General features: G+C 36.7%; 3 protein-coding genes across 7 annotated transcripts; 1 reads left to right on the forward strand and 2 right to left on the reverse strand.

Moving 5' to 3' along the window:
- The first annotated feature begins 38589 nt into the window (after nt 1-38589).
- On the forward strand, nt 38590-52007 carry LOC131153430 (O-fucosyltransferase 31). Its single transcript, XM_058105724.1, has 10 exons — nt 38590-39138; nt 40346-40408; nt 40508-40589; nt 40747-40817; nt 40980-41068; nt 41196-41399; nt 47417-47687; nt 50320-50547; nt 50656-50853; nt 51502-52007. The coding sequence occupies exons 1-10, from the start codon at nt 39004-39006 to the stop codon at nt 51709-51711; spliced, it is 1551 nt and encodes a 516-aa protein (XP_057961707.1). The 5' UTR covers nt 38590-39003; the 3' UTR covers nt 51712-52007.
- Nucleotides 52008-53069: 1062 nt separating this feature from the next.
- On the reverse strand, nt 53070-65404 carry LOC131153437 (mechanosensitive ion channel protein 2, chloroplastic). 4 transcript variants are annotated; one of them, XM_058105750.1, is made up of 14 exons: nt 65185-65404; nt 61728-61839; nt 61453-61509; nt 60445-60602; nt 59183-59282; nt 58982-59079; nt 58751-58864; nt 57742-57802; nt 57078-57227; nt 56778-56888; nt 56258-56425; nt 56024-56137; nt 55431-55487; nt 53070-54261 (listed from the first exon to the last, which is right to left on the reverse strand). In XM_058105750.1, the coding sequence occupies exons 2-14, from the start codon at nt 61803-61805 to the stop codon at nt 53320-53322; spliced, it is 2208 nt and encodes a 735-aa protein (XP_057961733.1). In that variant the 5' UTR covers nt 61806-61839; nt 65185-65404; the 3' UTR covers nt 53070-53319. The 4 variants fall into 4 exon arrangements, with proteins under 4 accessions (XP_057961733.1, XP_057961715.1, XP_057961744.1 ...); XM_058105732.1 differs by having other exon boundaries at nt 59183-59306; XM_058105761.1 differs by having other exon boundaries at nt 61728-61933.
- A 14047-nt stretch (nt 65405-79451) lies between these two features.
- LOC131153451 (uncharacterized protein At4g38062) lies at nt 79452-84506 on the reverse strand. 2 transcript variants are annotated; one of them, XM_058105773.1, is made up of 2 exons: nt 84252-84506; nt 79452-82456 (listed from the first exon to the last, which is right to left on the reverse strand). In XM_058105773.1, the coding sequence occupies exon 2, from the start codon at nt 82437-82439 to the stop codon at nt 79620-79622; it is 2820 nt and encodes a 939-aa protein (XP_057961756.1). In that variant the 5' UTR covers nt 82440-82456; nt 84252-84506; the 3' UTR covers nt 79452-79619. The 2 variants fall into 2 exon arrangements, with proteins under 2 accessions (XP_057961756.1, XP_057961760.1); XM_058105777.1 differs by having other exon boundaries at nt 79452-82481.
- Nucleotides 84507-104891: the final 20385 nt, after the last annotated feature.

The raw sequence follows: 104891 nt of genomic DNA on the forward strand, positions 1-104891 counted from the left end.
TGATGTATGTTATTGCGCGCATTTGGGTACATATCTGCTTTACACGAAAGCACAATCACTGTACCATTTGATTATATACACATTTGTTGTATATCCAGGCACGGGCTTGAAGAGGGAGACTAGACTTGGAATAGTCCCAGATTGGTTTAGACCTGGTTAGGAAAGTTAGGTGCGTCGTCCTGTTAAGGCGTGTAGGTTGAGGTCAGCCTCGCTAATTGGCCTGGTTAAGGTTGAGGTCAGTCCTATGTTAATTTGAGTTGTAATCGGTGTCGCTCCACCCTTAAGTGAGCTATTAGTGGAATCCTTTGGCTTGCAAGCTAGAGGCGGGGACGTAGGCATAGTTGGCCGAACCCCGATAACATATCATGTGCCTTGTTTATATTTCTGCATTTTACATTTACCGCACATGTATGTTATTGTGTGAATGATGTGCCTGATTTAAATTTCCTTATACTCTATTTATCAGTGCATTTGGAATTGCATAAAAAGACCCTAGGTTTGTGTAATACTGATTGTAGGGTTAGTTGAACCTAGGAAGAAAGTTTTAAAATTCCAATTCACCCCCCTCTTGGGAATACACCTTTTTCTAACACATACCTCTGATGCTCCTATTTTCTCTTCGCCTGCTTTTCACTACGCCATGCTCAGAGGGGCAGTTTTTATTGATTTTGATATGACATAAAAATAAAATTGGAGAAGCAGACTAATGAAAGGCGAAAATCAACGTTTTCTCTATTAAACCAAGACGAAACTCCCAAGAAATTAACATCCAATTATCACTAATTAAACTAAGGTGAAACCTCTGCCATCAAAATAAATAGTGAATAAATGTCAAATTAATAAGGACATGTCATCCCCAACTATAAAAGGGACATTCAGAGAGAAGGTAAGCATCTCATCTTCATCATTTTTTTTTTTACTATTGCTATCTAAACCTCCCTCAATCCCTGACTTAAACATTGGAGTGATCCTTGGAGCACACCTGGATTCTCTAAGCTATTCTTGTTTGGATTCTTATAGGTAGTCATGGTCGAAGATTAGTCCACATGAGCCATTCAATTTCAGGTAGCAATAGATTTGAAAGAAATTCAATGCATAAACCACACAAATCAAAAGTTTGATATCCAAATTTCATGTTCCCTTACTCAAAGTAAGAGTTATAAATCAAGAAAAAAATGAAAAGATATTTTCCAACTTTTCTATATAAATTTAGAAAATTGAAAACGAAGGTGACATTTTCGTAATTATATGAAAAATTTAAAATATAAGATAAAAGTATTTCCAATTTTCCTCATGTAAATAATGTCAAAATCATTTATTATTGCTCATTTATTTCATACAAATTAATGTTATAAAATTAGAAAAAAAGCATTATTTTTTTGTAATTTTTTGGAAAAAATAAAATAGAAAATGAAAATTGTATTAACCCGACCCAAAAAAAAAAAAATAAAAAAAAAATAAAAATAAATAAAGAGATATTTTGGAGAAGATATTTTGAAATGAGATATTTTGAGATATTTATATATAAATATCTTGGAGGAGATATTTATTTTGATTACTTAAAGGCTAAGTTAGGTTTTACTTTATAAACTCTCATTCTCTCTCTCTCTCTCTCTCTAGAACTTGAACCAACCCTCTCTCTCTCTCTAAGATTTCGCCCCGTCCGTTGCCGGAATCCACAATCCGTCATTACCACGTGGATCAGGAGGAGAATCTCTACGTTTATTATGGAACAGATCTTTGTTTGTGGAATTTCAGAATTTTTCCTAAAATCGAGGTAAGGGTCTGAATTCAGTTTCGGTTCGATAGATTGGTAGTATAGGAAATTATATTGAAGTATTGTTCTTCGGTTTTTAGGTTTTGGGGACCCCGAGTCGTTGTTTTGGATCAATTTGTTTGTGTTTCGGTTTCAGGTTTAAGGTAAGGGGATTTTTTACATAAGTTTATTTTAAAAAGTAAACCAGCAAAACTGTAGTCTATACTATTATGTATGTTATGACTATTCGTTTGCAAAATTCTATTGGGTAAAAGTGTTCGTTTAATTATTTTTACGGTTCTGGTAAATTTAGGGATTTTTGCATATGATCTCCAAATGTTTTAAAAACTTACCTAGTTGTTTTAAACTACTAGTAGGAGATGCTTGAACCCTCACTTATCATTTAAATGACTTTTTGAACTGATTACTCCTTAAAGCGATTTTTGACGAAACGAACGTGATATATGCTGTTAAATGGACTTATAATGCATTGGTATATACAGTTATGAACTATAGGAACTAAGGTTACATTATATTATTTGTGTATAGACCTAAACCCGTAAATAAGGAAAATAAATAAGAAAAAGGGAATCAGGGGTATTTCAGCAGGGTTTGTCGACGAAGGTAGTGTGTTCGTTGATGAGGTCCCTTCAGTGCTTCATCGGCGAAATTCAGAGCGTCGTCGACGAGGGAATATCGAGCGAGCCAAAGAAAATATCTAGGCAGGCTCGTCGACAAACTGCGTGGCTAGCTCGTTAATGAAGGCGCCACCTCGTTGACGAGTTTGACTCGGTCAAGGGCCCTATAAATATCCTATTTGGTTGCTTAAGGGCTAAGATACTCCCAAAAGCTCTCTCTCTCTCTCTCTCTCTCTCTCTAGAACCAGTGAGTTCTCTCTCTCTCTCTCTCTCTCTCTCTCTCTCTCTCTCTCTATCTCAACAATCCTTCGCCGTTTGTCTTCTCTTTCGACAATTGAAGGTTCCTACGTAGATCAGAGGAGGAAACTCTACAAATATAGCGGATCAGATCATCATTTTGAAGATTTTTGGGTTTTCCCAAAAATCAAGGTAAGAATCTGATTTCGATTTCGATTAGGTAGTTGTATAGTAGTCGAGATTATAGAGAAGTAATGTTCTGTAGTTTTTAGGTTTCGGGGATCCAAGGTCGTTGATTTGGACCGTTTCGTTCGTGTTTCTAGTTTCGGGTTTAAGGTAAGGGGAATTTGTTTACAACAGTCTTTTTGTAAAAACTAAACCGCTAAAAAAATAGTTTATGCTTATATGTATGATTTGACTGCTTATTTGCTAAATTTCACTGGGTAAAAATGTCGATTTTGCGATTTTACGATTTTTGGTAAAAATGAGGATTTTGGCGTATGATCTCCAAACTTTACAAAATTCCTTTATTTGCATTAATATTCTTATAAGAGATGCTTAAATCCTTTATTTCTCATTTAAATGATGTTTATTGAATTATACCCTTTATAGCGGACTTTTGATCAAACGAGTGTGACATATGTATTGAAATGGAACGTGAGAATCTTTTATAGTACTTGTATGAATTATGGGAATTGGAGTTCTATTTTTCTATACAAAAAATGTGGAAAATAGGTGTCGGTTATATACTGAGCTATATACGTAAAAAGGGTAAACCGAGAGTATGTGTACTGGTTTATACCCGATGTGATTGTATGAGTTTGTAAAAATACTGGAATTGAACATGTTATTATGATTATTGTAAATTGTATATATGATAAATGGAACCACAGTTTGCTACCAATGGAGTTGAAAGATACTTCAGTTTAAAGGAGTTGAAACATACTTCAGTATAAAGGGGTTGAAAGATGCTCCTAAGGGCTCGGTTTCGTAGCTAGTAAAGTACAGTGCAACCACACATGTGAATCAGTGTGGGTAAAGAGATAGTTGGCTTGCAGGAGTAATGAAACCATTGGTGAAATAATGGACCAGGTGGGGGCAGTCGGACTGTATAATAGATACTTGGTAGTGCATGCACGAAAGGGCATTGTTAGAGTTATCGGTGCACAACCTGTGCCACGGGGTAAATAGGCATAATATGTCATACCAAGCTGGTCGGTGTTCGATATACCTGTTGCATTATAGTATTGAAAATGTTAGTTGTACGTATCAGTTTTAAATTGAAATAAGCATATGTGGTCACACACTAATTGTAATATTTTCCACCTTACTGAGAAGTGTCTCACCCCATTATCCAACCTTTGTTTTTAGGTCCATCAGGACGTTGGTCCTAGTTGCTAGAGGGACTTGGGAGGTTGTTTTTGGGTTAAGCTTACATAAGTGTTCTTTTTGTGTATTAAAATTAGTTGAAATACCTTTGTGGAGGTTGTAGTAATAGGTTATGTTCTAAGTCTGGATAAATGTACTTGAGGATACAATAGTAAGCTCTGGTATATGTCTAATAGAATCCTTATGGATGTTTATGTTTTTCCGCAACATTTACATTACAGTCATGTGTATAATACACTCGTATGTCCCTATGTAGGGCGGGTGGTGGTACAAGTTTTTCAGTAGGCATGGTAGCAATTGCGGTCTATTTAAAGGACTGGGTCGTTACAGTTGGTATCAGAGCCTTAACCAGTCGAAAGTATGATTTGATTCGTGCTGCTTGGTTAGGGAGGTATGTAGAACTTAGGATTTGCTAGTTTTTGTAGTCTAGAATATACCAAAGCATAGGACATGGATAAGACCTTGGGTTTTTCTTTGTATACCTAGAGACATAAATCCATCGACAGACTTCTCTATTTTTCTGGATCAATCGAAAGGCTTAGAAAATCACAGCAATCCATTGACGGTTTTGTTTCCAAGTGGAAGGGCGAAATTTGAGTTAGAATGATGATGTCAAATTAATGGAATACGTCAATATTGAGGTTATGAAAGTAGGGGATGGATTCTACAGTATGATAGTATTAGCCGGTTCTTAGGTTAATACCCTTCTAATGGACTTCTCAATTGCTTTTCAGGATGGAATCCAGGGACATTACTGCTAACGTGGGAGACAGTAGTAGTGAGGGTGCTGGCCATGAGGCTGGTAGTGACTCTACTAGTGTATTGTGGGATTTTGCACAACAGCTTATGGCTGAGGTAGTGCAAACGAATAGGGGTCAGGACCGTCCTACGACTGAGATGTGTTGCTCCATTGATTAGTTCACTAGGTTGAAGCCTTCGGTTTTCATAGGAAGTGCATATCCAGTTCGTGCTGAGAATTGGATCCAGGAGATTGAGAAGATCTTGGATGTTTTGAACTGCATGGAGAAGCAGAAGGTAACCTTTGCAACGTTCAAGTTGTTAGGGGAGGCATAGAGATGGTGGATGTCGGTTAAGAAGATGGAGGAGCACCGACCGATACTAGTAGCGATGAAGTGGGCTCGTTTCAAAGAGTTATTCTTTGAACGGTATTTTTCAGCCACAGTCAGAAATGTGAAGATGGAGGAATTTATGAATTTGACGCAGGAGTCGCTGACGATGCAGCAATATGCTGCCAAATTCCAAGAGCTGTCCCGATTCGCTCCATTCGTGATATCGGATGAAGCGAAGAAGGTCTGGAAGTTTCAGAGGGGTTTTAGGAAGTACGGAGATAGTTAGTGATCTTACAGTTGCAAGACTTTGCTACACTGGTTGACAAAGCCATTGTGGCAGAGGAGAGTTTGCTTGAGGACGCAGAGGTTCAGGTCTTGAAGAAGAGGCCAATGCCTCCTAGTTCTTCGTCCGGGGCAAAGTAGGGTAATTGGAAGAAGAACAGTGGTGGTATGTCTCGAGGTACCGCATCTTATTATGGTTGCCCTTTGGATATAGGTAGAGTTGGTTGTGGGTTGTTCGATTGCTAGACCGGGAATTGTCGACGATATTTCGTGTTTTTCCTAAGATGACGATTCTGGTAAAAGTAGGGTAGATCATTGATGACTTTCGTGTCGGTGTGATAGGACAGACCTGGACCTAGTAGGAAGTAGTTAACATAATTAGTATAGATCATTGTGTTAACTGTATGTGTTGTAGGGATTCTAACCGAATCCTATTTTGTTTTCAGCAAGGAGCCCAAGGATAATAACTTGGAAAGTGGCTCCGAGGAGACGGCAAGTGATGAGTCTCCTTTTGTGTCTCGTAGTATGGCGAGACAGGTGATTTGAGAAATTGGACGGAGTGTCAGGAGATGCGAGAGCTCTCCTACTGATGCGGGGTGTACCATCGAGAGGTTTACACGCATGCACCCTCCGACATTTACGGGAGGACCGGATTCGATTGTGGCGGAAGATTGGATTGAGAAGACCAAGGGGATTTTGGGAGTTCTCCACTGCACTAAGAAGCAGAATGTCTTGTACGCTACCTTCCAGTTGGCTGGGGAGGCAGGGCGATGGTGGACAACAGTGAGTCTGCTTGAGAGGCAGAGAGCTGGTTCATCTGATATGATGTGGGGCCACTTCAAGGAGGTATTCTTCGAGAGATACTTTTCGGTCTCCACTTGGGATGCGAAGGCTGATGAGTTTTCAGGCCTGACGCAGGGGACTTTGTCGGTGCAGAGATATGCTTCCAGATACATCGAGTTATCTTAATTTGCACCATACTTAGTTCCGAATGAGCAAGAGAAGGCTCGGAGGTTCGAGAAGGGTCTAAGGAAAGACATCCGCTGTCTTGTGGGGATGTTGCAGATTTGTGAGTTTTTTGTTATGGTGGATAAAGCCACCATAGTTGAGACCGACCTTCGAGGAAATGAGGTAGTACAGGTACAGGGGAAGAGGCCAGTATCTTCTGGTCCTCAGAGTGGTTCTCGGCAGGGATCATGGAAGAAGAAGAAGAGCTATGGTTCCAGGTATCGGCAGAACACTGAGTGGTTGAGTTCTCAGGGGCATCCATCCTCCGCACCGTGTGCGAAGTGCCGTAAATGGCACGAAGGCGAGTGTCAGCCATTCAGGGGTGTTTGCTTCAACTATGGCCAGTCGGTCCACATGGCGAAGTATTGTCCGAAATAGAGAAGGATTATGCCTGCACAGAGCTAGAACCGTGGGAGTAATTAGGTGCCTCGGGGAAATTATCAGGCAACCACGGCTCCGGTAACAGGTCCGGTGAGAGTATATTCGCTTACTCCAGCAGATGCGGAACACACTGGGAACGTGGTGACAGGTACCATGTTATTGCTTTCGAATAAAGCTGTTGTTTTATTTGATTTGGGGGCAACCCATTCGTTCATATCTGCTAGTTTTGTGAAATTGTGCGAGGCAGAAACTTGTGTGATGAATGAGTTATTGTCTGTGATTACGCCAACTGGGAGTGTATCGGTTTGTAGTAAGATGTTAGAAAACTACCCAGTTGTGATTTAGGAGAGACTGTTACCAGCAAACCTTGTGGTATACGACATGTCAGGTTTCGACGTCATACTGGGAATGGATTGGTTGTTCTCCAGTTATGCAGTAATTGACTATCGGAAGAGGGTAGTAGTGTTTAGACCTCCTGGGAAACAGGGGTATGAGTTTGTGGGATTGTGTGTGCGTCCGCTTATTGGCATTACAGGCGAGGAGGTTGCTCTTGGACGGATGTCAGGGGTACTTAGCTCGTGTGCAGGAACCACTGCGGAATGAGTTGAGACTCGAGGACATTTGGGTAGTCAACGAGTTCTCAAATGTGTTTCCAGATGATTTACCCGGTTTACCTCCGAATTGTGAGGTGGAGTTTGCGATTGAGTTGCTACCTGGCAAGGCACCAATCTCTAAAACTCCGTACCGGATGACTCTAGCAGAACTTCGGGAGTTAAAGGAGCAGTTGCAGGAATTGCTGAACAGGGGATTCATTCGACCTAGTGTTTCGCCTTGGGGAGCTCCAGTACTATTTTTGAAGAAGAAGGACGGGTCGATGCGGATGTGCATTGATTACCGTGAGATTAACAAAGTGACGGTGAAGAACCGTTACCCTTTACCTCGTATAGATGATCTATTTGACCAGCTACAGGGAACACAGGTCTTTTCAAAAATCAACCTACGGTCAGGGTATCATCAGGTGAAGGTTAGATATGGGGATGTAGCAAAGACTGCTTTTCGAACCAGATACGGCCACTATGAATTCTTGGTTATGCCATTCGGGTTGACCAATGCGCCGGCAGTGTTCATGGATCTAATGAACAGGGTTTTTCATGTGTGCTTAGATCGATTCGTTGTGGTATTCATTGATGACATTCTGGTATATTTGAAGAGTTCGGAAGAGCATGAGTACCATTTGAGGTTAGTGCTACAGAGGTTGCGAGAGAGAAGCTATACGCTAAGTTGAAGAAGTGTGAGTTTTGGCTAAATCAGGTCGCGTTTTTAGGCCATGTGGTGTCTGAGGGCGGTATCTCTATTGATCCTAGCAAGATCGAAGCTGTGGTCGACTGGGCTAGACCGAAGAGTGTGCAGGAGGTTCGGAGTTTTCTCGGATTGGCAGGTTATTATCGTCGGTTTGTGGAGGGACTTTCTAAATTGTCTAGACCTCTGACACGGTTAACTAAGAAGGGGGTGAGGTATGACTGGACTAGTGATTGCGAGCAGTGTTTTCTCAAGTTGAAGCAACGGCTGGTTACTGCTCCGGTATTGACCATTCCTTCGGGGGATGGGGACTTTGTGATTTATAGGGACGCATCTCTAAAAGATTTGGGATGTGTGCTTATGCAACAGGGTAAGGTGGTAGCTTATGCTTCTCGGCAACTTAAGGAGTATGAGAAGAATTACCCTACGCATGACTTACAGTTAGCTGCTGTTGTTTATGCCTTAAAGATCTAGTGACACTACCTGTATGGTGTACAGTGTGAGATCTTCACTAATCATAAAAGCCTCAGGTATTTCTTCACGTAGAAAGAGTTGAATATGAGACAGAGGCGGTGGCTAGAATTGATTAAGGACTACGATTGTACGATCAGCTATCACCCAGGAAAGGCTAATGTGGTAGCAGATGCATTGAGTCAGAAGTCAGAACATGCAGCAGTATCTATAGTTGTAGCTCAGCATCATATCAGACGAGATTTGGAAAGCCTTAGCGTAGAGTTGATGTCTGGTGATCATTAGGCTTTCATTGCCAGCTTGGTAATCCAACCGACTTTGTTTGAGCGTATTAAAGCTGTGCAGGCTAGTGATGTAGAGTTAGCAGAGATTGAGGGGAAAGTACGGTAGGGTTTGGCTACGGATTTTAACATCTCTGACAGAGGTGTGTTGAAGTTTGGGACCACGTTGTGTGTTCCAAGTGACGATGAGATTAGAAGGATGATTCTGGAGGAAGCGCATCGTTCTTTGTATACTATACATTCGGGTAGTACAAAGATGTATCGGGATTTGGGCGAGTCCTTCTGGTGGAGTGGTATGAAGAAGGATATTGCTCAATTTGTGGAGTAGTGTCTAACGTGTCAGCAGGTGAAAGCTGAACATCAGAGGCCGGCAAGGCCGTTGCAGCCTTTACCTATTCCGGTATGGAAATGGGAACATATTTCCATGGACTTTGTTACCGGATTACCGACAGCGCTTCACGGGCAGAATGCTGTTTGGATAATTGTGGACAGGTTGACAAAATCTGCTCACTTCATACTGATGAAGGTTAACTACTCGTTGAGTAGGCTAGCAGAGTTGTATGTGCATAAGATTGTGAGAATGCACAGAGTTCCGGTGTCCATTGTTTCAGATCGGGATGCAAGGTTTACTTCTCGATTTTGGAAGAGCTTGTAGGAGGCATTGGGCACGAAGCTTACTTTCAGTACATCATTCCACCCCTAGACTAATGGACAGTCGGAGAGGACGATACAGATCTTGGAGGATATGTTAAGGGCTTGTGTATTAGACTTCGGTGGTAGTTGGATTCAGTTTCTGCCACTAGTGGAGTTTACCTATAACAATAGCTTCTAGGCTAGTATAGGGATGACACCGTTCGAGGCTTTGTTTGGTCGAAGGTGTCGGTCTCCTTTGTATTGGGATGAGATGGGTGAACATCAGGTTTTAGGACCTGAACTTGTGCAGCAGGCGTCTGAGAAGGTGGGTTTGATCCGGGAGAGGATTAGATCAGCTCAGAGTCGGCAGAAGAGTTACGCGGATGTTCACCGCCAGGAGTTAGAGTTCGAAGTGGGAGGTAAGGTATTTCTGCGAATCGCTCCGATGAAGGGAGTGATGAGATTCGGCAGGAAGGGCAAGTTGAGCTAGAGGTATATTGGACCATTCGAGGTACTTGAACGAGTGAGTCCGGTAGCCTACAGAGTAGCATTACCTCCAGCACTTTCGAGGGTCTACGATGTGTTTCACGTATCTATGCTGAGAAGGTAGGTGTGGGATCCGTCTCATGCTATCAGTTACGATGAGTTGGAAATTGGGGATACTTTAGCGTATGAGGAGATACCTATTCAGGTTCTGGACCGTAAAATTCAGAAGCTCCGTACCAAAGAGATACCATTAGTGAAGGTATTGTGGTGAAACCACGAGGTAGAGGAGGCTTCTTGGTAACTAGAAACTGAGATACGCCGGAAGTATCCACAACTGTTTGAGTAGTATTTTGATAGCAGGGTAGTATGAGTATGTATGTATGTAATCCTCTGTTATCGTATTGTATTCAGTGGTTAATCTCAGGGAGACTCCTGTAGTATTATGAGCTCCTGAGACCATGTATGTATGTTACCACGGTATTTTCCTCCGCCATAAGTGAGGGAATGTATGTATGTATTGTAACGGGGCTGCGTATAAATGGCCGCCGTATTCGTAGAGTATGTATGTATCATAATAGCTGGGTATCATGGCCACCGTATTTTGTAGAGTGTGTATGTACGTATTGTAATAGGGCTGCGTATAAATGGTCGCCGTGTCCTCTAGAGAATGTATGTATGGATGGTGACCACTTGGTATCAGTATGTATGTATTGTGACAGCTTGGTACGTATGTGTCTGTCATGACAGTTTGGTTTCGCTTTAGAGTGAGTATGTATGTAGTAGTATGAATGTGTTGTAATGAGAGATTTCAAATTTCGAGGATGAAATTTTTGTAAGGAGGGGAGATTGTAAGAACCCGAAAAATATAAAGGGATTTCTACAGATTTCATCGACGAAGCCAGATTTCGTCGACGAAGGCAGTAGACTTTTCGTCAACGAAATTCAGAGGTTCGTCAACGAAGAGAGGCCGAGAGGTCTTGAAAATTCTAAATATCAAACTTCGTCGACGAGGCTGCCGACATTCGCGATGAAATTTTTGATTTTTCGTCGATGAAGGTACTTTTTGTCGACGAAAATCGGGCAGGTCAAAGGCTTAAAAAAGGGATATTTGGATTTCTTCTTCACTAAGCTTCTCTCTCTCTCTAAACTCTCTCTACTCTCTACTCTCTCTCTCTCTAGATTTACTCGCCGGTCATTGATAGAATCGAAAATCTGAGGGTACCACGAGGATCGTGGAGGGATTCTCTACAACTTCTATGGATTGGAATCTCGGTTCAAGCAATTTTGGGTTTCGGGCCAAAATCGAGGTAAGGCTCGATTTTCATTTCTGATTCGGTATATGTGTAGTAGTATGGATCGTAAGCATGTTTAGTATTGTGGTTTGTAGATTTTGGAGTCTCGGTTCGTAATTTTGAGGGCCGTAGAGTTCATGGTTTGGTTTCGGGTTGAGGTAAGGGGATTTTGTTTATATCAGTTCATTTTCGAAATCAGGATCGGTAGGCCTGTAGGCTACGATCGTATGTATGTTTTGACTACTTATTTGGGGAAATCTATCGGGTGAAAACACGGGATTTTCGAGTTATAGTTTTCGAGAAAATTGGGGAATTCGGGTATCATCTCTTATTTGATTGGAAAACTGTTTATGTTATTTAAACTGTATTATTGAGGTGACCGTAATCCATATTTGCAAAAACTGTATACTTGAAATTGTAAACGATATGATTTTCCATAAACTAAATAAGTGTGGTATGTGTGTATGTTTGTATGTTGTTCTAGATATTTGTGAAAAATAGCTATGTGGCGGCTTATTACCGTACGCTGAAATGTATAGGGACGTGAGTTCCAAAGTGATTCCAGGTTTTGTGAAACGGCTAGGGGCAGCTAACTACCGTACGCCGAAACGGCTAGGGGCAGCTAACTACCGTACGCCGTAACAGTTAGGGGCGGCTAACTACCATACGTTGTGCCCTGTAACGGTTAACTACCGTGGGCAAGAGTGGTCAGCTCTATATCCGGGGTGTGAAATATCACCAGTATGATTCGGTTGGTCACCGAATGTAGCAACAGACCATAGTGGGCCTAGGTTGACGCAGCGTAGTTTGCACATGGTAACGTAATCGGGGTTAGACCAGGTGACCTTGTGTAGTAGCATGTGTAGCAATGGATTCACTATTGGGCCTGAGTCGGAAAACTTTGTAGTTTAATGTGTTGGAATGTAACCGTTGTGAGACTAGGTGACTTGTGCAGTTGTGAGTAGTGTGACGACACTGACCATATGTATGTATGTATGTATTTGAGTATCGTACGAACTGGAATGGTTTTGTGAAAATACTGAAATTGTATGGAATTGTATGGGAATGTATGGAACTTGTTTTGAAACTGTACGTATGTGTTTCAAACTGTATCGTATGTATGTGTTATGAAGTATAAAAATGACACTGGTATGCCACACACTGATATAACCTGTTTTCTCCTTTACTGAGAGGTGTCTCACCCCGAATATATACAAATATTTTTCAGGTCCTTCGGGTAGCCGAAACTAGCATCCTAGCATCCGGAAGTGGGGGGTGTGTTTAGCTACTGTTAGTAACTGATAGGTACGAATTTTGTAACCGGGTTGTCCTGATGGATTTTGTAGACACCCGTGGTATGTATAGCATTTGTAGGTATATTTAACCCTGTATGGTATAGATTCTGGTATGGTACAGTTTGATGTAAAGAAAGACCGTATTCCGTTACGTATATTGATGAGTATGGACACGTATTGTATGTATGTATATAGGGCATCCGTTACCCCATGGGTTTGGACCCTCTTGTATATGGTATAATGTATGTTTATATTGATACAGAGACAGGTTAGGTTACTTAATTCGCCCTTGGGTCCCATTTCAGGGTTCAGGGCGTGACAATATCCATAGCTCGGCTCGTACGCTGGCAAAACATATCCATAATATTATCATGTTCCCAAAAAACAGTAATTCATCATAATTTCTACTCATGCCACACAAAATGTGTATTATATATGTCCAGAACATATCGTCATTTTTAACAGTATTTTTCAACATAATGCATAATCATATATATATATATATATATATAAACATATATTTCCCTGAAATCAAATATTATAAAATTATACTTATTTTTCATAAAAAATCTAACTTAATTTATCCCCTTACCTGATTCCTAAAGAGCCCCTAAGAAAATAGTCATGCACCCACAGGGTTCCTCACTCAACACCCTAAAAAATGATATTTCTCAAAACTAAACTTTAGTATTTCTACGCATACTACACTTTCTACAACTATCGGAAAGTCAAATACTTAGTAAAAAGCCTTATCCTGAATTTGGGATGAATTCCAACTTAGCCCCACCAACGATCCACTCCAGCAGAGTTGAAGAAAACTTCCCCAAGAGTGTTGTTGTGGCCTCGGATTGTCGAACCGGCAGAAGATCAACCTGAAATCTTAGAGAGAAGTAAGGGAAAATGAAATAAGGAGAGAGAGAGAAAGACATTCCCACAGGTTTTTCGGCTATAAAATGAAGGTTAAACCTATTTATACACTGGCCTTCGTCGACGATCCACATCACCTTGTTGACGAGGTTATGAAGACAACTCATCGACGAACTCTTGCCTCGTCGACGATCCTCCCTCTTTATTATTTAAATATTATAATTTCTCCGAGTCACTACATATCTGGCGTTTGTGAAAGACACACCAGTTGAAGAATGTAAACTGGAGATGATTGTTGTAGTGCGTGATTTCACTGACGTGTTTCCAGAGGACTTGCCAGGATTACCTCCGGACCGTGAATTGGAATTTGCTATAGAGTTAGCTCCAGTTACGGCACCAATATCGAAAGCTCCATATCGTATGGCTCCAGCTGAACTAAAAGAGTTGAAAGAACAACTTTAGGAGTTGTTAGACAAGGGGTACATTTAACTAAGTGTTTCTCCTTGGGGAGCACCGGTATTATTTGTGAAGAAGAAGGATGGGTTGATGAGGATGTGCATCGACTATAAAGAGGTTAACAAGGTGAAGGTAAAGAACAAATATTCGCTACCTAGGATTGATGATTTATTTTATTAGCTTCAGGGCACGCACGTCTTCTCGAAGATTGACCTACGATCTGGGTACCACCAACTGAAGGTGAAAGCGGGGGATGTTCCGAAAACAGCATTTCGAACCCGGTATGGCCATTACAAATTTATGGTTATGCCTTTTGGTTTGACTAATGCACCTGTAGCATTTATGGATCTGATGAATAGGGTATTTCATGAATATTTAGATCAGTTCGTCATGGTATTTATCAATGACATCCTAGTGTACTCTAGGAGTGCTGCAGAGCATGAAATTCATTTGAGGTTGGTATTGCAAATGCTTAGGGATAAGAGGTTATATGCTAAACTAAAGAAGTGTGAGTTTTAGCTGGAACATATAGCATTTCTAAGGCACGTGGTGTCCAAAGAAGGTGTATCGGTGGACCCGAGTAAGATAGAAGTAGTAGTGGACTAGGCGAGATCGAAGAATGTTCAGGAGGTTAGAAGTTTTCTGGGTCTTGCAGGTTACTATCGTCGGTTCGTAGAAGGGTTCTCTAGTTAGAAGGTCCTTTGACGTGATTTACAAGGAAGAATGTGAGGTATGATTGGACTAATGAGTGTGAGCTGAGTTTTCAGGAGCTGAAACGGCGACTTGTTACTGCTCTAGTTCTAACTATTCCATCCGGGGATGGCTGCTTTGTTATCTATAGTGACGCCTCTAAAAAGGTTCTTGACTGTGTTCTAATGCAGTAGGGCAAAGTGCTTACGCTTCGCGTCAACTCAAAGAGTATGAGAAGAATTACCCGACCTATGATATGGAATTAGTAGCGGTAGTGTTTGCACTGAAAATTTGGAGGCACTACCTATATGGTGAAAGGTGTGAGATTTTTACTGTTCATAAAAGTCTTAAATACTTTTTCACCCAGAAAGAGCTGAACATGAGATAGTGCAGGTAGCTTGAGTTGATAAAAGACTATGACTGTACTATTAGCTATTACCTAGGAAAAGTTAATGTGGTAGCTGATGCTTTGAGTTAGAAGTCTGTTGATGCGTCAGTCTCAGCAATGAGAGTTCAGCTTTAGATCTGTATGGACTTGAAAAGGTTGGGCTTGGAAATAGTGGAAGGAAATTATCAGGCTGTTCTTGCCAGCTTGATGGTACAACCGACCTTACAGGAGAGGATCTGTGTAGCGCAGGAGAAGGATCCAGAGTTGGTTAAGGTGAGGGAAGGAGTTCAGAATGGGTTGAAACCGGATTTCAATATCTCTGGCGATGGGATATTAAGATTTCACATCAACATTTGTGTACCGAATGATGTCGTGATTAAACGGGTCATTCTGGAAGAGGCACATCGTTCACTCTATACCGTACATCCTGGTAGTACTAAGATGTACCGATATTTGAGGGAATCTTTTTGGTGTTCTAACATGAAAAGAGAGATCACCCGTTTTGTAGAGCAGTGCTTGACATGTCAGCGGGTCAAAGTAGAACACCAGAGGCCAGCAAGACCACTTCATCCACTTGGTATCCTTAAGTGGAAGTGGGAGCACATCTCTACGGATTTTGTGACGGGATTACCTGCGGTGGTGCATGGGCAGAATTCCATATGGGTTATAGTGGATCGACTGATGAAGACTGCACATTTCATTCCAATCAGAGTCGGCTACTCTCTGAATAGGCTGGCTGAGCTTTATGTGCAGGAAGTGGTATGACTTCATGGTATCCCTATTTCTATTATTTCAGATCGAGATTTGTGTTTTACATCTCGTTTCTATAAAAGTTTACAGGATGCCTTGGGATCACAACTGATGTTCAATATGTCTTTCACCCGCAGACGGATGGACAGTCGGAGAGGACTATTCAGACTTTAGAGGATATGTTATGGGCTTGTGTACTGGACTTTGGTGATAGTTGGATACGATGTCTACTGCTTGTTGAATTTGCATATAATAACAGTTACTAAGCTAGCATTGAGATGGCACCTTACGAGGCACTGTATGGTCGTCGGTGTCGATCTCCGTTGAACTGAGATCAGGTAGGTGAGCGGCAAATATTGGGTCTGAAACTGGTTCAACAGGCCTCTGCAAAGGTCAAGTTGATCAGGAAGAGAATCAAGGCAGCTCAGAGTCGACAGAAGAGTTATGTTGATACTCATCGACGAGAGTTGGAATTTGAGGTAGGAGATAGGATATTTCTGAGGATCGCTCCGATGAAAAGAGTGATGAGGTTCAGAAAGAAGGGGAAGCTAAGTCCTTGGTATATCGAGCCTTTCGAGATCTTGGAAAGGATAGGTTCAGTTGCTTATCGAGTGGCTTTACCTCCAGCATTATCTAGAGTCTATGATGTGTTTCACGTCTCGGTGCTGAGGAAGTACATACCCGATCCATCATATGTACTATGTTACAAACCTCTGGAGATCAGTGATGTTTTATTATATGAGGAGGTACTAGTACAGGTATTAGATCAGAAAGCTTAGCAGTTACGGACTAAGGAGATACTACTAGTATAGGTATTATGGCGTAACCATCTAGGGGAAGAAGCTTCATGAGAGCTAGAGTTAGAAATACACTAGAAGTACCCGCAGTTATTTTATAGTACATAAGTATGTATAGTAGTATAGGTGGTTCAGATTTTGGGAGAGTTTTGTATGTGTATGTAATCTTCTGAAACATTATATTGTAACCACGGTATTCCTCCACCATATGTGAGGGTATGTAATAAATTTGGGCTGAAGCTGCTTTATAGGTGGCTGTTGACTCTTCAGTAGAATGGAGTGATAAGATTATGCGTAGTAATGGTTAATGAATTTCGAGGATGAAATTCTTCTAAGGAGGGGAGATTGTAGAGACCCGAACCCGTAAAGAATTAAAATAAATAAGAAAAGGGGAATAAGGGGTATTTCAGTAGGGTTCGTCGATGAAGGTAGTGTATTTGTCGAGGTCCTTCCAGTGCTTCGTTGACAAAATTCAGAGCGTCGTCGACGAGAGAATACTGAGCGAGCCAAAGAAAATATCCAGGTGGGCTCATTGACGAAGGTGCCACCTCCTCGACGAGTTTGACTTGGTTAAGGGCCTTATAAATATCCTATTTGGTTGCTTAAGGGTTAAGATACTCCCAAAGGATCTCTCTCTCTCTGTCTCTCTAGAGCCAGCGAGTTCTCTCTCTCTCTTTACGATCCATCGGCGTTTGTCATCTGTTTTAACAATTGAAGGTTCCTACGTAGATCAAAGGAGGAAACTCTACAAATATAGCGAATCAGATCATCATTTTGAAGATTTTCGGGTTTTCCCAAAAATCGAGGTAAGAATCTGATTTCGATTTCGATTAGGTAGTTGTATAGTAGTCGAGATTATAGAGAAGTAATGTTCTGTGGTTTTTAGGTTTCGGGGATCCAAGGTCGTTGATTTGGAAACAGTCTTTTTGTAAAAACTAAACCGCTAAAAAAATAGTTTATGCTTATATGTATGGTTTGACTACTTATTTGCTAAATTTCACTGGGTAAAAATGTCGATTTTGCGATTTTACAATTTTTGGTAAAAATGAGGATTTTGGCGTATGATCTCCAAACTTTAAAAAATTCCTTTATTTGCATTAATATTCTTATAAGAGATGCTTAAATCCTTTATTTCTCATTTAAATGATGTTTATTGAATTATACCCTTTATAGCGGACTTTTGATCAAACGAGTGTGACATATGTATTGAAATGGAACGTGAGAATCTTTTATAGTACTTGTATGAATTATGGGAATTAGAGTTCTATTTTTCTATACAGAAAATGTGGAAAATAGGTGTCGGTTATATACTGAGCTATATACGTAAAAAGGGTAAACCGAGAGTATGTGTACTGGTTTATACCCGAGGTGATTGTATGAGTTTGTGAAAATACTGGAATTGAACAAGTTATTATGATTATTGTAAATTGTATATATGATAAATGGAACCACAGTTTGCTACCAATGGAGTTGAAAGATACTTCAGTTTAAAGGAGTTGAAACATACTTCAGTATAAAGGGGTTGAAAGATACCTCTAAGGGCTCGGTTCCGTAGCTAGTAAAGTACAGTACAACCACACATGTGAATCAATGTGGGTACAAAGATAGTCGGCTTGCAGGAGTAATGAAACCACTGGTGAAATAATGGACCAGGTGGGGGCAATCGGACTGTATAATAGATACTTGGCAGTGCCTGCACGAACAAGGCATTGTTAGAGTTATTGGTGTACAAATCGTGCCACGGGGTAAATAGGCATAATATGTCATACCAAACTGGTCAGTGTTCTAATATTCATATACATGATTTAAAAGCTTATATGGAGTAAATTTATAGTATTTGTGTCGATATACTTGTTGCATTACAATATTGAAAATGTTAGTTGTACGTATCAGTTTTAAATTGAAATAAGCATATGTGGTCACACATTGATTGTAATATTTTCCACCTTACTAAGAAGTGTCTCACCCCATTATCCAACCTTTGTTTTTAGGTCCATCAGGACATCGGTACTAGTTGCTAGAGGGACTTAGGAGGTTGTTTTTGGGTTAAGTTTATGTAAGTGTTCTTTTTGTGTATTAAAATTAGCTGAAGTACCTTCTTGGAGGTTGTAATAATAAGTTATGTTCTAAGTCTGGATAAATGTACTTGAGGATACAATAGTAAGCTCTGGTATATGTCTAATAGAATCCCTATGGATGTTTATGTTTTTCTGCAACATTTACATTACAGTCATGTGTATTATACACTCGTATGTCCCTGTGTAGGGCGAGTGGTTGTTGTATGTTATCAGGTACAGGTTTTTCAGTAGGCATGGGAGAAATTGGGGTCTATTTAAAGGACCGGGTCGTTACAATCTGAAACTATGGAAATTAGGTGCTGGTTAAATACTGAGTTTTATATGTGAAAAGGGGTAAACTGAGAGTAGGTGTGCCGGTTGATACCTAAGTTTGAAAGAAAGAAAGAATTTTTGTTTAGTTCATTAATGAGATTGTGAAAATACTGGAAATGCACAAATTATTATGTTTTCATTGTAAATTGTATATATGATAAATGAGACCACAACTTGTTACTAAAGGAGTTGAAAGATACTTCAGACTAAAGGAGTTGAAAGATACTCCAGTTTCTAAAGGCGGGGTTCTGTTGCTAGTAAAGTACAGTGCAACCACACATGTGAATCAGTGTGGGTATAGAGATAGTCGGCTTGCTGTAGTATTGAGACCACTGGTGAAATAATGGATCAGGTGGAGTAGTTGGACTATATAATAAATGCTTGACAGTGCCTGCATGAACAGGGCATGTTAGAGTTATCAATGTACAACTCGTGCCACAGGGTAAATAGGCATATTATGACATTTCAAAGCTGGTCGTTGTTCTAAATATTCATATACATGATTTAAAAACTAAAATGGGCAAAGTCACAGGGTTTAGTGCCGTGTGGAGGGATCATACAGTGTATGGGCCTGTACCCTACCCTAACCTCGGGAACTCTCGCTTGTAACGATGTTGAATTATAGTTGTATATCTCCTATGGTGCAGTAATATGAATGCAGAATCGTGCAACTTTTTTAACTGGAATAAACTCATGTAATCATGTGCTGTTGTAATATCTTCCACATTGTAGAGAATTGTCTCACCTCATTCTTACAACCTTTGTTTTAGGTCCTTCAAAGCATCGATCCTAGTCTTCTAGAGAGACTTTGTAGCTTAGAATCTGATTGATAGGAGTAAGTTTCTATACTAGTACTGGGTTGTTAGCCTGGTTAGTTTCTTTTGGGGATGTAATACAATTTATGTTTTAAGTATGGATAGTATGTATTAAAGATATAGTTAGAACTCTGGTATATGTCTAATAGAATCCCTATGAATGTTTATGTTTTTCCGCAACATTTAAATTACAGTTATGTATGAGATACACCCGTATGTCCCTATTTAGGGCGGGTTATTTATGTATGTTTATCAGGTACATATATTTTGTATGTGTGGTAGCAATTTGGGTCCGTATAAAGGGCCAGGTCGTTACAGTTGGTATTAGAGCCTTAATCAGTCGGAAGTGTGATTTGATTCATACTGTCTTGTTAGAGATATGTGCAGAACTTAGGATTTGCTAGTTTCTATAGTCTAGAATGTACCAAAGTATAGGACATGGATAAGACCTTGAGTTTTGCTTATTATACTTGGAGACATGAATACATTGACAAAATTTTGTGATTTTTTGGATCTTTCGAAGGGTTTAGAAAACCACGAAAATCTATTGACGGTTTTGTTTCCAAGAAGAAGGTGGAATTTGAGTTAAAGTAGGAAGGTAGAATTGGAAACACGAGTCTATTAGTATTGTGATAGTAACTGATAAGTAGAATATTAATGTACTAATATGAGTTTCTCAATTTATTTCCAGGATGGAATGTAGGGAAAATATTGCCAATATTGGAGGCACTAGCAGTGAGGGAGCTGGCTCTGAGGCTGGCAGTGACTCCACAAATATTCCTGCGGGACTTCACTCAGCAGCTGATGGCTAAGGTGGTTCAGACGAATAGGATGCACGATCGTCCTGCGGTTGAGCTGGGTTGTTCTATTGATCAGTTCACCCAGCTGAAGCCTCCTGTTTTTTTGGGAAGTGCAGACCCGGTTCAAATTGAAAATTGGATCAGGAAGATTGAGAAGATACTGGACGTCCTGAACTGCACTAAAAAGCAGAATGTGTCCTTTGCAACTTTTAAGTTGTTAGGTGAAGCCGAAAGATGATGGAAGTCTGTGAGAATGCTTGAGGAGCATCGACCCATTCCAGTGGCAATATCATGGGCCCATTTCAGAGAGTTGTTCTTTGGACAGTACTTCCCAGCCATTGTTAGGAATGCAAAGATGGAGGAGTTCATGAGTTTGGAATAGGGGCAGCTGACAGTTCAACAGTACCCTACCAAATTTCAGGAGCTCTTCTGATTCACTCCATTCATGATCCCTGATGAGGTGATGAAGGCATGGAAATTTTAGAGGGGTCTGAGGAAGGAGATACAGAAGCAGACAATCATCTGGTAGATGCAAGACTTTGCCGCTTTGGTGGACAAAGCCACCATTGTAGAGGAGAGTCTGCAAGAGGACCTTGTGGTTCAGGCTTCGAATAAGAGGCTAGCGCCTCCCAGTTCTTCCTATGGTCCGAGGCAGGGAAATTGGAAGAAGAAGAACTGTAGTGGTGCTTCTTAGAATGCCACGTTCATGATTACATGTCAAAACTGCGTAATTGGGCATCTTAACCCGGGCTTTACGGTTTATATTTTTAATTAAATGTCTAAAATTGTCCAATATTTTAATAAAGTTCCAAAATCATCATTCTTGAACTTTATTGCACTATCTATAAAGTTTTGGTAATTTTTTGTTGCAGGAAAATTCTCGGGAACCAAAATCGACACCTGTTCGTATTTCATACATAACTTTTCCATCCAAACTCTGATCGAGACGATTTAAATTTTTGGAGAAAGCGAAAAGGATTATCTACAACTTTTGTGTTTTGAGTTTTATGAGATACGGGCTCCAGAAGAGTCAGATTTGCGATGAACAGAGAATGAAAAAAAATGAAAAAATATAACAATCCGTGTCGGGTCTCCTATCCGGATCCGAGTCTAGGGCTTTCCCCCCTATCCTTAAATTCCCTTCTCTTCCTCCCCCTGCAGAGGCAGCCCCTGGGGCTCCCCATTCTCCTCTTCTCCTTCTTCCTCTTCTTCTTCTTCTTCTTCTTCTTCTTCTTCTTCTTCTTTAGTTTGTTTCTTTGCTCTTTTCAATTCTGCCTTGCTCCTTCTCTGATCTCTCATCCTTCTTCCCTCTCCATATCCATCCCTCCTCTGTTTTTTTACCCCCTTGCAGCTTCTCTTTCCTTCTTCAACCTCTACTCCACCCTCTGCAACCTCCCCAAGCCACAGCAGTCCTGAAGCCACAGCAGCTGCAGCAGAGCTCCCCACAGCAACACCCAAGAGTTCTCCTCGACCACTCCAGCATCACAGCGAGCCTTTTAGCCTCTGCACAACCAGCCTTCTTAGGTTCTTCCAAACCATTGAGAACCTCCAACATCATTCCGAGAACTCCACTGCAGCAGAGTTCCATCTGCCATGCCTGAGCACCAGCAGACTAGCGGCTTCCTCCTCCAACCGCTATTTCATCCACCCGAGGCTCCCTCCAACATTCTTTCTCTTTCTCTTTCTCTTTCTCTTTCTTTTAATTTCTCTGCTTTATTACAGCTGGTTAATGTTTTTTTTGTTTTAGATTATTTCTTCATTAAAGTTGTTAAAACGCTTTAGTATTGGATCCTTGTTTAAGTAATTTTATTGAGGGTTAATTTTGTTTTTTTTATTTATCTTGCTCTGAAGCAAAGGATTTAAATTGTTTGTCTTTTAATTTAAATTCTGTTTTAAATTCGATATCATTCTGGGTATAGACTGCTTGTTTGCTAGTTATGCCAGTATCAATTGTCACAGGAGAGAAGTGGTGTTTAGACCTCTGTGGAAGTAGGAATTCAGATTCTTAGGGTCGTGTGTGCGCTCTGCACCACGGATCCTTTTAGCTTTGCAGGTTAGTAGATTACTTTTGAAGGGATGCCAAGGGTATCTGGCATTTGTGAAAGACACGCTGGTAGGGAAATGTGAACTGGAAGAGATTCCTGTTGTGTATGAGTTCCTAGATGTGTTCTCATAAGACTTGCGATTACCTTTAAATCATGAGGTGGATCTTGGGAGAGAGTTAGTTCCAAGTACGATGTCGATTTCGAAAGCTCTGTATCATATGGCTCCAGCTAAATTGAGAGAGTTGAAAGAACAACTTTAGGAGCTACTAGACAAAGGGTACATTTGACCAAGTGTTTCTCCTTAGGGAGCATCTGTGCTATTTGTGAAGAAGAAGGGCGGGTCGATGAGGATATGCACCAACTACAGGGAACTGAACAAGGTAACGATAAAGAACAAATACCCATTACCCAGGATCGATGATCTGTTTGACTAGTTACAGGGCACGCAGATCTTCTCCAAAATTGATCTATGATCTGGGTATCACCAGCTGAAGGTGAAGGCGAAGGATGTTCCAAAGACATCTTTCCAAACTCGGTACGGCCATTACGAATTTATGGTTATGCCTTTCAGTTTGACTAATGCAGCTATAACATTTATGGATCTGATGAATAGGGTCTTTCATGAATACTTAGACTAGTTTGTCGTGGTATTTATTGATGACATTCTAGTATATTCTAGGAGCGCTGCAGAGCATAAAGTTCATTTGAGGCTAGAACTGCAAATGCTTAGAGAGAAGAAGTTATTTGCTAAACTGAAGAAATGAGAGTTATGGTTGGAACAGATTGCATTTCTGGGGCATGTAGTGTCCAAAGAAGGATTCTCAGTTGATTCAAGTAAGATAGAGGCAGTAGTGAACTAGGTGAGACAGAGAAATGTTCAGGAGGTCAAAAGCTTTCTGGGTCTTGCAAGTTACTATTGTCAGTTCGTAAAGGGGTTCTCCAGTTTATCAGGTCCTTTGATGCGACTCATGAGGAAGAACGTGAGGTATGATTGGACTGACGAGTGCGAGCTTAGTTTCTAGGAGCTGAAACGGCGACTGGTTACTGCTCTAGTTCTTACCATTCCGTCTGGGAATGGTGGATTTGTTATCTATAGTGACGCCTCTAAGAAAGGTCTCGGCTGTGTTCTAATGCAATAGGGAAGAGTGGTTGCTTATGCTTCTCGCCAACTTTAAGAGTACGAGAAGAACTACCTAACACATGATATGGAACTAGTTGTAGTAGTGTTTGCATTGAAAATCAGGAGGCATTACTTGTATAGTGAAAGGTGTGAGATTTTTACCGATCATAAAAGTCTGAAGTACATTTTCACCCAAAAGGAGCTGAACATGAGGCAACGTAGATGGTTAAAATTGATAAAGGACTATAATTGTATCATTAGTTATCTCCCGGCTAAAGCAAATATGGTAGCTGATGCTCAGAGTCGAAAGTCCGTGGATGCATCGGTCTTTACAGTGGAAGTTCAGCACTATATTTTTATGGACCTAGAAAGGTTGGGCTTGGAAGTAGTGGAAGGAAATCATTAGGCTGTTCTTACTAGCTTGGTTGTACAACTGACCTAACAGGAGAGGATCTGTGCAACGTAGAAGCAAGATCCTGAGCTTGTTGAGGTTATGGAAGCGGTCCAGAATGGTTTAAAGCCGAATTTCAGTATCTCAGGTGATGGGATGTTGAGATTCCATAACAGGGTATGCGTACTAGATGACGTTGAGTTCTGGGAAGTACGAAGATGTACCGAAACCTGAGGGAATCTTTTTGGTGGACATGAAAAGAGAGATCGCTTGTTTTGTAAAGTAATGCTTGACATGTCAGCAGGTCAAAGTAGAGCACCAAAGACCTACAGGACCACTTTAGCCACTTGACATCCCCAAGTGGAAATGGGAACACCTTTCGATGGATTTCGTAATGGGGTTACCTGCGGCGGTGCATGGTCAGAATGCTATATAGGTTGTAGTGGACCGGCTGACGAAGACTGCACACTTCATTCTAATCAGAATCAGCTATTCTCTAAATAAGTTGGCTAAGCTTTATGTGTAGGAGGTAGTACGAATCCATTGTGCCCCTATTTCTATTGTTTTAGACCGAGATCCGCGTTTTACGTCTCGTTTCTAGAAAATTCTACAAGATGCCTTGGGATCACAACTGACGTTTAGTACATCTTTTCACCCGTAGGTGGATGGACAGTCGGAAAGGACTATTCAGACGCTAGAGGACATGTTGCGAGCTTGTTTATTGGATTTCGGTGATATTATCTATCGCTTGTTGAGTTCGCATGTAACAAAAGTTACCAGGCCAACATAGAGATGGCACTTTACGAGGCATTGTATGGTTATCGGTGTCGATCTCCGTTGAAATAGGATTAGGTAGGCGAGTGACAGATATTGGGTTCGGATTTGATTCAGTAGGCCTCTGCAAAGGTCGAATTGATCAAGGAAAGAATTAGGACAACTTAGAGTTGGCAAAAGAGTTATGCTGATATTCATCGACGAGAGCTAGAGTTCGAGGTAGGTGATATGGTATTTCTAAAGATCGCTCTGATGAAAGGGGTGATGAGGTTTGGGAAGAAGGGGAAGTTAAGTCCTTGGTATATTGGGCCTTTTGAAATCCTGAAAAGGATAGGTTCGGTTGCTTGTCTAGTGACTTTACCTCCAGCACTATCTAGAGGCCATGACGCGTTTCACGTCTCGGTGCCAAGGAAGTACGTGTTGGATCCTTCCCACGTGCTAAGTTACGAACCTCTAGAGATCAATGATGCTTTATTATATGAGGAGGTACTAGTATAGGTATTAGATCAGAAATTTCAGCAGTTACGGACTAAGGAAATACTGATAGTGAAGGTATTGTGGCGGAACCATGCAATGGAAGAAACTTCATGGGAGTTAGAAACTGAGATATGTCAAAAATATCCTCAGTTGTTCAGAGACGGATAAGTTAGTTAGGTAAGAGAATGTATGTATGTTAGTGTGTTTGGTAAGTAGATATGACCTTCAGGAGAGTTTTGTATGTATATTGTAAGCTCCCGAAGCTTTACTTTGTAACCACAGTATTCCTCTGCCATAAGTGAGGGTAAGTAATAAATTCGAGCCGGAGCTGCTTTGTAGGCAGTTGTTGACTTTTCTGTAGGTCTCTAACGTAAGGTAGAGTGAGTTTGGTATCGGTTGGTGAATTTCGAGGGCGAAATTATTATAAGGAGGGGAGATTGTAGGGACCTGAATTCGGAAAATAAATAAAGGAAAAGAGAAGGGAAAGTAAAAAAGGATATAACAATAGAGCTCGTTGACGAGGCTCCATTTCTCATCGACGAAGTCTCTCCTATGGCTCGGCGACGAGACATCGAGGCTCGTCGATGAGGTGATACCGAGGGATTTTTAGAGATTCTAAAATCTCAAGCTCGTCGACGAGGTCACCCTTTCAGCCACGAAGCGACCTTCTTTGGCTTGTCGACGAAGAACTCCAACTCGTCGACGAGGCTTGCCGGGTCAACCTTGTTTATAAATATCATTTAGTTGCTTAATGAAGAAGAAACTCAATTCTCTCTTTTTCTAGGACACGAACCTACCCTCTCTCTCTCTAGGATTCCGTGCCGTCAGTTGCCGAAATCAACAATCCGACTTCACTACGTGGGTTACGAGGAGAATCTCTACAGTTATAGTGGATCAGATTTTCGATTTGAGGATTTTCAAGTTTTTCTTTAAAATAGAGGTAGGGATCCGATTTCATTTTTGATTCGCTAGTTATGTAGTAGTTGATATTATAGTGAAGTAATGATCTTCGATTTTTAGGTTTCAAGGATCTCGGGTCGTTGTTTTGGATCGATCCGTTCGTGTTTCGGTTTTCGAGATTAAGGTAAGGAGTTTTGTTTACATCAGTATTTTTAGAAAAAGAAACCACAGGATATATAGCTTATATACTTATTGACTGCTTATATACAAAGTTTTACTGGATATAAATGCTGATTCTCACGGTTTTCACGATTTTATGGTTTTGGCAAAAATGAGATTTTTTGTAATGCCCCGACCCTCTCCGTGGGTCCAAAGTGCTACTAATTCATTCATTTACCTGAAAATCTATATTCTAATAGCATGTATGCAGCGGAAAACATAATTATAATCTTCCTACAAATATAATACCAGAGTTTTCTAAATCTATCTACATACCATAATAAACCATGCATCCACCTGTATTCCCATATATACACATATCTCCCAAAAATATTCAGTATTCACAATACCAGTATGTTTCACAACCATTCATAATATCTTTCTGAAGATTTCAATACATAAAACATAAAATATACATATCAAAATTAACATAAAAATATACCCTTTTCTTTTTCTATTTCCTAAAAATGTTATAAAACCTCGAGCTCTCTAAGCTCGATCTTGAGGAAGTCATGAAAAAGATATGTTTATATTCGGGTGAGACACATCTTAGTAAGGGAAGAAACAATATATTAAAACAGTGTGTGACTAACATGAGTTTATATAACAACATATTAATAACATTTGCAAAACACTTCCATAAATACTGAAATCATTCTCTGAACCTAATCAAACACATGCAAATGTTTAACCTACGAGATTACCTAAGGATAAGGGTAATTACCCGCCCATACAAGTAGCACCCCTCTGCTCTGATACTTAGGCAACCCGAAGGTCACTACTGAACCATACCAGAGCACTCACCTTACTCAGTAAGTCCTTAAGTATTAGATTAACCTCGTACTCACATAGTTCAAACAAAAGTTTACCAGAGAAGGCCCTAAGGATAGGGAAATTTACCTGCCCATACTAGTAGGTTCCCTCTGCCCTAGTACATTATACAGTTACTGCCACATCTGAAGTTATTAGTGCACTCACCTTACTCAGCAAGCCCTCAAGCGAAGAGTATGCCTCGCCCAATCGTAACATGTTTTAATAGCATAAATACTTCTAATAACATATTACATTATTCTTTCTGCCATTATTCAATCATTCACATCCATTCTTGTTCATAACTTTAACATTTCATTTCATTTCACTTTAAGTGACTCTTTCCATTCATATCGTTTACGTTTCAAATTTCATTCCTTTATATTTCATTGTCATTACATTGCATTTTCCTTTCTTTCCTTCATACTACAGTTGGTCTTTAACCATCATCGGTTAGTCTACATAGAAGTGTGCTAGAATCTGCTAACATGACTATCTTTCAACTGTCTTACATTTACATGGTTGCATTTAATATACACAAACAACATAGTTCATATCATATTTTATTTTTAATGCTTTACTTATTTAGCCTGCATCTCATATATTTAACATATATTTGCATAAAATTTACATATACTCATTTTACATAATTTAGCAGTAAAATTCATACATATTCTTGTAAAATAGGCCAACTCACACTTAACATTTATATGTTGAAAATACATTTCATTTCTTACATAATTCCTTAGAAATTACTTTTTACTTTCATTCATTTACTTTCACATATACATAGCTATATAAGCAATCCTAGGCTCAGAAAACATAATTTTACATGGTTGGCATTTTATAATTCACACCAAAACATACATATAATGTAACGTAATTTGTTACCTTTAATTTCATAAATTTTGATTTAATATATAATTTCCCCTTATTTGATTTCTTAAACTACGCCAATAGGGACCCTGAAAAATACCTGCGGCGCTCACCCCGACCCTAAATCAAAAATCCTAATTCCATTAAATTAATCCTAAATAAAATACTATTTTAATATTTCTTAAGCCCTTAAATACCAAATAAATAATTATACCTTCAAATATAATCAATTTGCCAAAATTTCCAAATCTCACTCTCGCTTTGGAGTGGGGTTTACAAAACCCCAATTGAAAATTTACTCATGTCAAAATGACGACGATCACGACTAGGATCTCATGGTAGTGCCTGATCGTTGATTTAACAGCAAATTTAACGAGAAATTGAGAAATTAGGGAAAAATTGCCTTATCCCAAGATGGTGCCTATGCTGCTCCCACGAGTTAGGAAACCAACGGTACCTTCTGTTTTTTGATCGGCCAAATATCTGCCAAAAAATTGAGAAAAGAGAGAGACGGAGACAGAGGAGTGGACGGACGAGAAATTGAGAGAGAGATGTGGAGAGGCCGCTGCTTCCTAAAGAAGATTTCTTCCTCAGGAAGTTTTTACTTCCTATAAATAATAATATATACTTTAACTTATATAAACAGATTATAATAAACTTATATATATATATATATATATTTATTCCAATTTTTTTACTATTTTTATTTATTTATTTAAAGAATAATTAATTAATTAATTAATAATTACTCTTAACTCTTTTTTTATACTATTTCTTTTTACTTGTGTATTTAATACAATAATTTAATAATGTTTAACTAATTAATTGATTAATAATTTTAATTTATTAACCTTTTTTTAAAAAAAATTTTCGGGGTATTACATTTTTGGCATACGATTTCCAAATTTCTTAAACTACTTTATGTGCACTAAAACTAAAGTAGGAGATGCTTGAAACTCTTAATAGAAGTAGAAATGATATTTTTCGAACCAGTTTATATGAAATGTAAATATATGATCAAATAAGTGTGACGTATGATATGAATTGATCTTATACTGATTTGAGGTGCATGTATATGAACTATGGGGACTAAGGTTCCCAGTGGTTATTAGAAATTGCAGAAAACAGGTGCCGGTTAGATACCGTGCCAAGTATGAGAAAAGGGTAAAATCGAGAGGTTACGAGCCGGTTTTTACTACAATATGAATGAAAGTATGCATGAATGAGATTGTGAAAATACTGGAATTGCACAGGTTATTATATTTTAATGTAAATTGTATATATGATATTGGGACTGTAACACCCCAACCCCTTAAACCCAGGTCCGGCACGTTATACCTGATAAAATCCCTGATGATTCATTAATCCATAATATACGTAACGGAAATATAACCATAATCTCCATATAACATAATATCAGAGTTTACTAATTCTAACAACCAACCATAATAAATTAATCATCCACCATTATTCAAATATATGCATGTCTCCAAACCATTATTCACTAATACCAGCATGTTTCACAACTATCCTTTCATAACTGACTTAAAACATAAATTATGAAACATAAAATATACATATCAAAATTAACATAAAGATATACCATTTTTCTTATATCCTCCAAAAATGTTATAAAATCTCGAGCTCTCAAGCTCGATCCTGAGAAATCCTGAAAAAAAAAATGAATTCGTATTCGGGTGAGACACATCTCAATAAGGGAAGAAACAATATATTAAAACAGTGTGTGGCCAACATGAGTTAAATAGATATCATTTTATTTCATTTGCAAATCATCATATAACATTGAAATCGTTTTCTGAACCTAAACAATCATATGCAAATATTTAACCCACGAGATTACCTGAGGATAGGGGTGATTACCCGCCCATACAAGTAGCACTCCTTCTGCTCTGATACATTTAGCAACCCGAAGGTCACGATTTAAGCATACCAGAGCACTCACCTTACTCAGTAAGCCCTCAAGTGTTAAACTGATCTCGTACTCACGCGTTCAACAATAGTTTACCGGCAAATGCCCTAAGGATTGGGAATTCTACCCGTCCATACAAGTAGGTTCCCTCTGCCCTAGTGCGTTATGTAGCTACTGCCACATCTGAAGCTACTAGTGCACTCACCTTACTCAGCAAGCCCTCAGGCGAAAGGTACGCCTCGCCCAATCGTAACATGTTCTACGTACATACATACTTCTATTATCATAATACATCATTCTTTTCTGTCATTATACATTCATGCACATTCATTCCTGTTCATAACTTAACTTTGCATTTCGTTTCACTTTAAGTGACTCTTTCCCATTTACACCATTTACCTTTGTCATTTCATTTCATCGTCATTTCATTGCATAACATTTCATTTCATTACTTCGCATTATAGCTGGTCTTTAGCCATCATCAGTTAGTCTATGTAGAAACGTGCTAGATCTGCTAACATAGCTCCTTTTAGCTGTCATCAATTAGTCTACACAGAAGTGTGCTAGATCTGCTAACATGGCTATCTTTCAGCTGTCTTACATTTACATGGTTGCATTTAACATACACATGCAACATTATCCATATCATATTTTATTTTCATTACTTTACTTACTTAGCCTGCATCTCATACATTTAACATATATTTGCATATAATCTCATGCCACACAATTTAGTAATAAAATTCATACACTGCCTGTAAAATAAGCCAACCAACATTTAATGTTTATATACTGAAAATACCTTTCATTTCTTACTTAATTATCCTGAAAATATTTCTCACTTTCATCAGTTCATTTTTGCATATACATATCTAATAAACAGTCCTAAACTCGAAAAAAATATAATTTAAACAGTTGACATTTTACCCATACTGAAACATATACACGTACATATAACACAATTTATTTTTTCATTAAATTTATAAAAATTCTGATTTAATATATATTTTTCCCCTTACCTGATTTCTTGAACTACGCCAACAGGGACTTCGACTAATACTTGCGGCGCTCACCCGGATCCTGAAATTAAATTCCTAATTCCAATAAATTATTCATGAATAAAATATTAATTTAATACTTCCTAGGGCCATAATTCCTAAATAAATAAATATTCCCTTAAATTTAGCCAAATTGCCAAATTTCTCAAATCGCACTCTCGCTTTGGAGTAGGGCTTAGAAAACCCCAATTGAAAAATTACCTACGTCAAAATGACGACAACGACGATTAGGACCCTGTGGTGGTGCTTGATCGTCAATTCAACAGCAGATTTTACCAGAAATTGAGAAATTGGGAAAAAAATTACCTTTCCCCAGGAACAGTACCTAAGTCGTTCCTATGAAAAATCTGCTCCAGTAAAAATATCGGTGGCAGAGTTAGGAACCCAACGGCACCTTCCGTTTCCCGATCGGCGCTTGTTAAGCTGATGAAATTGAGGAGTAAAAGAGAAGTGGAAATGGAGATGGCGGCTCGCAGAGAAAAGTTGGAGAAATGCAGAGAGAGATTGAGAGAGAGAGACGACTGCTTTCATCTTCTTCTTTTTTTTCTTTTTTTTTTAAACCTTACTTAACTTAACTTATATATATTACTTTTACTTTTACTTTGTATATATATAACTTATACTTTAACTTATATATATATATATATTAAGCTTACATATATATCTTTATTCTTTTTTTTTTACTATTTATTTATTTATTTAATAAAATTTAATTAATTCATTAATTAATTAATAATTATTTTTTTCATACTATTTATTTTTATTTGTTTATTTAATACATTAATTTAATAGTGTTTAACCAATTAATTAATTACTTTTATTTTTATTTTATTTTTTAATTCAATTTTTTTTCTCAGGTTATACTATTTGTTTATTTAATGTAATAAATAACATATATATATATATATATATATATATATATATAAGTTAAAGTATAAGTTATATATATACAAAGTAAGCTTACATATATGTTAAGCTTACATATATGGCGCGAGGCCGTAATTATGAAATTATGAAAAATGCTATATTATCATGAATTATATGTTATCAGAACCCGAATGTTAGTTTAGTTAAGTTTCAGGAGTTCGGTACTGTAGCTATATATAGATCAGATATCTATGTTCAAACTTGTGCTAACCACCCCACGAGGGGGTGGGAGATGGATAGTCGATGTGGCTTTCAGTGTAGAGTTGTAGACGTCCACCTGGTAGTCCGGACCAGGGTGCGGCGGGCCCATCGTACTTACAGACATTTTTGACTCGGTAGTGGTCGGTCAGCCATTGTCGGGTCCCGCCTTCGGGCTGCACAACCCGTCATAGGGGGTAATACATGACATCAGCTAGCTTTTCATCCTGTGTATGTTTTCAGTATTATCAAATATAACAGACGATTTATGAATGGTATGGATTACTAGAAAATATGAAAGTATTTGATGATTTAGTATGTTATGACGAATGTTTACAGAAATATGAAATGTATTGTATATGTATAACTGCATTATATATTCATGTTGCCACATAACTGTATTTAGTTTATTTTCCCTTATTGAGATGTGTCTCATCCCCGAACTTAATAAATTTTTCAGGAGACCCTGAGAGACCGGCGAGACGTGGCTGCTGTTGAGCTTATTAAGTTACCCCACTAGGAGGGTAAGATTTTGTACTAGGATCAGGATTATTTTGTTGTACGATCCTAGGGTTATTCTGAAGTTTTGGAGGTTATATATAAATACAGTATTTTGATGATGTAGTAAACTTTGGTATTATGTTTTATGGTTGGATGTTTGAGATTTTATACTTACTGTTGCTTAGGTTTCCACTGTGATTGACAGGTGTCCCCGTTACCCACGGGTTCGGGTTAACCTTTCTATTTATGATGTTACATTTTACATTAAGAAATTTGAGGTTGTTACATGTTAAGCGACATGGGAAAGGTGGTGGTTATATTATTTGTACTATATTTACAAATTCAGTTATACATGATTATATAGAAACAAATCTTCTTAGTATTGTAACTCATTTGCCACACACTAGCAATAGCATATTTTGTTTTACTGAGTGTCATCTCATCCCATTACTTTAACATTTTTTAGGTGATCCAGGTAGGCGAGCATATCAGGCTCGCAAATAGAGGGGCTTCAGTACTGCCCTGTCATTAGAGTGAGTATTTTTGGGAGTATTTATGTATAGCCCTAGCCTAATTGAGGGTATTTTGGGAAACAGTCATATATGTATATTTTAGAGAACATTTTAGCACTCTGGTATAGTATATTTTCTTGATTGTGTTTATATGAATTCCTGTTCTCGCTGTTTAGGTTGATGGTTTGGTTTAATCTAATAGGTGTTAGAGCATTATAAATTTTACAGTATAAAAAAAAAAGAAAAAAAATAATTGGAAAATAAATAGCAGGTCGTTATAGTTATTGTTCAGTGTGGGTACCTAATAGTAAGCTTGGTAAGAAGGGCCACTGGTCAAAAGGGATCAGGGCCATGTAGTTATGATAGGATGCCTAACGATGCATGTACGTACAAGGCTCGATCAGTGTTTTCTTAGCGTACAACCCCTTGACATGGTGAATTGTTGACATAGTTATGATAGTTTCGAGTGGTCGGTGTTCTAAATATGGATATACATGATTTAAAGGCTTTACTGAGCAGAGTTATAGGTCTGAGTACCGGGCAGAGGGATCGTATAGTGTATGGGCCTGTACCCTACCCTAACCCCGGGAACTCTCACTTGTAATGATGTTGGGTTTTATATTATGAGGGGTTTATATATGTACTATATATATACATACATATTGCATAGTATTGAGAATGTGCAATCTATATAACTGTTTTCAAATGAGAAATGTTGACCTCATTGGTCACACCCAGTTTTGATTATGACAAATACTCTTGATACTGATGGTTGTACTGAGAATTGCATGCAGGTTCACCTTGTGCGCACTTAGGACTGAAAGTCATATCATGATGGCATGAGGTGTTCGTGCTGAAGAATGAAGATATATGTGTTGTATTTTTTATTCATTTAATTATTTCTTCATTCTGGGATGTAATTTATTATGGATTGTGCGTGTGTATGGCTTGTAATAATTTGCATCATGCATGGTAGGTAGGTATGCTCAAAACGACTATAGTTGGACTTTAGGTGCCTACGCAGACCCTAGGTCACTAAACAAATGCACAAAGGTCCCCATTATCATCTTCATATTAAGGGAATTACAACTAACTAAAACATGGACTTAAATTGAAAAGGTTAAGAGGGTTTGGGTGACCGAACCTATGCCGTGTAAAACGACTCGGGCGACCGAACCTTTTTTGAACGTATCTTCCTCGGGCACTTGAATGCTTTTTAGAGCACTTTCCAACTACTCAGGCGACCGTCTGTTTACGTTCAAATAGAGGCTCAGGTGATCGACCTACTTGGTTCGGTTAACCAAACTTTGCTTCGGGCACCCGAATCTCGGACATTTGGCTACTGACTTTGTTTCAGCCAACCGAACCTCAACTTGGGCACCCAAACCTCTTAAAATTGATTTCCTGACTGTGTCTGTTCGGGCACCCAAACCTTAGGCTGGGCACCCAAACCTTGCTGGTTAAAATAATTTTTACTGATTTTTTAAATGGGGTAAACTGGGTTACTTTTCTTAATGGTCTTTTAGACAATACTAATAATACCCATTGTGTCCCCAATAGTCAAAAAATCCTCCTTGCCTATATATACCAGTTCATTTGTCTTAATTAGTAAGGGATTAGCAAATTTAATTAGGGCAAAAATTCTCTCAACTCTCAAAACCCTAAAAACCCAATATTAGCCAAATATTCTTTCAAGCACTCATATATTTCTCATTCGTGATTTCTCTAAGCATTGTGAGTATTTCAAGGCTATTGTGCTTAACCTACTTTGCTAGAACTCTCACTTGGATTATTTGCTTGATTGATTTTCTTTGAGAGTTTAGCATTAAAGTTCTTCCACGGATTTCATTTGATAAATCTAGTGTGGAAAAACTTTAAGGGTTTTGGTTCTTGCATCATTGTTGCAAGTTACGTAAACCTAGATTTTGTGTACAAAAATTCTTTACAAAAGCTAGTATTTCAAACAACTCCATTGTGCTTTATACATTGAAATATCCTATTGAGTTTGTTTGATTTATCTTGCTTAACATATTTGAAACCCTGATATGATTTTGTGATATTCAAATAGTGTATTTCAAATCCTACTTAGATATACACTCTAGAACTGGACTGAAAATATACATACGTGATTGAGTGTTTAGCACACATTAGAGCACTGAGCATATTTACATATCATTTGTGCTTGCATTATTGACTAAGTTATATTGGTGCACACATTTGTTTGTGTTGAAGCGCATTTACGTGTACAAAGAATTTATACACATTGGTTGTATTCTAGGCACGGGCCTGAATAGGGAGACTAGCCCTATGGAATAGTTCCGGATTGGCTTAGACCCGGTTAGGAAAGCTAGGTGCGCTATCCTGTTAAGGCGTGTCAGTTGAGGTCAGCCCCTTGAATTGACCAGGTTTGTATAGGTGCCGCTCCACCCGTTTAAGTGAGCACTATTGTGGTAATCCTTGTGCTGGTGTGGCCAAGGCGGGGACATAGGCACTGTTGGCTGAACCTCGATAACATATTGTGCGTATTCTTTACATTTCCGCAATTTACATTTACTGCACGTGTATGTTTGTTTAATGATTGCATAGACTGACCCTAGGCTAAATTACATTGTTGTCAAAATTTGTAGACTTAGGTAACAGAATTTTTAAATACCAAATTCACCCCCCCCTCTTGGGGTTGCACCATAACTATCAAGAATATAACTGTACAGTCACACACTGATATAATATCTTCCTCCTTACTAAGAAGTGTCTCACCCCAATCTTACAACCTTGTTTTCAAGAGTTACAGGAAATCGGTCCTAGTTGTCTAAAGAGGCTGTGGAGCGTAGGGCCCTGTTAGTTAGCGTAAGTTTCTGTATGAATACTAGGTTGTTAGTTTGGTTGGTTTTTGGGAATGTAATATAGTTTATGTTTTACGTACAGTTGAATATATGTAAGGAACATTTAGATACTCTAGTATGTCTATTAGAATCCATATGAATGATTTTTCTTTTTCGCAAAATATGTGAGTATAAATCATTATTAAATACCCGTATGTCCCTATTTAGGGTGGGTGGTTATGTATGTTATCAGAATTTGTAGAGGATATGCATGTATAGTAGCACTCTAGGGCCGTATTAAGGGCTGGGGCATTACAGTTGGGCTCAAGGCCCAATAAGTTTAAATATTTTTGGATCAACTTAGTACTCATTCATATATTCAAGCCCACCCATAAACTCCTTAATTTCTAATAAGTTGTGTTAGAGTCAATGATTCAAATTGGGATTGAGTGTCGATGGATGTGTTCTTGCGAACGTTGTTCCTATAGAGGAGGAACAATGGAGCCTACAGATGCTAATCTCGTAAATGAGTGGGCTCTCATAGTTTTATGCTCTTTCCCATGATTGAGCAGTGACTCTTAGTTGGTTGCATGACATAAATGTGATTAAGTACTGACTTTCCATTCAACTTGAGTATTTGAAATTCACAAGGGAGGGAGAGATTATTGAAAATTCTATTTATGAATTTGTCTCATATAAAAAAAATAGAATGAAAATGAGTGTTTAGTTGACAGTTCGAATTGGGCACGAATGTTGATGCATGTGTTCTTACAAATGCTGATCCTATAGAGGAGGAGTGGCGGATCATACGAATACTAATCTTATAGATAAGCGAACTCTCATAGTTTCATGCTATTTCCTATGGTTTGAGTAAATATAAAAAAAAAAAACAAATACTTTTAAAGATAAAATGATTATATATCAAATAATTGCAATTAAAAGTCAATTAAAAATTTGAAGGGTCCCCTATTCTACGAATTTATTAATAATAATTAAACAAATATTTTAAAATAATTTACTCAACGACTCAAAAGTAATCGTAAGTACGTATGATTTTTTGTAATGTTTTTCCTATCGTATCCTTTTTACAAGTCCAATAAAGAAGATTTTGCTAAAGAAAGCCAACACGTGTCAACAAAGTGCCCTAAAACCGTCAGTGTAGGGACAGCTGGAGGGGTGGTGTGTCCTTAAATGCTTTGAGATGACATCACCCACTCTCAATTATTGCTCCACAGACAACCACACTATTCCCTCTCTCCCTTTAGGGCATTTTTGTACTTTCATCTTTCCTTTTAATGCCCTCACGCGGATTCCCTGTTCTTTCACGTTCATAAACTTGCCCCCCACGTTTGGGCATTCATCCATGTTTGTAAACATATTATTAGCTCTAAATAAATAAATAAATAAATTCATTTATTTATAACTCGAAATTTCAATCACCATTAGACACTATGATGCGACACTAAACTCGGGAAGGTGAAAGTCGTCCGTCCATTGACACATCCCTAATAATTCATCGAGATAAATTCTCAAGGGGAAATCGAACCCATAATCTTGTTATAATGTTATTTATCGTACAATAATTTTTTAATGCCATCTCGAGTAATTCGTATGACACTGAAAGTGAAAAATAAAAATCATAAAACAAATTACAAGTCTTAATTTTACTTAACCTTAATTTTTAATAATCATACCATTAGCAAAAAAAGTAATAAATTGATAAATAAGTGTTAGGGGGACATTGACAATTTTGTGCATAGCACGTCACCGATAAAGTTAGGTGAACAATTTGATTACTGCTAAATTTTAGTGTCTTGATCTCCATAGTAAATTGCACTAGTATCTAATTTGGTTCTATTATTTTAACCAATTTAACTCTTAAGGTAAACACTAAATTTGAGATAAATTGAAAATTAACTTGTTTAACTCAATGCTACTCGATAATCTACTTCACCAATAGTTAAGCCACAAAATTATTTCATATGCACAGTTAGTAAGATGAAAGTTTTATACTAAATACTTTTGTTTTGATGATTAAACTTGACGAAGTTTAGGTCCTTCACACTTTTACCTTTTTATTAAGCTTAGGGTGAACTGCTAACGCCTATCACAACTAATGTTAGGTAATTTAAAGATAATCCAATAGAAAATCAAATTCAGGATTTCTTTTAGTCTTTCATTGCACTTGCCGCGAACCACATCCTAACACAATTATTATTATTATTGGTGGTTGCTATTGTTATCGTTTCCATTATAAAAAAAATTAATAATCAAATTATTACATAATCATTCAAATTAGACCTGTTAATATATTTTTAAATATATGTTTTTTATTTTTCACAAAAAAACCATAAATTAGTGTGCATTTCATATAAACTTTCAAGTCATTGGTCCAATTTTGAAAACCATAAACATGGAAATGGAATGTATAGAAGTAATAAGCATGATTAGGGGTAGGGGGATTAAGCCGGTTAACCGTTAAGCCGGCCAATAAACCGGAGCTTAAACCGTTACGGTGACTGAGATGATATACCGGTGGAAGACGGAGTAATCGAATCTACGATGGCAGTCGGAGCGTCGGTGCTGCGACAGAAAACAGTAAAAAAAAGGGAAAAACGACAGAGCGTCCTCTGCTCACCATTACCAACAAAGCCTTCGCTTTCGCTTTCGCTTCACAAAGTTATTTTATGCCCGTTGGCCCTTCGAAAAGGACGTCTCTCTCTCTCTCTCTCTCTCTCTCTCTCTCTCTCGTCTTCGCATTATTGCACACAGGAAAGGTGGCCATGTGAGATGCTCCAGCAGTCGCACTTAAGTCTCAAGCTGTAATGTTAATGGCTGCTTTATCTTCTCGATCTCATCTCGGCCATTAATGAAGGTTTCGGTTAGGGTTTTCTTTGGCAGCGCCCGCTGCTTTTCGGATCCGAGGCTGAGCTGAGTTTGGGTTTCTTCGTTTCTCGCCCACTGCCGCCGCTATGAAGCTTCATTATCAGAATCATCTCCAGCCTCACAGAGGAGGGGCTATTGTTGCTCTCTTGGTGCTGCTTCTTCCCATTCTCGCGCCCAGTCTGTTCAGTCCCTTGGGCCACGCCTCGCCTTCTATGTTCTCGGTATTGTTCACTCCGATCACTTCTACTTCCGTTTCTTTTTCCGGGAATTTTAAGTCGGCAGAAATATTTCCGGACTTTTCCCACTCTTTTGAATTTTTTTTTTTTAATTATTGATGTTTTAAACTTCCAGTAAGCTGAAACCGGTCTCCAATTTTATTTGGATAATGTCGGATTATAGCTATTTTTTCTCGGGGAAAAAAAAATTTTAAGTTGAAACTAGCATAATCTTGTGGGATGAGTTTTCTGGTGGTCGTTCTGTTTCTGTTCGATGGATTGTTTGTGGTGGAAATTAATCTCAAGATAACAGTGAACACACGGCCTGGTATTTTTTTTCATGTATTTATTAATTATTCATCTGACATTTTCTAAAAAAATGTTGCAGCATTTGGGGGTAAAATAAAAAAAAAAACTTGCAGAAAAGAGCCAAGCAGGGATTAGATTGCGTTCATTTGGTGTCAATTGTCAAGCAGCCATGATTGGTTGAGTGTTGTGAAGTCATTTACTTCCCTGAGGACCTAGCGTAAATTCTGGAAGCTTTACTAATAAATCAATGGCTCTCATAAGTTGAATCAATCCGAATTTGGATATATGGAGTTCTGCCAGGGCTTGATCAATGGCCATACACACAGATGTAGCATAGGATGAGAAGGCTGCTTTAATTGCAATTATGTAGACTGCTTCTTAGTGACATGAGTCACTTGGTATTGGACTACTGTTGCTTGACATCATTTTTTTTTCCAGAAGAAAACCCAGAATTTTAATTGGCAGGGAGCTTTTTTCCCACCTAAAGAACACTTATTGTTGTGAGTTTTGCGCATAGATCTGAGCTATGTTAGAGCTTGTACAATTAGTTGCTGTAGAAAATAAATCTATTCCTGAATTTCCTGGTGATATTTAAACTTAAGAGAGTGCCTCTATCTTATAACCCTTCAAGTCATTACCAGATTACCTTGAATATTGTAGCAAATATATTTGAGTTTTCTTCTCCCAAGTAAAAAAAAATTGCATGTAGATGCATATCATGCTAATGGCATCTGGTGCCATCAATTGGTGTGCCACATTGGAAAATTCTGTGGATGATGTTACTTTATGTGGATTAGTATAAAGGTGCAATTATGGTACTTTAGCTCTTGCACCATAAATCTGAAGATGAAAATTTTTTTATGGGCTGATTTTTTACCATTTACTAATGAATTGCTTCATGCAGGAATGGAATGCTCCAAAACCTAAGCACCTTCGTTTACTCAAGAGTGCTTTGCAGCGTCAAACTGTGAGTTGGAGTTCATGGAGCAGCTCATATGGTTTTCTGATGCATTTTATTTCACTGATAAAAACCTGTGTTTGATATGCTATTATCTTTTTTCTTTAGTCAAATGGAAAGCAGTCTGATCTTTGGGTTCCTTTGGCCAATCAAGGGTGGAGACCTTGTGATAAATATACAGATTCCCACAGTGAGTGATTAGAAATTGAATAACTGTAATTTTTTTTCTAATATAAAATTTCTATAAGTTGCCTTAAGTAACATGATGTAAACTTTTGGAACTAATGTAATGTATATTTTTGTCTGTTGTTCTTTTTTGTCTGATGTTCATTTTTTATATCGAACAGCATTGCCAGAAAAATCTCAGGGATATGTTCAGGTATTTCTTGATGGAGGTTTGAACCAGCAGAGAATGGGGGTAAGTAATCGAAGATTCTTGATGTCATTTAACCTAGAAGGTTCTACTAAGATGTCACCAGATATGTCCAAACATTGAATATGTACAGTTCTTGTTTATTGGAGTTTGATGTTTTTCTAAAAAACACTTAATAAAGCTACTTATACATTATCTTCTATGCAGATATGTGATGCGGTTGCTGTTGCCAAAATTCTGAATGCAACCCTTGTGATCCCACATCTTGAAGTTAATCCTGTTTGGCAAGATTCAAGGTACTCTCTACTCACTTTGTACCACATCTCTGTTTGCTTCTTTTTTTACTGCTTTCTGAATCTCATAACTCATAATCATTGGAGGAGGCCTCATTCTGAAGGGATTATATGTTTCTTTTTCTTGCAGTTCATTCATGGATATATTTGATGTTGATCACTTTATTAATGTGCTGGAGGATGATATAACTATAGCTAGAGAGTTGCCTCCAGAATTCTCCTGGAGCACACGAGAGTATTATGCCACAGCAATTCGAGCTACTAGAATTAAAACTTCACCCGTTCATGCTTCAGCTAACTGGTATCTGGAGAATGTCTTGCCTGTTCTGCAGAGGTTGGTGGACGCCTAAATCTTTTGTATCAGATCTTAATTGCTTTGGCTGCATAATTTAGTCCAAATATGATATGTTGAAGTTTTTATATAAAAACAAAAGAATATGATATGTTGAAGCAGTATATAGGAGGGCTAATGAAAGAAGTGTTTGATATTTTTTTTTTTTGTTGAACGACACTTGTTTGGAAATTTCTTTTAATTCTTTTTGTTGACGGACTTAGGGCTTTATAAGAGTGGTGTAGGGGAAGGTTGAAGGGAACACAAGGCCTAAACTTGTGGTAATGGGCCCCAAACCTCAATAAAAAAGGCTGAAATTTCTAATTGTAATGGTTATGGATACTTGAAGAAGTCCAGACAGATGAAGAATGAGAGGAAGAAAATGAAATTAGGAGGATACTTGAAGAAGTGTATACAGATGAAGAATGAGAGCAAGAAAACGAAATTAGGAGGAAAATGGAGACTGTCCTATCTCAAATATTTTCCCTTTGTTTCGTAATTGAATAAAAAGTTCTAATCCTAGACATTTCATAACCTCCTTAACCTACTGTTAGAGGATTGTGAGTCAAACCTCTGGCATAAACATTGTGATTCAAGAAAAAAGAAGTCGGCTTGAGACTTGAGTACTACTTTTCTTAATTATCATTTTTATTTATTTTGGAATTTAGAGTTTATTTTGAAATTTATTTCTTTAAGGATTTATTCTTATTTCTCTTTATTTATTTCCAAGTTTAGATTTAGCATTTTGGCCTATAGAATGGATTTAGTATGCATGTTTTTGGGGAGCTTGCATTATTGATATTGAATACCTTAACTGCATTTTGCCTTTTCCCTTAATTTTCCCTTTGTTCCTGTTCAATTTTCTGTATTTTCTCTTTATTTATTCTTGTTTTCTGCTATTTTCTCATTTGACCATTGATCATGCATCATATGAACCCTTTAACCATTTTGGTTTTAAGAAAATGATAAGTTTCCTCTTCCCAAAAGAGAAATTTTGTTTTGGAAACTGCCTCAAGCTCAATTTTCTCAAACATTGATCTTAAGGAAGATATAATATATGAAGTAGGGGACATGAAGTTAGGGATCCTGAAGTTGGCTTGCTAGGAGAACTGTTTGGAAATTTGATTATTATGTTGTATACTGTAAAAGATTATCCTTATAAGCCAAGCTACAAATATCATCTCAAGTCATTCCCTCCTCTTGGGAAGATCCACATGTCTTGGAATGCAACTTGCTTAAAATTCATCTTTTTTTTTTCCGCAGAATAAATGTGGAGAAAGACTGCAGCCAGAAAATCTTCCAAAAGCTGGATGAGTAGTCTCAATACTAGAAATGATAATAATAGAGCTTCACAAGAGACTGGCAACCATAGAGCATACTCTGTTTTGTTGTGGTCAAATAAAGAAGATAGTGAGGCATTAAGATGAGATGGGGAAACAAAGGGAAAATGATCCAGCTTTTGTGAGATTTTCTCTTGTGAAGCTGAAGCTTCAATCGTTCTCAATATCTTATTGTGGGGAAGAGTTTCTAGTTGAAGGTGACTTTTGATGGGACTGGCGCTGACGTTCCATCCTTCTAGTATTGCTTTGTGTGCTCTTTGGGGTTTTCATATTCTAGTGGAGGAAAGTCGTCATCATTCTAGAGGGAGCATGAAGAGTGTTGTTTTATGTTGCAGTTTAAGATGGCTGGATCTTCCCAAGAAGGTGAAATGCTTGGAGAATAAGCTACAATAGTAAGGATTTCCTTTTAGGATAAATGACAAAATAGTCAAATTTATTTAGGGTTTCCCAACTTCATATCTTTCTTTGAGAATCTGTTGAGTGTAATTTTTTCTTTTTTGAAGCTTATGCTTTCCTTTTTCTTGGATGCTCCATTGTTCTTCCATCCAAGCCTCACAATCTTAAATGCCAAATAACCATTGGCCATTCATGCTTTTTTCTGTAGATTGGAGTCATTGGACACCATTGCGAGTCAAACGAATGAATAAGTTACTATCTGTGACTGTGGAGAATATTGCGAGACTAGGCTTCTTTCTTTTTTGAAAATTTTTTCAACTGAACTATCAGTTGTTCTAATGAAATTGAATTCTACTTAATGGATGGGCCAATTATTCATATGGATCTTGTTTACTCTAGCGACCTTGAAAAGTAGCTTGGCAAGAACTCCCTTGATCTCTGGAGATATGGATGCACGGGTGACTTTGTTGGGTATGTATCTGCAAAACCAATGCTGCTTCTATATTTTTGGAAGAGCAAGGTCCTAGTCATGCTTTTATACCCTATGGCCATTTGATAGTGTTAGAGGTGTTGCATGAGTGTAGTTACTTGATGAGCACCTATTATTTACTGCTGAACTTTCACGGTGAATAAGTGTCGCAGTCTCACGTTGGATGTATACTAGGAAAATTTTGGGCTTATAAGGATGGTTTGGGTTCCAATTATATGAAGCGCCTTTTATAGGACAAACCTTTAAAGCCAATGGGCCAAAGTAGAAAATATCTCATTGAAGTTGTGCTTGAGACCCTTATACTTGGCATTACTGCCACCTTAGGGGTGCTATCGTGTGGGACCCTACACAGAGGTACCTTGATGAGGGTGTCAGAAATCAGAACAGAGAGAATGTTATAGACTCATAGTCCCGCATTGGATGCATACTAGGAAAATCTTGGGCTTATAAGGATGGTTTGGACTCCAACTAGGCGAGACACCTTTTATAGGACAAAAACTGATGAGGCCAATGGGCCAAAAGCGGACAATACTTTACTCGAGTTGAGCCAAGACTGTTACAATAAGAGTATAGAGAATGAGTATCCATCAAATGCAGATTAGTGTTTGAAAAAAGTGTGATAAAAAGGTTTCCAACGTGTAATGCGGTTTGGACTGTGGTGATGCTAGTATGCTGGTATTCAATTAGGTATAATGAGGTTATTCTCTAGACAGTTGGCAAGCCTGAGTGTAGCTGCATATTCTCCAATAATATGAAAGCTTTTCATGTAAATTGAGTGGATAATCGACTCAGCTTCTGTGATAGGACTGAATAATGGCCCACTGAGGAGGAATGTGGTGGGGATAGAGATAGTACATGTATAAGGACTTTGGAGAATGGATAGATGATCTGGTAAAAACACTGTAATGATACAAAAGAGCAGATCAGTTACAAGGACTTCATTATCACCATTCATATACTTCACCTTATAGAGGCAACCAGCCTGGATATTAGCCTTTTTGGAAAAGGTAAAAGAGATGATGGAATCATGGAAGATGTAAAAGAATTAAATAAAGCTTAGAGGTAAGTTCAAAAAATTCATGGTTATGATTCCTCCTATTTCTCCATATTTATAATATTGACAAGACTGTATTCATGGAATGATATATTAGATTATACCAAATATCTATTAATTTGAGCACTAAACTGAGATGCAACACTTAATCTCAAAAGTTTCAAGGTGCCGGATTAGAGTTTAGCTAATTAGTTAGAAGATACCTCCTTCCATTCTAACCTAAGTTTTTTGTTGTGGAGGATTGTTGTAGGGGCAACCACATAGCGTATTTTCTCTTCATGAGGTCAAGTGAAGAAGATAATAACACATTAAAATGAGATGGAGAAATAAGGGTAAAATGATTTAAGCTTCCCTGACTCTGATGCCAAGCTTGCGACCGCTGAGGACAAAACATATCAAAGCGCATTTCTCCTGTAGGGTTTATAATTTCAAAGTTCAAACCACATTACATTGTGGTTAAGTCGAAACATGTGTCATGTGCACTTTACAACCTCACTCGCGACTTTTGCTACAAGCTACAGATTTTCCTTGACACTCCTTGCATAAAGTTTACACTCCACCACATCACATCACACATGAGGTTTACTGCTTAGACTAAACCTAACACATTCTTATGGATGCTTTCTGAGCTAAGGGGATGCATAAAAAATAATTGTAATGGTATAATGAGTTTTGCTTTACGTCTAGAATTGGGAAGAGTATTTGTTTTTTCAAATTTACAAACAGTATGGTCCATAATCAGTTGCTCATATGTTTAAATTTGGGCTACAGGGGAAGGCCTTAGGCATGCATATGTGTGTGTGTGTGGGTGTGTCTGAATGTGAAAAACCAAATATTGATGCAAGAAAAACCAAAGTATAATGCAAGGCGAAGAAACAAGCTGCTTCTTCGGTTCATGTTGAAGGTCTCAGGTTCGACGCTTGGGAGGGATGGGACATGGACTACCTGCCATTGTGTAGCCCAGGCCTAGAGTGTGCCTGCAATAGACTGAAATAAAAAGCTGCTTCTCTTTTATGCTTCCAAGCTAATAAAATCAGTGGATAGATAATCTAGAATCTGGATCCTTTGGAATATTTGAAAAAGTGCTTCTTGTCTGTCAACACATGATGTTACTATTAAATCTTATATCCAGCATGAATTACCTTTAGAACTGGGCTAAATGTCTTGTTAATTCATTGCTTTAGAGCTGTTGCTTTGATGGATATTTAGAAAATGGTTAGGGCCTCTTCATTAAGGTTATATTCAAATTCTATGTATTTGTCAATTGAAAGATAGGGGAAACAAAATTATCTAAATGATAAAAAAGAAAGTGGATAATCGTAATTGCAATGCAAGGAAAATGACAATTACATCTTTATCCCCAATTATTTGTTGCCCACTAGATTAGGGATGTTACTGTTAAATTAAAATTTATGAAATCTTTTTATAACCTCAATCTACCGCATCTTCTTGTCCTGTTCTCACCCAAATCCATTTTTTAAAGGATATGTTTGCCTCATTTATGTAAAGTTTTTCCTCCTTAATGTCATTATTGTTAAAGTAGTTGCAATTTTTTGTGAATTAAATTCCCTAGGAACTAAAGGAATTCTAGTGATCCGACATGTAGAAATTGGGAGGGATTATTTATGTTCTTCTATGGTTATGCTCTCTGTCTTACATTTAGAGGGTACCCAAGCACGGTGTTACGGTTATCCTTTTTATCTTACAGTTCTCCACCTTGACAAGATATCTTACATGTGCAAGTGTAGATTTGAGCTCCAAAATTTTCTGGATGAGTTTGTTAGTTGGCTCATAGAAATTCTTCTTTATTTATTTATTTTACATGTTGCAAAAGTGGCTTTCATGTTGAAACTAAAAAACTAAAGGATAGTTTGTTATCACCGTCAAAAATATGAAAGTGAAAACTAGAAAAGAAAACTTAAACTAAAAGCAGAAACTGAAAATTGGCTACTTTTCTGGTTAATAAACTTAATATGCCCAAAAAAACAACAAATTAAAAACCTCTTTGTATGCATACTCGTTGCTGTCTTTGTATCAAATAACAATTAAAAAAATATGATTGGAATAATGAAAACACAAAAGAATACGAATTGGAAAATGTTATAATAAAATAATAAATATAATTTTAATCACTTTACTTAATTATTACATTTTAAAATTCTCTTTTATGCTCTTCAAGAATAGTCCTATTGTATATGAAGGGTGACTAATGATGAAAATATTTTTTTTCAGTGACTTTCATTTTTTTTAATTCAAATTTATGAATATTTTTATTATTATTTCATTTTTTATTTTTAGATAATTTTATTTAAATTTTTGCATTAAAAATTCTGTATAGAATGATTTTGTCCACAAAATTAATTATGGTAGGGTGGCAATAATTGAAAACCATAGACTCTGATTTTTGGTTTTTGTGAACAATAGCTGAAAAAGGATATTGGGAACTGAAAGTTAGCATCACAGATGCAGACAAATGCATTGTTGCCACCTGTCTTGTCATTGAACTGTCAACGAAAACAGTTCTCATAAAACAAAATTGATAACCAACTACCCTAAGGTAAAATGGGAATGCCATAAATTAATTTTTAAGCATGATGACATTGTGGTAGTTTTTGTCTTCTTAGATATGTGGGCAAAGAGTAATTAATGTCTTTACACCTTCAATGCTTAATATCTGGCACACAGTGCACACAGGCACAAAAATAATAATAATAATTCTAATATGCTGTAAATGATCCAGCTATGGGATTGCTGCAATTGCCCCATTCTCCCATCGTTTGGCTTTTGAGAACCTGCCTATGGATATCCAACACCTACGTTGTAAAGTAAACTTTGAAGCATTAGTTTTCGTTCCTCACATCAGGGCACTTGGAGATGATCTTGTTAGTCGCCTACGGGATCCTCTGGGTAAAAGTATGGAACTTGGTACTAAATACTTACAAGGGGTCACTGATGTGAAGGACAAGCAAGTAGCAGGAAATTTTGTTGTACTTCACCTTCGGTTTGACAAGGTAGATCCACCCCACTCTATTTTAATGATGTTCTGAAATTATTTGGAGTTCTGCTTTTCTATTCTTCTGCGAGTTCCTGAAACGAAAATTTAAGGATGAAAATTGATGTTAAAATAGTCTGCTCTATGCACCTCAGTAATTGCACTTAATTAGAAGATAGATTAGCCTTTTCATTGTTCAATGTTTTGCATGCACATTCTGCATCCTGCATCATGCACATGGAGGGCTGCTTGGTTGCACATCTAAGTGGCCGTTTAGTTGTGTAGAACAGTTTACAACAGTCGTATGAATAAAGGAACAACAATAAACAGTTTTGGCATTGTTTTCTTGTGGAAATAGTTTTATTTTCATTTCTATTTTTCAAGTAATTACAAAAAATACCACCTTGTTTTCCCATTTCCAAATTTATATAGAAAAGTTGGAAAACCTTTTTTAATTATTTTTCTAGATTTCTAACTCTTGCTTTACTTATGGGGGTATGAAATTTGGATCTTAGACTTAAATTTGTGTTGATTATGTATAGAATTTCTTCTAAATCCACACAAATCAAAATTCAAGTCCCAAAATCCTTGATATTACCTTATTTTTAAAAAATTGAAAAATAAGTTGTATTTTGAAATCTAGAAATAAAAAATGAAAAATTGTTTTCCGCATTTAAACAAACTCTTTATTTTCTATCTTTTTAACATGAACCTTGAATAACTAAAGAATAAGCTAAAACTTTATAATTTTTTGGAAAACTAAATGAAAAACGGAAAATGTTTTCCACAACTAAACAAGCCCTGAATTACTGAGAAAAGATTTTTTTTTTGGGCACGCTTTTTGTAAATTTGGAATGTGGTTTCTTCTACTCAATTTTTATTTACTTATTTATTTTTATGGGTGAAGAACACTAGCCTCCATTGGAAACAACACTTTCGCTGTTCCTCCATAAAAGGGGGAAAAAGAAAAACTGTTCATGCAAGAGAAATCTCCCAAGATACTAAGAGGAGATATTGAATGCTGACTTATGGTACCTTGTACTTTTTTATTTCCCCATCCTTGCTGAGTCAACATTATGTTTCATTTTTTTTAATCTTTTGCTAATTTGAGCATTATTTAAATATGTAATTACCTTTTTAGCCTTCTAAGATGACTTCTGAGCAAAACATGGTAGAGATGGAGATTGTGCGCAGGCAGGGAGAAGCAAATTTGTGTTGATTTGATTAGTTGTAATGCAACCTTCATGTTGAAAAAATATGTGTGCCATGCATTTCTATTTGTAGGAAATAGAAATGATTATGAAATGGCAAAACATACAGTGTATGTAAATATTAGAGGGGTTTCCTTCAGGGGGCTTAGGGGGCATTTTTTTGATCCTATATCAACCTTTGAATGGAGGCTATATGTCAGAATCGATTCATTGAGTGAAATAGAGTTTGTGGTGGCGAGTCTAAATTTTCTTAAAATTGGGATGCCATATTCCAATGTTTGATTCAGAAAATTCAGAGTTCACTTTTTCATCTCATGAAAAATAAAAATGACTAAAATTCCAACACCAAATTGAAGCCCTTTCTCCCTCGCACAATCCACACTACACATGAGAGGCTACAGCCACTGCCCATCTAGCACCTCTGATGAAGAAGCTCCTCTGGCTCAAGCAGGTTACCCTCTTCAGCCATCACCTCCGGGGATAATGCGCATGCACTTCAACAATTCCTCCGCTATGCATTGCTTCTTCTTAACTGTTTGTGGCTTATTGAAGTCTTAATTAGTTCTCTTATCACTTTTCTCCATAAAAAATATTGCACCAGCAATTCTCACTTATATGAATGCCCCAAACACCTCAGATCCTCACCCCAAATGAATTTGAGATATGACCTCCTTGCTTCTTAACTGTGGAAAAAGGAATAAAAAAATTAATAAGCATCTTTCAATTTCAAAATCCATAAAAACTAATTTTTATATATATATATATATATATATATATATATATATATATATATATATAGGCAGAAGTAATGGCTCTGTAGTGATGATCCATGGCTTGAAATATTGTTAAAATTAAAATTATTGGTTTATTTTTGTCTGATAATAAATTATAATATTTTTTTATTTATGAGTATTAAATAAATTTATGACAATAAAAATATTATTTATATTCAACTAAAGACTTGATTTATGCATTTATCTCTTAATTGTACTTTAACAACTCTGCTCTAGAAAGTTCAAAGGTTTTAGATTAGAAAATAACACATTCAGATATTGGATACCTAACACTTAATGTAGTTTAGTATTTAGAGTTAGTGACCGGTTCAAATTAAATTTCTAAACTGGTTCGTAGAATCAGATTTGAATTAATGTTCATCACTTAGAACTTAATTTTACCAAATGCTCCCTTAATGTTGTATCTCCAACCTCGAGGGAGGTTAATGTTTCTTTATCCTTTTCTTTAATTGTTTTTTGTTCTCATTTGTTTTCCCTTTCATTAGTGTTTTCATGAGTCAAGTTATTGCAATATCCTGCAGTAGTCTTCGTGCTTTCTTGTATGACGTTGCCATTCAATTAGTCAATTCCACTGGTTTTTCTCTCTATGTGCTTCTTATCTCACAGGTTTTTGATCTATGTACCCATCATCCCGGGCATTGTGCAGGATATGGCTGCCCATTCTGCCTGTGATTTTGGTGGGGGGAAAGCTGAGAAATTGGCTCTAGCTAAGTATCGGCAAGTGATTTGGCAGGGACGAGTTTTGAATTCTCAGTTCACTGATGAGGAATTGAGGAATCAGGGACGTTGCCCATTGACTCCTGAAGAGATTGGATTGCTGCTAGCAGCTTTGGGTTTTGACAACAGTACTCGTCTTTACCTTGCCTCACACAAGGTCTATTGTAACATATCTATTTGTCTGGACAAAGTCTGAATTTGCTATATTATCTGTTTTTGAAGATTAAATATTTATGTCTCCTAAAGAGTGAAATCGTTCTCTCAGGTATATGGCGGGGAAGCTAGGATTTCGACTCTACGCAAACTGTTCCCACTGATGGAAGATAAAAAGAGCCTCTCTTCTGCATATGAACGAGCTCAGATTAAAGGAAAGGCTTCCTTATTAGCTGCCGTTGACTACTATGTGAGCATGCACAGTGACATCTTCATCTCTGCTTCTCCGGGAAATATGCACAATGCGTTGGTAAGTATTTATGGCTGGTAGACATCCAAAAATATTAATGGATCCTTTAGGTAGAGCCATGAGGCGACTGAGTATAAATTGGGAGTTGCTCTGCTTTGTACTGTCTTGAAAATGATCTCATAAGAGTGAAAGTAACATTTTACCAGCTGATTCAACTGAACTTTAGTATTGTGGTGAGAGTGGGACATATATTCTTGATGCGCAACAAAGAATTCACAGTTTTTTGGGACTGGGAGCAGTAGGAACATGAGAAATAACTCTAATTGTTTGGGTTGGGGTAGTTGTTAAAAAAATTTTAAAAAGAAAGAAAAATAGAAAACTAGAAAGGAAGGAAAATAGTTTATGCTACAAATCCAGAAATAATCAGAAATTTGACAATGTTGTTAGTCTAGAATTAGTTGGAAATTGCCTATGTTGTTACTCTAGAAAACTGCCTTATTGTTGCTTTTTCTAAGCAATGCTTTTAATGCTGGCAATAATTTTCTGGTTTAAGTTTCTAGAGTTCGTTGTCAAATGTCCATTTATATACAGATTTGAAGGGTAATGCAGCAAAAAAATGAAAAAGGTCTCTTTCTTAAAATTTTCTGCATCTGAAAATTTAATTCCATTATTTGCAGTAGAAATGACTGGAAAATTTTCATGTCACAGGTGGGTCATCGGACTTACCTGAATATGAAGACAATCAGGCCAAACATGGCATTGTTGGGTCAGCTTTTCCTGAATAAGAGCATGGGTTGGCCGGAATTTCAACAGGCAGTGGTTGGAGGGCACAAAAACAGACAAGGGCAGATCAGGATAAGGAAACCCAAACAGTCTATATATACATATCCTGCCCCAGATTGCATGTGCCATGCTTAAAGTCATATATGTCTGGTCCTGGAGGAGAAGGAGCCTGCCTCATGTATCCTATGATTTGGGCTTTCCACTCTTGTTTGTGGTTTGTTATTTTGGGAATAAGCAAATATAGCATTTCTCCAATTTGTAGAATAATTGACATGATGTTCTTTTAGCCAAGAGGGTGTGTATTATGGTTGGGATAAAAGCCATAGCAATACATAGGTTGTACCTGTGGATGTGTTGTGCATCCAATGAGGCCTTTGAATTCTTCATAGGCACAAAAGCAATATAATATTCCACAGTTCATGATTGCTAAATCTGTCTTTGTTTCTCTCTCTCTCTCTCTCTCTCTCTATATATATATATATATATATATACATACATATATATTATATTAATTAATTAATTTTGGCTTGCATATTATATTATCATTGTGTTTGCCTCTTAACTGAGTTGATCAGTTCAAGATTATGCCGCAAAATGCATTTTGCCTTCTCTTGCATTTTTAATTGTTCTAATGGTATTTTAATTTACTCTGGCTTTAATTTTTGTTTCAAGTGTTTGATTTATCAAAGTTTGATGGTGGTACATTAAATTGTTTAATACTTGATGATGAATGTGTCTCAAATTTATTTCAGTCAAAAATATTTTCAAACAAAATTTTGAGTACTACATTTTTAGGTCTTGTTTGTCTTTTAGTTTTTATTTTGATAATTGTCAAACTACCTCTTAGATGTGATGAGAACACCTTCTCAATCTGCTTTCTCCCTTCTCTTTTGCCTGTCCTATCTCCTGTTGATGGCAACGCTAGTAGATTGAAGGGGAAAAGCCAGCAGATTGAATTGTATAGTCACCACATCGAATTCATTCTTTGGCTAGCTTAGGGGGTAGTTGTTAACCCAAGATATATGATATTGGCAAGACGGAGTGTCAACAGTCTATATGCCCTCCGTGTCCTGCTGATGATGGGTTTCAGTTTTCTTTCCTTGTGAACTTTGTGCTAACTGCCAAGTCTGGAAACAAAAATCCTGTGATTTATAACAAAAAGGGAGATCTTGGAGGAGATTGGGATTTGGAGAAGTGGTGTCACAACAAATTTAAAGGTGAGTTTTGTCGAATGGGAAGAATTTCTTCGGTGATTAATCGTACTGCTCAGAAGGTGGTGTAATTTTGGAAGTTATAAACATGTTCTTCAATGTCAAAGCAAAGCAGGAATGAGTTTAGACGGGTATCAGTGATTTGCATTGGAGTCTTGTTTTTGCTGTGTTGTTCTGTCTCTGCGATGGTGCTCGAGTCTTCCTGTGAGTTTTCCTGTGCATTTTATCATGAATATTTAAGGACCATGATTACTAAAACAAAAAAAAAACAAAACAAAGAAATCCCAACAGAAAAATGCCAAATTTGGTTAGCTCTCCAATAAATCAATTTGACAACAGTTTAATCCAATATGACAAATCTTACACTTGTATCCAATCCGCTGCCAATTGGAGGAAACTAATAAACCCTACAATTGACAACGACAACAATTACAAGGACTTCTTATATTATATACACCCATTATGCAACTTAATAAAAACAGATCTCCAAGGGGAATGTTGAAGACTGCGCAGGAGTTAAAAAGAACTAAAATTAATCAGTCTTGTTATAATCACTTGATGTCCGACCATCTTTTTTATCATTATCAGCAGCTGAAGATCCATTTCCATTCCTGGATGCAGCTAGTTCCTTCGCCTCCACAAGGCTTGCTGGGGGAGTCATTGCTTCCTCTATTGGAAGAGTCCTTTTTGAACCCTCCAAAGCAACGCCGAGAACTATGTTCTCTTCCAATGCAGGCCTTGATGTTGATGGCTGTACGACTGGCAACCTCTCAGCTTCTTTTTTGGCTTGAGCAGGGTGTGGGGAACAGCCTGGTTTTTCTGCACCAGTTTCCGATGTGGAAACTGGAGCACTGTCAATTTTGACATTCTGCCGAGCATTTTCCAAGCTTGTTTTCTTAGGTTGCTTCTTGGACATATTGTCGGAGATGTTCTGGGACATATTATCAGAAACTGATGTTCGCACTTTGGTGTCAGAATTTGGTGTTTTGCTAACCTTTGAATCTTTGGAGATTGACTTCGACGTCATTTTACCCCTCTCTGCTTCCTTGAGATCAGATACAGAAGTTGTTGCCTTACGATCCTCCTCAGAATTTGGCATTTCACCAATTTTGGTGTCTCCCTTGGTGTTGGCTGTTGGCAATTCTCTAGTCTTTGAGTCAGGCATCAGTGTCGCTCCAGCCTTTGCATCTCCCTTGGTTTCAGGTGTTGGCCATGATGTGACCCTGCTATCTTGCTCACCATTTGTGCGTGTTGGACGAGATTTTGGTTTATCTTCTCCATTAATTTTGTAAGAAGGCTCAATAAGCAGCAATGGTCGGTTAGATGCTGCTTTGCCATGAGTAAAGATTGTTTCAGCAAATGGCACATTTTCCAACTCAGTGTCACTATATATTTTCTGAACTGTACGAATTGGAGTGGCAAGTCGAGCTCGGTGATGGCTGATGACTCGAAGAAGATCCAGCAGTATAGCTTCCTACTTCCCAATAAACACACAAAACTTAAAGAGTTAATTGATTAACATTATTTAACCTAATTGGGGTACCCTTCTGTTGACTGCAAGCACAGTTGATTGAAATAACCATCGGCACAGTAATCAGCAAAGAAGATGGTTTTTATTTATTTATTTATTTATTTATTCGTTTTTTATGAGTAAAGTAGCATAAAAGAAAATTAAGAACGTGGAATGCTAACATTCCAATAAAATTAACACCAGCAAAACAGAATGAGGTCACAAAGAACAGAAATTTAACAAACGGCAAGGATTAGTCCTCCAAGCCAGTGTACTTGGGAAAATTTATGCTAAAAGAGTTTCATTAAAGAGATTTCTTGACATTATCAAATTAAGAACGTGAAATGGAATTAATACAGCAAGTCCAGGATACAAGGGAGAAGATTCGGATAACAAGAAGAATGTTGACTGGTTGAGGCTGATGGAAGGCAGAGGGGGATGGGAAACCAATGACTCATCCCCCCTTGCATTTTTATTCTTATGCAGAATCACTGATATGCTGCTATAGACCAAATCCATAGCATACACAATGAGACAAACACCTCTCAGGTTCACCAAATAATAAATTTCATTCTACCTTAATTACATAAACTAGAAAGGATTCATTATGAGTCCGTCATCCAGGTGAACCTTGAGCATATATTAATTGTTGGAACTTTAAGGTACTGCATTGACTTCTTATTATGTATGAATACACTACCATGCTTTCACACAATTCTGATATTTAAATCAGGAATCCTTATTTTCATTATTGCAAGGTCTTTGAAGTTGCCTTCAAAGCGAGAATCCCTATTTAATATTTCAAACGCAAAGGATGACTCCCTAATTGAAACACATTTAGCAAAAGGTTTTAGCCCCTTATTGTGAGATCTTTCAAGCTGCCTTCATGACAGAGACAGGAGAGATACATTCTAGGTACAAATGCTTGTGTCCAAATGCCTACCAGAGTTCACACAGAATTTTAATGATCTGCCTAGCAATGCTCCCTAGCTTGACTCAATTTCTCATCTTGGAATTGTCTGGTGGTGCATTGCTAACTGTATTGTATAGCATGCATACAAAAGAGAATCCTACTCGGTAAACCTTTTCAATTTCAAAAAAATGAAGGGCAAATACTGGAGGAAAATCCGTACCTTGACACACAGGTATTCTTCAAAATGTGAGGTCTTCACGAAGCAGGATACCAAAATCTGCAAAATAAACAAGGCAAAGATTAAATTATAAACATGGATAAAAAGCCATGATTGGTGCTGTCAAATGAACCCATTGAATGCTCAGCCTTGCTCCAGTACTGGAACTAGCCTATGAAGTCAAACAGAAGAGATCGCCTTCCAAATTAAGAACTGGAATATTGGATTCTGGTTTTAATTATTTTTAATGTCCTTGATTCCCATCACAATAACTTGGAATGAGATAGTGAGTGAAGATTTAATAGCCCTAAATTTTTCAAAAGAAATGGTCCATGATCACATAAATTGGCGGAAAAGGATTCATATAGCCGAACCCACCTAGTGGGACTTAAGGCTTGGTTTTTTTGTTGTTGATTCCCATCACAATGCAAAAGATGTGAGGTATGTCCCTAGCTAATGGAGGAGACTTCAGGTACAAATAAAATACTGCTATCATGATTAAGCAAACAATCTAGTTGAAGTTACTAAAAGAATCTGTTTGTCCTATTTTTTTGTTTGAAACAAAAAGGAAATCATATATGGCAGCAGTAACTAACCAAAAGGGCCTGATTTTCGGGACTAATATTGTCCAGAAATACTCTTCTATGCAACCTCTGCTGTTCTACTTGAGGATTCTTGGCCAAGACTTTTCGCATATCAGCAACAATGCTCTGCACAAAAAAGAAAAGTAGCGCAACCATTCATCGCTGGGAAAGATCATATAGCAATTTTCTGACAACAAAATACCACTATTATTTAAAGTTAAGTGGATGATCCAGATCATTCCTCACATTAATCTTATTGACATCCAAGTGACTAATGGCTAGGTGGGTTTTAATGCGCCAATGAGTTTTTTGACTGAGATTTCTCACAACATTCATAGTAAACTTGTGGTTTGGAATGTGAACCGCTTCACGATCTTCACCTCTTACAATTGTTGGTGACCACCACCCCACATGCTGTAGACAGCAAAATTTATCAAAATTAGCATTAGCGAAGTCTCTGAATGACTTCAAACATCAATCTCCTTTCCTTGAACATCCGTCCTCCTATCAACAAATAAAAAAGGTGACAAAAAAAGCCTATAACAAATAAATCTGGAGTTTGTATCAATGCTGATGAGGAAAATAACAACAATTTGAAGTTGGGAAAATATGGGAAAAAAGCTTCATGACAAATTGGGAACAAGTGAAAATATCAATAAAAAATACATCACAAAGGCATCCATTCATTTTTAGGGAAAATATCCCTCTTGTTTATTCTCATCCAGCCTTTCATTTTTAGGGATATGTTGTATGCTCAAGTACAAACCTCAACAGTCCCAGAAACTTCATAACCTTCAATCTTTGTTTGTATCCATTCATTCACAATAAAAGGCCGGGTTGCATGAATCATCGCGCTTGATAGGAAATTTGTGAATATCTGGATATGATGAACAATTAACGTAAAAATTTGCAATAACATGAACCCATACAATTCAAAATATAAAAATAAAATAAAAACAGATTGTCATCGGTGAACCTTAAATGAAATGCAGAAATGTCAAGGATAATGTGCTATTCAAAAAAACCAAGCATGTACAAGTAACCAATAGAACAAACTAAATTGCACCTCACGACCAGCAAGTGTCAATAATACAGTCCCAAGACCTCCAGCAGTTAGCCATTTCTGGGTAGAGAAACCTAGCAACTCCATGAACAATGCTACAGCAGCAACCCATACGGCAGAGTATATAGCTTTTCCAGCAAATTGGAAACCCATCTGCCACAAAAGCAATAAATCTTTAATTTAGGATAAACAAAGTAGCCAGGCATGTTACTAGCAAAAATAAATAACATAAAGAAATTTTGAAGGCAGCATGCTTTTTGTTTATGTTCCTCCATTAAATTCCAATAACCAGCCATAGAAGTATTAAGAGTATAGGTATCATCAAATTCCCTGTCAGGCTAAGCGCAAAACTCAAGTATTTGAAATATACAGCTAACTGCGTTTGGTCTTCAAGAGACAGATAACTTATTTGAACATGCAGGCATGCTGCATGGTATCCCCACATGGTTGTACTTAATATCTCATCACAAATTATCAAGCTAGATAGCCAATTTCTTTTAGTGCTATATATAAGAAAATGTACCAGTAGCCTATCATTTAGGATGACTGTCATCTCATATATTAATGAGTCTACTTTTATAATTAAAAAGTAATGCAGCAGTCAAAATACAATACATATAAAAGAGGGAACCCAGGAATTTCAAAATTTTACATCATCAATACATACATTTCTTGCATCACCAGTGTCATTTGCCTCCATGACTAATTTCTGGGTTTGTTGAATCACACTGCATAAAAGAATTAAGCCATGTTTAGTGATCATGACACAACAATCAATGAAATTATAAAATACTGAAGCCAGATATTGAACAGCCAAAACATATAATAACACATGGCATAACAAGTACGAAACAAGTGAAACAAAATAAGGTACAACCAGATTACATAAAAAAACACTAACAAAAGAAAGCAGAAAGATAGCCTATACCAAAAGAAAGTGCAGGAAATTAATCCATATAATGCAAAAATAACTAAGCACAATAATATTGCCAACAGTGGCGGTTTGTGGTACTGCTGTAATCATGATCACCCTAAAGACAGCACTGGTGTCCTGATAATTTTGGTGATATTGATTGGGGCGGGTGTTTACTGCTGGATGAAATTAGGGAAGGATATGGATATGTTTCTGATTCCATGGATGTTCTAGGGTTTATCATATGTACCTCCATCCCAGTTGGAAGGATAGGAGGGGGTTTCTATCTTTGAAAATGACAGCTTGTTTAATGATTTGCAGTGCAAGGACGGAATTTTACCAACACCATTGGAAGAGATTTCAAGGAAGGATTTATAAGTTCAAGATCTTATGGATAAGAAGGATTTTAAAGTTTTGTGATCCTGGAGGAAATGAAGTACATTTTGATGGGTGCAAAAACAGAGCTAAAAAGGGTCAGAGGGAGTTAGCTAATTTGAAAAGTGAGGTGAATAATGACGGAAAAGGATTGAAGAGGGGCTTCCTTAGTTAATTGTTTATTTTTATCCCTTTTTTTCATTTTTATTTTTAATTTTATTTTCTGTTTTTTTTAGTGGACCTTTTGCCTCAATTCATTGCATCTTCTCTTTATCTATCTAATATACCTCCTTTTATTATTAAAAAAAAATAAAACAAATACGTCCCTTAAACCATATCGAAGCATCTGCTGAAGTAGGTAGAAGATGGTGCCAGGTATCACTCATACCTTGACAAACAATAGGCAAACGCAAGCACAGTTGACAGTGATCTAACAAAATTCAATAGCCGTTGCTTAACAACCTCGCTAGCTTCTGAAGGAAGAACAACTGGATCCAATGCTCTGCAAGAAACACACCAGTGATCAGTACGTGGTAGTGATGGGCAAACAAGTGTTGCATTTTAAAATGAAATTAACTGCACTTCTTCTTGGCGTTAAATAATGACATGCTGCTAACACCTGCAGATAAGTATGGCTCCAGTCCATAGCAGCATAGGTTGAAGATATGAGGTCATAACATAGTATGTACCACTTTTTTTCCAACTACCATCACTCTTCTGCAAGACATTGGAAATATTAGGTAATAAAAGAAAATTCATAAACTTGGTAGCCACAAAAGGGGGGCAAAATAGAGAAAATAAATCATATGAGAGCACATACATGGAAAAACAAGTTTCTGCCCTGACGCAAGAGTGGCCCAAGACCCCACACAGCAAAAATAATTACACCAACTGCAGGGACTAACTTGAGCACGAGAGGACTACCTTGCAAAGCATTATATGACCTGAATTAAATGATTAAAAAATGGTTTAAATTTTATAAATAATGCAAGGAATACTTGACAGATGGATAGCCATTGACAGTGACACCATCTAATTCAATGTTTCTAATATAAGAACATCAAAACCATGTCTAAGATATAAAGATTAACTTAAAACAACTAATCTTAGTAGAAACAATGATTTGACAACGATTACAAATGCAGGTATAAGAACATAACCCAATTTCCACCTAACTTTTAATACACTTAAATATAATGCTTGAAAGTTTATACCTAAATGAGAGGAGTGCTTAACATATGGATACATTGCACTCAAAGTGACACTGTTAATTCACGCTTTCTGTTATAGGAACATTGAAACCATGTCTAAAGGGCTATCTGGTATTATTTTTGTTTCTTGCATTCTATCTTTGTTGTTGTTTTGTGAAGAAACGGGTGGCAGCAATGCATGTCTATGTTGCTAATTTTCAAATTTTTTTGTCAGTTTTTAGTCTTTGCAGCGGCATAAACCAGATTTTTTGGTCTTCACTGGTTCACTTGTGGTAGCAACCTACTGTCAGAGTGTTTTTTTTTTTTTTTTAATAAGAAAAAAATATATTAACAAAAGAACAGAATGAGTTACAAAGATAGGAGGATGAGATGAATCTCAAAAAGCAATGCAGAAATATATCCCTAGTCAACTTCCTCCCACGTTTATCCTAGATCAGTGTTTCATCAGATTGCTATGAATGCTTCTTACATGTGGAAGAATGAGATCATCCCCAGTCCCCATCTAAATGTGTGCCCACCTCTTCCCACAAGTTCTAGAATTTTAAGCAATATCAACCTCACTACTTAAGATTTTTACATCTTGTTATGAGCATCAAATTTACATATATATAAAAAAGTCAATAATGAAGTAATGCATAAATGTTTAATGGCAGTGCACAAAAATAGTATAAAATAACAAATGTTATCTTCAAAACAAGGAGTGGGGGGAGAATGGGGAGAAGAAAATGAAAGAAAATGGGATTGAAATAGATGATGCGATATTGGTCAATAAAAAAGGAAAATTTGGAACTGAGACAGAAGGTGGGATATTCATGAAACACAGATGTGCACGTGCATGTGCCATGTGCATAAACCCAGTTACAATAGTTACCTTGTCAATGCCATTGCAGTAGCCTTCATACTATAAATTTTAAATGCTCTTCCAGGTAAAAGAGAAGAATGGCACTTGAAAATATTGCGTCTATAAGTTGCAGAGTACATTGGCCTGTACACAGAGTCTGAAAGGCGGATACACCAACAGTCCCGTCTCTGAATATGGAAAAAATAAAAAACATACATATTCAAAGATTCTGTTCTATATAAGTTGATACCAATGATTTTCAAAGGAGTTTTCCCCCTTTCAGTGCATTTGTGTGACTGTTGGCTGGAAGGGAGGAATTCTAATCACAACATAAAAAATTATTATGTCATAAGTACTGCACTCACAACATGGTAGGAAGCAATATCTCGGAAAAATGTATATTTAAATTGACAAGGGGAATGAGAAAATAACTCAAATAACTGATATTACTGGCAACCAGTAAGAACAGAACCATAAAAACCATGCTAGATGTCCCCTAAATATATTGCGACGGATTGACCATGGGACATTTCCATGCTGCAGGTCTCAAATTCAAACCATGGGATGGGGTGAGGGTTTTGGGATGGGGAAAGCACTAATCCCGATTGTGTAGCCAAGGCAGAGTGTTCCAATGAATCCAAAAGAAATGAAAAGAAAAGAACAAAGAGAAGTTAGACATTCAGACTCCAAGAACTTGTACACCACGGTCACCACCATCCAGTTATCAACTAAAATGCATTGCAACATTAACATGATGGTTCTGTGGCTGAATAGAATCAACAGATTCCTAATAAATACAAAACAGAAATGAGAATAAGGCAAAAATTTACACAGAGATATATGTCATGCCAAATCAAAACATGAATTTTTCTTTATGTTTTTTCATCCCACCCACCACCTACCCCCAAAATACACACAGACACATGAGCAAGAAGGGGGCAAGGAAAGGATTTAGGTTACAGACACCCAACATGCTTATGTTGCGCTGCGAAGTGCAATACCACAGATCAAAGAGATAGAGGTGAGAGAAAACCATACCGAAGCATGTGACGAAAGGCTGGCACCCAGTAAACGTAACTTGTCTCTTCCTTCATTCTGAATCCAAAAGTGAAACAGATTTGAAATTAAGATGAAAGCAATGAAGCTAAACAATGCCCCTCTCCAACGGAAAAAGAAAAAATCTTGCCACAGGAGACTACTGAAGCCTTTTTTGATTTTTAGCAAGAGAGAGATAGAGAAAGAAGAGTGTGGTGGTTGGGGGGGGGGGGGGAGGAGAGGAGGAGGGAATGTTTCAAATGAAACATTATTTGTACCTTAAACTGTATACAATGTCCGTGGTTCTTGTGAATTCCCAAGTCATGAGGAAATTGCAAAGAACCAGCAATAGCCATAACAGCGTTAAAATAAGCTGATTCGGAGATGCCGCTAGCAGTACAATATCATAATGTTATTCAATGCCAGTAAAACAAATATCAATGGAGACAGCAGGAAAAATCTGAAAACTTGAGAAGTCCACAATCTGTTAACGGAATTGGTAAAGAGAATTAGATGGCTTCAAAACATAATACAAATCATCCTATGTATTTTTTTTATAGCAATAATGTAAATCATCCTATGTATGTTGCACGTGCTAAATCATGATGATGCAAATAACTCACCAAAAAAGAAAAGAAAAGAAGAAGAAAAAGTAGGTGTTGAAAAAACAAATGAAAGTTACGATAAAGTCATCTGAGGAGGAAAGAAACAGCCCATTTGTGACCAATAGATTGAAGGCATGCAGCACAAAATAAGTGCACAAAGAATGAAGATTGGTTAATTTTATTTTATTTATTAATAATAGAAAATATTTCTTCAAATCATTTGAAAAATGGAATGTTTATTTGAAATCTCTTTATAAATGACACCATTCTTCTCTAATCTTATTTCATTTTTCTTCATTTTTTTTTTCCCGAAAGAAAATCATTTCTTTTTTATATATATTTTTCTTGCATAAATCCTCTCCTTAATATTCGTTATCTATTTGGAATTCTTTTGTTATGGTAAATAATTGTTTTGGAACTAGTTATTCTTCATCTAATACTTGAGATTGGGTAGGGGCCATTGAAGGAAAGTTTGTATTTGATTATTTTTTTATTTAAGCTCTAGGAATGGTGGGTTCAAATCCGATTCCTCATAGTTCTATGTTGATTTTCTTTCAGCTGTACAATTAAATTCAATCAAATTTCTTGAGGCACAAATAAAGGTTTACTTTTGTCTAGATTTCGTTTGTCCATTATCATTCATCCTTGGGTTCTTTAAAATGCTGGTTGACTTTGAACGTCATCTACTTTGGTCCCTAATTGTGACAACTGATTTCCTAGTAGAAAGATTTATTAGGATAATTATTTTGTTCTTGAACTCATCCATAAAAAATCCTTTCCACTAATTAAGATGCCATTTGGTAATACTTTCAAAAATTATGAAAATGAAAACTAAAAACTAGAAATAGAAATTAAAAAAACTAAAAACCAACAACCTACTTGGTTGATATTTTTAGAATTAAAACAAATTTAAAGCTTGATTAAAAAATGTTCATTTTAGTCCTTGAATCAAATAATAATTACAAAATATGATTAAAATAGTAAAACTACAAAGTAATATAAATTAAAAACACTATAATAAAAATAAAAACTATTATTATTATTTACTTAATTATTATATTTCAAAATTTACTTTACAAGAACAATCTTATTGTAAATGACAACTGAAATATAGTAAAAGTATTTTGTAAATGGCTTTTACTATTTTTTCAAGTTTTATGAGCATTTTTGTTTTAATTATATTTTAAACTCATATGATCTTTTAATTTTAATTTTAATCAAAAAGTATGGATAAAATGAATGCTTTAATCCAAAAATTTAATTTTGGATACTAAAATATTCTGACAATAGGTTGCTAAGACAACTGAAAACCATAAAATTTGGCCATTAGTTTTTTCCCAAACAAATGAAAACCGTCAACATAAGCAAACATGTTCCCATAATTTGTTTCTTAACTATAAAAAAATGAAAAAAAAAAACTGAAAATAGAAAAACTACCAAACAGGCCCTAAATGAATCCATTTTCTTAGCTGAGACAAAAATTTCTAATGTTAGACTCATACTGTAGGCATGACTTGACTACCAAACATACCATACAACGATTTGAGTTTGGAGTCATAGATGTCTAATATAAAATTTTCCACATTTAAATAGATATGCATATACACCTCCCCAAATGCACTTCCCTGCATCATCCTTGATTCCATGCTACACTGCTTTAACATTGCTCATAAGATGTCCTCTTCAAACTCCATCACTTACCCAAGTTCTGAATTATTTTTAGATATGCACCATAATATCTGAGTCTAATCAAATCAGTTATAATACACATCAAAGTATTAAACATAATAAACACTGTGAATGTATCAATAGGTGCTAATTTATAATTTGTAAATTCTTCCTTACACAAACGTTATCTTTACATATAAAGTGATATTGTTAAGGAATTTTTACCCGTCATATGAGCAACATTTATGAACACAAGAAATTGAAACCACATTTTACCCCATTTCTCAACTCTTTAAATTTAGGTATGAAAAGGTTTTATATGTAGCTGCAAACCTATAAAATTTACTCAGATGAAAAAGCAGGTGGGTACCAATATCCACACATACATGCACATATTCTATTTTGGGTTGTGTTTCGGCTTTTCTTTTTTGTTGGGTTCACATGCCTTTTTAAGCTTCCATCCAAAAGAGACATTTGATAAACCTTCATTACAATATAAAGAAAAGGAGGATTTTGGGAATAATGAAGTAAGAATGTCTGTAATCTGAATAGTCTAGAGCCTCAACTAGAAAGACCTCCATCATTGTCATTCCCCCTCATTCAAATTGGATCGTTGGCAGGGAATTCTCTGTAGCTGACAAGGTCCGAAGCTACTAAGACTCTCCCTGAAAATTAGTGCCTCGTAAGCTTTGGCATTTCCCAAATCATAAGGACCAGTTGGGATCAGATGCTTCTTTTTCTTCCTAATTTTCAATTTCAGGTCCCACATTTCAACCGCAATGTTTGAAATTTTGTTGAATTGCATTGTAAACCTTTTCTCTTATTCCTACTTCTCCTAAAACCTATTTAATTCTAATTTCTAACCAATCTGATCCTGGTCCCAAATCAGCATTAACTACTACTTTAGTCTCATCACCTAAAACTGTATCATGAAAAAAACAATAACATCAAAATTCAGAAAAAAATGATAACACATATACACATTAAATCCAAAATTAAATAACTCTCCTAAAATTCTACAGCATGAAACCCAGGTATAATCCAGACAGTGAACAGTAATCACCAATCAACCCAGCCACAAATCAACAAATAGTGTATCGTAAATCCTACTGTTCATTAACTTCTACACCCCCCCCCCCCCCCACCCCCACCCCCCACAGGACCACATGACAAAATCTGTGCAAATAACAATACCAACACCAACTTCATCCCAATCCCTAAAACCACTAATGAAACCCTAGAGTTGTAATTTCAACGCCTACAGTCTCCGCTATTAAAACCTATAGACCCAAACTCAAAATTAGACGCCACAATCATTTCCCATAAAATTTCTTCTAATAAATAAATAAATAAATAAACCAAAGAAAGACGAATAATCCCTCATACATCTCTGCCTGCATACAGAGAGAGAGAGAGAGAGAGAGAGAGAGAGAGAGAGAGAGAGAGAGAGAGAGAGAGTTACCTTGTGAACAAGCAAAGACGATGAAGCTCGGGAGATTACGGCGGTCGAGAGCTTAGTGGCGATTGAGAATCCAAGGTGATTCTAAAGAGAAAGAGACATTGGGGTTTGGGGAGCCGGGGCGGGAGGTGTATGATTTTCTTGGGTGGGCGGTACGCGAGGACGTGGTCCACAGGGTTTTCCTGTGTACCAAACACACATGCAAGTCTGCAATAACGTCTATAATTTGGACAGGTGGACTGTTCCTTCTTCCTTTCGGCCATCACATTTAAATTGTGTCAAAATTTCCTTTTCTTTTTCTAATTTATGATTGGGCGAAAGTATGATTTCCCTCATCCAAATTAGTCAAACCGTATTTAAAGTTTAAATAATTAATTAATTAATTAATTGCAATAAATAAAAGCCTAAAAGTGGTTCAAAAGTGGCTAATCAAAAATTTAATGAAATAAATAAAAATATGTCGCTATATTTATTAATTATTAATATTATAATGTATTAGTTTCTTTATCCATCTCTCAAAATATTTAAACTCTAACTAAATAATATATTCATTCACATCTTCACTTGACCCAATACTTCATCTTACGTCATAACTTCCAATCAATCAGATGACTATCACATCATCTTTTACAGCGAATTGCATTGTACTTCTGTGCAAAAAACTAACAATCACTTACTCTGGATGCTTTTACATTCTTAACTTGGTCTTTCCACTGAACCAAATAAGTCTCGATTCAATTGAGCCAAGTAGACTCGGTAGAGTTGAGCAAACCTTAGTTTCAAATTAAGCCAAACAAACCTTGATTTCAAATAAAACCAAGCCAACTTTAGTTATCTTTCTTAGCAAAGCCCAAATATCATTCTTAAATAGAGCTTGGCTAACAAATATACACAATATATGCATACTTTTGGTTTGAAAGTATTCTTGTGAACTTAAAACTCTTTTTTTTTTAATACGCCGGGTTTCTTGGGCTTACGCGCCAGACTAATCTCACACTTACGCCAGTCGTGCCTACAGCCAACACGTAGAAGGTAAATCCGGATGTGCGCTGCAAGCGGCAGGGTTTGAACCCTAGATCCATCGTCATAAGCGGCCTTCTGGGGAACCTCCTTACCACCTGAGCTTATGTCTAGGGGCATGTTGTGAACTTAAACTTGATATCATGTTTATGTGGTTGTTATTAGTTATACACAATATACAAGCAAAAAAAAATTTTACTCTCCTTAAAGAACTTTTCATTAGACACCTAACAAATACATACATATTCTCACAGGTCATAATGATGCTTTTATCTCCGCATATGTGCATACTTTTTGTAACGACCCGAATTTAGAATAGTATTTAACTAATAAAAAGAGGGAAATGGAGACCGAAAACAGAAGGAGGCCGTCGACGAAGCGTTCGTCGACGACATTGAACTTTGGGAGGAAAAACGGAAAAAAGGGGTCAACAGGACTTCGTCGACGAATATAGGGGATTCATCGACGAAGGCTTAAGAGAATTCGTCGACGAACACAGGGGCTCGTCGACGAGAAAATAACAAGAGGGGTTTTTGGAGCTGACTGAATTTCGTCGACGAGGAGTGGATTTCGTTGACGAAATTTGTGAAGGACTCGTCGACGAACACAGGAGCTCGTCAACGAGAAAATACCGAGAGGGGTTTTTGGAGCCGACTGAATTTCGTCAATGAGGAGTGGATTTCGTCAACGAAATTTGTGAAGGACTCGTCGATGAATTTCACTGTTATATAAATATGGGAAAATCCAGATTTTTAAAGCTTCATTAAGAAGCTAACTCACACTCTCTCTCTCCTCTTCAGTTTTCTCCCTCTCTCTCTTCAATTTTGGGCTCGTTTCTCGCCGAATCGAAGATTTGAAGCTACCACGACGCTCCTGGCGAAGTTCTCTCCAAATCTGCCGGAGCGGATCGTTGGTGGAGTCAAGTTGGAAATCATCCCAAATCCAGGGTAAAGCCTTCTACTCGATATTTGGAGTTGTGACAGTTGAGAAAAGTGTTATACGCGTAGAAATATCGAAGTTTAATATTAGGAGTTTCCATTTTCAGGGGTGTTAATTGAGGAAGTTGGGAATCACCCCTAAGTAAAGGTAAGACATTTTAAGCCGAATTTGACTTAATGGTAGTTATAAGAAATGTTATACACGTAGAAATACTAGAGTTTATTACTAGGGGTTTTCATTTTCAGGGTGTTGAGTTAGGAACCCTGCGGGTGCGGGGAAGATTTTCTTAGGGGTTTTTCAGGAATCAGGTAATGGGATAAACTAAGCTAATTTTTTTTTGAAAAAATACTTGTATATATATATATATGTAACATCTTATTTATGTTTGGAAAATACTGTTTAAATGTTGATATGTTGAATACGTGAAAAATATGTTCAGTGTGGCATGAGTATTAAATGTAATGAAATATTGTTTTCCGAGAATGTGAATGATATGGATTTTTATGACGCGAAAAATCGGCGTACGGGCCGAGTGCTATATATATATATATATGATTTTCCAGCGTACGGGCCGTGCTATGTGGATATATTTGCCAGCGTACGGGTCGTGCTATGTGGACGAGATTTGCCGGCGTACAAGCCGAGCTATGTGATTTGCCAGCGTACGGGCGGTGCTACGTGATTTGCCGACGTACGGGCCGAGCTATGTGATTTGCCAGCGTACAAGCCGAGCTATGTGTTGTCGGCGTACGGGCCGAACTTTGATAAAATGTGTAATACCGGCGTACGGGCCGATGATTTTTATGATATACGTATGTATGAAAAATGATATGATTGATATGAAAGTAAATGATATGAGATATCTATGTATCACGATTTTAGTATATGTTATACGATATCAGAACCTGGTTGGCTTGGTTTAGACTAGCACTTGCACGGTATCGTTGCTATGTGTTCATGGTCTTCATGATCATGATATTTGTGTTAACGCCGTTATACGGAGTGGTGTGAGATTGGATGGTCGATGTAGTTATTTTCAAGAAGTGTGCTGTTATCGTCCCTGGTGTACGGACCAGTCTGGGTAGACCTATCGGACCTATAGACTAGACTATTGACTTGGCAGTGGTTGGCCAACCATTGTTAGGTCCCGCCTTTGAGCCACGCAACCCAGTCATGTGGGGGTAATATATGACAACAGCTAGCTAACCTACCAAGATTGTTTTATAATATTATTATTATGATATGAGATGAGATATCTTTACGAAATGCAATATGTTCTGCCATGTTTTGATGTACTTATGTTTTCCCAGATTTGATAAACAATATTGAATATGTTATGTATGGTATATGTAGAACACAGAATACTCATGTTGCCACACACTAGTATTAGTTTATTTTCCTTACTGAGAGATGTCTCACCCCTAAATTTTATTAACTTTTCAAGAGTCCCAGATAGGAGATCGGGAAAAGCCCCGCTGACATAGTGTGGTTTATCTGCCCTTTTTGAAGGGTAAGTTTTTGGTAGGGATAGTATGGTTTTGTGGAAATTGTCCTTAGATTTTATTTTTGGGATGTATATATGGAAGTACAGTGATTGTAGTAACTCTGGTACATTGTGATGTATGATATGATGGTATGAATATGATTGTACATTTTCTACTGCGTAGGCTTTTGCTATATGTTCTGATATATCCCTGGTACCCATGGGTCTAGGTGGATTGTGACCTACTGAACTGAAATGTGAGATATGTGGTATTGATTTTATGATGATATTATTATATAAAAAAAAATGTGTGGAAAATGAGCAGGTCGTGACACTTTTGGTCTCAAAGATGAGTTGATTAAGTTTAAATCAAATAATATCACACCTCCCATCGATGGTTGAAATCTGAAGAGGAGAAAACCTAAAGATTACCAAATTGTAGCTGAATTAGCATGAACATATGATTCGGGTACTTCGCCAAGCATCTGGTGTGCTTATTTTCCTATCTTTCTTCAAAGATTACTGTTGAACAATAACATGCATGGTTGTAATTCCCTAGGAATATCACATAATGAGTTAATGTAGTCTTCCGTTGTTCTATAGTTCTCCAATATTTTTCCTACACTAATTAACTTGACATCTTTAACAATCCTTGGTTCATTCTCTTTAAGTGTGAGTATCGACTTTTTGAGTCCGATCCCTGTTTTGATACTGACAAAGTACAAGTATCTCATGTGTGCATTTACTGTTTTTGAACAGGTTCATGATTTAGTACACATGTGAGGTAAAGGATATGAAAGTCCGGAGGAACATAAAGATTATATTATCCGGTGCGTATTCCATGGAAAGATCAAAGAGTAAAAGAAAAAGACACTTATTATTTCAAGGTGTAATTGCATTTTAGTTTTCATATATGGTTTGTAATAATGCATACATCTTGCATGATATGATTTGAATGCTCAAATAGGTCATAGACAAACCTTACGGCAACGTTGGATTTTTTGGAATATTTAAATAGCCCCGGTCGATCGACCCAATAACATTTAAATCACCACAGTTGACCGAACACACTGTAGGCCAACAGTCAACTAATTTTTTCATGTTGTCAAAGAGTTGAACAATAAAAATAGATGGTGAGTGCCTAATTGAATTGATCGGGTCATGTAGGAACAAGGTTCAAGTCTACTGATATGTTAGGATGCCTCAGTTGCATACATCACTACACTTCCACTTGACACCTATCGTAATGATAAACAGCTCATCTCATTGTGACCTTCTCTTGAATTCTCAAAACATCTGTCACTCCATCCCCATTGGGGCAGAGAACCCATCGCTATCTCGGTTGCGCTACCGGAGGCTCTGGGGAAGTCAGAATAGAAGAGCACTCATCTTGGGGTGGGCTTACTACTTAGATGCTTTCAGCAATTATCCGCTTCGCACTTGGCTACCATGCGTTTACCGTGGGCATGATAGCTAGTGCACTAGAGGTGCATCCTTCCCGGTCCTTTTGTATTAGGGAAAGGTCCTCCCAATGCTCTAACGCCCACACCGGATATGGATCAAACTGTCTCACGACGTTCTGAACCCAGCTCACATACTACTTTAATGGGCAAACAACCTAACCCTTGGAACATACTATGGCCCCAGGTGGCGAAGAGCCGACATCGACCATGCCTCGGGCAACCGACCCCATCCACAGTCGACCAAACCATGGAATTTGATTTTTCTACTGTCCCCGGGTGACTGAACTTGTAGTTCAAAAATGCCTCGATCGACTAAACCTGAAGAACCGACAGACCGGCCCTAAGCTCGATTGACCGAACCTACAAAGGTTTGGTTTTTTGCCTTAACTCAGCCGACCGATGTTTCCCATAGACGACCGAACCCCTTTGAAATTCAAAATACGCTATGAGTGTTTAGCCAACCGACCCTTTAAGATGGTCGACTGAACCTCTCGGGTTGGAATTTTTTAAGCCCTAAAATGTAATTAATTTCGTAATTAAATATTTCCAAAATACCAAGCATGTCCCTAACGGTCATAATTTATTGAAAAACTATAAATACCCCTTCATTCTCTCAAATCCTTTGGTTAATCAAAGTTCTCTAAAACCATTTTTTTTAATTACAAAAATCATTTCTTTGGGGCATATGTTTTAAAATCTCTCTCAAACTCTCTTTTATTTATTCATTTCAAAAATCATTTTAGAAGAGAGTATTTTTACTTTGGGCATTTATTTGTAGAGCACTTACTCTCACATATACTTTGAATGTGATGACCAAAAAAAAAATATATATATATATATACTATTAAAGCATAATAATAATAAAATAATAAAAATGGTCATTTAATTAATATCAATACAGAAGTATTTTCTATAGAATCCTTGATTCTATGTTTGATGCCTAAGAAAGACCTTGTCTTTTCGAGTGCCGAGAGACCATTGCGGCTCAATAGCTCCCTAGAGGTTGGCCTGATCAAAATGAAATTTTATAAAATAAACAGAATAAACACTGTTTGTACACGTAAATAAGTATATATACATAAAATAGTGTTTTGACAAACATAATTTGTAGAAATACATGATATAATAATAATAATAATAATATAAGTATCCTATGTGGGGGCCCACAAGACTATGTGGGGCCCACATGAGTCCCAAAGTCGTGTGGGATTCACATGAGTCCCAAAGCTGTGTAGGACTCATAAAACCATATGAGGGTTATTGGAATTACGTAAGACCCACTTGGGTCTCGAAGTTGTGTGGGGCCCCACATGAGTTCTGAAGTCGTGTGGGATAGACATGAGTCCTGAAACTATGTAGGGCTCATAAAATAATGTGAGAACTATTGGAGTTACGTAGGACTCACTTGGGTCTCGAAGTTGTGTGGGGCCCACAAGACCATGTGGGGGGCCCACATGAGTTTTTGAACTTTGAATTTAATTCTTTAAAAAATATAATACAAAAACATGACTTAAAAATAATAATAATAATAATAATAATAATAATAATGATTTTTTAAAAAAATTATTAAAATAAGTAAATAAATAAATAAATAATTAATTAAGTAAGTAATTAATTAAAAATTTATTAAATGGGAGTGGTGACAAACACTCCCACATGACCTCCATCCCTCTCCCAGACTCAACCCTTATCTAGTTTATCCCTTACCCATTCTTTAATAAAAAATAAAAAATAAAAAATAAAAAATAATTTATAATTTCACCCATCTTTTTACACTTTTACAAATTCAATTTTCCTCTCCAAAATTTTCCTATAAATAGGAAGTTTACAACCTTCATTTTTCACAAAAAATTTCCAAAGGAAGAGAAATATTAGTAAATGAAAGAATTAGTGGTGAAAGGAGAATTTTTGCTATAATTAAAATTCTTACTCACCCACTCTTTCCGATCTCATTTTTCTGAGATATTCGTTGTGTTCATAGCACAAAGTAAATGAAAAGGTAAGTAAATTTGATTATATTAGTTTTTTTTTTATTTAAAATACATACCCGAGTTTATTTGTAAGTAAATTTGATTATGCTAGTTTTTTTTATTAAAAATTCATATCCAAGTTTATTTTTAAGTAAATTTGATTATGTTAGATTTTTATTTAAAATTCATACCCGAATTTATTTGTAAGTAAATTTCAATTATATTAGTTAGTTTCATAAAATTCTCTTGAGTTTATTTTTACGCATGTTTAATTATAATAGTTTTATCTTTAATATACTTGCATTTATTTTTGAGTTAAGAAATGTTCTAAACCCCTCGAGTATTTTACATCAAAAATTTTATTCAAAAAATATTTTTAACACGAAAATTGTGTGGCATGAGTTTATTTTTACATTGCATATTTCATGAAAATATAAGTAAAAATGATATGAGTTGATTTTTACGTTGCGTATTTCACGGAAATATGAGTAAAAATGATATTTCAGTGATATTATTGTAATTTTGTAATTTTTATAATAAGATGTTTTCAAAACCCCTTATGACACAGACGATACAGAAAATTATGAATTCTTGGTACCGCAGTTTAAAGTTTAAACGGATCAAAGTACACCCACATTGTTTACAGAATGATTTTATATAGTAGTGAATTTTTCCTGAGTGTACACCTTGGTCGGACCAGAGTTTAATAAGAAAAATCTTACTTAATGATGATGTACGTTGATTTAATTTGACCGGCCAGCCAGATATGTTCAGTCTTCGGATTGCACAATCGAGTCATGAGGGTAAACCTGACTTACGATTAACAGGCCTAAGGGTGATTTTTGCAGTATATGTATATACATATTTAATTACGAGTACAAAGTTATTGATGATTTGAAGGTAAAGTATAAGTTTATATGAACATGACCATTATTATGCTTAAATGATGATTTAAAGGAAACGTATAAGGAAAAGTATATATATGTATATAATTAAAAATTATAATTACAGTTTTTAAATTTAAAAGTTTAATTTAACAGTTATAATATATGATTATAAAATTTTACTGTTGTAGTTGATGGCAAAAGTTTTTATGCGAAAATTTTTAAATTTATATTTATTTTAAAAGCATTTTTAAAGCTATAGTATTAAATATTATTTTACGAAATTAAAATATTTTGAAAGCTCATTTTTGCCATACATGTAACGACCTCAAATTCTTAATATAAAATGTAACATAATGAACGGAAAAGTCAATTCGAACTCGTGGGTAACGGGGACACTTGTCAATCACAGTAGAAACCTAAGCAGCAGTAGGTATAAAATCTTAATCATCCAACCATAGAACATAATACCAGAGTTTACTATACCATCAAAATACTGTTCCTATATACAATCTCCAAAAATTCAAAATAACACTAGGATCATACAACAAAAATCTCTTGATCCTAGTTCAACGTTTACCCTTCTAGTAGGAAGCTCCAATCACTTAATGGCGGCCCTGACCCGCCGGTCTCTCTGGATTTCCTGAAAATCATTTAATGTTCGTGGGTGAGACACTTCTCAGTAAAGGAAAATAAACTAAATACAACTGTGTGATAACATGAATATTTAATGTAATTATACATATACAATACATTTCATATATCTATAAATATTTATCATAACATATTGAATAATCATATACTTTCGTAATTGCTGATAAATCATATCGCACGTAAACATCTGTTATACTGATAATATTGAAAATATACCTAAAATGAATAGTTAGCTAACGTCATGTATTATCCCCCATGATGGGTTGTGCAGCCCGAAGGCGGGACCCGACAATGGCTGACCGACCATTGCCGAGTCAAAAATGTCTGTAAATACGATGAGCCCGCCACACCCTAGTTCGGACTGCTAGGTGGACGTCCACACTCTATTGAAAGCTGCATCAACTATCCATCTCCCACCCCCTCGTGGGGTGGTTAGCACTAATCTGAACATAGATATCTGATCTATATAGCAACGGTACCGAGCTCCTGAACTGAACTAAACTAACATTCGGGTTTTGATAACATATAGTACATGATAATATAACATCTTTCATAATTTTCATAAAAATGGCATCGCGCCAAACATTTCATAAATACGGCCTCGTGCCGATCATCTCGTAAATACAGTCTCGCGCTGAAATCATACATAAATATGGCCTCAGGCCGAAATCATACATAAGTACGGCCTCGCATCGAAATCATACATAAACACGACATCGCGCCGAAATCATATATAACTGTATATCAATATGAAAATAATCAATCTATCATGTATTTTCAACATCATAATGTACTGTATTCTTTCATAATTTCTCAAAACATATTTCATTCGTATCATTGTCATAACATAATATTCTTTCATGTAAAATAATATTCATACCACACATTTGTTGTATAAAACCATACATTGTATTCTGAAATCATAGTTTCTGACATCTCATACATATACATACATTTCAACATAATAAAAGTATTTTTCCCAAATGTGCATTTCCTTCGTAATATAAAGATATTATACATGCTTTCTTGAAAATAACTTTTCTCATAAATAATAATAATTGGCATGAAAATAACTGCTTTAGTTTATTCCCTTACTTGACTACTGAGAAAGTCCCTAAAATATCCTGGTCTACCCCTCGTAGGATTTCCTGATTAATACCCTGAAATTGAAAACTCTCAGTATTAAATTTCAGTATTTTCACATGTATATCATTTCCTATAACTACCGTAAGACTAAATTTGGCTTAAAAAGCCTTATCTCAATTCAGGGATGATTTCCAACTTGCTTTTACCAACGATCGGTTCCGGCAGATTTGGAGAGAACTTCCCCAGGAGCGTCGAGGTGGCTTCGGATTGTCGAACCAGTGTAAATCCAGCCCAAAATTGAAGAGAGAGAGAGAGAGAGAGAGAGAGAGAGAGAGAGAGAGAGAGGATGATATTTTCCAAATTTTTGACGTTTAAATCGGGTTTTTGATATTTATAGGACTGGATTCGTCGATGAGTCCTTCAATAATTTCGTCGACGAAAGCCATTCCTCGTCGACGAATCCTATCTTCGTTGATGAATTTTCTAATACCTTCGTCGACGAATCCCCTGCATTCGTCGACGAAGCCCTGATGATTTTCCTCGGTTATTCCTTCCCAAAGTGTAATGTCGTCGACGAAGTCGACTTCCTCCTTCTGTTACTGTTTCCATTTCCCTTCCTCTTTATTATTTAAATTCTGTTATTATTCGAGTTGTCACAATACACTAATAATAATTTTATTTACCTACTGATCGTCGTCTCACCCCAATCATTATTTTACATTTCAGATCATTTTGAAGAGTGTACCAGAAATCTGGCGTAATAAGTGCATGGACGGGAATAGAAAGAGCAGAGTAGAATAAAAAAATTAGCAAAATACAATTTAGAATATGTTTATGTATTTTAGAATTTTAGAAATTTTCTTTTAATAATTGAGACATATACTTGTAACAAAGTTAATTAGTGCTCTGATAATAAAAATAATTTAGATTTATTTGCATCCGCTGAAAAATTTATATACAGAAACCCACTCGAGTTCGGGTCCTTACATTGAATTCTTAAAATCATTTTTGAGACTAGCTTTAGTTTCACCCGATTATTTTTCTTAATAAATATTCTTGGGAGAAATTATTTATTGCAAAACTATTTTTAAGCTTAAATCCCAAATTCTCCAAATATTTTTATTTGCAAAAATCTGTATTGGAGAACATATTAATCTTTGTGTTAATATGTAATGACCCGGCCCTTTACACGGACTCAGGTGTCACTCACATACATCAAATACCTATACCTGTTCAAGATATGGAAACAACCCGTCCTAAACAGGGACATACGGGTGTAAATCATACATAATCATGATGTAAATGTTGCGGAAAAACATAAACATCTATTGGGATTACTACTAGCCTTATACCAGAGTTCACTAATACATCCATAATTTACATACATTCAGACTTAGAGTAATCGTCATATTACAACCCTCCAAAAAGGACTTTCATCAAGTTTAGTACAAAATTTAGATGCTTACGTAAGCTAACCAAAATAACCACCCTAGTCCCTTTATCTACTAGGACCGACGCACGGATGGACCTGAAAACAAAGGTTGTAAGATAGGGTGAGACACCTCTCAGTAAGGAAGAAGAAGTTACAACAGTGTGTGACTGCATACATGTATATTTTCATTCAACATCTGGAATATAAATCAAATATTTTCAATACAGTAATGCATCAGGTATATCATCATTCATATTACAAAATTCCCACATCTGTCTTTCGACTATTTAATGATTTATCAGATGACCAACAACAAAATATCCCTATAACCAGTTTTACCCCATGGCTCGGGTTGTGCACTAGTACTCGTCCAATGTCTTGTTCGTGCAGACACTTCCGAGTACCTACATACGATCCGACTGCCTCCATTGGCCCAATATCAGCCAATGGTTTCACCCTACTAGCCGACCATCTTGGTACCCACATCGTTTAGTACGTGTGATTGCACGTGTACATCTAGTTACAATATCGTGCCGTATCATATAACAGTGGTTTCATTTCACCTTGCAAAGAAAGTATTTTTCAACCCTCGTGGGACTCTCAAGCTGTGGTTCTGTGTATCATAAATTCAATTTATACAAATATGATTTTATCTCCCATAATCTATATCAATAGTATAGAAATAATTCCAGCAGTTTCAAACCGGCGTCTTTCCACCTGGTTTACCCCTCTTTGTTTACTGATGCAGTTCGGTGTATCACCAGCCTCTGTTTATCACATTGTCAATATAACAAATTAGAATTTCATTCCCATATTCTATATCAGTAGTATAGAAAATACATTCATTTCCATTTCAACATATATAACACAAGTTTAATACAAAAACTCGCTAAATGATAGAAATTCAATATACATAGTTTAACTCAATAAATAAAGGAATCGAGTCTCTCCTACTATAGTATAAACACAAATAAAGATGTTTGTAAAATTTGGAGATCATACGTCGAAATCCTCGTTTTTACCACAAATCGTAAAATCGTCAAACCGACATTTCTACTCGGTAGAATTTCACAAATAAGTAGTTAAATCATAGATAATAACATAAACTAACTTTTTAGCGGTTTAGTTTTCCAAAAATGCCTTTGTAATCAAATTCCCCTTACCTTATATTCGAAATGAAACTTCGTACGAAAAGGGTCCAAAACGACAACCCAAGATCCCAAAAACCTAAAACCACAGAACATAACCTTACTATATTTTCTACTGCTATCCAAATATCCAATCAAAATTATGATCAGATTCCTACCTCGATTCTTGGGAAAACCCGAAACTCTCCGAAACGACGATCCGATCCACTAAAAGTGTAGAGTTTCCTCTTCTGATCCACGCAGGACCCTCCGTTTTTGGAAACGGATGACGAACGGCGAAGGATTTTAGAGAGAGAGAGAGAGAGAGAGAGAGAGAGAGAGAGAGAGAGAGAGAATGAGAGAATGAGAGAGGATAAGAATCCTTACTTATCCCTTAAGTAATCTAAATAAATATCTCCTCCAACATATTTATATATAAATATCTCAAAATATCTTCTCCAAAATTTCTTTTTTTTTTTCTTTTTCGGGGTCGGGTTACTACATAATACCCCTTCATTCTCTCAAATCCTTTGTGTTAATCAAAGTTCTCCAAAACCATTTTTTTTATTACAAAAATAATTTCTTTGGGGCATATGTTTTAAAATCTCTCTCGAACTCTCTTTTATTTATTCATTTTTTGTAGAGCACTTACTCTCACATATACTTTGAATTCTTAAAATCATTTTTGAGACTAGCTTTTAGTTTCACCCGATTATTTTTCCTGATAAATATTCTTAAGAGAAATTATTTATTGCACAACTATTTTTGAGCTTAAATCCCAAATTCTCCAAATATTTTTATTTGCAAAAATCTGTATTGGAGAACATATTAATCTTATATATGTATTCATATATATATATATATATATATAAATACATATATATTATTTGTGCAAAAACTGTTTGAAGAGCAAACCCTAGGTTCTCCTACATTTTTATTGAAATAAAATTTTGGAGATATTTTAATTAGGGTTCAAATCTTTGAAACTTTTTATCATATAAATCAATTCCAAAGATTGTGAAAATATCATGAGAAAAGCACCCTTACTCTACTGAACTGATTTCATATCATATTAGAGTGCATGTTTTTTAACTTGAATGTGAACATCTCTGCTTGTATTTCAGAAGCATGTTTTATGTACCAAAGTGTTTTAATGTACCAGTTGGGTTCAACCCATTAATTGAATTGGGGAGTTTTCGTCCCGTAAGGGAGACCAGTTAGGTTTAGCCCGTTAATTGAACTGGGATGTCTTCGCCCCGTAAGAGAGATCAGTTGGGATCAGCTTGGTAATTGAGCTGGGATTTACCTTGCCCCGTAAAGAAAGGTTGTAAACAGTTTCTGCTCCACCCGTAGGTGAGCAGGTATAGTGGAATCCTTGGGGAGGTATGCCCAAGGCGGGGACGTAGGTTGGTTTGGCCGAACCTCGATAACAAATCTGTGTGTCTCTCTCTATCTTATTTAAATTCCTATACTTTAATTTCTGCACGTGTATGTTAGTTTATATTCATTGTCATAATCATCTGCATATACACATTTAATTTAAATAAGATTTACTACATACATGTATGTTTGTGTTCACTGTTAAAGTTATTCTACATACACACATGTACTTTGAATGGGATATGATCTATGGTGAATCAGCGAAATGTTTAAATTAGCCAAAAAGCTTTTAAAACCCAATTCACCCCCCCCCCACCCCACTTGGGAATACACCAATTCTAACAGTGAGTAAACTGGATTTGAACTTAGACTAGATGTAAAATTGGTTGGCCACAAAAGCTTCCCACCATGTCGGCCGCTAGTGGTTATCAAGCATTTTTTTTTTCCCAAGGTGTGCATTGCTCCGGGGTGGATCAAGGTGTCCCTTACTAGAAAAAGAAAAAAAAAATCTACTCCAAGTACAAGGATCATCATGTGGGAATCAAACTTCCCTTATCTAGCGATCAACCAATTGCAACCAAGAGAAAAAGAAAGAATTTGGGAAAGCCCCTAGATAAGGGTATGATTTTTGGTGTCAACAGTGATAGTATTCAATTTTGAACTTGAATGTTCATATTTGAGAAATTCAAGTCCAAAATTTAATGTCCACGTCTGATAATATAAATTTTTCATGCATTCTTGAGATGATGTATTTGGATAGTTTCAAATAAATATAGAAGTTACTCAAAACAGAATGACAGAACATATCATGCATGCTTTGGAGACTTGGATATCGGTCACAAGAACACATTAATTAGCTTCAAGAGGGGTAGAACATCCACTATAGCAAGAGGAGACCTTGTACATCCATGGATTAGTATACAAGCATGCTTTTTGTTGAAATCTGAACCAGAAAAAGAAATACAAGCAGTGCAAGAAGAGGCTATACTTCCTTTTACAGCTAGTCATTGAGCTCTCTAAATGGTGATCTTTCATTGGGAATGACTTCAAATTTCTTCACTGCTGGAGAAAAGTCAGCACTAACATTCTCTTTAATGGAGTTGAAGAAGAGTTCATCCCCCCCATTCAAGTCCACATCCATCTCATTACCACTCAAAGTCTGCACTATGCTTTCCAACATCCTCATCAGTTGCATATCTTCACTAGAATACCTGCCAATCTTGCCCCACAGGTCTCCAACAAAACTCAACAAGCTCTCCCTTTCAGATGATAGCTTTGTGATGTTGTCTAGTAACTTTACTTTTTCATCCCCAAGTTTGTTCAGGGAGGCATCTGTAGCTCTCAGCTTGTTCTCGAGCTGATCTGTGAATATCTTTACTTCCAACTGTTTTGCTTCCAAATCAGCTTTCATCTCCTGTGCTTCCCGTTTCGAACAAGATAAGGATTTCTCCTGCAATTCAAGTTTCTGACATAAATCGCTGATATTGTTCTCAAGTTCTACAATCATCAGTTTTGTCTCTTGAAGTTCCTGAGCCTTCAGAACCTCATCAGTTGCAATCTTTTGCCAAGCTTTGTGAATCAAATCAATCTCTGCCTGCTTCTGTGCAAGTTGTGAAGAAAAAGAGAGATTCAAACTGTCGGAATTTCGTTCAAATGACTGCACTAGCTGCTGAAGATTATCTATTTTCTGATCTTTCTCTTCTACAAGTTGGAGAAGATGTCCTTTCTCGTACTGAAAGGTCTTCTCCACATCTTCAAGTTTTATCCTGACCAACTCTTCCAGCCTCTCAAATTCTTCCTGGTGTTTCTCCAAGGTCTTGTCCTTTGCTTCTGCGTTCACTTGCTTGGACTTAACAGCCTCAGTTTCTGCCCTCATTTTTTCTAGTTCTTGATCTAATGATCCAATCTGTTGCTGAAGACTATCTATTCTTCTTCCCCTTTCTTCTAACTCACAGATAAGACTATCTTTCTCTTGCTTGAGAGTTTCCTCAACCTCAACTTGTGCAAGAAGAGAAAGTTCAATTTCTCTACGCTTTTCATGGTTTCCTTCAAGGTCAACTTTTAAACGTTCTGCAATAGATTTCCATACCTGCAACTCAAATTCAGCTTCACTTCCATCACAGATCTTTTCAGCTAATTCAGAATTTGCTGCATCTAAGGCATCACAAACTTCTCTTAGCTTCTCTCTAAAATCACTCTCCATCTGCAAGGCTTGATCTTTTAAGCGAAGTTGGTACATGGATGATTCCTCAAGCATTTCCTTATGCCTCTCAAGCTCTTTCTGCATGACAAACTGTTGCTGCTCAATAAGATCCAACGAATCAGCCCTCCTCAATAATGATGCTGCTTTCTCATGTTCTTCTTCAATAGCCAACTGGGCTCTCAGAAGGGCAGCGTTCTTCATCTCCAACTCCTTCATTAGATGAGAAATATTTTCTTGCTTCTCTTTGTTGTGCAAATCCATTTCAGCCTTTTCATTATCAAGCATTGACTTGGCCTCAGCAAATGCAGATTTCAACACCAATAACATTACAGAGTTCTCCTCATTCAGCAACTTCAACTGCATAATTGAAGAATGGCAACCTTCCAACTCCAACTTGAGCTCCTTGATGGCCATATCTTTGCCCTCTAGCTCAGACCTACAGTCATTCAGGTCCATTATCAACCTTTCCATTTGAGATCTCCATTCTTCTTCTTTTGCTCTGAGATTTGCCGAACAGCTTCTGTGCATCTGCTCCAAATTTTTGAGCTTGCCTCTCAACTTTCCCAGAGAAGACGAAGTTCCTGCTTCGTGAATCTTAGCTTCCTGAAATTCTTTAAGAGAAACACGCAACTCCTGATTTTCTTGCTCTAGCTTCCCTGCTTTGTAATCCATCTCTTTGTAAAGAGTCCTTTTTGTGTCCAGTGAAGTTCTCAAGGCTGCAATTTCTCTGTCTCTCTGAATAGTCAGGTCTTCCATCTTCAACTTTGCCTCTTGACACTCAGAAAAAACATTCTCAAAGCGCATTTTGTATTCTGAAAGTTGAAATTCCAAATGCTTTCTTCGACTTTCTTCATGAGCTAGAGCTTGGTTACACATCTTTAGGCGGTTCTGGAGATCTTCTGAAATTCTGGTTTGAGAATCTAAGCTTGTTTGGAGAGAACATAAATCATCAAGCAATGAGGATTTCTCAAGATCCCACTCTTTCTTACTTGTGCAGAACTGCCCTCGAAGCTTTTCATGAGCATCTTCTAAGTGCTTGAACTGCTCTTTTTTCCATTTGAGCTGATCTTCAACTTTCCTGCTTTCCCGCTCTAATTTCAGTAACATATCATCCCTCTGTCTTAGTTCTTTTGGAACCCTGGCTTTTTCCTCTGCTTCTGAACGCTTCCTCTGCGAAACTGACAAAATCTCTTTAAGGCTTTCTATCTCATCCTTAAATGCACGAATCTTTTGTTCTTGATCTATGTTTTTGCCATTTGCCTCATCTAAAGCCATTGCCATCTCTTTGTTTTCCTGTTCTGATTTTTTTAATTTCTGAGTACAGTCAACTCGAAGCTTTTCATTTGCAGAACTCAGAGATCTGATAATACCATCTTTTTCATTCAAATTGCATTTAAGTTCTTCACACATTTGCCTGAACGAAGAAATCTCCTCTGCCTTCTCATTTAGCTCTTCAGCCTGCTTATCAATTTTCAAACTCAATCTTTGAATTTTAGCTAGTTCCTCATTGTGGGCCTTCTTCAAGCTCTCAGATAATTCTGCTTTTATACGATATTCTGCCTTGAGCTTCTCATTCTCAACTTTAGCTTCATCTAACTCTCTATAAACTCTGTCCATTTTCTTTGCACAAGCACCTGTATGTAAATACAGCATACACAGCTGTATCAAGTTGAAATGCAGAATTGTTTTAAATGCTACTAGGAAATAAATAAATAAAATGTCTTGGCATTCAAGAGCAACCCACACATAATATCATTAATGAAAAATTAAATGTCTATCAATGTCAAGAACTTTCAGGTCATAATAAATATTCAAAATATGGTTCTCAATCTTCTATAATAGGTGGTCCTATGATGGACATGCACACTGCTATCTCCATTGCTTCCTCATAAAATGTTTCCTTTGCAGTCCAAGACAAGATTTCTATCCCAAGGACAAACAATGCAAAAGGATAAGATCCTAAACAACACCATATAAATAACAGAACTATTAAACTTTTTTATCCATTTCAGGAAAAGCACGGTTTTGAATTTTTGTCCACTATTCGCAAAATGCATACCGCAAAAAATTGATTGACGGTGCAGAAATTCAGTAGTTTTCCAGAAATTTTGTGGGAAAGGTCCAAAAATTCAGCCATGTTAATATTCAATTTTTGTCCACTATTTGCAAAATCCAACATCTTGTTAAGTTCAAAACAGAGATCAAATCCTATAAATTAAAAATTCATGAACAGTCAACATTTCAGTGGTTAGGAGCAAGGTCATAGTTTGCTCGATCCAACGTTAGGATTTCAGAAACCATATAAGATAACAGTTTTAAAAATTATTTCAAACATGGAACAATAGCACAAAGTTTCCTTTTATAATTATCCACATTCAATGTGGGTAAAACATAAAGTGAAAGATGGATTGGCCAAGTAATTTGGGAGAGAGTGAATTGCAGAAGCTTTAGGTTAATTAATATCACTACATTAAAGAACAGAAAAGCGAAACACTAAAAGATAACCCAACACAATCCTAAATTCAAAAATATGGGTGGACATAATAATGGATTAATAGAAGCATAGTTCAGCTGTATCATCATGTTGATTGAGCGTTAAATTATCAGGAAAAATACTTAAGAGTCAGATTTTTTTGGAATCGGATGTATCAGGGGATATAAGCGTCACATTTAACAGAAATCCTATCGCGACTAATTTTGCTTGTAAAACTAGAAGTTCAAAATACTATTTTCTTTCATATCCTCAGTTTTCTCAGCAACCAAACAAGGGGTGACAAAACCCTAATTTCAAAAAAGAGAAATCCTAAAAGCTAGTTAAAGAGAAGAACGGTTCGTCAATTCAATGACCAAGGAATCACAAAATCAAAACTAATCGTAACGCAATAAAATAATATTCCGATTGGCTGAATACGAAAGGAAAACTCGAATCTTGTAACACCCACTTCAAACCCCAACCTGCCAAAAGATTCCCAGTTTTCGTTTCTGCTCTTTTCTTTCCCCCATTGTTTCTCGATATAAGCGTCACATTTAACAGAAATCCTATCGCGACTAATTTTGCTTGTAAAACTAGAAGTTCAAAATACTATTTTCTTTCATATCCTCAGTTTTCTCAGCAACCAAACAAGGGGTGACAAAACCCTAATTTCAAAAAAGAGAAATCCTAAAAGCTAGTTAAAGAGAAGAACGGTTCGTCAATTCAATGACCAAGAAATCACAAAATCAAAACTAATCGTAACGCAATAAAATAATATTCCGATTGGCTGAATACGAAAGGAAAACTCGAATTTGTAACACCCACTTCAAACCCCAACCTGCCAAAAGATTCCCAGTTTTCGTTTCTGCTCTTTTCTTTCCCCCATTGTTTCTCGGCAACCAACAGAGTTTAAAAGAAGGGGGAGAGGGGAAGAAGAGAGGGAACAGTAAAAATACCTGGCTAAGTGGGGAGATTAGTCATTCACCGCCAACGAGGGTTGCACAGATCTGTGTGATTTGTGGTTATTCTTCTTCAAGAATACGAAAGTAAAGATGCTAAGAGAGTGGGAAATTGGAGGAACTGAGAAAGTGAGAGAAAGTAGATGCAAAGAGCCGTTGGTGGTGGTGGGTGGGAGGTTGAGGGTGAAGCTTTTTAGATTTGAAATCTTATAACGGAGATTGAAGTTGAACGGCGCCGGTGTTGGATCCACTGTTTTTGGATATAAGTATTCGGATTCTTATGAAGGGGATATAGCCGTTAGGATTAGGGGTTCGAGATTGAATCCGGTGGGCTGGGCCAATTTTGGTAAGAATGGGTTGGGCCAAGCATTTTTGAGTTGTGACTTGTGACATTTCCTTTTTTTTTTTTTAACTATAATCTCTCAAAAACACAATATGAGAGACACTAAATCATCGAAGATGCATTTTGATTTGCTTTTAGTTCGGTTAAGTAAATAGCAGAACATTATTTTTCCGAAAAGTACGACATATATCAATTCCATTTCCCCAAGTAGGAGAATATTATTAATATCAGTAGCATTAGGATGATGTATAATATCTAGATTCATAATTTGATCGATCACTTCTGGAGGATTTGATTTTAAAATTATATTTTGAGAACTCATATCCATACTATTCCTAACTATTGTGAATACTCTAAAGTTTAACATACAGATTTATGACACGATTGATGTAGATAAAAAAAATTAGACAATCAATTGTGTATCACTATGGTCTCTTAGAAATTAGACAATCAATTGTGTATCACTATGGTCTCTTAGTCGTTCCTAGTTTTGACTAGCTTAAGATTGTTTTGAATAAATCTTAGTAATTAATTGAGACTCTATCATCTTATTGTTATGATGTTCAAAGTTCAAACGACTAGAGAATTCTCCTGAAACTGAAAGAGGTTACATATTGGATAGGACAAAGGGATGTCATTTTTCTTCCAAATATTTTTGATTTAAAAAAAATCCAAATAGATGGTTTGACAAATAAGCACAAATTTCTTTTTCATGCCACATTTCATAGTTTTTTTCACATCAGAATAGTTCCTATTAACACCGAGACGAGCCTTCAAAGGTAAACTTGATATATATGAGTGAACACTGACATAACTTAAAAGATTAAATCATTAGTTTTTAAGTTCAATCATGTATATAAGTACCCATCATTCACTTAACTTTTTCAATGTGAAACAAACTCACAACTGAAATTTTCAGCAATCTTTTCATTACTTGTCAGTTCCAATCACTCCTCTTCGAGCATAAGTCGTTCCATGTAACCAATGATGAGTCATTACTCAATTATGGAAAAGACACGAAAATCATGGGAATTCACTCATCTACGAGATTAGCATTTGTAAGATCAATTGCGCTTCTTCTACCGGAAACAAATACATGAACACTCATACTCTAAGTCCAAAATTTACTTATTTTTTCATTCAAATCAAAAACAAAAATCTTTCAAATTTTTTTTTTTAAAAAATTACATAACATTTGGGAAGTGTTTGAGAGTATAAATTTCATGAGTTCGATATGAATTTTATTAAAAAAATAATTAAAATAATTTTATATAATGTATAAGCATCATTAATCTATATCTGATTTGGGTCGTTACCCAATGTTGCAGTAGCAATCTCTTCTAATAAATTAGGTCAACCCAAACCACTTTGTTTTGCTTTCTTTTTAGATTCTGTTTTTGTTTTTAGTTTTTTCCTAGGTGAACAAATAACAAAATGTTTTGGCAATTCTTAAAAGCTCCATAGTACAAGTACCTGAGCATGAGCAGCCTTGCCCCCCACTGCCTCCTCACTTGTCACATCCCAACCAAAAACAACTTGATCATGGGTGATCATGATTCAATAGTAATTCAGAGTGCTCATTCTCAGAGTTTTTTTTTTTCAAAATTAATATTATTCTATTAAATAATATTAGAATTTTATTTTAAAACTTGATTTGTTTTGAATTCTCGTTGTACAAATTAACGATTTTCAATCAAATCTCGATGAATAGTCGAGCAGGATTCACATGGGTGAATTTTAGCCAGACAGTCAAATCTCCAATGATTTTCAAATATTGGGATCATTTACTCCCTTCTTCCTACACATGTCTCGTCCATTTTCGAAAGAGGCAATCTTAGCAACAATTTTGATGGGTTTCCAATGAGAGTTGGAGTTGAAGCAACAAGCGCAAGCCACAAGGGATGTAGATGCCAAGTCACTGCAAAGCAATTTCCAGTGGCTGCAAATGCTCAGTGAGGGTTGGACCTTGGCCTAGCCAGCGTCGCTTTTGTATATAGCCTTAGCCAAGGCTTCGTAACATCTTTCTTCTGTGTCATCTTAAACTTCTACTAGGAAATACAACGGGGTGCAACTCTACATGGGCCTCTACTACCTGCCTTGGCTTATAAAGCCCCTCTAGGGTAGTCTCATTGATGTATTTTTGGTGATAAGGTTCTATTATTGCCCTACATTGTGCTCATTGGGGTTCTCGATGTTGTTCTCAAGTTGGTGGTTGTTGCCTGTGAGAAGCTTGCTAGCAATGTAGGAATTGGGCAGGTTGGTGACTGCGGCTGTGGCGATTGTTGACATGGTGATTGATGCGTGCATCACTGGCTACAATGGCAAGAAGCAATTGTTAGTACTAAACATGTAGAGCCTTTGTGAGAGAAAGAAACATGTTGTACAAATTAATGTGCAGTGAAAAATCGTTCCGGATCATGTAATGCAGCAACCAATGATGAATAATACGGAAACACAATCACACATAGATAACAAGGAAAACAAATAAACAATAACACAAGAGTTTACATGGTTCAGCAATATGCTTACGTCCATGGGAACAAGTGGTTGAATTTCACTATCAATCATCAAACCAAGGTTACAATGTCATATATATGCTAACCCTACATGTACGAAAGGCTTAGGAAGTTCCCCAAATGCCCCTGTAACAATCCCCAAAGGTTATGCCTCTGAATCCCCAACCTATTGATCTTCCTAATTCAAAATTCAAACTCAGCGCCAAACAAAACTCTCAATGGTTTCAGCAAACTATCGATGGTTTCTTTCTGAAACTAAAACTGTAGACGGTTTTATACAAATGGTCAACGGTTTCTTCTCGAGGCTAAACCTTCGATGTAATCATCGACCAAACCGTCGACTGTTTCTTCCTGCAGACCAACTTTCTTGTTTTTCCTCACTATGCTTTCCTTGTACATGTATTCCACTCAATATGAGTCATATACTCTAACAATCTCCATATTGGTGAATATTCACCCCTTAAGAGAAATACGAAAGCATAACCCATAGCTCAACCTAGGACAATAGGTTGGGACGCCTCCCATCTAGCAACTGGAGACGTTGATCAAGTCCAAGCAATGCTTGAACTTGTTTGTGGTAATGCTTGAACTTGTTTGTGGTAACATGCTTTTTCAACATATCTATTGCATTCTCAGACTTGTGAACTTTCTCAAGCAGTAGTTCACCAAAAGCAACCAATTCTCTGATCCTATGAAACTGAACATCTATGTGTTTGTCGCATGATACACCTGGTTCTTCACCAAATAGATGACACTCTGATTATCACAATGTAGCTGAACTCTACCTTGCTGAATACCCAACTCCTTGATCAATCTTATAAGCCACAAAACTTCCTTGGCAGCCTCAGTCACTGCTATATACTCCGATTCAGTAGTAGAACAAGTGACTACACTATGAACCTCTAACAAATAGGCCCTCCCACAAGGATGAATATGTACCATGTGGTAGATCTCCTATCATCCAAGTCCCCTGCATAGTCTGCATCCACATAACCTACCACTGAAGGATCACCTTATTGTCTACTGAACATGATGTCATAGTCTGTAGTAACCCTCAAGCATATGAAAATCTACTTGATTGCATCCCAATGTTGTCGACTCGAATTTGAAAGAAACTTGCTCACCACACTAACAACTTGTGCTAGATCTGGTCTTATACAAACCATAGCATACATTAAGCACCCCACTACATTAGCATAAGGGACCTTTGATATGTCATGAGCATCATCATTCATCTTTGAGTACTGGGCGGTAGACAATCTATAATGATACACCAATGGTGTACTCACCGATTTTTCATTATCCATGCTAAACCTCTCCAACATCCTCTCAAAATAGCTATCTTGAGATAACCACAATCTCTTTGCAACTCTGTCCCTGCAAATCTTCATCCCTAGAATCTTCTTGACCTCACCCAAATCCTTAATGTCAAACTCTATGCTCAACAGAGTTTTCAACTAATTAACATCAATCATACTTTTCGCAGCAATTAACATGTCATCCAAATAGCAACAGAAAAATAAGTGAACCATCATCAATACTATTTACATAAACGCAGCAATCATATTCACACCTTCTGTAGCCAATCCGAATAATGTACGAGTCAAAACGTTTGTACCACTACCTCAGAGACTGCTTCAGCCTGTAAAATGATTTCTTCAATTTACAAACCAAGTGCTCCAGTCTAGGTTGACTAAAATCTTCAAGTTGTACCATGTAAATCAACTCCTCCAAATCTCTATGGAGAAATGCTATCTTTACGTCCATCTGCTCCAAATGCATATCGAAATGCGCCACCAATCTCAACACTATCCTGATGGAAGTATGTTTGACCACAGGGGAGAAAATCTCATCATAATCAACCTCTTTTTTCTGTGAGTAACCCTTTGCTACTAACCAAGTCTTGAACTTGTCTCATTCTTTTTCTGATACTAATTCTTACTTCCTATACACCCATTTGCATCCCATCTTTCTCTTCCCTTCTGGAAGTTCCACCAACTCCCACATCTGGTTTTTATGCAAAGACTCCATTTCTTCCACCATAACACCCATTCATATGCTTTTCTTTTGGTTGTGTAGCGCCTCTTGAAAAGTAGTAGGATCCCCACTAGTAGTAATGAGTGCATAAGAAACTAGATCATCAAATCCATACTTGGGGGTGATAGTGTGTCTGGAATTGTTTATAGCAATACTGTGATGCTGATGGTCACCTGAGTTAGAACTCCTTACATTCTAAACGTTGTCATCTCCACCTTGAGTCTTTAGTTCCACCTGTACCACATGCTCATTGCTGTTGCAATTTTCTGGCACTTGTTTCTCTTCTTCTTCTTGAGTACGCTGCAACATGGCTTTCTCATCGAAAACCACATCTCTACTAATCACCACCTTGTTTGCCTTCGAATCCCATAGATTGAACCCTTTCACTCTTCGATATCCTAGAAAGATGCATTATCTAGACTTTGCGTCAAGTTTCGATCCCTCCTCATTAGAAATATGTACATAGGTTGGACATCAAAATACTTTTAAACCAGAGTAGTTTATTGCGCTATCTGTCCACACCTCCTTTGCAACTTTCCCATCTAGTACTACCCTTGATGATATGTTAATCAGGAAACACATCATATTTTTTGCCTCTACCCAGAAGTTCTTCGCAAGCCCTACATTCAAGCCAAGACATCGAGCTCTTTTAGCTATAGTTCAGTTCATCCTTCCCACCACACCATTTTGTTGTAGTGTCTTGCGTACTGTGAAATGTCTCCTAATGCCATGCTGCTCGCACACTTCCTTGAACCTCAAATCAGTGTACTCAATACCATTATCTGATCTGAGGCAATTGATTTTCCTCTCGGTCTGGTTTTTTACTTCAATTTTTCACAATTTAAACTTGGCAAACGTTTCTGACTTGTGCCACCTGAAGTACACCCAGACCTTCCGTAAGTAATCATCTATAAAACTCACAAGTACATATGTCCTTCTCATGATACTACCCCTATCGGCCCCCAAACATCTGAATGAATGTAGTCAAAGATTCCTTTTGTTTTGTGTGTGGCTGTTATGAATTGTACCTTATTCTGTTTCCCAAGCACACAATACCTGTAGAAACTTAGCTTGCATGTTTTGGCACCCTTCAAAATATTTCTCTTATGAAACTCCATCATCTCACACTCACCTATATGTCCTAACCACGTATGCCACAAGATAGTATTATCTGACTTGAACTCTGCAGCTGCAGCTCCATCTACAACTGTGGTACCTACCAATCTATAGATATTCCTTGGTACTTTCTGCCTCTTCATCACAGTCAGAACACCCTTACTCATCTTCATTACCCCACTTGCATACTTGTAACTATACCCATTACAGTTTAAAGTGCCCAATGAAATCAAATTCTTTCTTAACTCCGGTATATTCCTAATATCACATAAAGTTCTCATAACACCATCGAACATTTTGATTCTTGACCCTATTTCGAAAACTTTGCATGAAGCATCATTTCCCATCAAAACAGAATCAGAATTTACCAACTTATAAATGATGAACCAATCTTTGTTTGGTGTCATGTGATAGGAGCACGTTGAATTTAAGATCCAAGAATTCGTGAGACCATCTGAACTGGATGAAATTGAAAGCATATCACCATCCTCGCTCCTTGAGTCTCCTTCTTCTATTACATTCGTAGAGTTTAAATAACCCTATTTATATTCTGCATTCTTTTATAGACAATCTAGTATTATGTAGTGCCCCTTTTTCCCGCACTTAAAACACCGTATATCCTTCATTTTATTGGAATTGGATAGAGCCTTATTGTTACTCAGCCCACTCCGAAACTTGCTTCTTCCACAATCCTGGTTACCCTTCACCACAAGTCCTTCACCTTGTGAATTCTCATCGCTGTCCTTCTTCCTCTAATGAAAACGCAAAAAGAACTCGTGATATCCTCCAACTATAGAGTTTCTTTTCCCTATATTAGATTCGTAACTAAGTTTTTATATGTAGGAGACGTAGGTAGGAATTCAGTAACATCAATGCCTTGTATTCATCCTCAAACTTCACATCAACCTACTTCAAATGACCGATAATCTAATTGAATACGTTAATGTGTTGATTCAGATCCGAACCCTCCAACATCTTAAGCCTATACAATTTCTGCTTAAGATGCAACTTGTTCATCAATGACTTGGATATTTATCGACTCTCCAGTTTCAGCCAAACTGCCACCAATGATTCCTCATCCATGACATGATACATCACTTCATCAGCCAAACAAAGTTTGATAGTCGCCACAACCTTTGCTTCCAATTCCTTCCAACTCATGTCGTCTATGCTTTTTGGCTGTCTTCCATATAATGTCTTCACCATACCCTGCTGCACTAATAAGTCTTTAACTCTCCTCTTCCAAAGTCCAAAATTTCCAGATCTGTTGAACTTGAAAATTCCAAACTTCGCAGAAGAAATCCTAGCCATTGCAACCAATAGCTATGATACCAATTTGTTGTGCAAATTAATGCGCAGCAGAAAACTATTCTGGATCGTGTAATGCAGCAACCAATGATGAATAATACAAAAACAAAATCACACATAGATAAGGAAACCAAATAAATAATAACACAAGAGTTTACGTGGTTCGGTAATGTGCCTATGTCCATGGGAGCAAGCAGCTGAATTTCACTATCAATTATCAAACTAGGGTTACAACATCATATATATGCTAACCCTACACATAAAAAAGGCTTAGTAAGTTCCCCAAATACCCCTATAGCAATCTCTGGAGGTTATGCCTCTGAATCCTCAACCTACTGATCTTCTCAATTCAAAATTCAAACTCGGCGCCGAACAAAACCATCAATAGTTTCAACAAACCATCAATGGTTTCCTACTAAAACTAAAACCATCGACGGTTTCTTCCCGAGGCTAAATTGTTGATTATTTCTTCCTATAGACCGACTTCCTTGTTTTTCCTATGCTTTCCTTGTGCATACCACTTAATATGAGCCACATATTCCAAAAAAATGTACAAAGGAAGTGGAGGAAGAAGAAAGAGAGTGAATTGACACACCAATTGAAAATTACATGAGATTTGACTATCTAAAATTCATCCATTCAAATCTAAAGAGATTGGATTAAAAATCACTAATTCATATAATGGGATTTCAAAACACATTAATTTTGAAAATAAATTTTAATTAATATTATTTTGAAATAATTTTATTAATATTATATTAAATTTGGAAAGAACTTTTTAGTCTCATGTATAATTGTTCTTTTGAATATAACTTAATTTTGTTTTTAGAATTTTCGTACATTTCATAAAATATGATCATAATTGTCCAATTAAAACAATCATTTGAGAAATTACAAGGAAAATTACTTAGGTGAGGCATATGATGAACATTGCCTTGGCATAAGGCAGCAATCATGCAAAGTAAGCCACTTAATGTCTAGTTACCTATAAATTAAAAAGGAAGGCTCATTATTAGTTAGTTAACAAGAAAACATGGGAAAGAAAACTTTAACGACCTGGTAAGTCTTGCTCAAGAGATGAGCTTGGACAAGATTTTTACTCACCTTAGCTTGAAAGCATTTGGGGTGAGCGATAACAATCGTAGATATCATCTGCCCCAAGACCATGTCATCCAAAAAGGTTTTAAGAGTGATATTGCCCAAAAATCTCCAAGGAGCATAGATGATTTTCTTAGCCTAAAAAATTTGAGTCGACTTCAAGTCCACTCTAAAAGAAATGGGCACCAAAAAGGAATGTAAATCAAGTCAATAAGTGTTTGTATAATCGTTGTACTCCATCCCAGAAGCATGATCAACCATGCCATATTTGAGGGAAGGAATCTAGGGCCAACTTAAATTTAGGCAAGCAAGTGTCACCTTAACAATTAGTTGGTTCTCCAATCAATCCAATAAGGTGAGATAGTTATCACCCAAACTACCTAAACATCATGTAATTAAGACATTTGTCCTCGAATTGCCAAAGAAGATATATTAGGGTGATGAAAATTGGTAAGGTAGGAATTGCCTGAGTCTCACTTAACCATATAGAAGGTTTCGTCCATGACTAAAATGTTGAGAATTCTATTTGTAAGTTTATCCCACACTGAAAAAATTGTGTGGATGATGAGTGCTTATATACATGGTTGGCCTAAGACCCAATAAGTTTAAACTTTTGGGTCAAGTTGGTGTTCACCCATATGTATCAAGACTACCTATGGACTCCTTCGGTGCCAACAAGTAGTATTAAAGTCAATAGTTCGTAACTTTGGGTGAGTGACATTGTAAAAAAAAAAATCGAGGCATGAAGCTAATTCTCTTGACACGCTAATAGTTGGAAGACCAAGTGTGTAATTGAGGCCAATAAGGATCATTTAGGTTTGGAAGATGGATCCAAATAAGGTCAAGACATGGGAGGTAAGATTGATTCGAAGGCACATTGAATGCAATCTGAGGCACGTAAGACGCTGTGGTAAGGTCCACTTGAACAACTGTTGAAGAGCTGAGCTTACTCCTATAAGAGAGACAATTTTCGTTCAAGGGAGAGCAGTTGGAATTCACAAGTGAGGGGAGATTATTGAGAATTCCACTTGTGAGTTTGTCTCACATTGAAAAAATTGAGTGGATGATGAGTGCTTATATACATGGTTGAGCCCAAAACCCAATAAGCTTATACTTTTGGGTTAAGTTGGTGCTCACCCATATATATCAAGCCTACGTATAAGCTCTTCTCGTGCTAACACAAAACCTATCAAGGTGATAGTGGGTGCATTCCAAATAGAGTTGGTTATTGGAAAGGAAATGGAGTAGAAGTCAATTGTAAGAAGGTGCTAACATTAAAAGAAATTTTATTTAAGCATGGTTGTCTAGTGTCAGGTAAATGAAGATCAACCATCCTATAGCCATAATTTAGGGAACAAATACAATTCCAAGCTCAATTTGGATGGTGTTATAAATATTTATAATTTTTATTGTGAAGAAATCTTCAACTCATTTTTACGCATGTATGTCAATAGTCAGTACTCTCTCTCTCTCTCTCTCTCTCTCTCTCTCTCTCATCCCAATCCTTCTCCCTCTTTTTTATGATTTCTACAACTCTTATATTCCTTTTTTCATCAAGTGTCCCATGTGAAGTAGGACATATTCCCAATGACCACTAATGCAAGGGCTCACATAATTAGTCCACTTCATTCAAAATCAATCACCGATCATCCACTTCATCATCAAAAGGTGTTGAACACTACTTTGTCATAAACATTTTTGCAAATAAGAATTTTATTGTTGACTTAAAATATCATATAAATTGATGATTATTTAGGGGATGCAACCATATATACGATCAACAGCTCAATAATAAAAAAATTTTCACACTTAATCTTCTCTTGTTGATCATTTGGATATCCAAAACCTTGTTAAAAAGAATACTGCTCAATTATCAAAATTAGTCATTGTCAATAAGCTTATTGACTTGGATTTGGAGCTTTGAATTTTTTATTTGCTTGAATATGGACAAAATTTAATACATACATTAAATTTTATTCCAATTCTCACAAATCAAAATCTATTATCTTCGCTAATTATAGGGTAAGGTAAGCCTAATTCCATCTGCCCAGAAATAAAATAAAAATAAACTTTATTTTGTACGGTCCTCTGGACATTTTCATGTATTCAATAAATAGCATTTTCGAGCATCAATTTCGGAATTTCAGAATTTGAACTTGAAGGCGTTAATTAGGTAAAGATTTAATATAATTTTGTATTACAATTTGTCTAAATTTACACAAATCTAAATCTAGTGAAGAGTATTTAAAATTAATCCTCTTAAATACAGTATTAGAGTCTAATTTTGTGTAAATTTTAATAAAATATAATAAAGGATTTATCAAAATTTATATAAAATTATATAAATTTAAATTTATGAGAAATCATGCTTTTAAATAAAACCTTAAATTTTCATGAAATTTATTTATTTATTTATTCAAGAAAATCATGGAGAGGTGATGTAGACTTGTCCCTGAGGGGCACGAGCGTGAGGGGCGGGAGAAGCCACACGGTTGTGGCCAGGTGGCATCTTTTCATTGGACCGATACATATATTTCATTAAACGGCGTCGTCCTTTCGTTCCCCATAGACATATGTCCCACACGTGTCTCTTTATTTTCCCCTGTCCCCCATGTGCTCTCCCCACCTTTTTTTTTAAAAAAAATATTATTTTTATTTTTTAAAATAATACACTAAAAACGTGGGTGCTTTAATATTCACCTGATATTTAATTTAAATTTTCACCACAAAATTATATTATTTTTTAAAAAATTTACATAAATCTATATTCAAACCGTCAAATCTACATCCCTAAATCCAATTTCATAAAATAAAATATTTCAAAGATTTATCCTTTTTTATTATTCTAATTAAATAATTATGATGTTTTTATTTATGATAATTATTATAATTAATTTAAAACAATATTTTAAAAATAAAAATAATGAAAATAATAGTGGCCCTTTTGGAAAACATCCCAGTAGTCAAAATTTTAAGTATATTTATTGTGAATATGGAATCCGAATCCTATGAGGGGTGAGAAAGAATATGAAACAAAAGATTGACTACCTTCTGTTGTGTATATATATATATCCCGAGCCTAACATTAACTGAAAAAAAGTCTAGCAAAAATTTATCGATAGTCGAATTTGAATTCACCTCTAACGTAATTACCTTTATTATTTTTTGAAAAATAAAAATAATGAAAATAAAAGTAATAAAAATATTTTCAAAAAACAAAATTTTGCATGGTCATCATATTTTGCTACCAAACAAGAGAAAAAAAAGATTAAATTGTGTGTATATGAATGAACCCTAGCCATCTTTAGGTAAAAGGCAAAAGAGAGTGATGAGACATAGGGTTCCCAATGCAACTTGCCTGCACACATCAATCAGCCGCCTCCATTTTTATCTTGCAATGCAATTGCGTAGCAAAATTGTCCACAAACCCTAATCACTCAAAAGGGTAGATCCACTTGATGCTCACATTTATCACCTAATTAATTGGATTTACACCCATATATGTTTTTTCTTCATATGTAAAATTAAATGATATTTTTCTTAAAAATTAATTGCAATTTGATTTTTGATATTTAAGATTTGAATACTTTTTTTTTAAAAGAAATTTATGTATATTACATTTTCAAAGAACATTTTTTTTTTTCTAATGATCCAAATTTCTAAATCGAGAGATGAAAATATTGTCACCTACCCATTGACGCATCCTTGATAATTTACTCAGAGAGTGAAATGATAAAATATCAAAATTCCAACCATACATGCTTCACTAGGGGTGAGCATAATTCGGTTAAAATTGAATTAATCGAGTAAATTCAGTTGGTTCGGTTGGGTTAAAAATTTATTCGGTTCAGTTTGATTTCATTTTCGTTGAATTTCGGTTTTTGATTTTTGGATCCCTTTTTGGGTTTGGTTAATTCGACTAACCAAATTAACAGGATATAATTAATAATAAATAATTTTATATATTATATATTAAAATATTTTATATTATATATACCAAAATTTTATTTATTTTATATATTATATATATATTAAAATATTAAATCGGTTAAAATTGTTAATCGATTTAGCCGAAATTTGGTTTGATTGGTTTTGAGTTTGGTTAAATATGAAATTTCGATTAGTTTGATTAATCAGATTTTTTTAACCAAAATATTTTACTTTATTTGGTTAATTAACCGAATTAACCGAACCAACCAAATGTCCACCCCTAATTAACCGAACCGACCAAATACTCACCCCTAGGGCTTCACCATTAACTTGCATGTTGGCATCGGGCATTATACGGGCTTTGGAATTTCTCTACAAATATTATATTTATTACAGGAGAAAAAAAAAAAAAAAGGCATTGCAGTATTGCACCTCAAAAAGTAATTGCCAAAATTTAAAATAATAATAATAATAAATTATTTTTTATTTTTAAATATAAATAATTTGCATGGGATTTAGTTGCGTGGGGCTAAAGGCAAGGGGGCACCCCTCCGCCCCTCTGCGCTAGTGGGAAGCTGAAGTCAGCTGGGTTTTGGTCTCTTCTGGCCGACCTGATGACCCGAACCCGTACGCTTCGGGTGGGGCCAGCGAATACTTGCAGGCGCGGTGGGACCCGACGGGGATCCGACGGTTACCGGGCGACCGAAGCAAAGTTGGACCCATCGACGGCGCACCTCCGGTCTCCGCCCCTGCTAAATCGACCTTACCTAATAAATAATAAATAGCCAGAAGTGGAAAAATGAATAAATGGGGTGGGGCCCGCGTGCAATGGGCCGGCAACATGGGAAAGGAAATGGGGTTCGGAATTCCCGGGAATCATCTTTTCCATGCTATTTTATTTTCCTTCTCCGTGTAGGAAAATGGGCGGCGGAATTGAATAATTTGGATTTCACATTTCTATTGCGTTTAGGCCACGGAATGTGGTGCTTCCAAACGCAAGTCTATGGCGTAATGAGTGGTCTTAGAGGATAGTGTTCTCATAATGTTGTACTTGATTGTGGGAGTAAGTAGGCGTGACAAAACGGGTCATGATCCGTCGGGTCATTCGGATCCGTCCGTTTAAAACGAGTTCGGATTTAAAGAAATTAACTCATTTAATATTTGGATGGGTCATGGGTTAACCCGTTTATAAATGGGTTCTCCAGGTTTGGGCGGGTCACCCGTCAGGTGACCCGTTATTTTGGATCCTTGATGCATAATGCCAGGCACACCGCATATGCCTTCAGGCTTCAGCAATTCTCAGTGTCTCAGACTCTCAATCAACACAAAAAAACCCTAAGGGCTCTAAACCGCGCTGTGGCTCTCAACCTCTCCTCATCTCTGACCTCTTAAGTCTCAACTCTCACTCTCTCAAATCTCATTCTCAATCCTCGATTCCTCTCCTTTCCTGACTCCTAATTCTTCTCTCCTCTCCTCTCCTCTGGATCTGGTGCACGGCAATGTGTCGGACGGCCCCGACCTGTCCTCTCCTGAGTCTCCTCTCCTCTCCTTTGGATCTGGTGCGCTGCAACGTGCCGGTGCCGGACCTGTCCTCTCGTCTCCTCTCCTCTCCTCTGGTGCGCTGCTACTTGCTAGGCCTGCCAATGCTATGAGCCTGCGAACGATCCACTCCACACCTTGAGTAGCTCAAGTCGTCGTCTCCTCAGGCTCCATGGACCACAGCGACTGTCGTCGTCGTTGTCTCCCCCAGCTCCACAGACGGACAGACCACTTGACTCCTTGTGTTTTTTTTTTACATTTCTTAAAAAATATATTCATTAAAGGGATGTATTATTTTTTACATTTTATGTTCTTTTATTTAGAAATTAATAAATACAATGTAGTATTTTTTTTTTAAATGTCATTTTATATGAAATTTTAAAAAAATTAAAATAATTAAATTATATTTTTTTAAACGGGTGACCTGTTACCCGCCCGTTTAATAAACGAGCAGGTTAGGGTTGGCATGTGTGTAATCCGTTTAATATCGATCCGTTTATGACCTAGCCCATTTATGACCCGATCCGTTGGTGATTCGCCCAAACCCGGCCCGCCCGCCTGTTTTGCCAGGCCTAGGAGTAAGCCACAATTTGGTCAAATCTAAAAGCCAATTTGAATTTAACATTTTGGGTTTAGTTTGTTTTGGTTTGAAAAATTACAAATTTTAAATTTCAAAGTCGACTATTTGATTTGTATTGCGGTTCGGTATGTCAAAAAATCGATCCAGAGTACCAAAACAACCTTGGTGAGTTATGACTCATGTTTGAAATAGGTTGGTTACATGAAACTTATATTTGTCTTCTTGGAGATATGGTGTTGGAGTTTTACAGATTATAGTATCTGGGAGATGGGAAAACTTGTACCACATCGAACATTTGAAAGAATTTGAAATAGACTTGTAAATTTTTTTTTTCATTTTTTTAGTTAAAATTAAGTTTAGAAGGAGTTTAGTAATTTATATATATATATATATATATATATATATATATATATATATATGTTTACTTGGCTCGTATGTGCGTATAATTCAGTTAAAACCGAATTATGCTCACCCCTACTTACAAGTACTAAATTACCAATAATGTGTCTTTTTTTTATTTATCTTTTTAGAGTTACACTACTCATCTGCCTTAAATTCTCATTTCAACAAATTCTACTTTTTGGATATGTTATTTTTAAGGTACTGAAATCTAGTAATACTACTAATTTCCTAAGTATGAAATAATTTTTTTTTCCCAATGTTCTTCCTACCATGACTAAAATTACATTATGTGTATTTTGTATTATTTCTTCTTAGTTATTTTAAAATCCAAATTCTCAGAAGTTTGTGTTCGTAATTATAACTTATATTCTACTCCCTTTCTAATTTTTATGAATTAAGATAATATCATTTGCAAACAACATGTAATATAGAACCCAATTTGGAACAATCCTATTAAATTATCTATTACAAATACAAATAAAAAAAAAAAAAAAAAAAAAAAGGCCTTGACACACATATTGCGATTGAAAATGAGACAAAAAACTCTGTTATGCACTTAGTAGAGAGCAGTAGGAAAAATATATCCTTTATTCAAAAGAATCAATATATGTAGCCTTGCTATGCATTGACACTTTTGGTTAATGGTAGAATTCCTGATGTGCAATGTTAGTGTATGGGCATTTTGAGTAATAGGAAAGATTGCATTTTTATTTTTAGGCAATAAAAGAGAAAACCCATTAAGTATAAGCCCAATCGATAGGATTTTTACATATTATAACATGTAGAAGTACGAAGCACATAATGACCTTAATAAGAGAAAATATTACTGTCATATAACTATTCTCCTTTTTGATTTTATCCCAAGTCGACCTATTCTTTTAGGTACTGCAACATGTTCCCTAATCTTCTCTCTCTCTCTCTCTCTCTCTCTCTCTCTCTCCACTTTTCAAGCTTATAAATATATATTTTTTTCTTATTTGAGTAAAGATGATGATTGGATCACATCAGTAGATCGACAATTCAAATACATTTGTAGCAGCAATGAAAATATTGTATAATTCATATGGCAAAACTTCCATGCAATCAAACATCCATTGAAAAACCATTCGAGCAATTGTTGTTTTTTCATTTTAATTAATTATTATCATTCTCTTTTAACAAAGAAGAATCCAAAGCTAAAAGAAAAATGCATTTCTTGCCCTTTGGGGTAATATACGAAAGGTCATTATTTCAATATCCCAAGTAATTGTGTATATTTTTTCTTCTTAGTTAGTTGGTGAATGTTCTTTATATTTCTCTCATAATTATCTTTAAGTTTTCCCTATTAAATCCTAAACTCTGGTGTCTAGATTCCTTCTCGTCCTAGAGGATTCAACCATGAGTTTGTGCCAGGCAGAATAGAATAAAAATATATATATTATTGAATTTAGAGTTTTAATCTTCTCAAACTACTTTTCCCCAAAAAAGTGAATTCATTATTATGAAATTGATAATGTGACTTTTTTTCTAGTTTCACTAATGAACATTAGTCATTGATGTTGTTATGTAAAAGTCAAAGTTATTGGAATAGCAACTTTTCGAGTTGTGTCTATGAGGAATGGTACATGTATTGATGTTTAGAAACATTGCAACAAGAGCATATGGCCATTAAAATCATTAACCTAGTATTACTATAATATTGTGGTACTTAATTAGTTTGACTACTTTGTCCCAAAAATTGTTCTCTCTCTCTCTCTCTCTCTCGTGGTCAAACGAAGCACTTCTTACTCCTCTATGTGTTATCTCATCCTCAATTCTCTCCCTATTCCTCACACAGTTTTGATTTAAGCACACAAGCTCTAGGCAACAGACTCTGATGACAATAGTGGTTAGAGTGATTGAAAACTAGAGCTCTATTCGATGGTTACATGAGCTTTTTGTTTGATATTATTCCAGTATGGCAACAATATTAAGCTAGGGATTTGGAGTCTCAAGTATGGATTCAAATTTTTGGCTTGGATTTGCACATGTTTTCGTGTAAAGGGCAAGTCATCAATTTTTAGATTTATTACTCGCTAAAGCTATGTGTGTAACGACCCGCCTATTTTTCCGTAATCATTTTTTTTTCCATAATAACATTTAATATAATACTCCTGATATCCTGTTCAACTAATAACACATAATCAACCTGGACTCATGGGTACCAGGGGTATACCTGAAATACATCTTTGATACCTAAGCAGCGGTAAACGTAAAAATTATATACATATCAAGTCATCCAACTAACACAATACCAGAGTTTTACTACAACTATTATATACATACACATATCCCAAAATAACCAAAAAGTGCCCTAGGGTCACAAACCCAAAAATCCATCAGACCCTAGCATATCAACTTACCCTTCTAATAAGGTAGGTCAGTTAACCTCTAATGCCGCAAAGCTCTATCCGCTCTTCTATCTGGAGCTCCTGCAATGTTTATATAGTTGGAGTGAGACACCTCTCAGTAAGGGAAATAAACTAAAATCAGTGTGTGGCAACATGAATATTTTCGTATTATACATATACATAAATCATATCTAGCAAAACTGTCTGTGTCATATTTGTTTAAAACATAATTTATCATAACATGACATAACATACTGAGTTTCTATACATGAAATTATCATATATAACTGTATATGAAATAACACATTGGATGGATAGCTGGCTGGTGTCATGTCTTACCCTCACATGACTAGGTTGTGCGGCCCGAAGGCAAGACCTAACAATGGCTGGCCAACCACGCTAGATTAACATAAGTCTGTAAGTATGATGAGCATGTCCCTCTTGGTTCGGATGCTAGAGGGACGCCTCCAGTACCATAAAACCACATCAACTACCGAACCCCCACTACCCCTTACGACAAGTGGTAGCACTAACATATATATGATTGTGATCATATAGCTACGGTATCGTGCTTCGTAAAAGCCTAAACCAAGTTATCCGAGTTCTGATAACATATAATAAATCTCAAATATGATACATAGATGTTTCATATTAATATTTGTCAAAATAACATTATCATGAATTTTTGTATATCATAATGTATAAACCACGACCCTTACACCAGTATAGTAAAACATGAAAATCACGGCCCTTACGCCAACATAGCATGTCATAAAACGCACGGCCCTTATGCCGGCATGTCATATTAAATCACGGCCTTTACGTCTGCATATCATATCATGAAAAATCACGGCCCTTACATCAGCATATATTTTAACACACATAGTTTGAAATCTCTATACAGTTTCAATATCATACTTTAAACATAGTTCCCGTATCATTTTTAATACCTTCCTGAAAACAATAATAACATGCTGATTATGAAAACATAATATTCTGATATTACGTAAAATCATATAATTTCATACTCATGCCACACAAAAGTGAATATTGTTCTATTCATAAAATTTGCACGAAATCATATTTCCTGCTGAACTGTATTAAAATCATTTTCCTGTTAACAGCATAATTTCCAAATCCAGTTCTATAACATACATAATTTCCTCGAAAATAAAAGCTGAATATTAACAAATAATTTCATGAAAATACTAACTTAATTTATCCCCTTACCTGACTTATGAAAAAACCCACAAATTACTCCAAAATCACACTTGTGTGTTTCCCCAGCTCAACACCCTAAAATTTGCATTTCTCCCAACAAAACTTTAGTATAAACCCATCTAATACCTTCCTCAACCCAGAAATACCAAATACCAAATACCTTAATAAATATTAAAATGATCAACTTACCCAAAATTTGGGATGGTTCCCAAGTTAGCCTAACCAACAAATCACTTCAGCGGATTTGTAGAGAATCTTCCCAAGAGTAACGTGGCGGCTTCGGATCGTCGAATCGGCGAAGAACGGAGTTGGGTTTCTAGAGAGAAGGGGGAGAGAGTCATTAGAGAGAGAGAGAAAAAGAGAAAGAGAGAGAGATTCTATAAACTTTTTGCAGCAAAAATGGGTTTTTGAGCTTATATATAAAGCTTGTCCACGTGGCCTCGTCGACGAGTCACATTTCCTCGTCAACGAGTCAATGAAGGGAGCTCGTCGACGAACACCTTCTCCTCGTCGACGAGTTTCAAGGTCCAGAAACAATCCTTTTGGTAACTTCTCATCGACGAGACGCATGTCCCTATTGACGAGCCCAAGAACCCTACTCGTTGATGAACACTTCTTCACTCGTCGACGAGACCCTACTGAAATTCTTTAAGAAAATTCTTTTTTTTTTCTCCTTCTCTTATTATTTAATTGTTATAATTCTTCGGATCTCTACATTCTCCCCTCCTTATAAAAAGTTCGTCCTCGAAATTTACTATTTGTATTAACACCATCCTTTAAAGAAAATGATATACTTATTTTATTACTTACCCTCACTTATGGCGGAGGAATACTGTGGTTACATTCAAAGTTCGGGGAGATTACATATACACATAAAATAAATTTCTCCCACAACCAAAATACTATCTACTATCAGAAAATTATTACATCTAACACAAAAGAAATTTTACATATTCACTAGTAACTTTTCCTAATCACTACTGATCCCTACTGAAGAGATACGGGTACTTTTATTGTATCTGTTTCTCGAGTTCCCATGAAACTTCCTTCATCGCATGATTTCTTCATAGGATTTTTACTAAAGGAATCTTCTTATTTTGCAATTCCTTTTCTTTCTTGTCTAGAATCTGCACTGGAGTTTCTTCATACAAAGTATCACTGAGTTCTAACTCGGCATAACTGATGACATGAGAGGGGTCTGGGACGTATTTCCTCAACATGAAAACATGGAATACATCGTGAATTCTAAATAAAGTTGGTGGCAAAGCTAGTCGATAAGCTAGTGATCCCACTCTTTCAAGTATCTCAAAAGGACCAATGAACCTAGGACTTAACTTACCCTTCCTCCCAAACCTCATAATTTCCTTCAATGACATTATCTTAAAAAATACATGGTCCCCAACTTCAAATTCCAACTTTCGGTGGCGAGTGTAAGCGTAGCTCTTCTGACGGCTTTGAGCTGCACTAATCCTGTCTCTGATGAGCCGAACTTTATCATATACCTGTTGCACTAGCTCTGGCCCCACCACTCGCCTCTCACCTATCTCATCCTAGTATAAAGGAGAATGACACCTCCTACCATAAAACGCTCCATAAGGTGCCACGCTGATGCTGGCCTGATAACTATTACTATATGCAAACTCTACCAGTAGTATAAACTGGGTCCAACTACCCCCAAAATCTAGCACGCACGCCCGCAGCATATCTTCTAATATCTGAATCATATCTCAATTTGGCCGTTTGTCTAAGGATGAAACGTCGTGCTGAAAGATAACTAAGACCCCAAACTCTTCTAAAAGTTCCTCCAAAATTGTGACGTGAAACGTAGGTCTCGATCTGATGCTATAGACATTGGCACATAATGTGATCGTACTATCTCCTAGATATATAATTCCGCCAATCTGTCCATGGAGTAATTGACTTTAATAGGAATGAAGTGAGCGGTCTTCATTAATCTATCAATGACCACCCAAATAGTATTTTGACCATGCGATACCAACGATAAACCCGTCACGAAGTCCATTGACACATGATCTTACTTCCATTCTGGGATATAAAGCAACTGCAACTGGCCCATCGGCCTCTAGTGCTCAACCTTTACCTACTGGCACATTAGACACTACCGTACGAACTCAAAAATTCCCTCTTCATGCCACTCTACCAATAAGACTCTCGTAG

This window comes from Malania oleifera, chromosome 1 (genome assembly GCF_029873635.1).
Source record: "Malania oleifera isolate guangnan ecotype guangnan chromosome 1, ASM2987363v1, whole genome shotgun sequence".
Lineage (NCBI taxonomy): Eukaryota > Viridiplantae > Streptophyta > Magnoliopsida > Santalales > Ximeniaceae > Malania > Malania oleifera.

Coding starts and splice junctions, on each gene's coding strand:
- LOC131153430 (XM_058105724.1), top strand. CDS start 39,004: ATGAAGCTTCATTATCAGAATCATCTCCAGCCTCACAGAGGAGGGGCT. Junction 40,409..40,507: donor GTGCTTTGCAGCGTCAAACT/GTGAGTTGGAGT, acceptor TTTTTTCTTTAG/TCAAATGGAAAGCAGTCTGA. Junction 50,548..50,655: donor TTTACCTTGCCTCACACAAG/GTCTATTGTAAC, acceptor TCGTTCTCTCAG/GTATATGGCGGGGAAGCTAG.
- LOC131153437 (XM_058105732.1), bottom strand. CDS start 61,805: ATGGCTATTGCTGGTTCTTTGCAATTTCCTCATGACTTGGGAATTCAC. Junction 56,889..57,077: donor TGACACTTGCTGGTCGTGAG/GTGCAATTTAGT, acceptor CATCATATCCAG/ATATTCACAAATTTCCTATC. Junction 55,488..56,023: donor CCGAAAATCAGGCCCTTTTG/GTTAGTTACTGC, acceptor TTTATTTTGCAG/ATTTTGGTATCCTGCTTCGT.
- LOC131153451 (XM_058105777.1), bottom strand. CDS start 82,475: ATGCTGTATTTACATACAGGTGCTTGTGCAAAGAAAATGGACAGAGTT.